The sequence below is a fragment of the Anser cygnoides genome, chromosome 4 (genome assembly GCF_040182565.1).
Source record: "Anser cygnoides isolate HZ-2024a breed goose chromosome 4, Taihu_goose_T2T_genome, whole genome shotgun sequence".
NCBI classification, from domain to species: Eukaryota; Metazoa; Chordata; class Aves; order Anseriformes; family Anatidae; genus Anser; species Anser cygnoides.
Genome location: NC_089876.1, coordinates 56250664 through 56394842, shown reverse-complemented (window position 1 = coordinate 56394842; position 144179 = coordinate 56250664). Strand labels below are relative to the sequence as shown.

General features: G+C 36.7%; 1 protein-coding gene and 1 long non-coding RNA gene across 2 annotated transcripts; one reads left to right on the top strand and one right to left on the bottom strand.

Annotated features, from left to right (window-relative positions):
• Nucleotides 1–59043: 59043 nt before the first annotated feature.
• VEGFC (vascular endothelial growth factor C) lies at nt 59044–140758 on the top strand. Its single transcript, XM_066996177.1, is given in 9 exon segments — nt 59044–59149; nt 59152–59275; nt 59277–59508; nt 113273–113486; nt 114809–114999; nt 131238–131389; nt 135143–135252; nt 135684–136014; nt 140235–140758. Coding segments are annotated over 9 exon segments (1560 nt in total). The 5' UTR covers nt 59044–59058; the 3' UTR covers nt 140350–140758.
• On the bottom strand, nt 118788–124525 carry LOC106041770 (uncharacterized). Its single transcript, XR_010831199.1, has 3 exons — nt 124357–124525; nt 120073–120179; nt 118788–119821 (listed from the first exon to the last, which is right to left on the bottom strand). It is a non-coding gene; the product is annotated as an uncharacterized lncRNA (long non-coding RNA).
• Nucleotides 140759–144179: the final 3421 nt, after the last annotated feature.

Below are 144179 nucleotides of genomic sequence, written 5' to 3'. Positions count from 1 at the left end.
TTCTTAAAGAATATGTTTTCAGAATTTTGTCCTGTAAGGAAATACTTTGTCAAAAAATATGAGTATAGTCCCCGTTGTACATGAAAAATCTTGCATGTGATTAATCCAGGCATGTAAATTAAGGTTTTATTCAAGTTTTTAAAGTTCTGTTTAAACACCAGACCACATACTGCTAAACAGGAGTGTGTACTTACTCCTGTTTTAACAGATACCTTGAGATGGGTCATTACATTATGCTAGTCATAACAGAATTATTCTAATTTTTTGCATAAAGAAAATCCCTCTTCCCAGGGGGATTTTCTTAGGTGGCAGGCATCTTGTTGCTTATCTAGGCAAAGCTGATTCTTCAGATCATTTTGCCATATCCATTTTTTTCATAGGTCATAAGGAGACAAGCTGTCAAATTTTATAAATAAACTGCTGGATAACTTGTAGTTGCTGAATAAAAGCCAAATGGCAATGCACTCAATCATTAAAATGTTTTGAGAGAAAAAAAATAGGAGGAGATACGGGAAGTAATTAAAGTATCTGATAATTTTCAATATCTGCAGAAAATATCCTGCCTTTTGAGGCTGATGTTTTCAAGAATGAGTTATTAAAAAATTGTTAGTCTTCAATAATAATAGCATTTGATCAAGGCACTTTTCTGTGTATGAAAACTATTTCACAAATTTGTTTAGGAAGCCTGACTTTCAGACATGTTTTATATGTATATGCATGTCATGTCAAGTATGAAGCGAATAACCATTTGTAAATGCCATAGAAGATATATTAAATCAATTTCTTAAACAGACTGAATTTTCCAAACAGACCTGTGGCTTATTATGTGGGATATTCATCATACAACTAAAGTAGAGCTCATGGATTTGGCACACAAATAGTCCCAGTCCCAAAAACATCCATTTCACTTTCAGGAAATTAGTCATTTTGATGAATTTTGTCCAGATCCAGAGTCTGATAACAAGTCCATCAATATTAACAAAAATTGACATGTATGAGGCTGTATATCAGGTTGCTAAGTTAAAGCATACATTACAGGATTAAAAATCAAGCCTGAAATGTAGCTTTACCCTGTGAAACATTCTATTTGATTTGTTCATCACCATGTACATGCCCTAAAATAAAAGGAGACGTTTGACTTCCTTCAAGAAAATTCTGGAGAGTACAAAAAGACAAATATATTGGAAAGGAATCCATGAAATACTGTAAATTCTTAGTCCTTTAACATGACATTTGGTTCGAGGCAGAAACACATTTGGACTTCCCCCACTGCAGAGGTGTTTTAGCTGAAATGACATGAATGACATGGCAGATGTTAACTGGCTAACCAAGACAGTTAACGTTCCTAAGAAATAATAATTCTTTCTTAGAATAAGAAAAGGTTGTACTTCTAACTCTGAAAAATTAAGGGAATATTAAGTGAATATTTAAGGGAATTTAAGGGAATATTAATTCAGGAACTTCCTTATCTGGACGTAATAATTTAGATTCTGCTTTCCCTTTTTTATCTCTGACTTCACATAGTGAAATTTGGATGGCTTTGGTATAGTTGAGTGTAGAGTTTGACCCATACAGCTGTTTTATTTATTTATTTATTTATTTCTAAGTTGATGAAATTTTGGCCACTCTCTCATGAACAAGAAAAATCTAGGGAGTATTCATGTAGACAGAACACTGAAAGTTTCATAAATCACCAAACTTCAGTAGGTATTTTAAATTTTGGTAGTCCAGCTATCCTTTCTCACTCAGATAAATTGTTCTCTTCCTACCAAGTTAAATTTAAAAATTATGGTAAGCATAACATGCAATCGTTATCTAAAAAAGCACAGACTGTAATGAGATCTAGAAGTCCAAGAAATTGTATGTTATCAAATTGGTGAAGATATCAAACATCTGTGTTAGTTATGCAACATTTATCAAAAAGCAGTCTCTCAATACAAAACAGAAACAGGTCAGATTCAGTAGAATGTCCTTACTTCATAGCAATATTTAGAGGAGAAAATACATGGTCCTTCAAACTGTAAAACAGTTGTGCAGCTGATGCAAATTCACATTAGATATCTCAGGACATTCTTTAAATCAGCTTTATTTAGACACACAATCAATTATCAACTACATTATAATAAGACTGACTGAATACATTCTTTTGAATTATGATCTAAGAGAAAATGTCCCTATCACAATTTACAGTCCTTATAATTTTTACTTGCTGCCAAGAAAACTATCGTCAAGGTGGATATCTTTCCATGATCCCCCCCCAAAACAACAAAAATATTAATAGGCAACTAAGCATTTGTGATGTCCATGTTCAAGATGCCAGAAAAGAAAACTAATTATTTTGAAGATTAAACTGAATTCAGCATCATCAAGTTTGAACATGCTTTGATCTTACATCCATAAACTAATTTTGCTATTATAAGGGTTTAAGTTCTTTAAAGTATTTATATTTGGAAAGGACGAATAGTGGTTAGCTTTCTCTCTTTCTTTTTTTTTTTCTTCAAGTGATTATAAGTGATTATCTATCTGAAACAGTCATTATGAAATATTTTCTGAATACTCTTAGGCAAAAAGGTAGTTGTTAAGTACTAAAGAAGTGGAACCTTCCTTTAAGTTTTCATATCATAAGAATACTTCACATAGAAATTACTCCTCAACAATGGAAAAATGACATACAGAAAAATTTTAAAGCCTAACTCGTCAATAAGGTACTAAGATACATTTAGGCACATTGTCAAAGAGGGAATTATGTGCCTTGGTAGGACTTAGGTACCTAAGTAATTCTGAGGATTTGGATATTCTTCTGTGGAAATAAATCATTAAGCTGAAATTATAGAAAATTTTTAAATTAGAAGATTAAAATTCCATGCCATTTTATGTGTTTCATGCCATAAATGGATCTATATTACTGCTTTGAGGGCCTTGGTAAAATATTATGACATTTTGGGCACTAACAAGCCGAGAAGTATGGCAGGGTTTAAATAAAATTAGTCCATATCCTTTGGAAGTATACCTAGACCTTGTTTTTTCCCTTCGTTCCTCCATCTCTTTTCACAGTTTATTAGTACACTGCATTCCTGGTGTGTATTGAGCTGAAACGAATTTTATTGCTAGAGCTTACAGATCTTTCCACAACTCCAGAATGTTTCCTTTCCTCATGATGAAGAAATATATACTTACATATCTATCAAAGGCCACTCTGTTTTCCATCACAACACTGGTTTAGCTGACCCTTCCCTTTTTATGTGTGGAGCACACATTGCTCTTAGTGCCTGTTTTTCTTTTATCATAAATCCCTGTCCCCACAGAATAGGAAGATATTTGTTCACATTACTTCTGTTTTTAAGTGGGAATATGAAGTTCAGATTCTGAAATATATTTGAAAAGAAAAGTCAGAGCTGTTGTTATTAGAAGGAATTCAAACTTCTCAAAACACTGACATGAAACATTGCACTCATTGTTATGGGATAAGGTCAGCAGTTCAGATAGAATCTATATTACAGGCAGTCCCCCAAAAAAATGAAACTGAAGGAATACTGACAATATATTTTTAAAGCACCTTTCTCAATGCTCAGTTTTGTTATTCATAAGAGTGTGGTGGCCTCATAGCAGAGACAACAAGGCAGTGATTTATAGAACAGCCTTATCACAACATGTATTAAAAAGTACGTGGAAAATGTACTGTTCCTGGATTTTGTTGTCAATTCTGTTCATTTTGGCCTGTTTTTAAGGAACTATGAATAACAGTGTTGCTAATGGAGGTGTATTTACTTTTAATGGTGGGGTTCTACGGTACAGGATGGGCACTTAATCTTAAGGAAATACACTCAAGTATTACAGACAAAATTCTGTCTCAAGGAATCCTAGGAATGACAGTATGTAATATCAGTGCAAGGCTTGAATTACAAATAAGTTGATCAAATTCTCAAATAATAAATAAGCAGCAAAGCCAACCAACTGTTGTTTGCTCACCTAATGCTACGACATCATAACACAGCACAGACTGCTCTCCTGTGGATGTGGAATGCAGTGATACATTGCGTTGTCAGTTTTCTGAGTATCAGCATAGGAAAAATGCAGATACTCAGCATTTTGGGGAAATGCTTGGGAAAAATGGTTGGACTGCTTTTATATATATGTATATATGTATATAATTTATGTTTGTTATATCAACAATCTTCTGCAGGCATTTCGCTGAGATGTATTAGTTGGAAACCATGACTAAGCTAATTTTAGCAGCAACTAGAAAAAGTCTTATTAATTACTACAAAGGTCCAAGCTGTTGGATACCATAAGCATGAGATTAATGTCACTATGTTCCAAGATTACTGTACAGGGAAAGATTATCCCTTGCATTCTTCAAAATTCCACCTCAAAAATTTAACCCTATTAGCTGCTGCACAAGCACTGGTCAGAGGTAGGCTCATGTTTTCCTTTCTGTATAATAATTGTTGAATTATTTTACTGATAAAATACATTGTTTGCAATTTGTCAAAAAAAAAAAAAATCCCAGTATTTGTATTTATTGATTTATTTTTGTCAAGTGAACAAAACGGAATGAAGTGTAACCAAAAAATATTTAAAATAGGTGGCTGTGATGCTTACCAGTAATGAGTGATTGGTTTTTGTCTTGAAATTGCTGAAATGCATCTTTCTACTAAACAGCAATTATTTCGAATTACATGTAGCTTGCAATATTCAATGCAAGCCTGAAACCCACTGTTGGAGTAATATCCCCAAGGACATGGGCACACCATGCCACAAACTAGCATCAAAGCCAGAGGGAGGGTATCTGTCTCAGTGCCGTACTTCATCTGAAAAAAAAGGCTAATTAAGTCAGGTGTCGAGCTACTCCCAGCATGACACTATTGCTTTTTGTGTGTAAGTTAATAACTCTACATGGTACTGCACACTGCACATTTTACACACCAAGCTTAGAAGACAGTTCCTTCCTATCCTATTAATGATTTAGATGCCTGTTTAGATGAGAATTCAGGACCCTGCACATAGGTATGCTGGAGCTTTTCTCCTTAAAAATGCCAGTTGTGCCTGATTCTCAAAAACTCTGTTGCTGGATTATATATCATAGACCTAGCAGTGCAGTCAAAACATGCTCACAAACTGCCTTTTCAGTACCATTTTAGCCAAGTCAGATTTTACCTGTTGACTAAATACAGCTGCAAGTTTATTGAGCTCCTTTCGTACCTCTTAAGCAAGTGCGTGCTCAAATATGTAAACATTTCTTGGACATTCCTATGTTTTCCAAAAAAAACCCACAACACCACTTTTTTTTTTCTTTTTTTTTTTTTTTTTTAATGTGTAGTTATCTTCACTCACAGAGGCTTTACATGTTCAGTGATTTCAGGTACCTTCAGGATGAGACCCTGAGACTGAAATTTTAGAGTAAATTCAACCAGTAAAAGTTTAAATAGACAGCTATCTCATTTGTGATCTTTCTCTAACTTTTTTATGAATCTAGCACATAAACAACATTTTATCCTTCAGTAATAAATAAAATTCTTTATAATTAGACAGAAGCTACTGACCTCACCCCAGTCGTTACTTTCATTGTTTTGCTTATTCTTCTTTCACCAGTTAGTCTTAAATTCAGAAAAGAGTCTGAGGATTGAAAATCCGTAAGCTTTCATGCATGTGTGCTGTTGGATTAGCAATTGTAGATGTTGAAGCAGTTTTCTTTGTTATATGTACTTGAAGGAACCCTCTAGCTTTTGCCAGAACCTGATTAATATTTACCAACTGATATATTACATACTGAGGGACAAATGAAGGAGGTACATTTACCATTCTTTTGCCTAGAACTTTGCTAACAATAAAATATTAACAATGCATTTCATTTACCTATGAAGTTACTTGACTGATAGTTATCACAGGACCAAAAAAATTAAGATAATCTTAAAACAACACAGATTTGAAGAAGTAAGGGAATGGACAATTTTTATTGTCCACAACATACTTACACCAAAAGCATGCTATACTTCAGTATAGCAGAAAAGGTGAATTATATAGGTAAAATAGATATTTTTATTTACTGATGATTAAAAATGTAGTAGATCTATTTGAGAATTTATTGAGTGATCGTAAGTTGTTCCAATCCTTACAGTGATGTACGGAATAGCTGATTGTTAGTGTAGTGTAAAAATACACAGCTACATTTACTTTTTGAACATATTCTATATTAAATATAAAGACTTTTTTGATTTTTTTCTTTCTATTTTACTAAAATTTTCTCAGAATCCAGTGCCAGACATTTGCAGCCGCATTCTGAAATTTATTACAAATATATGGGTTATTAATCAACCTTTATTCAAAGCTAATAGACAACCAGTTTAACAGGCTTTTGGAAGGTTACATGTGAGTTGCTTATTTGTTTTTTGCTGACATAGGATTCTGGCCAGCAGAGGTCATACTGAGTCAGTGGGATTTCATACTCTCACTTTTCTGATGATTTCTTCAGGTAAAGCTTCAATTAAAATACAAAATAATTCTTCCAACAAAAATATCCCACAGTTGTGATAATATTCTTAACATGAACTGAGCATTTTATTCCCTAGTCTGCAGGTTGCCAGTCATTAGTAGGCACCTTGCCAGTAGTATTTCATTATTATGGAAAAGCTGTTTATTAAGCATTTCTTTACTACCTTTTTAATTTGAAGCTGTTCTCTAAAGCTGTCCGCCCATAACACACAAACTACCTTGTGGAGGATGTAAATGCTATTAGCCCCATTTTGTAGGTCACAGAACAGAAGACCATGGCAATAATGACTTTCCCAGGGCTGTATTCCCCAGGGCAGCAAGAGACACAAGTACGACTAGAAATTTGCCTCCTAAATCATAAATGATCATGCAAATCACTAGGCTGTGCAACTTTTCATCAGATTGCACAGCCTGGCTGGTTTCCTTCAAGAACCAGCTGAAAGAACAAATCTGAGACTGCATAGGCATTGGTAATTTTTTTCTCCTTTCACAGCAATAGCAGAGAATGCAACAGGGAGAGGGATGGATTAATGGTGACTGCATGGAGCAGTACCAAAACTGAAATGTTTCCAAGATGCTTGACAGTCAAGCAAAGGCATGGGTGGTGTTATTGCAAGTTTCTATTCACTGCTCAAGAGCAGCTCTCAGGAGCTGGGACCAAGGCAAAAATGCCTGCTAGATCATTAATTCAGGAAGGCAGCTAGTAGGAGCTCCCTGAGAGAAGATAAAAATGAGAATGTGAGCTGATACATGGAAAGGAAAAAAAAAAGCATCTGTTACCAGTCCTGACTGGTAAACAGAGGAGAATCACCTAGTCATTTTTTAGACAGTAACAGTAAGAATCAAATAAAAGCTGAAGTACAGGAGCAGGAATGCCTTCTATTTAAGATTTAATTTGAAGATACTGTACATGTTTGTCCAATCACATCTAAATCTCACTACTTATATTAGGTGCTGTGTCATCTCTGAAGACTCACAAAGTTAATTTGAACATATGCAACAGTAAGCTTTATTGTGTCTAACTTAGTTCACCAGGCTGACCCATGACTGCAAGATTCGCACACAAGCAGAGCAGCCTAGTCACTCAGCAATACGCAAGGCAAGATGAAGATATTTTGGATGCGGTTTCTCACTGCATTTGTTAGAACTCTTACTGTATCCAGGAAAGGAAAAAAAAACTACTTTTCTTCTATTTTTGAAAACTTTTTTTTTTTTAATGTTTATTTGAGTTTAAAGATACTTACCTTTGGTTTCATACCTTCCCTATTAGCTACTAATTCATACAGTTTTTGCTCTCTATGCTTGGTCATCATAGGAGAGCTAAAGCCTGTGCTAACTACCGCTCCTTGGATTTTGATTAACATAAGATATATGGAGATCAGCAAATGTCACCTATGGTTGGGATTTATTCTGATATTAACTGGTTGAAGACCATACCAACATCAAAGTATACTGATGAAGAAATCCTCTTTTGCTTTCATCTATTGACCCCAGGGGATCCAAAGCACCATTCATGCTTTGTTTATTTAACTAAAACCTTGAATAAAGCTCATTCAAGGAAGCTTCATTTAGGAACTACTCACTTCAGTAGGGTTGGATCAACCCCTATAATGTCTATACATACTATATTTTATATGTCCTGGGTACCAAATACTATATATAATCTTGCATATACTATATACCATATATATCACATCATATAGCATATACAATTTATGATTCATTATATATATGTAGTGTCAATGATTTACATAGCATGTCTTAATGAAACAGATTTTCTATATTTCTAATAAAGAAATGCATGCAAATTTGCTTGAATACAAAAGTTTTTCAATGAGTGCTACGATCTCTACAGTAGCTTTTCAGAGCTAGACTCCTACAGCAAATGATTTCCTACACTTTATGAAATGCATCCAGAAAAAAACTGTTAGGTTTAGAACATTACATAATACTGCCTGATACTATCTCATAATCTGATATTTTTATATGATATGACATATCATCTTATTACACTAAAAGAAAATATGCAAACTTACATTTAAAGGAAATAAATCTGTATCTGGATAAGACAATTAATTCAACAAATAATAGGCCAATACAAATTTTTTCATGTTTGGTGTACAGCCAAAAATATGCTGAAATATTTACATTATTTTTGGCGGAGCTTGAATTCAACTTGGATCACACTACTGGTTACTCAATTTTCTATTACCACAGTTCAGCATAACTACAGAATATATTGAATATAACAGATAACGTAACAAGCTGTAAACTCTATTGCTTGCTTTTATCCCTGCTAGAAAAGAAAAGTATTTGAGAGCACTTTGAAATTCTGGGACATTTTAGGACTGAATTAACAGGAGTCTGCTTATTTTTCATTTTTAGTATAATACAGAAGCATACACTATCTAAATAAAGTTATAGTTTAGTATGAAAATAAGCTCTTTCACAGTCAAATTATATGAACGTTGAGAAAGAGTAAGCAAAAGGAAAGGATACTGAATGGAGAGAACAACTTCAAGAAACCTGTTTGTATATTATGGGAGTGTTTTGGCTCCTACTCTGTGTATCAAGTCAGAATAGTTTTCTATCTTGTGCTTCAGAAACACAACTGAAATCTCTATTCTTTTATTCAGAACAGTAAAATTATTCTAAGTATTCAAAGTACTTTTTTTTTTTTACAGATTGCATCATCTGTGTATCAGAGTCCTGTGCAGATTGGGACTACAAAGTATTTCTGAAATGAAAATAATAGTAGGTTGTTTTTGTTTTTGTTTTTTGCAGGGAGTGGGTTCTGACTATATAGAAAGTATTTCTGTTTAAGTAGTCTTTAGGATTTCCTCCTTGAAAAATCAACTTGTAGCCTGAAACATCATTTGAATAGCAAATGCTTGGATGGATTTCTAGAATTCCACTGAACACAATTGCCAGCTTTCATTTTTTGTGAAACAGTGTGCCCCTTACTAGTAGAAATCATGAGGGATTTGAGGGTAATCTGTAAATTATTTTTAAAAAGGTAACAAAATATCCCTGTAGCTGTTTGACCTCCCACAGTTTTAGTATCATTAGTTGGTAATGATTCTAAAGCAATCAGGTATAAAGAAGAGGGCAAAAGGACAGGCTTCTCTGGCACTTCTTGTAGATTACGTAGCTGTAAAGACATTCCATTAAAGATTACTGATAATATGGAAGAGACACATAAAAATTCCTGCTTTGGCTAGCAAGAGAATTAGAGATGTTTGCTTACTGGAGATCTCAATTAACTCAGAATATATTTTCAGTATGGATTAAAAACAGCTATGTTTCTGTTGTGTTAAAAGTGCCTAGTGGTCAGCTGTCTTTACTTAAAAAGACAGCCCATTTCCCAGCAGTTACCACACAGTGGGTTTTAAGATAATGCCTCTTACCCTTTTAGTATTTCAGATACCACTGTGTACTGACTTGGTAAATGTAGACTTTTAGTGTTCAGCTGAGCTGTCCAAATATTTAACCGATTAAACCTCAGCTGTTTTCTTATTTTAATGGGGTCTTTTAGTGGTATTTATGTGGTACTAATATATGAGCACCTAGGAAAATTCTCTAAGTGTTTTATATTTGGAAAATCTGCCATCTTTGAACTGGCAAGAAAAATGTCAAACTATAGAACATGGCTGTACACATTGGTAAAAAAGCAACATAACATTTATCAATGTCTGGTCACAGACAACTCCATGACTAAATAGTGAAATGCAGCCTTTAGAAGTCACTACATCTAGGCAAAATTTATGCATTCAACATCTGTATTATAAAGATTTTTTAAAAATTGTTTTAGCGAAAAGCTACTTACCTGTATGTGCTTTATGTAATATTGGTAATATTTTTGAGATAGCATAATGATGAAGTTTAAATGTTAACATAAAAAATGTGAGGAATTGCTTTGTTTATTTCCAGATGTACTATATGCAATTTATAGGAAATATTATTCTTTTGAAATAGAACTTTTCCAGCAGATCCTCTGAACCAAATAGTATGAGAGCAAAATCATAAGCCAAATAAAAACCTTTATTCACAAGTACAAATTAACATAAGTGTAATGTGACAACTGTTAGATTAGAAGGTAAAACGTTACTTTGCAGAACCACAACCACAGTGACTCATGTCTGTTGTAGCTCCTCGTTAGGAATGTTGGCCTTGTGGTTATGGCAGGGAACTGTGACTTGGCAGATACCCTTTCAGCCTCTGGTTCTACTAGTTTTCCTGTGCAATATTTAGAAAGGAACTTCAGGCCGGATTAAAAATAACAAACAAGCTTGGTGATACAGTGCTGAGCAGCTCTGTGCCTAACTCTCACTTCATCCCCTCCACAATTCCTATACCATGCAGAGGAAATGATCAACAACACTTGGAGCAGAGAGCCACTTTCTGCTGGCCCAACATAAACCTGAAAACAGGAATGTGGTTTAAATCAAACCCTTATCCTGTATTTAGGTATTTTTCTCAGTCTTGCAGAGAAGTGTCTCCTCCCATTCAAGTTTCACAGCCCAAATCCTACTCTTCAGATAAATGCCTGTATTCTTTCTTTCAAAACCTGTCTAAAAGAGGTGATAGTGATGCCCTCTCACTTTTGCTTTTATACAGTACCTTACAGGTTAAAGCACACTCCTAAGACAAATCCAGATTCAACACATTATTTTCACTGAGAAAACTGAAACTACATTCTTTCGGCCTTTAAATTCCTGTCCAAATGACCAACCTATAGGTCATGAAAAGATAGTACCATTTCCATCCCTCCTATTTAAACTTCTGTTAGGGAAAAACAGTGAAGTTATTAAATCAGAGAGAGTGTCACAAAAGTAAGCAGGCATTGTAGCCTAATTGTAAAGATCTTCAGCCAAAGGTGACAAGATAATAGTTATTCTGGTAAAACTTGATCCTTAGTTCTGTAGTTTTTGGAAGAGTTTTCTTTCCACATTTCCACTAAGCTAACCATTTTTGGCTAGAATTTCTATTATGGCTGATGTGAGCGTAGAGGCTACAGCAGTACACAATACAAAACAACAATGGTTTATTATGGATTTAAGTTTTTCAGTCACACGTACCCATATAGAATATGGTACAAACCACAGATAGAAACTAGATTTATAATAGAAAAGAAATGAAAATCCACAATTCTTGCTGGATCCAAACTGTCTTTTTAGGTTTTAGTGACAATGCTTTATCATATTATTTAGGATCTCTTATGTTCATGCTACAAAAACTATGGCGTGTTCATCGGTGAGAAGCTTAAGGATGGAGAGAAAGAAAATTCTGCAGATAGCAGTCTTAAGGATAAAAAGCTAAGAACTTAATGGAAAACTTTTTATTTTTGAAATATTAGGCATTTTTATTATATGTTTCTTTAAAGGCTTGAAAAAGATTTTATCATAGTATTTTGTTTCATGCTGTCTTTAGAATTAAACAGTATTTACATTGCTGTGGTTTTCCTCTCCTTTAACTACTAATATTGTTCAACAAATGCCCACTTACTTTGTGCTAATAGCTAATAATCTCCAGTAGCTTTACTGTTGGGGACGGCAGACTGATCTGACAGGTAAACAGTGAGATCAATAATATGTCATTAGCAGCATAGGAACAGTCAAACACATGCACTGAAACAAATTGGCAACTGTTTATAGAAAGTCTTCCTTCAGATGCCTGATTTAAAAAGACAAAAAAAAAAAAAAAGGTGGTTTAAGTAGCTCTCTAGCAAGCGTTGCATTAGCAGCTTGCCCATGTATCTTTGTCATTATAGCTGTATTATATGTGACAGTGATAAACATCTTGTGTGATGTGGTTGTTGTTTAAGGCACTACCTGTTAATGAGGATATGCAGGTCCATAAATGACAGATATGAAAGATGGACTAAAGTGTCAAACTGAAACTTCATTAAATTATTGAAGGCACAATAATCCAATCTATTGCTGTGAATTAGTGGTTATCGCGTTACCAGTTGCCTTGCTACACAGATAATTCAGATCTGTTCGTACCCTGTTCAGGATGTTTCAGGCATAAAGCTCATTATGGAGAGGGTGGAAAAGGTCATTTTTATTCCCTATTTCCTTCTATCTGGCTATGAAGGTAAGACAGCCACAAAGACATAGATATGTTTTCTACAAGTTAACACTGCTAGGCTTAGAAATTCAAGAGATACTTCCCTTATCCAGGTGAATGCTGTTCCCAACTAGTCCATGGTTTATAAGATTACAGTTAATTGTCAAAGATCATATTTCTTCTTAAAAATCTACTACTTAGTAAATGCATACTTTATAAATTACAAAAATATATACCTTCGGCTAAAGTCCGTGGCAGGGACTTTACTATGTACTTTGGTGATTCTTCATGGCATTTATCATCTTCACGTACAGTTGCTGTATATTACATTTGAAAACTGAACACCAAAAAGTTCTTGTAAAGCTTGAAGGTTAATGGCATTAGTCTGCCCCTTGACTATAGGAAGCTGTCGATCTAATTTAAACTGACAGATGTGCTTTTACAGCTGGAGCAGTACAGAGATCTTTAAGTTTTGACCTTCTGGGAGAAACTAGTGGATAAAATAGCAAAAAATGTCATTGAGCAATTTTTCTAGAAGAGATTGATCAAAGTTTGGAATGTGTCTGGTCCTGAGAAACCCTAGGAATTCATAGGAGTCTCTCCAAAACAACCTTATTTATTGGCTGAAAACTCAATTATGCCAAAAGGAATACATTATTATCGCAGAACTTTATGAAGATTATAGTATATAATTTCAGCCAAACAATTGCTAGCGTTTCAACAGCTTTAGCGTATTAGACAAACTCACTAAATAATTTCCTCTCTACAGATGTTTTTTTCAATATTATTTTCTGAACAATAAATATATGGAGCAAAACTTTATTTTGCATAATTTGTATGTTAATGAAGTAACAAGCAATATTTATGTTTTGGTGGGCAGAATTTGAAATCTCCATAAATGTCAAACTAGGTGTTTTTTCAGAGATTATTTCCACAAAAGAACAGAAACAGTGGTTTTTGCAAAGTCTTTTTGACTTTCTTTTCATGTAAGAATACTGAGGTAAATTCTAGCTTATAATGTCTTGCACCATGTCAGGAAGGGAATCTTTTTAAACTATTTTTAAGAAGGAATTTCCCAAATTTATGGAATAAATTATACAACATGTTCTTTATTACAACATATAATGTTCTTGGTAACCCAGAAGATCCCTTTCAGTCCTATAATATCCTAAATAAGCACAAAGGCTGCTCTGGCTTCAGAATAATCATTCACATCACAAAAGCTGAAATGCTGCAGGTTTTTATCTTCTTAAAAATCTTTTGCAATACAGAAATCTTGCATAATTATTCTATTAGTCTATTCTAAGAGAAAAATTACAACATATATAAAACATTGGATTTGAGAGTCATTTCCTCATTCTTTGTAGAAAGTGAAGAAAGTGGTACGAAAAGTGCTACTGTTGATCTCTAAGGGCTAGCACTGAATTCCCCTGAGATAATACACAGATAGCATCTAAACGTTTGTTTGGAGTAGGACTGCACTGAGGTCACTGTTCAAGACAACAAACTGTCTGCTGCATTCTCTGACCCTGAAAGGTTAGAGTTTAGGAATTTCCTGGAGAGATTCTGTTTGGTCTAACATTTTTATGAAAGTATCAAGGGGATAGTTAAGAGCAATAGTAAGGTTATTTTCCCCAGAGTTGTAAAACTCTTTTATCTAGCCAAAAATACTTGCAGGGAGATGCCTGTTAAGGCTGTGTGAATGCAGAGGAGAAATGAGAAAAAGGAAACTCTTTTTTTCTGTAGAAGTCTAAGAACACAACAAATGTGTGTTTTTTTTTAATGGTTTTATATTTAAGTATCATAACACTCTCTTGTGACTACATTTTTTTTCCACGTTGAAAAAAAAAAAGATTATTTAACAGTATATTAATTTTGTAATTATTTTCATATACAAAATGATTTAAAAAATGAAGGAAAGCAGACAGACATTTTTATGTTGGTGTAATGAATTTGCTAATGGTGTGTCCTGACAAAACAGCTGGACACAGCTGACTGGACTCTACAAGATACAATTGTATTCACAATAACCAAGAGGAAGTCACAGGGAACATAGCTATGTCATAATTGTATTTGTTCATTTTTTTCCACATGATTTGTGGCATTTTTAGATTCTGAACATGAACTGTACATCATGCTATTATGAGATAAAGCCATCTTAATGAAGAAGGCAAATTAGTATAACTTCATAGTCCAGTCCATAAGACTGATAGTATTACACCACAAAAAAATGATTGTGTCTTTCAGGAAAATCAAAAATTTTAACCTTAAGCCAAATTCACCATGTGTTCTTCATCAGTGTCTAGTTTTGGGTGTTAGTAATAGCTGATTGGTACATCTTTCAGTACAGTATCAGTGCAACCTGTGTCAAGCCAAGCCAGGCAAGACCTCTGAAACAGGACAATGCTGGGGTCAAATATCAACATGGTGGATAAAAGTCAATAGTGTGACTGCTAGTAGTACTGTATAGCCAACATCCTTGAGGTATGCTAAGCCAGAGTTTCATGTAGAAAAAACATGAATGATCTGGTCGTAAAGAGGGACCAGTAACACAGATTTTCAAAGAGCAAGTTAGCTGTAGACACTTCAATGACACATCAGAAGCATTCTAAAATAATAATAGGTGTTAAATCCAAGTTGTATTTCATACAAATAATGTGACTGGTAATCACTAGTCATCTAACCTGTTCCATTTCTACCTTCTTTGCCTCCATTTACTAAGGCAGCAACAGCTTGAATTAATATCCAGATTTAGTACTCACATCTTCATTAACTTTCAGCATTGACTTGTTCTCTTCGAGTACTTAGTCCTTATCTTTAAAGGTCTGTTCAAGTTTCAACCATATGTAAGTTTGTTCTTGTTCACTGTAGTGCTTCTTTACCCTCATTCCAACAACCAATTTTCCTTCTTCCATCATTTTCTTCACAGTTCACTTTTTGCTTAGGGCCCTACAGAAGGTTATAACTATATTTGGAATGGCCTCCCCATCCTTATTTTTCATATTAATTTTCAAATTTTCCTTTTCCCCTCTGAGTCCTACAAATACAAACACTTAAGAGTAATAGGGGCATCCTCCATATAGATTTAGTCTTTAGGAATAACAGGGTTACCCTTCATATAAGTTTACTGTTAATATTTTACTGTGCTAGACTGTTGCAGGTTTTTTGTTTGTTCATTTGTTAGGCTGTTTTTCTGTTGCCTTTTTTTTTTTTTTTTTAAAGTGGTCGCCTTCAGTAGAAACTTTTTTTTTTTTTTTGGTAAAGGATCTGTATTTTTGAGCTATCTATTGCAAGATCTGCAAGACAAAGACTATGTCTGCTTTTCGTTTTGTCAAGCAAGTCATTATAACCTCCATCTCACAGCCATGCAAAGGATAGACCAGATTGCATGTAAAATATCAGCAACAACATTCTGCCAGTTGGATCCAATTTTGGTTATCAGAATGAAAACCAAAACAAATATTCCCTGTCCATCATGATTCCCCTCATTCCCTACCAGTGAAGGAGACATGTCTGAATGATACAACCCAAAAGGGTCAGTTCAGTTTGAATCAAAGGTCAAACTGGTATGTTACATAAAGAGAACCACTGAGCTTAAGCAATATTTTTTAACGTGTTTGTCTATTTCTAAGAAAAATCATACACACATATCTTTTTATAAAATAATAGATAAGACTTTTATTCTTTTTTTTTTTAATGTTAGCAGTATAATAGAGTTTTCGACTGATCAGTCATGAGATGTTTATGTAGCTACTAATAATGTATATTAACCAGCACAGGCTAATAAGCACTTTGTGCACAGTTCAGATCTTGATATAAAATACTTTGGGTTTTAGAGGCATTGAAGTCTGTATTTTCATTCAGCTGCTGAATTACTTGGTAAAAAAACCTTACTCAGAAGCAGCAGCAGTAGAAGAAGCACTTATTCTGGCAGAGTCCCATTGATTAAGAAAGGAACCAGCGCATGCAAAAGTAAGATCTGACTGAATTTCAAGAGTCAAGGAATATTCAGTTTATTCACAGCATAAGATCTACAAAAAGCTACAAGTATTTTAGAATCATTTTCTATAGTAATTTTTTTCTATTTCTGTTTTGTATCTATTAGCAAGGAGGTTGTATCAACCACTTGTATGGCTGTATTGTTTAGAGAAGTTTTACATAATGGTCTTTGTCTAGTTTACAGGGGGAAAAAATAAACAAACAAACAAACAAACAAACAAAAAACTCTTTTAAGTATTCACTTACAGGTTTTGGGAAAAGGAAGATGGTTAGTCACCAACAGATAAGAGTAGCCCTTGAACCAGTAATTGGCTGGGTTAGGACGGTCTGATAATTAAGGAGGGTTCATGAATATTATTCTTCTAGTCTCTTTTAAGAAATAGATTTCTCTATTTTCTTTTCAGAAATACATGAGGTGTTACTGTCTGGTACCAACTACTAGGCCAATGAAATCATACATTTTCTGTCATTAAGAATGGAGATAACTGCTAGTTATGTACCAAACCAAATTTGGTAAAAAGGGAATCATGACTTTTCAGAATTCCCAAATGAATTAAGTTATAAATTTATGAATGTAAATTAAGAAAAAAAAATCAAGATATCTTGTACTCTTATTATATTGCTTTTATGTCTGGAATCAAGATCATGTTGTATTGTTAACTCAATGGTAACATGGCCAATTTTTTTGTTGCCTGCTGCACGTCAGATGTCATGGCTCTTGAAACAGAATTTTAAAGATACCTTTCACAACCAGAGGCATAACAACTAACTTGGAAATCCCAAGTTTTCCTAATGACCTTGCACTTGAATAGCTACTTTTATCCCCAGAGGGCTCCAGTGGCACTTAAACTTAATTGCAGCAAAGTGGTTTAGAACAGGATGTAAAGAATCCTTCCTGACTGAAACTCTGTGGTGGAAAGAGCAGCTAAGTGGTATTATTTCATAACTACAGCAATTCCAACAATTCTGCGAGGAATTCTGTAGGGAATATGTGGAACAGAAAAGGAAACCTTTTTACTAAAATAAGCTTATACATATGTGAATTTTAGTCATAGGTGTCAATACATGTCTTTTCCTGAGGTTTTGTCACTGAATAATGCTTAGCTTTTTGTTCTAAGCAAAATAAAAATTACCTGATAAATCAAAATTATCAGCTTCAAATATATAAATAAATATAATTTTAAAAATTATCCAGCAAAAATTGTACTATATTATGATGAAAATAGAATAGGTATGAAAATCTTTCTGACACCATGTCTAATCAGAATGAAGTATAGGTTTATAACATGTACATTCTACCTGAAACAAACAAACAAAAAAATCATTTTTAAAATGAAATTTAACCTCAAGTAAAGCACACATAAATGAAAAATCTTCACTTTTCTAATGCTGCTTAATAGTCATTTAATGGGCAATAAAGCCTAATTCCTAAATGCATTATACTCTGTAGTTTGTCCTCAAATTCTGAAATAATGCATTGGCACCAGCTGCTAGGAGTACACCATGCTAATATTAGTAAGATGTATCATTAAAGCTACTAAGTGTGAAAGGAAGAGTATTGAAGCTACTGTGATCTGGAACATAAATAAACACTGCTACTTCATATCCTCTATTCAACACTCTTTCTCTTAGTCTTTATGGCGGCGTTTATATCTTCCTGCTGGGACATACTATGGCATACACTACAGTCCAAATTAGATATGTGTTCAGGGAGCATCATGGCTCTCATCCAAATCACAAGTCTGTGAAGAATAAAAAACAGGTCACGAGAGAAAAAAAAAATCTTCCTTCAAACGCTGTGGCTGTAATAATTTAAAAATTGTACTTGCAACTAACGTCACAATGCAACTGCTGAAGTCTCTTTGCTTAAGTCCATCTTCCTCTTTGCTTCCTCCTATGAAAGAAGAGGCAAAGGGTAAGAAATTTCTTAGGTACCTTCATCTCTAGATTGTATTCCATGAGCAATAGCAAGTCATATCCTACTTCAATACAAAAGAAAGCAAAGGTTGAAACAGAATATAGAATATAATATGGTAAACTTTGCTGCTCTTAGGAGGTTTCTAATTTATAGTCCTTTGCTTGTTTTCCCACCAAACACCAATAAACTTGACAAACACTACATAAAATTTCTCATTTTAAGTATATAATAAAGCCTGCAACTTTTTCTAGATATATATTTACAAAGCATTAAATATTAGAGAGCATAAAACCAAAAATTGCTGAAAAACTGAGACACATGCTGTCAAGTGCAATGTAAATTGTTAGGCATAAGTAACCTGTAGCAAGTTTCAGGAGACAAGCAGAATGTGGAAGAATATTCTTCAGGATACAATCTGAAGTGTAGGTTTCATGATGGTGCTTTTTCATCTCTTCAAAGAGAATTGATAGTCACAATACATAAATACTTTGCATAAATATTTTGTATTAGGTCAAAGAATAATAAAACACAACCTCAATAGGTATGGAAAGGAAATACAATCAGTCTTTTATTTTCTTTTCTTCTCTCTTCTTCTTTTTTTTTTTTTTTTTTTTAAACTTAGGTACTTTACTTTTGAGAATGGCAATTCTGCAGCATATCCACATAAATTAAACTTATTACATTACTGTAACTGTATGTAGACAAAAATAAAACTTAGCTGTTTAGATAGTATAAAGTAACAGTTTCTTTTATTCTGTTAATAATTCTACTCATTATCTCATATATTCTCTTTTATTTTACAATATGAGCTTAATGCAGCAAGAGCGGAGAAAGGCTTTGTTTTGTAGCAGTCCCCCGTCCCAAGAAACACAATTCTGCAGTCTGCATCTTCATCTCCTTTGAGTTCTGGTTGTTAAGTGAAAGTTATGATATGCTGCCTGATTTCACTGTTCCCAGCAATATGGCATGACTTTGAAAACTCTGGAATGAAAGATGACATGAATAAAAAGTCTTGCATTCCAGAGCAGGGGGTATACTCGGGAGGGAGCAGTGGGGAGAGGAGAACTAGGGCTTTGTCTTCCAAAGCATAACAGCATGTTTATAATAGAGGAAACACATACCCTTTTAAAACTGACTTGATTGGAAGAAAATTACTTTTTGCCGGCTACTGAAATCCCTAAGCACATGCTGGTTTGTTTAATGGGAACCGATTTTGAAAGCATTTATGGAATGTATAGAGGGATCCTGACTGAAAACATATACAAGGAAGGCATACCAGCTGCAGTTATTCCCTTCATCCTCACTGACATTAGCAATTTAAGATTTAGCAAAGCACAAAACACCCATGACCTTCTGAGCCATGCAGTCCCAAAAGAAAGTGGTTGAGCTCTGCATTTAGTCAGGGAATTATGAATAAACATCACCATACCATGGAAGACCTAAAATAAATCTGCAACAGTATTGAGAACTGTGAGACAATAGAATAAGAAAAATTAAAAACCTGTGTTTTCCTTCATATACTGTAATACTCTCTTCTGAGGATCTTCATGCCCTGTAAAGCTAGCCAGTGAACAAGACTGAGGAGGACTTTAACTGCATGTTTGGTTCCTATTGTTTTCTCTGCCATTGCTTTTCTAGCTTTGTAAGTCATCCAACAGCAGATGTTGAATCATGCTTCTATCTGTTTTCTACCTGTTCGTGTGGAAAAAATGTAATCCAGGGTTTACACGAATACTTGTGTAGTATATGACTCTAAATACTTCTGACATAAATACTGAATAGTTCCTTTTATATGCCCTGTAAGAAACTTGGAGAAGAATAATGTTGTGCCATTACAGTTCAAGCTCTATAGGCTGCCTTTTAAAAAGTTCTGTTCATTACAGGAAATTTGCATGCTTACAGTGTTTTTTTGTTTGTTTGTTTGTTTGTTTTGTTGTTGCTTTGTTTTGTTTTCAAAATGAGTATAGAATCACTTAAAACACACATCGAGTATATTAATATTTCTCTAGTTAACTTCCTTTTTTGTTGTTAAGAAGAACTTTTTTCTGTGATACAGTTTACATTATGACTCTCCAAACAAGTGTATCAACCTGAGTCGAGGGAGGAGGTGAAAAGAGCAAGAGAGAATGAAATGCTGGAGGCAAAACGGGAATGGGAATTTCCTAAGCTAAATCACTAATTTACAGTTTAAAAACCTACTCTAAAGACATTAGTGTGGGACTTATTATTACAACTTCCTTAGTTTCTTCCTCAAAATGGAAGAATGTCCATAGGAGGGATTCAGAAAAAATCCCAAAGTACTTTCTGGCCTTTTACCTTTGACAGGTAAAGCATTGTCTAGGATGAGAAGATCCCTGCAGGCTTTTCTGTCATCGAATTCTCCTGACCCTGAGTTATAAAATAACCCAAAGATCATCATTCCATGCAAAAATGTTTTTTAATGTCCAAGCTATTCACCCGCTTCAATTACAAATTCAAAAAGTAGTTTGGGATAAATAGAATTGTATTTGGAAGTCAAATGAACAATTATTTGCAATAGAACAAAGAAAAATATCCACCTCAACTCCTGAATTAAGTCTTCTAGGCAAAGACTGGCTCATTTTAATAAAAAATTTCTTGTATCCTCTACAATATATGATCATATGATTAAAATTGATTTTATGATACATAAGGCTCTAGAGGGCTTCTAGTCAACATCCATTTTCACAATAAGATAAGATTTCCTCCTGAGAAGAGAAAAAGATGGGAACTTGCCCAGATGGCTCCTGTGAGTCCTCAGCAGGTTTTTTTTGTTGCCTTCCATAGGGAAACTAAAAGAAGGAATGATGATTAATGTTGCCTGCATTTTTGGCAACACTAAAAAATATACTTAGCTCCTGAGTCCATAATTCTTAATAATATTGTCATGAATGTGCTTAGTTAATGGTGTGCATAGAATTATAAAACTTTTCAATGCATTAGGAAAGTTCAAAAAGTGCCCAAGGCACACTAAAGTAAGCACAGGGGATTCTGAGCTCATTTTTCACTTTTATTTTAACAAGAGCAAGTACTCCTAATAAAAATGTGGTGTTAATATGTAATAAAAAATTCTTTCTCATCAGCATTACCAAATGTGTTTTTCATTGATCAAAACCTACAGTCACAAATTAATTCTTTTAATAATGGGATTAACTTCTCTTGCACACAATGTTTTATATTACATTTCTATTTATTATTTCTCTCTTTCTAAGACATGACTGAGAAATAAGGGCTTTTACTCTCTTATTATTAACATGAATATTTAACTGTTTTACAGCCCCATACCATATCAAAATTGTATTTCATAGGGAGACTAGGAAAGAAAATATCTGTCATTCATATGATTACTGTGACCCTTTCTATCATATTCTCTGCAATCAGTCACCTTCTACTTTGGACATTTCCAATACAAAGGTTTCTTCATGGTCATAGTCATTCTTCTGGAATGTAGCTTGTTATGTGTTTTTTGATTTTATTGTTTTTGATTTGAATGCCAGAAAGTCACTATCTCAACTCCGGCCTTGTTTTACACCCTTATTATATAAAAAGAAGTATGAATACTCTCTAAAGTGTTGCAAATAAGACTCTTGCATGGGCCCAGAAGCATTTATGAAGATAAAAAGATTTTTTTTCCCTACTTAAGAACTGAGAAGCGAGACTTACCGAAGAGTTATGTTGTCAAATGCTTTCTCACCACTTCATGGAGCAATTCTTTCCTCACACTACCATTTGGGTTGCATTCAGCACCTGCTTATCACATGAATAAACATACTGCACAGTTCTGATTTTGCAGAAGACAGTAATGTTTAACATGGGACACTCTGAACAGAGATACACTGGAAAGAGCTATGATACATGGGCTAATGCTGAGAAAAGGACAGGAGATGAATATCAATCCTGTACAACTGAGAGATCTCTTTTCCTAGGTGTGCCAGTACAGAAGGTAAATCACTATAAGGTCTATGCTATTGCTAATACGCCTGCTGTATGAAACAAGGAATAGAGATAGAGAAAAAAATATTTCAACAGTAAACTTCCATAGAAAAATTGGTTTTGTGGGTACTCAAAGCAATAGTCTGAGGACCACCATGCAAAGATCTCCTGAAACCATAATTGAAAAAAAAAGTCATGGAGTCTGTAAAAATGCAATGAATTTGTAGCTACAGTTCTGAGATTTTATAACAAGATATTTGAGACTATCTTTTCCAATGATCTTTAAAATATTGATACACTTACAGTCATATTATGAAATAAAAAAGGAGAACTTACTGTTCATCTACGTGAATTTAGGTAAAACTCATGTTTCCCAAAATGAACTGGCTAATACTTACCTGAGAGTAGGGTTCTTCTGATTGCTTGGTCTCTGTTTGTTTTTTGACTGCAACAGGATGATTTGCAAACAGAATAGTCAGGAATTACATAGTGATTATTTAGTCACTGTCATTCAATTAAGGAAAATGCAGTGATTCAAACCTAGACATATATCAATTTGCTTTTTCAATACTTTTCCAAATCAAATATGATTTTCAGCTCTATTGCAAAAATCAAAGCCTCAGAGAAAGCAAGAAAGGCTATTGGTACAAGTGACTGTCAGCATATTCTCCTTTTTGAAGCCTAAAATTATTTCGACTTTGCTAACAGGTATATAGAAATGCAAAGTCTTCACTCTAAGAAAAAAAAAAAAAAGAGATGCCACTGACATGCTTTCTTAAATGAAGGAGGGGCAATTTGTATAAAGCAATTTAGTGAAGTATCTCAAAAATATGTTGAAATATATGTTAAAAGCTGTACAAAAAGGGACTGAAAAAGTACGGACCATTTTACAGTGATCTTAAGAGTAAATTGAAGAGTGATATTGAAGAGACCGCTGATGCTTGCTGTGAAAGCTAAGCATAGAAATACAATCAAGTAAAAGAGTACATTGTTAATTAAATTGCAGTGAGGCACTTTTATTGGTGCCTACACAAATATGTTTATATACATTTTGTAGACTGGTCTTAATTTCCTGGTGTAACTTTACTAGAAGGAATATCAGGTGAAACATTTTTAACATGGTAATATGTGAGAATACAGGATGATATAACAAGCAAAATTTTGAGTGCTTTTCACTAAAATATCATTTGGATATATCCCCATAGAGATATGTTTAAACATGTCTTCATTACCATCTCCTGATGTGACTGGGGAATATAAATACTGCAAGCACAATGACTCTGCTCCTTTCAGGACTCAGTCTGATCTTTCTAAGTTGCACCATGCGGTTTCATCCAGTTTGAGCATTTCTCATAGGAAGCTGCAAACTTGTTTTTTGTTGTTTCACAATAACAGTGAAGTTATTGCAAAACTTTAATTCTGATTTGTAGTCCCCAGATAGACCTCCTGTGTTGTTTTAAAATGTTTTATCACTAGAGCATATTGTTGTGTGTGTAGCTGAAAATTTGACTGTTACTTTCCAAAGTAACACATTTAAGGTCATCAGAAAATGTAATCTCATATCCCCATAACACCAAGCAGGTAATGATAATTAAACTTCTGAAGAAGTATTTGGCCCCTAGAATTGTTTCTTGGTATAAATCCTGATCGGCTTGCTCAGGTTTCTCAAATTTGTAAATAGATGGCTCCTGTTGCTTGGATGTTTGATGCATCCATCTCTCTTTTCTTTATTTAGCCACACTTTGGGACATATGTCTATGTAATAAAAAATGTTACCATTCATGATTTGTATATGAGAGGTGAAGGTAGAGCAGACCTTATTTATAGGTGTCATTCTGATTTATTTTGGATGGTTGGCTGATGTCTGTAATTGGATATTTAAATACATAAATCTACTCTTCCTTTAAGCCTGTGAAGAGTGAAGGACAGACTCACAGCCTCTTTATTTGTGCACTTGTACACTTACCACATCAGCATACCTGCAGATACAAGTGCCTCTAAAGGAAGCTCATTAAAAGTAATGTGTGAGTGATCACTGGCAAATTGAATTTTCTCCATTCTCTTTTTCTCTTTCAGCAAAAACTCTAACGTACCATTCAAACTAAATTCAACAATCCCTTCTGAAAGAGCTACAGGCTTACAGGATAAATTTAAGAGGGCTTTTTGCCCATATAATTTATTTTCTGCAAATACTTAACCAGAGATGACTGTGAGGATTATTTTTTTGGTGGTGGTGGTGGTTTTGGTTTTGTTTCCAGCAGTAAACATCTTTTCTGAGCTTCTTTACCATCAAAAGAAAAAGGAAAAATATGGAAGATAAGGCTTATCAAATACATCAGAAAGTAAACAGACTTCAATTTATAACTTTTTAAGGAGAGAAAATACTTGAGTTGAAAAGGCTTTTTAATAGAGGAAGATACAAAAACAGTGACTGAAAGTTAGTCAGATACATCCATGCTTTGAAAATATCAGAATAACTGTTTAATAACTGGAATAATGGGAAAATGCATTCTTTGTCTTCTGATGTTTTCAAATTAAATTTCAATGCCTTCTGAAAGATATGCTTCATTTAAATAAGAGCTACAGGGCTTATTGCAAGACTGATGAAATACAGTTCTGTAACCCTCTCTTAAGTGATCTAACTGATAACCAAATTATTTCTTCTGTCTTTAAAATGTACACTCAAGAAAAGCTTGCATTATTTTTCTAATAAGATAAATATATCTGACCATGCTTGCTAACTACCCTGTGGTGTATAAGATGAAGAAAAATTGAAATCACAGTAACTATATATGATTAGAAGAAAGAAATATCTGTTATTAGGAAATATTATTACAATCTCTCCCTTTGGGATCTTTTCCTCCTCCCCCCACCCCTTCACCCCACCACTACCCCCCCAAAAAAAGGTAAAATAGTTTAATTCTAGCTAATGGGCATGGAACTTGATCAAAACAAGTTTACAGGTTGAACACACGGTCTTAAACTTTTCTCATGATATACCTTGTCTACCTGAATGTCTCTAGTTATGTCAGTCTGACAAACTGACATTACTACAGTCTGCCAGACTTCTTTCAGTCTTTACTTATCAGGCTATCAGTCTGATAGAGTATATGAACATGTATAACAATCCAAACGAAAGAAGCCATGGCTGATCATTTACTTCCTACATATGACCTCAAACTAGCAGTCAGGCAATGCACAAGTGGATCTCTTTTCTCCTTGTCTACTTGCCTCCAAGAAAGTTCTCTTTGTCCTTGTTTGCTTTTACATTGCGTGTTGGGTTTCATTTTTTCATTTTCAAGGTATTTCTAATGTGAAAAGAACACAAAATGGCACACACAAAAAATCAAACTAAATCAATTTCACTGTGGCTTCCCTCTTCCTAGTTAAGTGATTTAGCTAATGAAGTGAAACACAGAAAGAAGAATTAAAAATTCCCCCCGGCCTCTAATATATTTCTAATTATTAAAATTAGGTTCAGTTCCTTGATTCACCACATACTATTACTCAGTGACCTATATACTGCAAGTGGAAGGATAATGTGGTAAGGAAGCACTGCAAAGTCCATTACTTTTATTTAGCCTAGAAAAGATGACAGTCAAGTATGTGAAAATATACAGCTTTCAACTGGGAACATTAAAGTGCCATTGTTGGACAACCATACTCAGCAACAGCCAGGCTCCAGTCCAGCAAAGCTCCTAACTATGAGTGCAATTCTGAGCCGAAGTACATACCTAGTAAAGCAAATAAAACTAGAAAAGTAATAAACTTATATATATGTTGAAATGTGTTTGGAGCAAATCTCAGTGCAGTAACAGTGTGTGGCTTGCTGGAGGATAAACTGGCCATCATTATGAAATTAAAAGCATTCAACAGAAGTTCTATTATATAGCATGAGCAGCACACATTACAAAAATTGTGATTTGTACTTATTTTTGTAGCTAAGTGCAATATGTTGAAACTGATACAAAAAATGAAATTGGCAATTAAGAATTAGTTCACCTGAGCAAAGAGCATGCTTTGTTCAGTTTCAGGTGAGATGAAGGCTGTAAATAACACAATGCTTTTTTTTTTTTTTTTCCCTTACAAAGGCACTTCTGCAATGTGGAGGGAAAAAAAAAAAAAAGACACAGAGAAACCACAGAAACATCTTGAAATAACTGAAATGAGTTATTCAGCATCTTTGATAAAAAAAAAAAAAAAGTAGAAGATATAAAACAAGTCAAATCAAAAAGAGTAATACCTTTACCCTCTTTTCCCTCACTGTTTTTACACAGATATTTCTATTACAAAATTCCCTAGTTTCACCAACCAATGTAAAAAGTACTTATACTGCTCTAAATTCATGAGAATATCTTTATTCTTTTGAAGAAGATAGCTTTAACCACCACTATTAGCCAACCTCCTGTTTCAACAGTCATTAACTTTATTCAACCCCATTAGGACTCCACAAACCAACCATCCCTAATCTGATCTCCTTTCAAAGCTTATTCTGAGCAGCAGGGAGAGGAAGATTCAGGTGTTGTCACTTACTTTTAATTCCTGTGTGCTGATGAAGTACTGCTGCCCAGCTGTGGAACAATCGGCACGCTCCTGCAGACAGTATTTTGCTGAGTTTTCCAGTTGGCCTTCATATTCATCAGCTGATGTATCACATATGCAACGACTGTTTCTACAGAAGCTTAGGTAGGGTTTTTTATTATTATTATTTATTTATTATGTGTAAGTGTTGAATAATATCCATTTAAAGTTAAAGTGTTACTTTTCTGTATAAAAGATGATGTTGTTTTGCTTCTAACAGAGTAGTTGCATAGGTAGATTTGTACTTCCTGGGGGGTGGTTTACTAGGGTTTTCTGTCAGTATTTTTACCTAAAAATTTGATTTTATGTTATTGCAAAGCCATAGCTACATAATCTAGAAGCCTTAGGGAATGAATGGAAGTGAAGTAAAGAAGCACTTGTAAATCTTAATACCTGTTTTACCCTAAATGTATCTCAGTATTGGCATTCATATTGTAGTAATTATAGAGGAATGGGATTTATATAGTGGGTTGTGGTTTTTTTTTGCTGTTGTCATTATTTTAGTGGTTTTTATATTTCAGTACTTTAGGAAAAGAGTGAAATTTAACGTGAACATTCTCGATGTTCTGTAAGAGTAATTACAGTGCAAAAAATGGTTTATATTTGTGTCATTTTTAAATTAAAATGAAGCCTGAATGTATAAGTTAACCTTGGAAAAAAAGTTTATTTTTTCCCTAAAGGAACTTGTTATTCCTGCAGTCATTAAATCAAATTGTACTTAATCTGTTCTAGATTTGTCCCCAAAATGACTGAGACACTTAACTATAAGGGTAATATTATTTAATGTGATAAACAAATGTTGATTAATAGACAATAAGATTTCTGCTGTGTAACATGTGGGAAAGGAGTTTAGAAAAGCTTAAAAGGAATTAGTCCATATGTTGTTAAGGGAGTACATGCCTGCGTGAACATTTAGGACCTGATATTATTATACTCATAGGCAAAGATCTTATTTCAGTAGAAATATGTCTGGTGACGTGAGTAGTTTAATAAATATTTGTGTTCTCATCTAAGTGCTTTGTTTACTTCTTTAGGTAGGGAGTAGGGAAATAGCATAAAATAGAAAGAATGGAGGAAAAAGTAATGTAAGATCATGAACAAGAAATATGCTTATGTGGAAAAAGTATAATGAAACATTTCTGGATTAATGTTTCTGTGATGTGAAACTAGATCAACAGAAGTGAATATATAAATTATGTCATAACAATTTGCAAGCAAAATCAGTACATCTCATGTTAAGACAAATGTGCTATTTTACAGATTGGCCTACATTTTCTTTCCCTACACTAGTGAAATCAATCAAGCTTATTACCTTGCTCTGTAAAATTATGTTCTAGCTAGACAGCTGTTTCTGAAAACACTTCGGTGAATGTCTTCTTACTATGTCTAACGCTGCACAACTTACTACTGGTGACTTTTTTTTTCTTACAGTAATATAATTTACAAATGGAAAACCGTTTATAGTAGGTGCTATCTAGGGACTTTCAAAGCAATTTTTGCCCTTCCTTCCAATATCTTTTTAATTAGCGAATGTATTTCTGGAATTAGTAGGTAAACAGAATGAGAAACAGAGCCATTTCAGGAGCTGTGTGAAGGCATGTTAATCCTTTGGGATTCACTGATTGGGTCAACACACAGGCAATCATAGTACTCTGATACAGTTTCCTTTAAAAGAATTTTCAATAGATGTATCAGATGTATTATAATGCAATTTGAGTGGCCCAGGTCATTTAAAAAAAAAAAAAAAGGTGGGGGGGGACTGAAGTTGAATGGTCAAATGAAAGAAATTAAACCTCAGTTGATAATTGGTAACTGGAGGAAAACTAATGGAGTAACTTAAGAGAAAAAATCAAATGAAATGAGATCTTCCTGTGAAAAAATGCTATTCTTTCTTCTCAGACTGAAAATATGGTCATTAGAAAGGTGTTTTTCTTACTTCAGATTTTAGTGTTTGTACCTGTTTTAGACTGTTGTCAGGTTTTTTACTCTTATTAACACTTTAGGACATGAAAGTCTAAGAAACTACTGTACTGTGTCCTGCTCAGTGGATTTGGGCAAATTAATACAAAGCATACCATGAAAAGGCAACTTTAGATGTGCAAAATGTGCTATTTTGTAATCTGTAATTTGACTCTATCCTTCATGGTGAGCAATTAAAGTTCAGACATGGATAACAAATGCATAAAAAGCAGTAAGCTTATTATTTTATTTTATTTTTTCTCCTCATATTTGCAGATATGGCAGGTTAACATCTAATTAACAAATACCATCATGCCTAAACAGATAATTATTTTTAATTCCTGAAAAGTTCAGTGGAAGAGATCAAGAAAAACAAAATGTAATTTCTTATTTTTTCAGGCTTAGTGCTATTTTTATTAACTCCTATGCAGCCTCACAGTGCGGGATGATTGTGTGCAGAGAGAATTTTGATCAAAAAGACTAAGCAGAAAAAAGGATGAAATAGAAAGGGGACTAGAACATCTAGGAAGATATTTTTCTAAAATGTTTCATTTAGAATCTTCTACCTTGATTCTTAATTTGCCATGTCTGTGGTTTTTTGGTTTTTGTTTTTTCTTTTTTTTTAAAAAGAGCAGCTGGAAATATCTAACATCCCCCCTTCTCATTGACTTACACAACATGTTATCACGCTTCTCAGGAATGATGCTGAAACAGTTGGTCTGAATGTACTTGCATTTTCAGTAAGGAAGGACATGGTGTTAAATAAAATAAAGAGAGGTTGCTTCTGAATTTTAAAATGTTGTTACTTCATTAAACAAGTATTATGAACTAAAAAACCCAACCCTAGTTACTTAACAACACTACAAACTTTTGATGGGAATACATGCAGTGAATCTGTGGGACATTTGGGATCTGGAGAGGGAATCTAGTATTCCCTAACTGATAATCTGAATTATTTTTGGTTGAAGAGACATCCTTACCTCAGTTCATTTTTGGATATGCTGATCCTGAATCAGATAAAAAGAATGCCTCTTAAGCTAATAGTCTTGTCACATTAATTCTGTGTTGTCCTTGCAGGTGCTCATGTTGCTGTTGTTAAAGTACTTCAGGTGATATTAATCTAGGAGCAAAAGACCAAAGATTCAGATTGTATTTTGCTGATACTCTGTTGGTATGCATTTGTGCCATCTCTATCATCATGTACATCATGGAAAACATGTGTTTAAGTCCCTTATTAAAATATCAAATTTTCAGTAATTTTTAGTTAATAAGGTAATAACACAAGTTATGTAGAGTTTAGAGGTATCAGAATACTTACATGCTAGAAAAATACAAAATTTGTCAGTCTGAAGGTTTTTGTGGCTCATTCATTATTGCAGTAACAAGTAAATGTGTGACAATGCACTTGAAATACAATGCTTTTTTTACCACCTAAAAAATTAATTACTTAGCACTCAAAAGGTCACAATACCTATCCTGTCCTCAAACAAAAATATCATCTATCATAAGCCTCTAGCAGCTCTACATAGACAGAGAGACTGTCGCAATACTGAACTTCTATAATCACTGCAGGAAGACTTTACTATTAAAAAAAAAAATCATTTTGTGTAAACTTTCTTCATGGGTTTTTACGTGGTCAGTTAGGTGACTTTAAGACAATCAATAAGAAAAAGGTAATCTCTTTGTCATGTAGGGTTTGTCCAACCTTATTCCTGAAGTCTCCTAGATAAGCCTATGCTTTTTTCAGTATTTAATGGAAAGGCAAAACAGAGAAATTCAGAAAGCCTGAACTGGATAAGGGATCTAAAATGTAACATGGCTAGTAAATGGCTGAAATAAATGGCTTAGGAACTGTATTTTAAAACTGAAATCTTGTAAAATGTTTAAACGCTTCATATATGGACTGTGTAACTTATGGGAAATGAAACATAATAGCCTATAGTAATGATATAAAAAAAAGATAAATAGAGTAATACTATGTTCTGTATACTGTGGAATAAATTACTCATTCTTAGTTAAACCTTCTTCATTTTATCTATGAAAAGTCCCCCTGATTATAGTTATTTTAGGCAATATGTGAGAAGTTTGAGGTCAGTTAATATAGTCCTGAGCACTCAGACTAACTACCCTATGACATTGCTAACTGTACCTGTAACATTCCTAACCAACGTTTGTCTAGCAGTGTTCTAAAATCATCTAGTGTCAAAGACTTCACAACTTTTCAAAGTAATGTTCTGATGCTGAGGTTTATTTTTTTGTTTTGTTTTAAGAAGAAGTTTAGTCTGAATCTTCCTTTCTGCAATGTAAGACTATTTCATCTTGTCTTATTCCTGAGAGCAAAGACTGGCCTCTTCTTTTCATATTTGCAACAGCTTTTGGATGCAAACATGTCTTCCTCCTGTTATCTCTTCTGTTTGCTGTACAGTTTTCATTTATTCAATTTTTCCTTAGAGGTCAATGAAGCAAAGAGAACTTGGTTTGGGGTGTGGGAAGTACTTACGTACTCTTCAAGATGTTACATGCTCAGAAATATTTATACCAGAATGGACTGTTTCAGAGATATTATTAACAAAATTCATCAGTGACATTCACTTGAAAATAGGATCTTAAGACTATGTACACTCTAAGTATAACCTGTGAAATAGGTTTTGTAAATTGTTATTTAGCCTAGGTTTACCTAAAGGGATGCTCTTTGCGACTGGGATACCTCTTATTACAACATCTAATTTTGTTACATCTGTTTAACTTTCTTTTCTAGCATAATGCTGTTGACCTTACTGTTTTGTGCATACAATGAAAAGACATACTCAGAAACCAGGTATCACTTAAGTTCTTAGGCTATTAGATTTCTTAGTGTTGTTTTGAATACCACAGTTAAATTAGTGTTCAAAAAAGTTAAAACTTTATAAAGCTTATCTGACTTGGTAGACTGCTATTATGTTTAGTCAGAAATATAGAAAGAATTGAAAGTCACAAATTGATCAGCCATGTGGATTTCCTTTAATTTTCCCTTTTCTTAAGGGAAGATAAGCAACAAAATTATAGAACAACATTTTGATGTTTGAACTAGATAGTAGAATAGGGACCAAGTAGTACCAAGCACTCAAGAAACAGTTGCTACATTGAAAATAACTGTAAAAAATACCGAATTATTTTTTGTGGTGATTTAGAAATACTTAAAAATAAGATTCATCTTTCTGTTGCAAGAATTCCATTACGTAATCTCTCTCTCTCTGATAAGCCCTCATTTTTTTCTTTTACATATGGCTGGACTATTATTTATTTTTTAACATAATTTTCAGCATCTGACATAGAAGAAAAAACATTCTTAAATTAAGGACAGGAAAAAGACAGTTTTTAATGTCATAATAGCACTACCAGATGTTTAGGAAACGTTCATTAAAATAGGAAATTATTTTCAAAATATCAGCATTAAGCTTTGTGCAAATTATTCAAAAAATAAGCATTTAACTTTTGCATTACCTACCCAAGGAGTAAACATGATTTCTGTTGCATAAACCTTGGGGTTGAGGGGAGGATGATTTCAGTCTCTGGACTCCCAACAAGTTCCCCATTCCCAATAATGAGTACTGGATATGGACATATCTATTAATTGTTGGTGATTTAATTATGGTTTGCAAAGGCACTGAACTGAAGGAAAAATGAATGAGATTTAATGGAATTTAAGAGGGAATGATTCCAGCAAGAACTAACTCATTTCTGACTTTATCATCTACTGAAATACGGCAAGGTTATATATGCATATCATTAGATGGAAAAAAGTGAAATAGTAACTATTCCTTTCTACTGGTGAAAGTGTGAGCTTCTTTTTACCCCCTAAAATGCAAGTTACCTTATTTTAGGTTGTTGTATGCATAAAATTAACATGCTTCTGAACTCAGTAGCAATATAAATTAGACACCTAGACAAGCTGCTATTCTAACCTGCATTTTTTTTTCCTGATTCTACATTAGATTTTAAGTATTTATTAATGACCGCATACAAAGTGAAATACTGAATTCAGCTAAATCAAAAATCACTCTACTAAATTAGGGATGGAGAGCTGATGGCTTCCTTTTCATCTGCTATGTAATATTTCTAACAAATAAACAAACTCGAATTAAATGTTTATGGTAACTCAGACCAGCTACATTTCTGAAACAAAGCAGCATCACCATTACAATTCGAAAACTAAATCGTCATGCCATTGCACAGGCGTTATTTAAAAGGCTTAAGCAGACTTCCCAGGGAGGCTCATTTCCATCCAAATCAAATCTATCCCAAATGTAACCCTACTCTATTTGTAGTGCCTGGTGGGACACTTAGGGCTTCTGTTGTTTATGAAGTATTGCAGTGTAAGTAATTTGCCTGCATAAGAGATCTATAGCTTGAAGGTCAAAGGTCTTGATCGCCTGTGACCCAGAAACAAGAAATGTTTAGCCTTTTTGTGTATATATAGTATGGCCACTTCAAAACCTTTTGAATGTGCCTGTGCTGTGCTCCTGCAGCTTTATGTGAGCCTTCTCTCAACACTAATTGTTTTAAAAATTCCTTTAAAAGTAGTACTTCCAGGGACTGCTTGGCCTCCTAGAATGTGAACGGAAAAATTCACTTTCACAGTTAAGCTCTCAGAAGTGAATGATATACTTGCCTAGTAATTTGTTCCTAATTAATAATTCATTTGTTACCCAAAGCAGCAGCCTACAGTGATTTCAGTGATAGAAGTGAAACAGTGATTTCACAGATAGCATTTATCTTCATAGTTTTAATGATCTGTGCAACTTGGGATATGCCTTAGTGTTTTTTCCATATTCCTTAAAATCTCAGCTCATCTTAATGCAGTATATATGAATAACTTGCGCATCTTACCTGAGAAAAGGAACAAATTTGGTTAACTTCAGGTATTTCTCAGATGCAAGAAAGGATTTTGCCAAACAATCTGGAATTTATCACTGCAGCTGCTGGATCAAGGAGCAAGGAAAATAATCCAAAAATATGCTAAAAATCTGAACACAAACAGGGATTTTAATGCAGTCTCCTACCCAGTCTTGAGTATGATCTGAGCAACATTTTAACACTTTTTACTTAAAGTATGCTAAACACCATAAGATGGTCTTTCAAGACTCTTGGCAATGAGATTTTAAGGGATATTTAAATCTCTTCCTTGCCTTGGGTTCCATGTTAGTACTAGTAATAGTCTTTTTTTTTTTTTCCAAAGTATCACTATTTTAAGAGCTGTATTAATACATATATGTACATATATCCTAGATCAATAGTAGGTAAGAATGGTCACGCAAATTTATTTAGGTATCCAGTTTGTAGATTAACTTCTTATACCTACTGATGAAGAGTCTGGTAGAAGAGCAGGATCCTAAGAGTGCAAAAATCAACAACAGGGAAAAAAAAAAAAAGATTATGTTGTAGAACTAGCAAATGGTGGGTTAATGGAGAGAGGGTGGTTTTTGTCCATCACTTAAAGGTACAAATTTATTTTGATTTGTAAGGAAAAGCCCACCTTGACATTGCTACAGCAAAGAGCTTCTCTTACACAGCTCTGCTGGTCTCTTTCCCTATATATTGCTGAAAGTGCATGAGGTACAGTAGGCAAGTCATGGTGAAGTATGATTAGGATGAGAGTTTATACCTGGGACCTTGCATCAATTCTAGAAGTCATCCAGACTTGTTTAATGGACACTCCATTTCTGCAGAATGTCACTGTTTTTCCAGTTGTATGTTTATTTAGCTTTTTTAGTGTATAAGCCAAATATATTATTTGACTTATGTTTTTATATGGGCCAGATCTCTGAGCTTTGTTCTCAGACTCTTTGCAAGCATTTCCTTTTTGCCACCTTTTCTTATGGAAATGGGGACTAAAAAAGAAGAGTATATTGTGACTCTGAAAGATTTAATATCTTAATTTGTAATTAATTTAATTTCCTTTTTAAATATACTTACATATTTTATCTCAAGGGTTAAGGCAGGGATAAGAGAAGAAATGTGACTAAATAATTAGTAGTCAAGTAAAGCAGTACTCTCATTTCATTAGTCTACTTCACTGAAAATCATTTATTTTTATCATTATTTATATGAAAATCATGTTTCAGTTCTTAACTTTGCTCCAGTTATCTCAAGTAAACTTCAGAAAAATATTTTCATGAATGAGATTACACTAAATATTTGCTTATATTATACAAAGCCCTGTGACTGAGAAAGCTTGCGTGTAGTTGAACAACAATCCTGAACAGTGGGGTTGAACGTACATACTTAGTGTTTTAAAAGGTCTCTGCTGCCTTGAAGCTTTTTGTTATATCCCAGTTGAGCAAAAGTAGAATGACAACTGACAAACCTAGACAGAAAGAAAAACTAGTATCACAATAGCGACCAGGAGCGACTTCTTCTGTGTGGTGTGTACATTATTCACATTGCTATTTTATTTATTTTAGTGATATTGCTAACTTGCTGTAAGAAATTACAGCTGTTAAGAAAAATGCTTTAACTTGGAATATAATGTGTTTTTCTAACTGCAGCTTATTTACACAGCATAACATTCTTTAGCAGTAGATACAACTGTAGTCTTGCATGGAAAATGTAAAATGAAGAGCAAATACTTAAGATAACCAGTTTAATTGTAATTCTGAGATGGATGTGGCACGCCTGTGTTTACTGATTGTCACAGCTTAACTTTAATTGTCACGGCTGACAATGTTTTATCTCTCTTATACATGGCTCATAGTTCTTCATAGATTAGATCCAACTATTAATTTCCCTTGAAGGGATGGGCACTTGCAGGTCAGAGTGCTCACTTTTAAAATACTATTTAGTTTCACAGAAAGTTGAGTAGCCTATTGATCATGTGGGCTGCTTCTCACTTTGGAAGATACCCATAATTGTAATGCTATTTGTCATTTCATGAGTTGGAATATGATCCAAGTTCCTAGGCCCACATACCAACACTCATACCTCCTGGGAGTAGTTCTGCTAGCCTACTGCTAACTTTGGCTCATTATACCAAGATCATTGAATGTTTAGTCCTTTTGATGTACTATGCATGTGATATATGAGAATGAGTAAGTGGGTGTTGCTTGGAAATGTCCTCTGTTCATCTGTAATATAAACAGGCCATACTTACTAGTCCCTAGGTAACTAGTTTCTGGCTCAGTGTTTAATCTGCAGTCTTCTGGAAAGATCATATTTTGGACCTCATTCTGTTTGTATTAGAAAATTATCTAGAGTTTGTAGAAATTATGATTTACTGTCCAGGATTATACAATAATATATATAACCTAAATTGAATGCCCTGATAATTCCTTTACGCTATGTATCATAGACACTTAAGCAATAAATCATTCTAATCTTTGGGTTAGGCAGTATACAGCAGACCCCTACAAAATCTTTTCTTTGTATTTTAGAGGCTATATCCAGTAGACTGAAGTTTGTTAACACATGAGCTAACTGTGCTGTACTTTGTTGCTTTTTCCTAACTGCTTGCTCTGTAATGCTGTTACAATTACGTGCTTTTATTTATATAATAAAATTTATTAACTATTTATATACAGTAAATCACCTTATGATAGTAATTTAAAAACATTCATTCTTGCTTTCAATTCTGCTATTCCAGACTCTTAGAATTAGAAAACCGGAAGCTGACAGGGAGGAGTTTGTGTTCCATCAATTGTGTTTTTTCTCATGATGCTCTTAGTGTGTACTTGTATTGCATTTACCACCTCTTGTACTGATAGCATGACTTCATACTAGCTGTTCTACCTTGTCTCCAAATGATAAATGATCTCTCTTCTCAATACTGTGAAAAATTACACTTTACACTTTCTTTTCCAACTAGAGTTTGGAAAATGTGGTCAGATGCCTAGTTAGGAGAAACAGATTCCTATCCTTCTGTATTTGCAGAAGGAGAAGATTTTCAAGGTGGGTTTTTAGGTCTTCCATCTTATGAATGCTTTAAGATCTCTGAAATGTCTTCATCTGTGAAGTCCTGCTAAATGGTGCATGGTTAATGTTCCAGCATGTGCTACTGTATGCAGATGACTTCAGAGTCTTAATCACGCTTGTTTGTTGTCTCTTCTATTTTGTTCAATTTGGATTCTATGCTATCCATCTGTTATGATGGTTATTAAACAAATAAAAAAACTTCTTTCTACTATGGAATGAAACATCTGTAGAGTGCTAGTTGCTTTGCTCCTTTGAGATTGCTAAAAAGTATTTTTTGGTAGCTTCATCTGACAATGTTTCCTTACTTTAAGCAGGAATGAATGCCTCCTCCTTTCTCTGTATTCCCTCCCTTCTTGAGCACAAACTACCAGCCTATACCCCCTAGTCTCTGTGTACTGTTTTTCCTTATTGCTTTCAGACATGGGAAAGAAAAATCATTGGCACCCAAATCTGTTTATCCAAGTCTTCGTTTTCTCATATGCTGTAATGCTTACAAACTATGCATCTTTTGTATACACTAGCCTGCACTTCATACATGGGGAAGATGTCCTTTTATTCAAAAGCAAGGAAATGATTATGCATCTGGAGTAGCTAAAAACATTTTCTCCCTTGTCTTCTCCACACCTGTCACCTAGCGTAAAGAGAGAGAGAGTTTACTGCAAGGAATCATTCTTCCATTCCAGCATCTCCTCAAATGGTCATCAAATTGTCCTCTCCAGCAAATTATACATAAGATTTTGCTGCTTAGCAGCTTGCCACAGAATGGTCAGTCCTTCAGTCCTCTGAGGACTGGATTTAAGGAAAAAAAACAACAACAAAAAAAACTTCCCTTGACAGTTTGTTTCATAAGCTATGCAGCACAAAGGCGAAACACAACAACCTAGATGTTACTCCCTGTGACACAGTATTTTAGGGTAAATACTACTGTAAAATACAACTGTAAAAACCAAGCAAGAACTCTTCTCCCCACCCCCTGCAAAAAAAATGCACCCAGTCTTCTAGCAATACCTATTTAATTAGCAAAGGCTTGTCAACAGCTATGTCTTTCTGACACCTGTGTTCCTCTGTAACAGCACAGCTTTAAACGTGTGGGCAGAACACAATGCAATATACAGTAATCTCAACCAAGGGAATTGGTTGTGAAATGAATTTTTGGAAAACCACATTACTCAAGCATTTTGTCTGAAAAATGTGGCAGCTGTTAATTACTGTTAATTAGCTGTTAATAAATATACAGGCTATATTACAATGAATGGAAAAGCCTTCATGAATTTCACCTAAGACTGCAGATACTATTGCCATCAGAAAAAAAAAAAAATACACACTGGTCGAGCTGTAGCTTAAAAAATTCTGGACTTTTGCTAGAGCTTTTACTTGGAGTTGTTAAACACTCACAGCACTTTCTTTCCTTCCCTTTTTAACTGCTGGGGAGGAGTTAGCTATTAGACTCTCCTTCTAGTATAACTCTTGGTGAATTCACTTGTTATGCAATGTGCCATGTATCTTTTCTCAGATAGCCCTCCTATACTGACTTAGTGTACATAGAAGGGAGGACAAGGAAAGTCTTATCACCAAAGAGGATAGTTTGTCTTATTCTTAAGTGACAATAGTAAGTTGCTTGCAAGTCCAACTACAAAGGTATAAATGAAAGCAATCATAAAATCCTCTTGTTTAAAACTGAAGGCTCTTCTGGTTAAAAATAAATCACTTCAGGTGAAGTAACTCATACTGAAATACAAGAAAACTACATTTCTGTGTTTCAGTGAGAGAGAAAGCATAACCTGCTAATCTTTCAAATATATATATATATATATATATGATTTTGATCTTCCAAATAATCAGAAAGGAAATTCAAAGGAAACCTTTCATAATTTATAGCTTGACATGTTTAAATATATTGCTATTTTATATTGCATGATTCCATAAAGGTAATAGAAACTCTTGATGGTTCTCTTTAATTATATTCTACTTCTATGAAGTTCTGTTTCGGTATTAACTTCAAAAGTCTTCTTGTTAGGTAGGGTTTCAGAGGTGCTACAAATACTAGTCAAGAAGTAAAGCATGTCAGAGATGGAGCTTATTACCCACTTGTTCACTACTCACTTGAGCAAATTAATTTGCTAGTTTAACCCTTAGCACATACGGATCAATTTCATAGAATCAGTGGCTCGGGTTGGAAGGGACCTTAAAGATCACCTAGTTCCCACACCCCAACCCCTAACAATGGGCAGGGATGCCACTCACTAGATCAGGTTGCCCAGGGCATGTCCAACGTGGTCTTGAACACCTCCAGGGCTGGAGCATCCACAGCTTCTCTGGGCAACCTGTGCCAGTGCCTCACCACCATTGGAGTGAAGAATTTTCCACTAACCTCTAATCTAAATCTCCCCTCTTTTAGTTTAAAAGCATTTTAAAACCATTCCCCCTTGTCCTGTTGATATCTGACTAAGCAAAACGTTGCTCTGCATCTTTTTTTATAAGCCCCCTTTAAGTATTGAGAAGCTTAAACGAGGTCACACTGGAGCCTTCTCTTCTCCAGGCTGAACAGCCCCAGATCTCTCAGCCTTTCTTCACAGGAGAGGTGTTCCAGCCCTATGATCAACTTCACTGCCCTCCTCTGGACCTGTTCTAACATCATCTCTTTCTTGTACTGGGGGCCCTGGACCTGGACGCAGCACTCCAGGTGGGGCTTCAGAAGGGCAGAGCAGAGGGGGACAATCACCTCCCTCACCCTGCTGGCCACCCCTCTGTTGGTGCAGCCCAGTCTGTACATGTCTGGGATTGCCCCAAGCCAGGTGCAGCACCTTGCACTTAGACTTGTTGAACCTCATTAGGTTCACATGGGCCCACTCCTCAAGCTTGTCAAGGTCCGTTGGGATGGCATCCCTTCCTTCTGCTGTACCAACTGCACCACTCAGCTTGGTGTCATCTGCAAGCTTGCTGAGGGTGCACTCAATCCCACTGCCTGTGTCGTTGATAAAGATATTAAATAGTACTTATTTCTGTCACTTACTCTGTGTTTGCTTAAGTTTTCCATGATGGGCAGATGAAAAGGAGAAACAGAAAAGTAGTGAGAACAGGAAGCTACAACTGGCAGCTTGGCAATTAATGTAGCTGGAGCTTTTATCTGAAAATCGCACAGCTTGTAAGGTGACAATTGAAACCATACTGAAATTTCTGAGTCCATATTACTCACAAGCATGAGTGATTGTGGGCTTAAACAGTAATGAATATTTTCTGTTTTATCTCCTTTTTTGCTGAATATATTGGTGCCAAAATACTATTAAATAGAGCATGTTCACACCTATGGATTCTGAAAGAAAGATAACGTACCCTTCAGGCCATTACCATGCACTTTGTATTTTCTCAGCAATAAGAGCAAGACCATCTGATTAAAAATACTGATAGCACTAATATTTTATCTTCCTGGGAAGCTTTCTCTGGGGGATGGGTGAAATGAATCCTATGCTCCCAGATTTGAGTCTGATCAGGCAAACATAACAGAGCATATAAGAAGTTGTTACCTTGTTAGCCTAGAGTATGTATTCAAAAGTGTCCACATCTGACTGGAAGATCTGTAGGGGTAGTTTGCTTCAGTGAGTGTCTCGCCAATTACAAACAGATGATTTATTTTCTTTAGCACTTGCTTTGGTTTTCAGAGTGTTGTTGGTGTTATATTTCTACTAGATAAAATTCTAATTTCTTGACTTCCATTGTTTCGAGGATTTATCTTGCTTGTTTTGAGCTTTTCAAAGCTAAATGCTCAAAGCAAAGGCAACACTAGGTTTGCAGCAAGCCTGAATATGTATCCTACATTGTACTTGATCAGTTAAGTTTTTCTGTTCTTTGGCAAACCCTAAAAGCCAAAGCAAGAGTGCTTAAAATTATCTTTTATGATAATACATAACTCAAACTGAAAACTATAAATCTTCTGAGAGCTGGCAGCCACAAACGACCTCATACCACAAACCTAACTGAACACTTTATCTTACAATTGCACATTTTTGTTAATGAATGTAATTTCCCAGAAATGACCGTCAGTTGAATGACTTTGACAGATGTCACTGTCAGTTGCTGGTCAGGCAAAGCCTCCTCTGATACGCTGATCAGTACATCACCTTCAGCCTTTACAGAAGGTGAATGTGCCTCTGCAAATGTATGTAGTACACTTGGATCTTACAGGTGTTTACTATAAGTTACTGTCCATTACATAGCAAAAGGCTTCTAGTCCAGCAAGGTAACCTGGGGAAAGAAGAGATGGGAATGGTAGCAACTATTCTGATTCTACCAGCGAGAGTATTGATAGCTCCCTTCGCGTGTTATAATGCAGTTTTGAGTCTTATCAGTAGAGTAGAAGCCTAAATTATTAATATGAACATGAGCTTCTTAAGAAATGAAGATATAAGACATTTCTGGATGGCCTGTATGAATAAGATACGATTTCAGGAGAAAAAAAGATGTTGCACCATGACAATGCAATACTGAAAATGCTAAAATCTAGGAAGAACAGGTTTTGCAATATATCAAATAATGTTTGGAGGGTCTTTTGGTTATTTTTTTTCCCATCAGACGCTTCGTAAAAGACCATCTAAAATCTTTGTTTAAATGCTAAAAAATAGTCAAGTGTTATGTCTCTGTAAGGTTACAGACGCTATGGCTTAACATAGAAAGTAGGCATAGTGTGATATGTAATTAGCAATACAACCTATGGTAGTACAGAAGAAATAAAGCCAATTTTCCTCCTTTGTATGTTCTCCCAAGAATACGTACTTGCATTTGAAATTCACTAAATAAAAATCACTTATTCTTAGAAAACAAAGCAGATATTTTCTTACAATTTGTAGGATAAGTTGCATGTTGTAACCTGTCATGACCAAGTAACCTTAGCCTGACTCTGTTGATTCTGTTTCACCAGTTCCTGTTGCAGGTCTTTAAAAATGCACAAGAAGTAGAAACAATCCAACCCTTTGGTATTACCTAAATAAACAGTTCTTGCAGTATATTCACAGTAAATTAATTCTTGCATGCTGTAATAAACAGAAGTGTTTTATCACCTTTTTCAGTAAAATATTTCAACAAACAAGGATAGCAGTTTACAAATCTAGTAATGTCAACTTATGAAAATGTACCTTTCTGTAAAGAGATTGCATCTTAAAAGAAGGAGGACATTAAAAGATCTCATGTATGTTCAATCAATGAATTCAGTATATGTTTCTCTTCCTTGAACCCTAGATAGTATCAGCATGTATAATTTTAAAATCTCTTTAACTTTCTCTTATTTGTACAACAGAAATAGATATTGTTTTTTTAAACTTATAAATTTTCTTTTTAACGTAAATTCTGCAGAGTTTTTCATGGTCATATGCTTCACCTGAAGACCTATAATTTTTCATCTTTATTCAGCTTTCAAATGTCTTAGAAAGAAAAGAAAAAACAACTATCTTTTCTCAGATGTCTGTACACAATTGAATTTTGAATCCATATCTAAGTAAAATTCCTTTGTCCCACACCATGTGGTTGGTTGCATGTGATCTTGAGTTCTGTAAAGGTTTTGGTTGCTATGCATGAATTTACACTGGGAATGACAGAGATTAGAAGTACTAAATAATTACCACATCCAGTCAGTACTCTCATGTAAAATTAGTTTCTGCTTTGTGCCATTAGTAGTTGAATATAATGTCTTTCATAGTCATAGACTAACTCTCCACCACTGACCCCTGAAACGGAGACATTGTTTAGCGTCACTAAAGAGAGACTTTTATCTAGGAACTGACACCTAAAAGGTACCATTTCCTCCAAAAATTTCTGCAGTGAGAGAAATTGCAGAGATGGTGCTCAGTCCCCTTTTGTACTATATTAAACATTCTGATTGTGTTGCCCAAATCTTATATGGTACATATGAAGAGGTACAGCATGTAAAATACACATGGAAACATCTGTGATTTCAAGTCAAACTACCATTAACTTCAAGGTTGCTTAATTTGAAGTTTGCTTAATTTTCTCAGATACATGTTAATGGAAATTTTCTAAGCAGTAATAAATATCAATACCACTTTGAGACAGAAGTTCTTCTAAGGCTATTTTGAGATAGCCTTAATGTTAATTTGACACTTCTTGTTTTATTATTTTTGGTTGAGTGTGTGTGTACAATGATGGGTACCTTTCAGTACATGTGATGTTAACTGACTTGTCTCTAGATAAATCCTGGAGCTCTACAAAGTTTCCTGGTTGGGGGAGTCTCAGCACTGCAAGCCAACAGGACTCTTTGTAAAGTAATAGGTTCAGTTATGGAAAGCTCATTATGGGAATAAAGAAACAAGTATGGGATTTTAACAGTATGATATTACAATACTTCACTTCCCTCCCCACACACACACCTGAAATAAATGTTTGTATCAGATTAGGGACTGCATGCCTGAATTTATCAAGTATCCTGAAAAGACACAAAAACTAGTCAAGGAGTTCTAGATAATATAGCCTACTTGAATAGTCAACAGGGTGCCTCACCCAAGGCACTTAAACTAAACATCCTTTTAATAAAAAAGACAAGAAAGAGAGGGAAGTGGTCAGTTTTCATGCAGAAAAGAAAAACTTTGGTGTTCTTCAGCAGGGGTCTGTATGGTGATCCATCACTCTCCAGCATGGTCACAAAAGACCTGGAGAGGAGGAAAAAAATAACAAGATTATTAAGTTAGTTAAGGATTTATTGAGGTTTATAGAGCTCAGACCAATTTTGAAGAAGGGCGGGAGAACAGAAGAATGAATACATGATACATTGAATTTCATGTGTTAAATGAATGAAAAATATTTTATACTGAGGAAAACTTCTAACATTCTTGATAAAATGATAGTCTTTTAGGTCATCAGGAGCATATCCTTTTGTATAAGGAATTGTCCTTGACTCAATATTTTTTAATAATGAAAGAAAGCAACCAATGTTAAGAATTACTAGGAATGTAATATATGAATTAAATAGAAAACACCACTGTGGGATGCTTTAAATCTCCAGCAAACATACAAGAACCATGTGCAGGTCTCATTTGATGAAAAAGGGTTTAGAGAATGATGACACAAATGTACAAAACTATCTTTTGCATGAAGAGAAAGTATACTACTAGGAACTTCCACAGTTTAAAAAAAAAAAAAGTGAGAGGAAAAAGTGGGTATGTGGAAGGAAAAAGTGGGTATGTGGAAAGAATTTTATGAAGTCAAATTACAGAGGAGAAGGTAGACAGGAATTGATTTTGATTCCTATTCCACCATAACAAAGAGAGGCATGAAATAAAATTAGTAATACTCAGAACTAGCCAAGGAATATGGTTTACACAACATATAGTGAAAATTTTCACTATTTCAAAGGGTGGCAGTTCGACCTTCTGGAAGAAAAAAAAGAAACTTAAATGTTACTTTTTAAAAATATAAGTTTTTCTGCTCATAAAGGTTTTGAGCTACATCTTGCTAATGTCTAGAAAAGTATTATGGAGAAGTACATTCACATGATTACCTTCATCTCCCCCAGGCACCTGCTATTGATTGCTATAAGAGTCAAGATAGCAGGCTGGAGAGACATTCTTTTGCCACTGTAATCAGTTTTTATTTTCACTTAGCATACAACCTGCATCTCTTACAGAGATATTTGAGGTTGCTTAACTGGAAAATAGAAAGTAGTATATCATTTTGTGTATTATGTCAGAATTTACCCCGGGTGGGGGGAGGGGGGAATTATCTGAGGAAAAAAACACTACTTTGAGGTGATAGCTTTCAGAAAAAGAGTTCAGTGTTTGTTGCTTCTCAGTCGCTTCAGGTCCAAACAGTCTGTTTTGTTTTGCCGGGGGAAGGGGACAGACAGGAAGGGCAGCAGGCTATTGTGTGTTCTGATAACCATTAAGTTAGGCTGGTAAAGGTAGGCATAAGATTTGGGTTTATTAGTATGACTGATACAAGTACTGTTAGGTATTTCTCATGTTAGGTATTTCTCACTGCACAAGCTATATTAGCTACAAAGGTAATTATATGTTGATTGCTCTGCTAGTTTTTCAATGACTAATATATTGCACCAAATGTATTTTTGCTCTTTCTAATGTGCTCAGATTCTCTCAGATCTTTATTGGTTTCTTTGTGAACATTTCATATAATTTTCAAAGTTGAACGACAATATATTTTGTATTCACCGAAAAAAAAAGTTCTATTAGTGTCCATTACATATGAGCAAAATAACTCATCTGTTACATGCTGCCTGAGATACTACTATAATTGTCATGTTCTCTCTTTAACATAAGTTAAAATACTGTGGCCATAAGGGAGATGGAATAGTTGCTTTATTTCCTTTTATTAAATCTTTCAATCTGTCATATGCTGTTTTTTTAATTATTTTTGTCTTAACTGAGATTACTTTATTAATCATTTTTCTTACTAGCTTTCTAATTCTCTTATTTTATTCTGCCCTAATTCTTTTTTCCTTTTATTTTTCCTACTTTTCAGAGCAAGAAAGTTTCTGTACAGAATCCCAATTCATTTCAGAGAATTTCTTTTAAGAATCCACACAAAACATTTCCCAGTTGTAGGATTAAATTTTGACAGCACTGAACTATGCACTTCACATTTTTCCTCTGTCTAATCAAATTAATTTCATTAGAATGGCTTAATGTACAATGTTACAACTAAGTGCACTATCTTAAAAACTCCTGGACCTTAAGCTTGGGAGCCTTAAGCTTGTGGACAGTCCATTACCTCTGAAAATAAGACTTCTCCTTTTCAATTCATATTTATTACATGCTTTGTCATGTAACAGTACCTACTATTTCAATACCTTATTTCTATTGATAGAAATAAGAGGCAATTTTTTGTGACCTTAGAAAATAGGACCAGATTATACAAGAGACGAAGTTTCAAATAAAAATTACATTTTACGTGATACTAAGTAAAAGAAACTTCGTAATATGTGGTTTTGGTTTCAGGTTTCTGTTCTGTAGCGGCTTGCTGCTGGTTTCTGATAGTCATTTGTCACTGTATTGCTCGAGAAATACAGAGGCTTGTATGGTTTCACTGCATCTGATGAAGTTTTATGGCTTTGGAAACACTACAATACTACCCTTACTTAGCATTTTAACAAGTGCATAATAAGTTAAAAGAAATTTATTAATTCCTCTTTGAAAAGGGGAAAAGAAAAAGTAGTAGTATAGGAAGTGTTGGGTATCTGAAGAGAAAACTTGCGGTTTTGGAGCCACTTTCCTGTATTATAAACTGTTTGCTTATTACTGTTCTTCTTCTTCAATGTTGCGAGATAAAGTACCATGCTACTTATTTTATTTGGGGGAGGAAGAATTTTGTTCCTTTGATTTTCTTTATATCAGTAATGAAGTATAAGTATATCCAGAAGCTTAGAGTCGTATATCATGTTGTTTCCCTCCTCCATCAGCCATTGTGTTGGGGTGGGGGAAAGTCCTGCTTTAACAGAGGGAAATGAACCATTTTAACCTTGTCCTTGCTTCCTGAATGCATGCACCTACCATAGTTTAAGATGAATATTTCTGTGAGAGCTGTTTCTTAGAATGGCATTACGTGCCTAGAATCTTTTCTTTCATTGTTCTATTCTAAATAAATAGTATTTTTTAAATAGGGAAGAAAACACTTTTGTCATGATAGAATCAGCTTACTGTAAGCCTCATCTTGTCCTTAAATTACATTTTCATTTCTATAGAATGAAGAAATAGAAAGTTATGTAGCTGAGTATGCCAAGCTAAAAGAGGAACACTTCCCTTGCTTCCAATACAGGACTGAACTTGATGGAGAATCAGAGATTGTTTTTGCAACACAAAATGCTGTCAATTTTGTCTTGCCAAGACCAAGGTATTTGGAAATCTATAGATTTCTTCATATAGTGTTCTGCCTAGTGTTCTGAGGAATTAAATTTCTCAGCGAGGATAGTAGAAAACTGTTAATATTATTGTTAGGTAAACTGGCTTTTACTAGCAATAGTATTGGAAAACCTTTTTTTTTTTTTTTTTCTTTTTTCTTCCTAAGCAATAATGAAAACAGGATTCTAAACCATAACACTGATCGGAATCAAATTCACAGATAAAACTTGGTAAGTGTTTTTACTACTTAAGTATAAAATTGATTCATATTTCATTTTAACACTTTGGTCTTTGAACACAAATCAAAGCCTCACTGAAGGGAAACCATGGCATGGAGAGAACTGGGGAAGTGGAGAAAGCAAATTTTAAACCAGAACAAAACAGATCTTTCCTAGGTAAATATCAGATGTCAAAGGGAAAACAGATATTTGTTTAAATCTCTTAATTTTAAATCGGATTTAAATTTATATATTATAAATAGTGTGCAGGGTGGTGTTTTTTTTGTCTGTTTGTTTGTTTTTTTCCCTCCCCACCCCTGTGGGTTAAGCAACATTTTAGTAAGTGCCAGTTACCAAAACACATGGCTACATGTTTCATTAATTCGATGTTACGTATTCTAGTAGCGTGTGTATGACTGAGCAGCAGGATGTCTTTCATGTACAAAATACTCTCCAAATATTAATAAAACTGCACTCCTGTCAATCTTGAACGTAAGCCAAAAAACTTTTAGGCCCTAGAAGATCTAATAAAGGTTTGTTGCTTTCTACTTCTGCTGGATGATTAGAAGTCTGTGAGGATATCAAGTTGAAAATTTCTGACATGTAAGTGTAAACAAATAATTTCATGAAGTATGAATGTACTGTACACGTATTAGTGACATATTTTCTACTTCCTGTAGATGCATTATGACATTGTGTCTAATCTTTGGAAACCATAACTGTGACACTGATGTATTCAGTGCTATTGTGCCTGTTGTATTAAAGAAAAAGGAGGAAAAAAAAAAAAGAAAACAACACTTGGAATAAGATATTCTGTTTGACACTTTTTGGACGAGCCAGGGGGTAAATCTGCTTGGGAAAATGGGATTTAAGTGTCTAGAAAACAAGATTAGCCTTTTCCATTTGATCTTTGGTGAAATCATGTTGAACTGAGATGTTTCAGAGCTGACAGCTCCTAGTGAATTCACTTTTTCTTCATTTTACTGAATTGGAGAGCAGAGGCCACAGGCCCTGCTGCCCTTTTATTGTCTCCTAGCTCTGTTGAGTCAATTCTCATGCAAGAACTTCTGCTGCATGTATTGAGTAGCTAAGGCTTCACTAATAGTATCCGACGTTATAATAGCTTTCCAGCCAAAATTCTCGAGAAAGATTAGATAGACTCAAATCTCTGTGATTAATAGTATATGTTACTTCACGCAACTTTTTGCTTCTTTGAAGTAAGAATACATAATGAATGCCGTAATGTAATTATAGTCTGTGACCTTCTAGAATTACTACCTCATATAGGTGGAAAAAAAAAAAAAAAGTAAATAACAATCTCTTCCTTGTTCTAATAAAAATCGAGTATAAGCCTCTGTAGTGGATGTAAAAAGAAAGTTATGTGCTTCTCATTACTTAATTGTGTAATGATTAAGGCCATATACATGGTATAATTTAAAAGGGAATGAAAAGAAATATTAGCACAGCTGTGGAATTTATTTTGTGTCAGACCAACTAAATTCAGGAGAACAGAATGTCTTCAGTAGAATTATTGTCTGTTCATAATTTTGTAACAGAAATTCAGCGTCCTAAATGGAGATTAAAAGTACAATGCCTTGGAGGAACAAATCTCTCACATGGAAGTTATATCTCAGTTGGCTCTCTCTTTCTTCTCTGTTATTCAGTTGAGCGGTTTGCATTTATTGCACAAGAAACTTAGCATGGATAATTGTAGAATTTCTTCATCCATAGGTAGGCATGTTCTGTTTGCAATAAGAACTTCTCTTCAGACATGTCCAAAAATCATGAGATCTGTCATCCCTTTCTTTTTTTGATGTTGTTCAGTAAACTCTTAGCTAAAAAAGAATGAACAAGAAATAACTCTAAAATGAAGGCTTGAAGTCAATCAGTTGAGAAACATTCCTATTTGATCAAATATGCCATTATTACCTTTGCTCCATTTTGAAAATCAAATTACCAACTTAGAGACTGATTCCATGGATTTAATTATGTGCCTTAATTATATTCCTGCCCACCTTTCCTCCATATATTTCTTTGACTTCCCCTTATAATGTGGGGGCTTCCCAAGGACAGGATGCAGATTCTCCATGTGAGACTTCTCTTCTGTAACTTTAGGTATCTCAAAGTTAGGTATATAGTGTAAGTTATGCCACCCCTCACCCTCTTACTACTAACTGAGAACGAATAAATTTTAGCACGTCCTAAAATAAATGCCAAAGAAAGGGATAATGAGTTCCCCTCTGGAAAGGGCCTATTGCTCTTCATTGACCAGACATTTGGCTTTAGGCTAGAACCTTAACTCTGAAATGACAGCAGAGAGGTAGGATCCTCTTCCCTGTGTTTTACTTTTCCCAGGTGTGGTTAGTTTTGTTGAAAATGTGCCCACACATGACTACTGTTGAGAACAATTGTAATTCTGCTTTTGGATTTCACATTCTTTGGCCCTGTGTGAGTTAGTGAATGCTGGCGTGATGTAAGAGGAATGTGGAATAAGGCAATGGTGCCCTGGAGGCATACTGGCATTTGCATGAATTTGGGGACCTCTGTGTATTGTACAGTTCAACTGATGAACTGAAGAAAAGCTCAAGCAAACAAAAACTTTTTTTTTTAATATTTGCAGAAATGTTAGAAAATATCTTTTTTTTTTTTAATTTATCTTTTTAGTGAAATAAAGTGTTAAATATGCATCAAAATGTCAGCTTGACGTATTTTTTGTTAAAATCAAATGGTTTAGCTTTGCATCTTGGGGTTGGGGGGGGGGGTAGAAGAAAGGAGTTTGCTTATAAGGTCAAGTGTTCAAGCCAACCTGAATGAATGAGTACTGTTATAATTACTCCCAGTGCTGTGCAAACATGAAGCTGACTGAAATGAGCCTTCTTAATTATCAGCTTTGATATTGTATATTTAGGGTAACCTTTTGAAAACTCACAGAGTTTTGTCCCATCTCTTTTTCAACTTGACTGCAAATAGATTGAATTCAAGAAGTTGTTTTATTCCTGCTGGCACTGAGAATTATTACTTAATGAGGCATCTGCTACAGTTAAACTAAACATGTCACACAATAAATATGAAAAAAAAAAAAACACCTCAGCTGCTATAGTGTGACGTCTAGTTCTGACTGGGGGGAGGGGAAGAGAACATGCTTTTCCTCTGTATTTTTAAAACTTAAATTTTCAAGACCTCCTGTGTACGTGTACAGACTTGCTGTTAATATCAATATATGAATACATCTCTTTCCCAACTGAGTGGGAAAGAATCTTATCCTTTTCAGATAGTCAACATGCTTGGATAAGGAAAATCACTTTTAAAAATTAGATATGATTTGAAAGAAGCCTATTACAATTTAAAATGATATAATTACAATTAAGAGCTGCTCCTAATCCCCACTGACTGCTTTTGAACATTTTGGTGCAAAACCTGTAGACTATAGATGTTAGGCAATCAGGTGAACAATACTCATCTCAGAATTGTGTGGAAACAAATGTGCTTTTGGACTACTTTAACTTCTATATAACTTTGCCAACTAGAATATTAAGACTCCAAAGATCCACCAGAAAACGTCTACTGTATTTATAAAAGCAGAGTGATTTACTAGGAGTAACCTGAGAGCAAAAAGTGTGTGGTATGGCCCTCTGTGTGCGCTCCCTCTGTGTGCGCTCCCTCATTAGCCTAAAAAGATTTTTAAAACTATGGTGTAGCTCATATCATCTCTTGAGTAGCTGCTTTTGTAGCTGGCAGCAGCAGCATGTAGTTAGGGACCAGGCTCACTGACAGTCTGACCTTCTCCATAACCCTGCAGCTGAGGCAGCTCAGAAGCCATGACCACATTCCCTGACCACTTATTGCTTCAGTGGTGAAGAAAAATGAGATGGATGTATGAGCAGGGCTTTTCTCTATCCTGTTTAGGTGAGGTAGCTATGAGTGGCCCTGTAAGTTATACAAATGGACAGGAACACAATTATGACTAACCTTCTGGTGTTATTAGGGAGGAAAAATAAAATCTGGCTCTAAAACCAGTGATGACTAAGCAGGCTCTTCTGATCATTCAGAGTGGTTTTTTTTATTTTTTAAAGTGAATTCTGTACATCTCTGAAAATTATTTTAATATAATAATTTATATTTTGGAACCTATCCTCTTATATAGAATATCTGCACATTTATTTTTTTTAATACATATATCTACCCGTTCTTTTTACCTCCTCCTTCCGCATCGCCTGGTTGCCCTGGGAAGATGCCATCACTGCAGGGAGTCTTACTAAGAGGCTGGAGTTGTTTTGAGTTTTGAATACACTCAGGCTTATATTCATTATCAATAGAGAAGATTAGGTTGAGTTCCACAGCTGGAACCTGCTACTGAAAATGGTCTGTTGCTCTACCCTTTGCACTCAAGAGTTTTATGCTGGGACAGATTAGTTGAAGTGGCCCTGTGGAGTATAGCTGTAGGTTTGTGATGGGATAGGAATTTTTAAAATAGATTAGGCCCAGCATGCTACCCGCTTTTTAGATCAGTAGTAGCTGCTTAAATTCAGGTTACAAAGAGATAAGCAAGCAGAAGGACGATGGATGTCCTGTACTGAAGACTGCTTTGCTCAGTAGTGAGCTGGTTCCATGTTATATGCATCAGCTGCTTCGTCTAGCCTCAAGTATTGAAAGTCAACAAGAGGCTAAAGGAATCAAAGAATCGTTATGGTTGGAAAAGATCGCAAAGATATTAACAGGCTGTGCAGAAACAGTTGAGAACTGGTCTAACAATGTCTCACATTAAATAAGTTAATTAATGATGAGGGGTGAAATTAGCACAGCTTTTGCCATATTGCAGGGAATTAGGATCTGTATCGCTCAGTGTTAATGTTGTGTGATTAGGAAGACAAAATTTCCTGACTAGATGGTGAAGGAGGGAATTGTTTGTGGCCTCTGATGCAATCTGCATATCAATGCACCTTTGTTCTTTAATTCTTTGTCATCACGTTTGTTTTATTTTATTTTTTTAGTAGATTTTGGAAAATTAAAAGGTTGGGGACTTAATTTTGAGTTCTCACACATGGTGGATCCTCATCCTCTGGTCTTGAGCCCAGAATATATCCTTAGGTCTGATAGCAACAATAACACTCTTGATTCAGTACAAAACACAGCTTTTTGAAAGAAACATGTTATGTTTTTTATTAAGCAATTGTTTAGCAGAGAACAAAACCTTCATAGTGACCAAGTTAAGCATGGGGCCAATTCAAACTATTAGTAATGGTAACTTCCTCATCAAAAATGGTGTGTGTGTATATATATATTTCTTTTTAAGATGGAATGATAAAATCTATTTTTCATTGTGATGGCAATAGCACTTGTTATTAATTTCATTTTGGATTATAAAGAATATGTTACAGATTGGATTTCCTGTGCACTTGCTTCCAACCCTATCTGTTGGACTGACTTCTGCTGCAATACTGATGTGTAAAAATAAGTGTTTTTGTTATGACTAAGTGTACGTGGTCTGAACATGAGACTGAAAGACAAGAACAAATTTACTTTGTGGTTTGGACCTGAATCAATGAGGAATTGATTCAGTTTCCCTCAAAATATAAGAAATGCCCTATTGGCTCAGAAAAATTGTCTGTCTAGACGGTCTATCTAGTTTTCTGTCTCCAACAGTTGCAATTGGAAATGTTATTTAGGGAGAGCACACAAGACTGTCTGCTTTCTGCAGTCCACTTCCCTCATATTCTTCCAGCATCTTCATCCACTGAATTAGGGATGCATGGTGGTAGTCTTCCACTCCTACATTATTTATTTATTTATTTATTTACTTATTCTTAGTACCTATTTATTGTCCTGATTTCCATTATTTTTTCTGATCTTTTTAACCTTTGTGATTGTGTGTGCCTACACAGCTTCTCACAGTATCAAATTTCAGAACTTTCTACCTGGTGTTTCAAACAAAAAACACACATCTCCGCCACCCCTCCACCCCCCCCCCTCCAAAAAAAAAAGTAAAGAAAAAAAAAAAACACAGCAAACCAAAACAGAACCCCCACAAACCTCCCTTTCATCATTTTTAAACTAATCTCTAACTACTTTCAACTATTTTCCTCGTGAAAAATGAAGAAGCAAGAGTCTTGGATCTGCATGTCTCCTGTTCTGTGTTTCACACTTCTGAATCAGTAAGATGGGCTGAAGTAAAATCCGAAGTCTGAACCAGTACCTGAAAAGGAAATTTTAGAACTTCAGCCAAACCTTGCAATATATCGCTAACAATGCTATTACTGACCCTAAGGAATGAAGGGCGACATAGGTGGAATATACTATTAGTTTGTTATATTTACAGAAAAGATCTAGCTAGCAGGAACGGCACAGACAGGTAGGCTTAAAATTGGAAATCATTTTCATAAAGTCAAGAAATGGCTGGAAGAAATGGGAGATAATGGACACCATTCTGTTGGGAAATGTGAATGCTCCACTTGCTTTGAAAGAGTCAGATCTACAACTGCAGGAAAGGGAACATCTAGCTGGGTAGAAATTCCTCAAAAAAAAAAAGGGAAAAAAAGAAAAATCCAGAAGCTCCATCTGACAACAACCTGAATATGAATCTGCCAAATATGCAAGTACCATATAGGAACGTATAGGCAGAAGAATGTTTTATTACTGTATTATTATCATCACTTTGTTTTGCTCAGTACAGGAGAGTTTTGAAGTACCCTTTTCCAGTGTTGGGCATCATCTTTCAAATGATGTCTGGATCAATTAAAGAGTATTCCAAGGACAATTATAAGGATGAGTAGAACTTCAAAAAATGAAAATCTGTGCAGAAATTTTGGAAAAACTGATATTATTTTGCCTAAAACAAGATGGCTTAGTAGAGAGAGAGGAAATGTTCAAATACATAAAAGGCTTTTATAAAAAGGGTAAGAGAAGAATTAACTTTGGTAAGGAACCTATTAAATAATAAGGAAAAAATGTAGATCATAACAAATAAGAACACATTGCACTGTTCTGAGCTTGGAAATGAATTCATCTCGATACTGCTTGATAATTTTTTTTGGTGAAAGACTGAATACTTCAGCAATTTGTAGTTGAAGGGTTCATCATATTCTTAACTCCCAGAACTGCCAAAATATTGAACAGAAGGCTTTAAGCGATGAATAAAAAAGTGGAGAATGCAGCAGAAGATATTCTAGTGGAGAAACAGTTAATGGAAACTGCATCTCTTTACAGAAATAATTAGTTGTGGCATTGTTTTAACAACTATAGAAAAAGGGGGGAATTGTCTTATTAGGTTGTCAGTTGGAAGGCTACTGCTGGAATGTTTGTAACATTGCAAGAGTTTGTGTGTGTAGTGGTCATATGGTGTTGAGTCCTAATATGTTTTGTTGAATCTAATTTTATTTATATAGTGACGTGGCTTAAGTTATACACAATTTAGTTTATGCACAGCTTTCAGCTAAGAGGTAACATAAGCTTACAATCTGTCATTTTATTGTTTATAGCCAGAGATTACAACTACAAACAACATCACTACATGGAGAGATTAATTTACAGGAAGTTGATGTTCTCTGCATGCCTGCTCATGTGTAAGACCTTAAACACAAGAGCAAAGAGACACTGTGGTAAAGAGAGAGATTCTAATGTAAGATGGCTGAATAAAATGCATGTGAGGGCCTTTTCCATTCTAATTGAGAGCAACTTCCAAGATATGTAACTTGGCTCGGGGAATTCAAACACTTTCCTTTCCTTGAGATGCTGCCTTGTGCTGCACCTTTTTGCATCATAACATCCCCTTAATATGGCCAGGTTTGATAGGGTTTTATGCTATTGCAGATGGCCAGTCAATAGCATAAAGAAATTCTAATGTTAAATGCCAATAGTCTTGATTTTAAGAGTTTAGAAAGAGGATCCCTGAGAACAAAGAAATCCTAATAATCCTGTAATCCATGAATATCAACAAGTGTTCAAAGGGCTGAAGATAAAATATTCCTGTCTTGTCAGTTAATTTTCAAGAGGGATGAACACTTATACCAAAAGAAAGAGACATTTCCAGATGATGACAATGATTAAATAAATAAAAAATACCAGAAATAATAAAATAAAAATCCAGAAAATGAAAAGCACTAGGCCAAGCAAAGCATCACAGAAAATGACTTTGCAGATGTGCCATCTCTCATTAAATTAAAGCTATTCATCCTGTCAATATTTCTGGTTAAAGTTACATTTCAGAGTCCCTAGTTGGGGGTTTTGTGTAGAACAGTACCCCATGGGTTAAGTTGTACAGTAAGGATGCCTGATTAAAGTCAAGGAAAGATTTCGGTTACTTCTCGTGATCTTTAAGCCCCCACTCTTTAAATCCTTTTCTAGGATCGTATAAGGAAATACTAATTGAGGGCCTGTACAAATTATTTCTTTAAATCTGCTTGTGAGGAATGAGGAAGGCCATTATGCACACAAACAATGAAATTTCAGTACTCCAAAATGTTTTCAGTAAATCATATGTTTTATATAAACAAGAGGATTTGTGGCAGAGAAGTGGACTACAGCCTGAAATCCACTGCATTGTCTCTTTCAGTAGCTAAATGTTTCCTTGCATAGAACTAGTTACACACAGTAGATAAGTAATAGGATAAGAAATGTGTAATAAGACTTGGGGCTGAAAGATTCAATTGTCAGAAAATTCATTACTGATCAGCTGTTCTGATAGTTTGATGCTGAACCCTAAGTGCCTTCTCCCCTCCCTCCCCCCTCATACGTTAGGCTTATTTACAGTATTTTACATAGGACTTTGCTAGTTAAGGTACTAATTAACATCCAATTTTTTCTTCCATACTTTTGAGCACTGGAGGAACAACGGGAGAGTCATATCTGTAGGGGAATTAAGGACTAAGTTTACAACTGCACCTTCATTCTTTCGAATTACTCCATAATAGCACTTCAAGTTGCTGAGCTTGGGAAAAATATCTCTGTCTTTGAGATTTACATTAAATACAGATTCCACCAAAACTCACCAGTAAATATGTGTGTGTTGAAACAAAAGCAAACCTGCTGTTTTAACTCCCAGGTATGTTTCTGTCTATCTAAGAACAGAGCGCAAGAGAGATTGATTCAAACCAAATGCAAGGCTTTAAGTATAAGGAGAATGGAAATGACATTCTGTGAAAGGAAAACATTCAACAGCTTGTTTTTCAGTCCTGAAGGATCTAAAATAAGCAAACTCTATAGTAAGCAAACAGACTAAATTACAACAGCATGCTACTGATTTTTGTTGCTGCTATTGACACTTTTCTGTTCCCCATTCTTGGCTCACATTTCCTACGGTGGTTCATCTCTGACTTTGCTATCTCCATTCATTAGCAGTATGAAAGCAAGTATGGAAATATATCTGCCAAATATATTGGAGAGGAGTGTTAACAGGTACGTCTAGATACTGTAGAAGAATGTGTTTCATAGATATATGTTACACCAACTTCAGCATCAGAATGAGGCCTGGATATATTTTAAAGCAATTTTAAAACAAGACCAAGAGAATTCATTTGAAGGAATTTTATACCTGACATGAAAAATTTCCTTTCTTTGCCAATAGTAGCTATTACCACTGTTAAAGCATAACATGGCAAGAGCTAGAACTATATTTCTACACTACTGGAGATATCTCTTTAGTCATTTGTGTTTATAAGGTCAGTTCACTGCCAAGACTATTAAGAACTGCTTAAAATTAATTAAATTGTCCTGTAGGCCTTGCAAGGATATTTTCATATAACTGAAAATGATTAAATAAACTCTGCATTGTAATTTGAAAATAAGAGGAAGGATATCTATCACTAGCTGATTGGGGAAAGGGGAGAAGACTTTAAATCAGCAAACCTTTAAATTATCCCATCTTTTAGGGGGCTGAAAGAAATACGTCCTGAATTGACAGAAATCTGTAAAATGACTCCAAGCCAATGTAGTATGCATTTACTTGTAAACCAAAGATAGTTGAAATTTATGATACTTTTATTTTAGAACCCTTAAGCTTAGACTGTGACTTGAGGTGTTATGTGACTGTGATTACAAGCTTTCCATCATGGCAGCTTAAACTCGCTACACAGAGCAGTTGGTGGAAATGCTCTCTTGTGTAAAAGTATTTCATGCCATGAAGGATGTTCTGTGAATCAAGGGAAAAGGGGACAGAGTAAGAGTGCTGGTGAAGTGGGAAAATAGATGAGGAAGCCAGCTGATGTAGTGGTAGCATAGCATAAGCATTATGTTCCATTTCTTGTGATTTAGCAATGAAGAGATGCTCCTTGCATGACACTCCATTGAAATATCTGTGCATGATTTTGTCATTTTCTGCAGCAATAGGATGTTTCTGAGAGACTTTGGAGTGTTTAAAACTCAACCAAGTAATGCTGTGTTTCTGTTTAGATGGGTTTTGCACGCTGGAGTATGCTTACTGGCTTTAATCCTGTGCTTTGATCTGTAGCACTGTAAGGGTCTATTGAAGAACAACAGGCTTTGTAAATTACTTATACTATTTGGTATCTTCATAGGGCTTTACTCAACTTCTACCACTGTCATCTATTCATTGCTTCACTGTGTCCTGGAGATATTAAATTGTTAGTGCTTCAATAACTTTGTAGTAACTATGAAAACTGTTTTAAAACATCTCTCTATCCAAACTCAAGATTTCCTTCTGACTGCAAGTGAAGTGATTGCTTCCTAGCATCAAAACAATTCCTTTGTGCAGCAGCAAGCTGCAAAATGCCATTTTGAGAAGGGTAAGGAATGACATAAAGACCAGAAGGTGCCTACAGGCCTGCTAGAGCCCCCCATGCGTAAGCCCTGGGATGGCGCTACCTGCAGAGTCACATACTGGGGCTCCCAAGGAGAGGAGCAGTGTAACATGAGCAGGGTGCCAGCAGCCAGCCAAGGCAGTCCGGGATCTGCCCACACAGCACATTCCCATACAGTCTTGTATCCAGAAGATGTTTACGAGGGATGCGGAACCGTTTGAAAAGCTTTTTAAACATTTATGTGTTTCAATAACGCTCTTACACCAAGCAATGGTAGAACAGGGAATATAACTTCTTCCGTTTGCATAGCAGAGGTTTGGGCAGGCTGTTCTCTATTATTTCATTATCACTGTGCAATTTGCTTTGGTTTAACGTTTGACTTTTTATTTTCTTGTAAGCTTTGATCAGTGTCACTGTAGCACAGCATCCGTGTTGTTTTACTTAGGGCTCTGAACGGGGTGGCACTTCTGTTCCAAGGTGGCTCTGAGCTGTCATTGATAGGGAGGCTACAAATAAGTAAGAAATACTCTGTGGGGTATTCGGTTTTTCACTTGACAAATGTTTTCTCTCCAGCCAAAAAAGCTGCATGTCTGCTACGCTCTCTCAAAGGGAGCTGCCAACGCCGCTCAACAAGTAGCTGGTTAGGATTAAAGGCAAATCTTGCAAAACTTCACACGGGCTCAGAGTGCATTGTAACCAACTTCATCCAGCGGTTTCGGGGCTGAACGCAGCTAGTGGGGAACTTTGATTCCGCCTCGGGGCTGGGACCTAGAGCGGGCATTTTTTTTCTTTTTTTCTTTTTGGCGGGGGCTCAAGGCTTGGGGCTAGACAAGCCGGGCTCGGCCATCCGCATCTCCTGGGGCTCTCCCTCCTCTCCTCCGCTCTCCGGCGGAGCGGGGCCGCCTCTCCCGCTCTGCGCTCCGCTCCGGGGCCGCCGGCGGCAGGCGGCGCACCAGTAGCAGCGGCAAGAGGAGGAGGAGGAGGAGGAGGAGGAAGGCCGGCCCCCTCTCTCCGCCCGGAGGTGCAGGCAGAGGGCGCTTTCGCCATGCGCGGCCCCAGGCGCCACGCACCCCCCTGCCGCGCCGCCGCTGACAGGCGTCGGACGAGCGCTGCGCGGAGCCGCGCGGAGCCCGGCGGGCGGGGCCGGGCTGGGCCCCGCGGGAGGGCGCGCAGGGGCCGCGCCGCCAAGGGGGAGCTGCCGGCTGTGGGCGGCTGCTCCATGCTGCTCTCCTTCCTTCCCTCCCTCCCTCCTTCCTTCCCTCCTCCTCCTCTCTGCGCTTTCCACCTCCCCTGCTCCTGAGTGAGCGCGGCCTCGGATGTCCGGTTTCCTGGTGGGTTTTTTACCTGGCAAACTCCGGATAACTTCGGTGAGAATTCGCAAAGCGGCCGGGAAAGTTGGGAACTCCCCTGCAGGCGTCTAGGAGCTGCTGCTGCTGCTGCTACCGCATCTTCTCCATCCCGCGGATTTTACTGTCTTGGATATTGCCGGGGGGGGGGGGGGGGGGGGGGGGGACAGGACAGCGAAAGCCGGGGTGGGGAGAGAGAGGACGAGAAGGAGCCCCGCAGCTCTGCCCGCATTCCTTCGCCCGCCCCGCGGCCCCCCGCCCTGCCATCTTAGCACAATGCACTTGCTGGAGGTGCTCTCCCTCGGCTGCTGCCTCGCTGCCGGCGCCCTGCTCCTGGGACCCCGGCAGCCGGCCGCCGCCGCCGCCTACGAGTCCGGCCAGGGTTACTACGAGGAGGAGCCCGACACCGGGGAGCCGAAGGTAAGGCCGTGCCCCGCGGAGGATGCCAAGCTTGCCCGTCGGGGCGCCGGGCTCCGAGCCCCTTCGGGTGCGCCGCTCGCAAGTCCTACCGGCGAGGAAAAGAGTCCTGGGAGAAGGGGAGGAAGGGAAGGGTTGTTTTAGGAGGGAGGGAAAAGAGAAAAAAAGAAGGCTGCACAGCGAACAGCCGCGTTCCCAAAGAAACGCGAAGCACCTGATGGGCAGCCCAGAGGCCGCGCGTCCCGGGCATGGGGATGGGGCCGTGCCCGGCAGCCGCAGCTTTCCCTTGGCCGGCAAAGCTCGGGGCTTCTCCGCTGAGGGCAAAGCTGGGGGGTCCCGGCAGCGCCGGCGGCTCCCTGCGGTGGGCTGAGGTGTGAAGAGCCCGGTGCTGCTGGAGGAAGGGTTGCGAGAAGCAGCTGGGCGCAGGGATGGAGCAGCGAGGGAAACGTGGGGGACGGTGACAGCAGAAACAGAGACTTTCCACTTGTCGAAAAGTCTCTCTTGGAGCTATTGACACTTTGGATGACTTAGTACTGCGTGACAGCATGTACAGAAGGTGTGACGTGACACACCAATCTGAACCTTGCCCAGGTGTGCGGATTGGGACCTGCTTAAATCCTCCAGTTTCAATCACAGATACTTGCAGGGCTGCCTTAACTTCTATTTGCATAGGAAATTTTGTAACTTAGTGTTTGAGTACCTCTCAGCAGTCATTGTGGTTTTGCAGTTCTTGGTATGCTGATGCATAAAAATGATGCATAGAATGTGATTGTATAAGCATGTGACATTATTAGATAGACATCTGAAGTCTGAGCTTTATAACAGCTCTTCCCCTCATCTCATTGTTTTGAAGACTTGTGTCATGCTTTTGGAAAGCAATCAGGACCCAGTTCATTCGTTATTCACTTGGCGGGGGGAGTGTGTGGATTACAAGCTGAGCTGGTATTCTGACTTTTTTTTCTAGGTTTGCAGCAATAGTTTTGATCTGGTTGAAGAAATAAATGTAATGTAACAGTGCTGTTTGTTTTACTGAGCGGGAGTTTTTACAGTAGCTACATGGGAAGTCAAGTTTTGACGGTGTACATGTTAGCTGTACACTTATTTTGGATATCCAAACTGTTGCAGACCATATGTTGTTAACAGGCTTCGTGCATTTCAAGTAATATTCTATATGGAGAAGGTTGCTGAATATGCTGTAGTCTCCCTCCAGATATTTCAATTACAGATGAATGTTATCAATTTTAATGTTCTAAATGCTAGTATGCTGTCAGCTTTCATATTACTTAAATGTTTATTAGGTACTCTTCAAATCTAAGTATTAAAAAATAGGAACACAAAATAAAGCCAGCTGGTCACTTATCACTTAGGCTATTTATTTTAAAAAAATGTGAAACTTAAAAAAGTGTAAAAATACCTCAACTCTCTCCAGCCTGTGACTGACTGTAAGCCAGTGAACAGAGTGAAACTGATGCTTGAGGTGTAAACCCTCAGACTATCTTGTACTGGAAAGAAAAAATCAAAACCGGAGCATGGCTCATGCTTTGCACACTGAAGTGGCTGAGATCGAACAGCTGATTGTGAAGAAATGCCCCTGAGCGATGCCATGTGTTTTCATGCACGTGTTGTAGGCAGTCACTGTGTTTCTTAAAGAAACTTCAAAGTCTTTCGGAGCTGCCGCTGTAGAGCACTGTGCAGAAGTGCAAGCACTCCCTGGAAAGAAGGGAACCGTGAGCAAACCAAAGGAAGAAAGGTCAAGAGACGGGGAAGTGAGTGGGATAGCGTGTGTTAAGCAATTACATTAACAGAAAAGTGTTTTTGTGCCTGGCTACTGGTGAGTAGCAGAGAGTGAGAGAGACTGTGCATCCCAGCAGGCTTAGTCACGTTGGGAGACACTAGCTGGGAGTTTGTTGCTTCTGATGGAACTGTTGGAGTGAGTGAGTATTGTGCATAGTTGTTGCTGTGACGAGAGAATGTGGGATGACTGTCTCAAGTAATTAGAAAGGATTAAATAAGTAAACTCTATGTAATTGTTTCAAGGAAAATATGATTATATTGTCAGTAAAAAGACATTTGCTTGAACTTTCTGAACTTGAATGAAAAATGCATGATCACTTCTGTTTGTAGATACTACGCTTCCTCTGGTTTAACTTTCCACCCCATGCTGCTGCATTTTATACTGATGCCTAAGTGCAGGTTATACAGCCTTTTGGGTTGACTCTTTTATGACTTTTTTTATTCCTCTTTGCTTCCTATTTTAAGAAGGTCAGCCTTAGAAACGTTTTTTTAGAGTGTGGGTGAAGTTGAGGGTCCTCCAACACAAGAGGCAGAAAATAGCATTGTGTTTTTATGCAGGTGAGTGTTATATATTAGTTATATTATTTTTTTTCCTGGAGATGTGCAGCAACTTGGAAGCATTACAGATAAAAATAGTAGCGCTTCTTCATATATAGCTCTTGCAAGGGCATGCTCTGCTGCAACTGGGCACTGATAAGCTTGTGCAACACTGCCTCCTCTCCCCTCCCCCCTTTTTTTTTTCCTTCAGCCATAGGGCAGTGCTCATTATTTGGCAAGATTACAGGGCCCAGATTAAGACTTCTCAGATGAACTGTCTGATCAGTGGATGGGGAGCGACCCCTGCCCGTAAATCATCTCCTTTGGATTTCCTGCACGGCCAGGGAGTTCCTCCAGCGTGCAGAACCTCATGCAGCTGGCTCTGCCACCTCGCCCCCTGGCACGCAGCCGTGCCCCCAGCGCTTTGTGCCTTTGGCATGTCTTTGAGTCAGCAATGTGCAGCAAATACGTGCTGTCTACCCAGGAGCTCAAAGTGTACTTAATAATAATACCTTATTGTTTGCTGAAAGCTTAAAAATGAGCTGGAGGGGCTATGTGGGCATTTTGGGTATGAACTAAAATTCTGAAGTTACTGAAATGAAGGCGTGACAGTGGCATGTACCTAGACTGAATTAATGGGAGTGTGGTAACAATAGCAGGAATAGGTTATTATGGTAACAATAATGGTAACAGTAGCACGGTAACAATAGTGGGAAAAATGCTAGTGACACAGCTAGGAAGGCTTTTTGAAGTCGCACCTTCGTCTTGCTACCTAGTCAAACTTTTAGGATTATGTGGCAATGCAAAAGTAGTATTGATCGATCGTTCCACATCAGTTTAGGAGGTTTGAAACTATAAATACCCAAGAATTCTTAGTTTTGCATTAAAATATGAATAACAACTGAAAATTTGAATTTATTTGACTGTTTTTAGGTGTGTCCCTGAAAGTGGCAATGGGGCCTCTCTGTGCAGACAGCTATACAGAACAGTCTTTGTGCTTTGATTTTGTGGATTTTTTTTTCTTTTTCTCACCCTCGTGAAAATAGGTGCCCTTACATGAGCTCCCTTTATCTTGGATGCTATCTCAGCTGAGACATACCTTTATCATCTTAATTATATTTTAAATCTGACCTAATCATAACATGCTGCTAGTTGATGGCTAATGGTATTTAAATACCATTCATGTGGGAGTGGGAGGAAAGCAGTCTGTCAGTTTCTGAGATTTCTTCCTTTCCCTACATCCTGATGGTGTAATCTCTAATCTACCGTGTCATAGCCAGCTCTAAGTTTATGAAGTATGCCTTACTCTGTGCCTTGATGCTTGCTACGCACACTGGTAAGAGATGAGGCTGGATTTTCCATGCTGCTGGAGCACTGCTACTTTTCATAAACCTCATGCCCAGTAGTCAATTAGTGCTAAAATGAGTAGGCAGAGAGAAGGTTTTTTTTTTAATGCTGTTACTATTTTGTCTCCAGCAACTTTCCTTTTTATGAAAGTGGCCACTCTCTTTTCGGATGAACATGCAAAGATGCTGTCTTTTTGGGAGGCATGACTTGGATCAAATGCAACTAGATGAACCTGAGGAATGTAATAGGACCTATTGTGAAGACTAAGTACAGCTTCTGCAAGTGGAATTGTTAAACCTTTGCCTAGCTTTTTCTGTGAGGAGAGTACAATACTAAGCTCCAAGAGCTCGTGGCACTTCCTAGTTCTTGGTGTAAGTACGTGCATTCCTGGGTATCTTGTGTAAGCACACTTATGTGTCTGTGAGGGATTTCACAGGATTGCTGCTGACAAATAACTGCATTTCTGAAGGCTCTAAAAAAAACCTGAGGATTAACTAACTGCAGTATTTGAAGGCTTACAGAAACATCCCTTCAAAATATTATTTTTAAGCTCATTTAGGTTCAATGTCTTTTAAGCTTCTGCATGTTCTTCAAGGGTGTGTGTTCACTTATTTTAGAAAAAATAAACCATGACTTGCTGTTCTTGCTGTTGCAGCTAGAGTGGTGGTAATAACCATCTCCCATTGATACTCTGCATCCAGAATAGGAAGTCTGCCTAGAACCTCATGTTCAGCTGCTGCTTTTTTGAATGTGGTCAGTGATTCATTAAAACAAAATGCTTGGAACAAAAGAAATCCATATGAAGTCAGACTGGTATCCTATCAAGTTTAATATCCTTGTTTAATGTAAAAAATGTGCTACAGCTGTTTGTAGAATGAATTATAAGAAATTCCAAGTAAGGTTGTTATTTGAAAGATGTAAGCTCCTTCAGAGTTGCATAAGAGTTAAATATCTTATAAAGTCTTGAATTTAGTTTAGTAACTGGGATAAGTATAATTGTTTCATTGACTATTATAAATATTCAATAGCTGTACTTTGGGAGGAGGGGATTTCCATCCTGATTTTTAACCTGAGTGATGTGTAAGTACCATGCATATATAAGGATCTGCATCAAAGACAGTAATGGCTGCATAAATTGCAACAGAGTTTTAATTTAAAACATTGATAGCTTAGAGGAATCATGAAGGGGCTGTCTGAATTCTTATTTTATATGAATTTGTCAGCTTTTTTTTCATAGTATTAAAAAATTGTTTTCTGTTTATGTCACCAGAAGTTTTTCTGATGACTCAATAATAATGCATTGCTCTATTTTCTCTCCCTTGTCGCATTTCAGAATTTAGTTATGAAGTAGCTAAATCATAAGTCATTTACTCTTCTGTTCTTATGTTGTCATCATTGTAAATCAATCTATCTCTTTCGTAATTTTTTTTGAATTTTCTTTAGCCATCTTTCTAAGACGGCTAAAACTCCTTGCAGATATTTAGAGACTTTATTTGCTGGTGGAGTGAATGAGTATTTTGGTAAGGTGCTCCAGTTAGCAAAGTAACCAAGAGGAATGCAGTTCATTCAGAAGGAAAATAAAAAGCACAAGAAAAAACACCTGACAACTGGAGAAAAAAAATCTAATAGTAGTAGTTAGTAGATTTTGGCTAGGCTGTAGTTCTCCCCAGGTATGGGTGACTTCTGTTTTTGTCATCTTCTTACAGGATGGGTTGTCTTCCTAGGAGTGGTTACTGAGTATTACAGAAGTAGTAGTTTATCTTTTGTATGGAATTCTTGGTTCCTTGATTGGGGTTAACTTCAATGAAAATTGGCTGTGGAAGTTAATGACACAAATTATCTGATATCGCCGTCACCCTGAACCGTGTTGAAAGTGTTTCAAATCCTGTTCCTCATAAAAGAAAGCAAGGCTTTTTGTCCTGGGTAAGGGGGAAAAAAATATTGGCAAAGAGTTTGGAGAACTCTTGGAAGACACCAGATGGCTGCAGGGGGCAGTGGTGTTTGTGTCTGGTGTCACAGATGTTGCATCCCCTATGTTACCCTTGCATGCTTGTGGCTGTGTTGTGACATAAGTAATTTCAACAATGAGATGTCATCTGCCTGTGTCATTCAGAGCGAAGTCCTTTATACCATAAAATGTTTTCGTTCTTTGACTTATCCAAGAGCTGTGCTAAGTTGCCAGAGAAGAGAGAACAATTCAGCAGAGGGGATTACTTCTTTGCACAGTAGTAGTGCTTGATAATTTCCTCAGTCTTTTTCCAAAGGAGATCCCTAGCACAGCCACCGCCCCCCCCCCCCCCCCCCCCCCCCATGTGAAAATTTCCAGGACTTCGTAAAGATGTAAAACTGTAGATTTCCTACTAGAGGTTATTCAGAAGAAGCAAAAGTAGTCCCTAGCTGCCCTTCAACTTTCTTTGACTGCAGAATTTGTCAGACCAGAATGTATTTGTGGTGGACTGCTCCAGCTGTCTAGAGTGTACTTGCCGCATCACGCTATTTAGAGCCAAGTTGCAATACTTAGAGCCAAGAGAAAAACTGGCCAAGTGAAACTTCACACGTTAGCTGCTGTCTACTTACTCATGTTTGTGATTTGGGGGTTTTATGGGTGTGGTTTTTGGTTTTCCAAATTGGCCAAGAGAGATGCAGCTAGTAATAACTTCTGCAGTCTGCTGAAAAGAACACATTCTCATCAGATAAACAAGGAAAAGCAATTGTAGAAGTTGAGGTATTACTTCCAGGTCAAACATTAGTTTTGGCAGAGCTTTTGTAATTCTGATACAAGAGCCATTCCCTCCTTTTCCAAATAGGTGGCTTAATGTTTGTTACCTCCAAGTATCCGTATACACAGCCATGTGAAGAAAGTTGATGGTTGTGTGAGATGTGCTGCCAACAGATGTTGAGATCCAAGTTCCTGCTCCACTGACTCTAATCCCAATTTTGTGTGATTCCCGCTGGTGAAGTGGTTGAGGGCAGCTTGCAGAGATTCCCTTTCATGAGCCCCCTGGGAGCCAAAGCCAGCCCAAGCTGACAATGCTGTGAACCTGTTTTCATTCTCAAGGAGCTCATAAGCATCAAGACTGGGAGCTGTGGACTTTTTTCACAGAATCACAGAATCGTCTAGGTTGGAAGAGACTTCCAAGATCACCTAGTCCAATCTCTGACCTAACACTAACAAGTCCTCCACTAAACCATATCACTAAGTTCAACATCTAAATGTCTCTTAAAGACCTCCAGGGATGGCGACTCAACCACTTCCCTGGGCAGCCCGTTCCAATGCCTAACAACCCTTTCAATAAAGAAGTTCTTCCTAATATCCAACCTAAACCTCCCCTGGCGCAACTTTAGCCCATTCCCCCTCGTCCTGTCACCAGGCACGTGGGAGAATAGACCAACCCCCACCTCTCTACAGCTTCCTTTAAGGTACCTGTAGAGAGCGATAAGGTCGCCCCTGAGCCTCCTCTTCTCCAGGCTGAACAAGCCCAGCTCCCTCAGCCGCTCCTCGTAAGACTTGTTCTCCAGACCCCTCACCAGCCTCGCTGCCCTTCTCTGGACTCGCTCGAGCACCTCCATGTCCTTCTTGTAGTGAGGGGCCCAAAACTGAACCCAGTACTCGAGGTGCGACCTCACCAGGGCCGAGTACAAGGGGACAATCACTTCCCTAGACCTGCTGGCCACGCTGCTTCTTATGCAGGCCAGGATGCTGTTGGCCTTCTTGGCCACCTGAGCACACTGCTGGCTCATATTCAGCCGACTGTCAACCAATACTCCCAGGTCCTTCTCTGCCAGGCAGCTTTCCAACCACTCATCTCCCAGCCTGTAGCTCTGCTTGGGGTTGTTGTGTCCTAGGTACAGGACCCGGCACTTGGCCTTGTTGAACTTCATGCAGTTGACCTCAGCCCATCGGTCCAGCCTATCCAGATCCTCCTGCAGAGCCTTCCTACCCTTGAGCAGATCGACACACGCACCTAATTTGGTGTCATCTGCAAACTTACTGAGGGTGCACTCAATCCCCTCATCCAGATCATCGATAAAGATATTAAAGAGGACTGGCCCTAATACTGAGCCCTGGGGGACTCCACTAGTGACCGGCCTCCAACTGGATTTGACTCCTTTCACCACAACTCTTTGGGCCCGGCTATCCAGCCAGTTTTTAACCCAATGAAGCGTATGCCATTCCAAGCCACGAGCAGCCAGTTTCTTGAGGAGAATGTTGTGGGAAACGGTATCAAAAGCCTTACTGAAGTCAAGGTAGACCACATCCACAGCCTTTCCCTCATCCACTAACTGTGTCACTTTGTCATAGAAGGAGATCGGGTTCGTCAAACTTGGTTTCACACTTATTTGCACTTAAAAGTGCTCTAAAAATTGGACTCCAGGAACTGCCTTGTCCAGGTGTTCTCACTTTGAGCTGTATACATATTAGAGAAACTTAACATGGAGAAAGAAAAATTTCTGAATAGCTTAAAACATAAGGAGAGCCTAAACCAAAGAAAACTTTAAGGGGAAATGTGCTTGAACGGCTTTGCTTTCATTTATTCATTTGTGGGTGGGATGGGAGGAGAAGTATTTCCACAATTCTTGGATATTATTTTGGTATGTTTTAAAAGTAAAAATCAGAATTTCTCTGGAAATCTTGCCTGTAGAGCTCTGAGAACTCACCACAGACTTGATCTGTCACTCTTCTTGACCAACATCTGCTAAGTATTGCAAACTGCGGCAGCGTTGTATTTTCTGTAATCTGGAGACTAAGATGACACCATGACACTGGAAGTCAAAAAAAAAAAAAAAAAGGCATTTGCTTTTCTTATCCCTAAAATGGTAGTTTATTTGATGTAATACTGATGACAAAAATCTCTGCTTGCTTCCAGTCTCTCTGTTACTTGGAGAACACCACTCCTACTGTTTCTCTTTATTTCTAATGCAGAAAAGGCAAATTATGTAACATCAGTTGTTCCGGTTATGGATGTTTGTATCTGGCAGCAGATAAACTTGATAGAAAAAAACATTGCCTGTGAATGTAATAGTGCCAAGACTCTTGATAGAGACAGTGTGTATCCCTTTTGTAGAATTCCTATTTACGGTTAGATTGACAGAGTAATTAACTAAGGAAAGTAAGAGATGCGCTTGTGAGGTAGCGGCTTACTGACATTTATCTCTTGCCTAGGGACAGATGTTTCCAAATAAAAGCAGAGCCTATGACTTCCTCTTCTCCCCATCCGCTCCCCAACAAATCTTGCATAACAGGCAGAATGCTGCTGTGGTACAAACATGACCATTTACTTTTTTTTTTTTTTATTCATGGATGTCAAGGCACTCTTGTTAACATTTCAATATTTCTTTTTGGTAAGGATTTTTTTTTTTTTAATTTTCTTTATATCTTCAGTATTGAATATTCTGTTATTTGGAAGAAGTCAGATAACCTTGCTAATAATCAGCAGGTTGCTATTGTTGAATCACTGTAGGTTCAGTAAAGATGGAGAAGTGTTTTTTCCAGGAAGAAAGATAGCAATGGGCAATTATTTTGTCCTTCCACTTGGGTGTGTTTCTGGCTGGCTAGAGAGGAACAAAATGTCAGTTTCATTTTAAAATACCAAGAATCATGACATACAGGCTGCTGGGCACACCTTGTAGGAGAACATTAACAGTGACATGACTGCATATCATGACTGTTGGGCTGTGTCCTTTCTAAAGTTTCATATCCTTTCACAGAGGTTTCATCTAAACTGTCAGGCAGCAGAAGCCAAGAAGTTAGGCTCAAAATCAAATTCCCAGGGGATCTCCTTGCTGGACCATTAGTGGTGCTGAATCTGGGGCTTCTGCCTTGTGTTCCCAGGTGTACCTATGGCATGAGAACATACTTTATTGCACATACAATTCAGAAAGGTCTGCTCACTTGCTGCTCAGCCAGTGACGCCATAGCGCTGGGCATGTGAAATGGTTTGGACCCTGCTTAGGAGGGAATTTGCTGTGGTTGTGCTGGGGAAGGTGAGTTTGATAACAGTTTGGGCTCAGGTGAAGATCAGGCTGTCTCCGAATAGCAGATTGGGTTATATAGTGGTGTCTTTGCAGATACAGTTCCTTCCCAGGACCGTGGCACTCAAAAAGACTAAATGCAGCCTGTGCAACTGAAAGGGGTGGAAAGTGATGGGTGGAAAAAATGCTTGCTTTTTCTGTTGTTTTTTCTCCTTACCCAGTAAGAGCCTACCTATTTAGCCCTGATCATCAACTGTGAAGAATGATCAGGATCCTTAAGATTAATGAGAACCCTGCTTCTTTTCTTCTCTGTGTGGCTGGGTCAGTGAGTGATCAAATCGCTAGAAACAAATGAAAAGAGTAAAGCCCTGGAGAGGAATTCTGAGTACTTTCTTTTTCCAAATAGCAGTGGAAGGACTGATAAGGCAGTAAAAGCATATTGAACTGCAATCTTGCAGCAGGAAGTAGGTGAGGGAAGTAGCAGGGAAGGATTTTCAGAAGCCGGGACCACATTCTTCAAAGGGAGGGAGAATTCGGCTGCTTTATTGGATGAGGTAGAACCAAAGAGTTAAGCAAACTCTGAACAGTCATTATTAATCTGGATTAATAGCATTAAAAAGGTCTTTGTAGTAATGAAACTCTTTGAATATCTGAGCATAGCTAACAGTTTCAGAAAATTAATGAAACTTTCAAATCCTCATCTCTTATGACAGATGGATGATCTGTGTTTTTCTCCTGAGCCTTTAAGTAGCTGCTTTACTCCATGATTAGTTGGCTTGTGTATGTATTTTGAGTATTGAAGTGACATAAGAGTAGAAGAACGGTGGCTGTACCTGGTCAGACAAAATGCCTGGTTAGCCCTTTACGCTTTTCAATAGTATCCAACGTGGGTGACTTCACTGCGCAGCCCCTGCTGCACACCCACTAAGCCCCGCTGAAGTGACACGGGATGACTTGGAGAGCGACGACATTCTTGTCAGAGACCTTGTGCGTGGCACATGATGAGGAGCAGTCTGTCATGCTCCCCTCTTCTCCCCCAGTTTGTTCCACCTGTAGCCATGGGCACGTCTCTTCCTGCAGGAAGACATTTCCCACTGAGTCCTGATCCCCCAAAATTTCTTTTCTAACCTCTATCTGGTGAGCTGCCCTGCTGCCCCCCTGCGCATAGCATCCAGCTGGTTTGTCCCCAAGTCATTCCCTAGAAACAGCCCAGCGGGTTCATGAGCTGTTTGCTTTGTTTCTTCTCCTTTGTGTCCTGCAGAGCGATCTCACGGGAATGTCTGCGGCCCTGGTGCATGAGCATGTACTTGCTGCTGGTTCCATGGCCAACTGGGGACTTAAGCTGGAAAATTTTGACAGCAGGCATTGGCAGGGGCAGTGGAGAGAGATGTTCACAGAGTCCTGGACTCATGATGTTTCTTGGAGTGAGAGGGCAACCATGGCAACATGCACCTGGCTGCAGTCACTCTGCTGGCCCCTCCAGTACCTCTTAGGTTGTTTTTTTGGCTGGGCTTTTTCTTTCCTTTTTTTATTTATGCCCTTACCATCCAAGGCCTTGCCAAATTACAGGACCTACTTGACAACCTCCTTCTGAGCACAAGAAATGGGAAGTGTCACTACATGCTTACAGACTGCTGGCAGCAGGGCAGCCTGTGGGCTTCTTCCCCTTAAATGATGGGGAGAGGTATTTTTCTAATGTTTCACTTGACTTTTCTCCTGTGTGTTCTCCTGTGTGTTATCCCACACAGAGGCTTTTGACATCAACACCTTTTTGTATTAAGAAGTTTAGTTTTGCGTGGCTGTTCTGCTTGTTCATATGTACGTATAAATGTTTTATATATATATATAATGTATATAATAAATATATAAATATATGTATATTGTATGTATATGTATATATATTGTATATATGTATACATATATAAATATATGTATATAATAAATAAATGTTATATATATATGTGTATAAAACAACAATGAAACTGAAAGAAGTTTGTCTTGAGTCTGACACTTGTGAGTTATGTATGAATCTTCCCTAGTCCTTATCCTAGACAGAGCAGGGAGCAATTCTGTCCATGCCACTTGTGATTTTACTGAGTTCTCTCCTTAGTAGTTCTTTTCCTGGGTAACAGTCCTTCATTTATATAACCTGGTTTTGGTAATGAAGCTGTTCCTTACCTTTGATCATCTGACTTCATACGTTTCCTAATTCTCTGTAAGATGGCAGAACAAGGAGAGGGGAAAGCCAGGAGTGCCTGCGGTATTCTGGATGTGGGACACCATGGATGTGTGTAGGAACACAATGATGTTTTGTTCTTTTCCCTAATAATTCCACTTATTTTAAGTCTCTTGATTGGAGAGTATTTCATAACATGTCCAACACAAGTATGATTAAAGTGCCTCTTCTAAAGAAGTTTTAAAAGTATTTATATTGAAGAATTGGATGGGGGAAGACATTTTGTAGTTATTTACTTCCTCAAAATTCTCATAAAAGCTGTTCTTAGAGGCCTGTGTTAAGACAATGTATGGTTATTTAACCTATGTGTTCATAATGCTGTGAGTTTTTCTGCCTGCCACGTGCACACGAGAGAGGTTTAGTGGGACTAGCTATCTTCAGAGTTATAAACCATGAGTTGTATATTTAATGTTCCTAATGACTTTTTTTTTTTTTAAGAAATGAGGTGTGTTCTCAAAATAATCTGTGAAATATACCAGCAACCTTGTAAAGGTTGTCTATACCAGTTAGCAATAAAATGTGACTCTCAGGCAATAAGTATGAGAGCTTGGTTATATGCACTAACTAGGTGCATATGACTAAGCAAATTTATCTTGAACCTACCCCTCCATGCTTGCAAATTTTTAGCTTTGTGCCAAGCCTGGCCTAAAGCATCAAATGTACAAAATGCCCTTCTGAGGCAGACTAATGGTCTGGCTAGACAAGTGTTTTGCCTTTAACAGTCTCAGCAGAGCGTGCTGTTTAGGGAGAACACTTGGGCTTAATCTCTTTCTGCAAGTCACTCATACCCTCCTAACATTCATAGTTGTTGGACTAAGAATATTAGAGGATACATCCCTGCCCCTTCTCTTTAGTATCTGTTTATGGATATCTTGTCCATGGATTTGTCTAGGTTCATACTGAAGACAACACAAATGGTTAGTAGATTTAGAGCTACTTCATGCCACGACTGTGACAGGAGTGTCTCTGATTTTGATGACTGGCAATATTTGTAAAGAGTTGTGGTTTTTCAGTTTGTTTTCTGAAGTTTATATTCTCTGTTGTTTTATTTATTTATTATTATTATTCCTTTAAATCTTGTGTATCACAAGAATCAAACACAAAAGTAATTTTCAGTAGTGAGAGAATAAAATTGTTTGTTTGGGGATCTGGGATATGTGTATTGAGATTTTCAAAGTCTAAAGAAGAAACATAAGTGTTATTTGATTCTTTCAAAAATACTTCAATCAAATACAGATGTATTTTGGCCAGTCACAGGGATTAGGGCCAACGTCAAATTGCTGCCTCCCACCCCTCACAACCGCTTTCATTGAGAAGCCACTTTTACTTTAATCTTTAGACATTTATTACATGCACAATGTCTTTTCAGTTCCTTTCTGCCTGGGGTTTTGACAACTTTGTGCAGAACTTTTCCAAAGGACTACAGTACTTTCCCAGAGCACTATAGGTCAGAATCAAAATCTGGGCCTCTTTAGAGATGCTTTGTTGATGGGAACTTTTATTATGGGATTTGTTTGTAGGAACTTCCACGTTCCAAACGTCACTTGGTGAGCACAACTGCAGTACACTGAGTATAGGGGTAAACAGAGGATCCTATCTTGGTCTTGATGCCCTACTTCATTTAAAAATATAGGAAGAGTTGCAGGGATATTTAGAGAAGGAAAGTGAAGGAGTTGGATCGTCCACACTTGAGTCCCAAATTTCTGTTCATTCCCCCTATCTCCTTTTCCAGGAGGAAGGAAAAGATAAGGGAATTAAGGGAAACCTTTCAGGTAAGGGTTATATAATATGAACTTCAGAGGGTATGCAGCATTACCTCTTTAGAAACATCCGTATTATCCCAAAGAAGATTCTTAGTTCATCTAGGCTTTTTCTTTATGGTGGATATCTTTCTTTTCCCTCAGTAGAGAAGTAAAATTTGCTCCTCTGAGGAAATTGTGCATTTTGTTAAGCATCCCCAAGGCATATATGTTTAAATCCATATGATCATCTTTGAGATGTTGTCTGGCAAGTGATACAGTGAATAAAATGGAAGTTAGTCTTTTCTGAATAATCCTCAACTTCTTATTCTAAGTCTCTGTTCCATGTTTGTGCTAACCTATTGCATTTTGCTATTGTTCTACATATTCTTTTTTAGAACTCTGAAAACTGTATTTGGAAAGACTGACTACATTTGTAAAGACTTCCATTTTTGTAATCACTGTATATTTAACTTTTCAACTGCCTGATGAGGAAGCTATAAAATTGAAAGTTTATTCTGAGCCAGAGTGGGGTGTGTTCATTAGCTAACTGGTTTCATTAGAATGGGAATTTCCTTTCTGTTTTATGTGTTACAGTGCGGTGTTGAGAGATTTAAAGTCAAGGCAAAGTCTTGCTAAGATATGGAATTGCTTATCTTATCGTAAAACTTGCACTGATATCTGAGTAGTAATCTTAAAATAAAAATGGAATTAGTAAACACTGCTTTTGGTAATCATTAAAGTGACTGAATTTCATACAAAAACTATTCTTATCCACTGCTTCCAATCCGATGTCCTTCTATAAAATTAGAATTATTTTGCAACCAGTGTCCCGATACTCAGAAATGGAAATACTTTAGCTGGACCAAAATATTGGCTTCAAAGTCTTCTGGAAGAGTGAAAGAAAAACAAACAAATTCTACAACCAGTCTGGCTCTACTCAATGATGATCATAACAGAGAAATTTCTACCACTCATTTTGGGGGCAATTTCTCTATTTTATTCCAAACTTTGGCAGAGCTGTACCTGGGAAAGACAACTCTAGAATTCTAGAATGTATATATATATATAATTTTATTTATTTGTTGTTGTTACTGAAATTTTGCTTTTTTGAGTAAAATAGGTTTTTATTTGGCAGCAAAATTACCTGTTGAACGTTTTATATTTTTTATGTGTAAGAGGTTACAATATATGAAGTAAAAGATGAAGGCAGAACTTTACGTAGTAGTTCTTTTCTTAGTATAACATGATCTGATCTTCACTTTATATTTACCACTTTTTTCTTATATATGTATAAAGTTTAGTGATATTGCAGTGAAGGGCTGGTAATACTGGACCACATTGCTAATTTAACTAGATTTAGCTAGTCATCCATGCTTCCTGGAGAAGGTGGCCCAGGATCAGGGAGAACCAGGGAGGTAACGTTAAAGAAGTTTGTAAACAGGTTAAGTACTGCAATAACATTAATTCTGCTCCTGAGCAGCTAAAATTATCCTGATAGTTTGCACAGCCATCCCATCCCTTGGTTGGTTATTATGTGTTCATGTCGAATGGTGGCAGTTGTCCAAAATGCTTTTCGTAGAAGTACTCTAAATAACATGTGATCTATATTAAACTGAGGAAGAACATATAAGCAAGTACTTGCTTCCCTTCTACTTTGTACCCAGGCTGTCAGTGACATGAGTTCAGCATCTGGAAACCTTTCTCTTGCTATACTGAAGATTTAGGGTTGCTATTTTGCTGTCATTCCACGTGGATAATGTGCCACCCTAAAGCCAAGATAAATCTACCTATATAATAGTACTGATGGACACTGCAACTGTAAATATATGTATTATATGAAAATATATACTAGTTTGCTATTTCAATAAAAATCGAGCATTCAGAAGTTAGAAAATGCCAGAATTAAAACTGATGTTAGAATTAAAACTTTAAAATTAAAGTTTTTATTTATTTTTTCAATGTTCTGTTAACACTTTGGAGTTGAGTAATTTCCAGGGACTTTGAAAAGACTACCAAAAATGCTCCCAGTTGTATCATCTGTACCTGATACTGTGTTTTCAGTGGGCATGGGCCTGTGCGACCAGCTTCCAGGAGTGTTGGGAGCTCTGTCCTCCTTTCCCTGGTGCCATCCCACATCCCATCTGGTTCCACCCACCATATTCAGCCTGTTCCTCTGTCTGGCACAATGGGGCTTGGGGTTAGGAGGTGTTAAACCACACCAGCCTAGCTGCTTCCACCTCCTTCACCACAACACATTAGCTGTGCTGAATGTAATATGGGAGCTGTGAATTTGTAAGGAAACTGATCCATCTGAAGAGATGGAAGCCCATGTCTTAAGAACCTTTGTGTCTGGACCCCTTTCCCCCACAACATATACTCTCCAAGGCAGCACTGTGTAAATCCTAAAGCAGCTGAGGGGGGCAGCAAGCTGTAGCTTTAGGCTTCTGTCTTTCACCTCTGCCATTGAGCAGCTCCTGTGTTATAAATCTTGTGCCAATTCCATGCTGCTTCCTTGACTACTTGTTTCTGTTCTTCAAACCGTGGTTTAAGCTGATCACTCCCTTTCCCTCCCTGCCTGTACCTAACCCTCTAACCTTTAATTACCTTTTTTCATGCAGATAGATGCCAACTAAACTGCACCAGGCTGACGCAGCTCTTCTCTGATCCCTTCGGCTCTGTATCTGCATGTAGCAAATTCATTCCCAAGTCAGGTCGCTGCTCAGTGCCCCTATCTCCCTCACTAGCTTCAAATCACAGCACTTTTTTCCGACTTCCCTGGCTCTTTCCTCTGACATCCAGTTGCAAACTCTAGTTCCCTTCCCTCTCCCGGTGTCCTTCCTTTTTTACCATCTTCCTCTCAGGGCAGACTGAGCCTTTTTCTGCTTTCTATTCCCTTACACTCAGGTTTCCCCCATTTATCTGCCTGCTCTGGAATTGCCCAAGAGAGAAAAATCTCACTGCTGTCATCTTATAACCAGCTGCAGGCCAGAGCTCTACACATACAGGAAGACTTCTTCAGCAGCTTCAGGGAGAGCCTACTGGTCCTTGGTTCAAGCTTTCTTGTTTTAGCAGAGCAATCTGCCAAAGGCTCTGTTGGAAATTTGTGAGCTGCAATGGTTAGAAAACTTATTTGTTGTGCAAGTTTTGCTAAAGATAATAAAGCATGCCCCTAAGGCACCCTCTGTTTCTTTCTCTTCTCTATCATTCCAGATCATACTTCTCTGTCAGTTTAAGATGCTACAAATCTCCAGAGAGGAGGCTGCGCAGTTTTAATGTGGACAAAAAGCAGGCTTTAGGACAGATCCACACTGGAAAAAATTGAGCTTCAGGTTAAAGTCTGTCAAAATCTTTGAATAAACAACTAGAAACAAGGTCTTGTAAGTGGAAAAATGGGACCAGGTCCAGCTGAAATTAACAGCTTAACCCAGTGTTGTTTGGTACTGCTAGCCAAAACAGCATTCCTGTTGCCCACCTGCTTATTTGTCCCTGCTGGAGAGCCAATGTAAGCCTGTTGGGCCACGTTTTCAGTCTGTTTTACCTCTTGACTTCATGTGTGCACAAGGACATGGAGGGGGTGCAGGAATAAGTGGCTGGGAGCAGATGGAGCAGAGCATTGCTTGTGGCGTTAGCCCAGGGTGTTTGTTGAGCAATAACTTCAGATCACAGCGGTACAACTAACTCTGTCACGAGGGCCTATTTTCTTTTTATTTTGCAATGCACTATGAAAAAATAGGCTTAGAGCAGAAAATATCTTGAAGGAGGCAGTAATCCTTTGAAAAACACCTGTGGTTATTGGCTGGATTTATCTCACTTTATCTGCCTAGCGGTTAAGTAACTGATTCATGCTGTCTGGACTCCTGTATAACTAGAAGACAGGGAAAGGCACCTGTGAGGAATGCAGGACACTATCTCATCAGCCACTGTTTCAAGTTGTTTTCTAATTTTCAGGTTTCAGAAGTTACCACTTTGAAGTGGGCATACTGATTGGGGGGCATTAAATGAAATAATTAACGTGCACACATGCACCTGTTTCTCACGTAACCAGAGCAGGTATTTTCTGCTCCATCCCCTATTGTCCGTGTCCTCTTTGCTGAAGTTGGTGAAGTTAGATGCAGTGCTGAAGTTTTGCTTGCAGTTTAAATCCCGTCGGTTGGTGCTGAGTTATAAATAGCAAGTGGCTGAAGGAGAGGGTGACAGGGATAAAGAAAAGCAGCAGCAGAGGAGAGAGGAGGAAAGAGAAGGGAAACGGCCATGCAATTATTCCCTGAGCTCCAGCAATATGTAGCTAGAAACTGAAGCTAATAGGAACACTATACAAGATATTCTATGCTGAGAGAGTCTAAAAGTATATTTAAAATCAATAAATAAACTGTGACTTAGATCAATACATCTGATACCTAACACCAACTGTTGTCTTTATTCTTGTTCAATGCTAATACAGTGGTATTAAAGGGGAGATAATTTTAGTATGGTATTTCCTGAGGTCATATACTTTTATTTAAAGTATTGTTCTGTATCCGGATGCTGTTGCTTAATTTAGCTCTAACTGTAGAATAAAATGATGCTGTTCCCACCCTTATATGTATAGGCACACATGCACGCACACACAAAATGTATATATATCCATATATACACATAGGTATGTGTAGACATATCTATACATATAGATTCTTTTAAATATTATTTTCATTATATTTAATGCTTACTTAAAACTGTCAGATAACAATACTGCTATAGTTGAAGTAAAATTACTCAATTTTTTTCCATAAAATAGTGTCTTGTGATTTTATGGGTTTGTTTCTAGTAGGTCAGCCACAATTTGCAAAATTCAGTATCATAGGGAAAATCATTTAAAAATTGAAATAGTCTTTAGAAAGGTATATATTGGAAAAAAAAAATACTTGTTTATTTTATACACCGCCTGAAGCTTTCTTGTCAACTCTGGTAAATGTGGACAGAGAGACCGATAGCAGGCAGACAAGTTGTTCAGGAGCTGCTTATTATGTTTGTTACAGAGTTGATAAGATGTTATACTGACACTTGTTAAGAGTACGGGATATTTACTTCTTTTTTATTAATATTTTATAAATATCAAGTTTTTAAGTCTATATATTCTTATGTTAATATACTATCAAAATCTAGTATAATGCAGTGCAGCAAGTGTGCATTATCAGGAGGAGAATTGTTTTTATTTACAGCAGACATCTTCAAGCCAAAACTGTCTTCATGCAGAGAAGCTTTTCTGTCTATTAGAAGACTGACTCTCACTCAAATCAGCGTCAGCTCTATCTGATGTGAATGACTAATAGGCTGTGTTGAGCTAACTTTGGATCCTCTCACTTAAATGTTGTCTTATGTTGTTTCATAGTTGTAAAAGTTGATAAAGATATGCATGAGACAGAAGTGATGAAGTTAATAACCTTGTTTTTATTAATCTGATGCCTTCAAACAGTTTTGCAGGTCTTTATGTCCTGATCTGCACAGACAGCAGTTCATGAACGATTATAGCTCGTTCCATAGTTCCTTCCATGATAAATGTGACTGTTCACACATGTACCTTTAAATACACTCAGAGATCTTTGTAGCAGTGCCAATGAACTGATTGCCTACACTCTGCTAACTTAGATGCCAAACATGTTTTCTCTTTCACTCCTGCTCCTAACCCACTTGCCCTCATTTTCATCCTCCTTTAATTTTTTTTTTTTGAGTGGAAAAATGAGACTTGTGTCATTCTCTCACAGTTATTCATTTAAGTCAGAAGTGATTCACAGTGACCTTATTTGTTTCCCATATTTGCCCCCAAACTGTGAAGTGCAACAGAATGCATCTCCCTGCTTTAAATAGAAAGAAAGATGCTTTAAGTAGGCCATGATTAAAAAAATAGTCAATTTGTACTTTGTACTTGAAGTGTAGTTCTCTACACTAGCACTCCAAATGGTAATTTCATAGAAAATATGACAAATGAGGAACACTGAATGCAACTCCCTGTATTTCCCACTCATGGTGTGGTTTTGTTTTTGTTTTTAAATGGGAAAAGGCTGTTCAACTTCATTAGAGAGGAAATTGGAAATGAATCAATTAAAACCCTTACTTTAATCCAGTGGAGTGCCCTAATTTTTCAGCATGATAATGCTGACCCTGTCAGGCCTCTTTGTTATGACTGGCAATGAGCATTGGCAGAAACAAAGTATTAGATGATAAAATGTCTTCTTGAAAGCATGGAAACTTTATCTTAAAAAATAGTTCAACTGATTTACTGTGCCAGCTTGAATGGCCTTAGTAATAAATCGCAATTGTGTTTTATATGGCCTATAAAATGACAACCTATAAAGATAGGCAGAGTAAAAAACAAACATACGTTACTGTTGCAAAAGTATTTCCTATGTTATCTGCTACATCCCATACAAACAGTTCCCATTCCATTTTTAGTGTAAGCCCAAGGTGAACAGAGTATTAGTTAAGAGGATCTCTAAAGATTCTGTTTTGTTTTCACCCTGCTCTTTTAAAATGCATTAGAATGGAGTCCTGCATGTGGAAAAAAACAGGCAAAACAAAATAAAGAGACTTTAAACTGATGAGACCTAAAACAAAACTGTGATTTAGGTTGCGTGGGTTTTCCTTCAGGTGTTTAAAGTTGAGTATACTTGGTAGATAGGTAGACTCTATTATGGCAAGTAGTACTAGAAGAAAGACTTAAGGACACAGGAAATATTATTTATATTTGATCCTTCATTAGAGTGTTGTCACTGGAAAAGTGTCATAAGAACCTAATGCATGTAGAAGGGGAAGAAGTGAGCTGCACCAGGGAGGTACCCTCCTCCCCTCATCTTGATGGCTGTGGATCAGCCTGCCCTGGAAAAGAGGGATGGGGGAAAGAGAAATATAACTATAGAAGGAGAGAGGGAGAGGAAAATAGCTTCTAGGGAGAATCTTAAATAAATGCAGATCAAAAGGTGACTGGGAAAAGCATGCAGATATCTTTGGTAAACAGAAAATTTAAAGTGACAAAGTGCATAACAAAATTAAAAGCTGAAGTCAGAAACGTTGGTACTTTTTTTTTTTTTTTTTCTTCTGAGCCATGAGAGTGACTAAACTTTGGAATAAACTGACAAGAAAAATGGTGACTTCTTGACAATCTCTTCTGATTGTCAAGTCTAGATGCCTCTCAGGTTAAGAGGTTTAAAATTTACAGGGTGTTAGATTCAGTGCTGAGATATGGAAATGGCCATTGCACAGGAATTTGAAGTAGGTGGTCTATTTCTGTGGTACCTGACTCTTCAAGCACCATACCATCCTTGTACAGGCACATGTAGCATGGCATGCCAAATCCTCTTCAGTCTGACTACAAGTACAAAAAAGCTTAAGACATCAGTCAGGGTTGGTATTTCATCAGACTGCATTGTGAATACTGAGATCTTGAAGGACTGTGTTTGGAGAGATGATTCCTGCCGCCTCTCACCCCAGCTTTATCCTTTGGCTTTATCTTTGCAGTGACTCCAGTCTATCACATTTATTATCCGCTCATCCCCACAGGTTTGCTTAATTCCTGTGTTAGAGCTGTTTTATAGCCCTGGCCTCCACAGCATTACATGGCAAGAAACTTGTGTTGCACAACCAGCTTGAGTCTTGGTGGGGAGGTGGAACTCAAACTCATTTTTCTTTGTTTTCAACCTGTTGTTTGGCTGTTTCTTTAGATTTCTATCAGATTTTGTTCTGTGGGAACTTGTGATTTTATAATTCTCATCCAGAAAGAGCTTGACTTTGTGGGTTGCCGTTCTTGTGTTTGTGCCTTTGCATTTTGAGATGGGGTGATCTGGTTATGATATGATGTAAGAGTACATGGAAAATATTTGAAATATAATCATACATGACCAAAATGCAATTATGTCCTGTCAAATCAACAGCTAATAGAAGCCTGTTTTATTCAAGTGTCTTCATCCCAAGATGCTAGTTAACAAATAACATAGAGGTGCCCATCTTTATTGTAATGAATATATATTTCATCACGTGACTGGAGATTGTGTGCTGCCTCTTACCTGTCCTTACATATCCTCTCACAAGCACACATTCTTCTTTTATATGATGGACAAATGTTTCCTTACATATCAGTAAGCTAGAGCAGCTATCATCATGATGTGCCTGTTTGTAGTTAAGTAAAGAGAGAGAAGCTGTGATCTTCCCATAAACGATATGGTAGGGAGCAAGCTGTAAGAAAATTCAGGCAGCCTCAGCTTGCCCATATTCATATATAGCAGTATCTGAAAAAGACGACAGGAGGGAGAGAAAGCTGTAGCTATGCGCAGAAGGAATTATTCTAGTGAGCCAAATCCAGTCAGTAATTTGGGCACTTCAGTCCAAATGACCTTACTGGCTTTGGAGGAAGTATCACATTTTTTAGAGTTTTTTGTTCTTGCTATGTTGTGGGCTGCTTTTTTTGTTGTTGTTGTTTCATTTTTTTGTTTTGTTTTTTAATAGCATATGTGAAAGTTTGAACTGTGATTGCCTCCAGAAGTTTTAAGTAAAACAGTAAAGGCCATGTTAGAAGATGAAAATAAGATTTGGCAATATTGCTAAAAGAAAAAAGAAATCTTTCATGCACTGTTTTGCTTTAGATAATTTGTTTTATAATTAAACGTGAACACACCACTTTTCTGAAACTAAGCATGCCAAGCAACTGAGAATACAATTTATATATTAAAATATATAAATTGTTCTGATTTAACTATGGTTCTAATTTGTTAAGGAGTTTAAAAGCCATAAACTGAGAGTTTTTTGGCTTATTTTCTCTTATTTACTCAGTTGTATATCTCAAATCTATTAAGCCAGTTGTTACTATGAGTTTGCACTAACATGTAAACAGAACTTGACCCATATTGTTGTCATAAAATGCAGACCTACGTGCAGATTCATGTGTAGAAAGAAACAAAATATGTAGCCAATGTCCCTAGTACAAATCTCATGCCTTTTTTACCCAAAACTATAACCAAGAATAGATGAAGGATCTGATCATTAGTAAGAAGGGGGAAAAAGAGGAAAACCTGCTAAGGGCCAGACTGTGTGGCCCTGCACTCAGGATATCATAGCTAACCTCTAGGCACTGAACAGATAGGGAGGGGGGAGAAACCCTGAGCAACAGCCTGTTGTGGAGCAAGACAACATGCTGAATTAGGGACTTGGTAAAAATCCCTTGGTGCTTTTGAATTTCTGATAGAAACAGTCCTGAAATACTGGATTCACATTTCTTAGGTAAACTATTAGAATGTATTTTTTTCTTGTCTTCTGAGAAGCACAAAGAAAGTGTAAGTGAGTACAGGATGATGCTTAATTTCCTTAATTTTCCTTACTGCATTATGAATGCAGTCAAGCTGTTTTCCATCTCTAACCTGTCATTTCAAAATATGGAGAGTGACTTTTTATTCGGGCAGATAACATTAGGACAAGGGAGAATGGTTTAAAACAAAAAGGAAGACATATTTAGATTAGATGTTAGGAGGAAATTCTTCACTCCAAGGGTGGTGAGGCACTGGCACAAGCTGCCCAGAGAAGCTGTGGATGCCCCATCCCCGGAGGTGTTCAAGGCAGGCTGGATGGGGCTTTGGGCAACCTGGGCTGGTGGGAGGTGTCCCTGCCCATGGCAGGGGATTGGAAGTAGAAGATCTTTAAGGTCCTTTCTAACCCAAGCTGTTCTATGAAAATCAAAACAATGATATCAGAGGAGAGTTTAGAAAGGAGTGTGTATGCCAAGCAAATGTCTGCAAACAGGAGATATGGATCACGCATTTTAGTTGACACAAATTTGTTTTCTTACTATCAAAGCTTTCCTTTCTGCTTAGTCATAACTTCTGAGTTATGTTTTTATGAGTGCAGCGAATAGAAAGGAAAATACCTGTTGCTTAGCTATTGTAGTATGCATCTTGAAAGGAGAATAGTTAGAATGTGTAAGCACTGTGTTCTGGGAAATCCTGGAGTTTTACACTGTTAAAGGTTTCTACTTCAGTATTTTGCTTCTTAGCACATCACGTCTGGCATGGTTGAAAAACTATCCAAGTTAGTGGATCCTTACTTTAAAAAAGAAAAAAGTGCATTTTTGTTGTATGCATTAGTGCTCATGTAGCAATATTATTGCAGGGATATTGCAATAGTGTTAACATTGTTATGTGTTACTTAGGTCTTTCAGTGTGATCGATCTTATTGCTCTACATCTTGCAATAGCAGGGGAAGAACCCTGCCTCAAAAGGCTTTAAAAAAAAAAAGAAACAGAAGAGACAGAAAAAGCTACACTGCTCTTAGGTTCATTTAGTAGTTCTGTGTGGATCCTTACCTACTTCACAACTGGAACAATTTGTGGTCTATCATCAAGAATAAAATATGGGCATTGATATGTAGCTGTAAAATTAATGTACTTATTTTTTGGTGTTGACCAAATTTTTTTTGACAATAAGTCAGGTATTTTTTACAATGGAGTTTCTCAAACGCAGAAATTTAGGTCAGTCTTTAGATCTTCAACTTTTCACGTATTTAAAAATCAGCTAGTGTTAGGATTCAATACGGAACTGTTTCAGAGAGCATTTTGAAGCATGTAGTTAAGAGTTTGATTTTTCATTTTTTCATTTTTTGCAAGTGCTTTAAATTAAAACTGAATTATATTAAAAGCAGGGCTAGTATTTTTAAAATTATTTTATTTTCTCTAAAAACTAGAGTGAGATGGTATAAAATAGCAAAACACATGAGCTCAGTTACCTTAGTCAGGACTTCAGTGATAGCATCTGTATTATAGGGAAGAATTCTTTTTCAAAAGCAGATATTACTTAATTAGTATGAAAGATGCTTGCTGTAAGTTTAAATTGTCATGCAACTCAAATAGACTGACGATTTGATTTTCACAGTTGCCCAGATTAAAGCCGCAATGTGACACTGAATATATTTTGATGTGATTAATTCATACCTATATCAATTTTAGAACTTAAGAACACTTCTGCTGATTAGAAAATCATAGTTTTAAAAAGGCACCTTATTTAAATGCAACATTTAGTTTCCTGTCTGATTCACTTTCCAACTCTTGAAATACAGTTGAGGTGCTTCTGGTATTATGATTTAAGCCCCTACTGTAGTTAAATACTGAAGTGCTTTAAAGCATCATTTGGAAAGTGAAAGAAAGCTGTTATGTTCTAATTGCTCATTTTTAAGAATTCTTATCTGTCTTGTGTTAGTCATAGTTAATTTGCTTTTGCTTAAATTTTTTTCTTACTGTGATGATATGTAAGAAAGATAAATTGTAGCCACGCACATAAACTAAGTGTAAATACCAATTATCACTACATTATGGGCTTATTTAAACAAAGAGGGTCTATGGCAAAGGCTTCTTTAAGTGCTCCTGTAAACTCCCTTGAGGAGATGACTAACTGTGGACTAGCCTGTATGAATTATTGCAAACGGCAGTGAGACTGAATGAGTTTGGTTAATGCCCCTTGTTATTTCCTCTTCTTACATCTTCCGCTTCAGATCACTTTCTGTGTAATCCACAGGCTGAAGATTTTGGGGGTTATGAAGGCAGTACTAATTCTTACAGAGTCTCAAATCTCGTTCTATAGATTCAAGCACCCCATGTGTTTGGTTCATCTTCTATCAAAACCGGTGGATGTTCCACTACTGATAGCAGTGGGGGTTGGACCAAGCGTGTGTATTTGCGTAGCAAATGTCTCTTTCATTGAAAGCCGGTATCTGAATTAGAAGCTTTACTTGTCCAAGTGTGATTTGCAGACTTCTGCATTGTTTTGTGTCACATACAAGTTTTTTGTTTTCTTTTTAAGAGAAGGAAGTATGATTTCTGTTTTGCTGTCCTTCTACTGCCTTACATTATTTGAAAGTAAGATAACGCTTTATATTATATCACTTTATATTATAATTTACTTTGTATTTCATCAAGCTAATGAAATTCAAGATTTTTCATTACTTGAGGTACATTATTATGACAAAACATTTTATTTAAACAAAAGGGCAAAATAAAGTTAGAAAATTATGCCATAATTACTTTTAATTATAGTAAAAAACTATTTAGTAATGTATCATCAGTCTGAATGCAAAGCTTTTAATTCAGAAAGATCCCTAATGTTATGTGTACAAGCCTTAGACACAAGTGTTGGTGAGGAGGTGCATGTATTATGAACAGATCATTTTAAGACTACATTTCCTTCTTTTAAAGAACTTAAGATTGTTGTAGTGGGTCAATAAATCAAGCAACTGTGAGTGTTTGTTACACACAGAGCTGGCTTCTGCTGAATGTCTGTGTGATGCAATTTAGAATGGAGGGTCATCCTGTGGCTAAGCCAGAGATCAGATTTTTATGTAGACCCAGCACAGGGATGGGTGGCTTATGTTTGAATTCATGAATGGAAAAAGTAGCCAGACAGCAATATAAGTGTGTATTGCTGACTGAAAGGTTACATTTCACTGCTGTGGTGCTCTTGTATTTTATTTACTTAAAGTCTAAGTACATTTCTACCCGTTCTCATATTCACTTTTATATATGCCTATATATGTTGCATTACGTGGTTGGAAAGGACTTTGTAGTCTGAGAGTTGTCATAAATTCTGCAGACGTCAAAAAAACAGAACTACATATTAAATTGTATTTATACTCCTTGTGAGAGTGATACTGCTTCTAAAACAAGCATTTGGAATTGTTTCATTAGTCATAAGAAGATCTGTTTACCTTTCATTCTCTCTCCTTACCCTCACCCTCTTAAAGTACCAGGTGGCAATATGTTAGACAGAGTCTTGATTTTGGAACAGACGTCCAAACAACATTTATTAGGCCATTTTTTTTAACTGCAGCACAAAATAATAGTGTAGAAGGACTTCATATATTTTCAGAAAGAGATTTTGTCAGTTGATTATGTAAAACAGATTTATTGAAAGCCAATATACTGAATCATTTTGGCTGAATTTTTAAAGCAGTTTTACTTTCCTTCAAATATATATATATATGTACATACATACACTTAACACACACGCTTAAGACCACTTTTTTTATGGAATTAAACTCCACTTGTTAGGATCAGGTATCCTGTAGCTTCCCATATAGAGCTGTCTGTACTAATTTTGAAGAAATATTTGGTCTAGTTGAAGCCAGAACAAATGAAATTATGAATTAACATGTCCTTATTTTGTTATATATACTGAAATATTAGTTTGTAATAATTTTTAATAGGATATGCTGGTCTATTTTCATTAAAGAAATTTGTCTTGATTGCTTACTCCAATTTCATCTGTGGTGGTACAGTTTTACCATAAGACTGACAGAAAAACAAGATACTGGCTTGATTAAAAGCTGTGAAGATGTGATAGGCTCTTCATATGGGAAAGTAAAAGGAAGACTGGTATGAGAGAAATAGTAAACTTTATGTACTTTCCTGTACAGATCTCTAGAAAAGGGGATTATTCAACAATACTCTTTTACCTAACATCCAATGTGAATGTTCTTTGCTGTAAATTTAGGTCAATTACTATTTGTCCTGGCTAATATGGACAAGCAGAATGGCTTATTTCCTTGTCCTTAGTTCTTAGCCTTTATTTCCCTCAGACTTCTCTTCTGTAGACTAAACAATGCTGGTTGCTTCAGTTTGTTCCTTGTGGATGTTAACTAGTGTTCAGCTTGTGACTCATAGATCACTGTTTTGGAGGGCAGAGTACAAAGCTGGAATTTCTTCAACTAGTATTTGTCCAATTGAATATTCCTTCTGGAAGGACAGAGCTTAAAAGATCCTGACGATTGGATATGTCCTAATGAACTTACCATCTTTATTTTTCTCTGAGTATTTCTCTTGTCTGCCAAGTTCTGATCCTGTCCTCCTGTTTTTACAGCCTATCACAAAGGAGTTGGCTGCATATTTTGTAAGCATCTATCTCTTCCACCACCCAAATCTATAAAGAATACGTTCAGTAGCACAGCACCATGAGTACATCTGTGTTTGCTTTGACAGTTAACCACTGATAAACAGTGTAGGATACAGTTTTCCAAAGGATTTGCTTCTGTCTTTGTAGTAATTTCCTCTATACCAAATTTCCTGCACCTTTAGAATATCAAGGAAAAGGTCATACTCAAGTCAAAATAAATTAGAGAGTGGACAAAATGAGGCTTCTAATTCACACTGAGATCACAAGCTTTCCAAGAAAAGTAGGGTCAGGCATCTGAGCTAGCAGAAAAAAATGATACTGATTTTTCTCAAGAATAATTGTTAAGAGGAAGTGCAGCTCCATGGCAACTGTTTCTGTTTCATTTAGTCCCTAGCCAGTGCAACACATTGGAGAAAGTGCGATGTTTGCTTATCAGTATCTTTTAGTGGGTCCCTTTGACCCATGGGGCCTCACAAAATCATGCACAGGGTAGGACTGTAAAGGGAAATAAAAGTCTCTGTTATACGAGTGCTTGATGTGCAGCTATTGCAGTTTTGGGCTGAAAGCTTTAATTATGCTGAGGGTTTAAAAAGCATCTATGGTAAATCTAGAAGCACAAGGTGTCTGGATCTGACTAGTCTGCATTTCCATCCAGGGACGGTAGAAGGTTGGGAGAAGGGTGCTGGGAGCAATGAGTCTGGGCTGCTGGCTTGCAAAGAGAAAGTGTGGCTCTTCCCCAGAGGTAAATCTTAGAGTGCTGCTTACCTTCCAGAGGTTTTATCCTAACTCATCTCATTCATATTGCTTCTTCCTTATCAGCGTGACCCACTTCCCTGTCATAAAAGGAAAAGATAATGATACTCGATTGACATAATTTGTGTGTTATACGCAGCCATGCCAGATGTTTACAATCTCTTGAGGGGGCAGGGGGCAAGGATTCTTTTCCCACTCCCCAAGAACTTGCAAATAGCTTGTTTGTTTATCGTTTGTTCCTGTGTTTGTGCAATTGGAGTTGAGCTTTGGAATTTTGCTTTCTTTTTCCAGTCTTCTGAAACCACCAATCCTCCAGAAGGTCTCCAAGACAGCAACTAATAGCTCTGCAGTTGCTTCTGTCAAATCTGAAAGTATCTTAGGGATAACTAGACAAAGGCATTTGGTTTTGAAGCATTCAGATTAACATGTTGGAGAACACATAGTGCTTTCCCAGTTTTAGTTGAAGTTCTTTGTCAGTGTGTTAATTATGTCAGCTGTCTAATTTCAAATGAGCTTTTTTTTAAAAAAAAAAAAGTGTGAAAAGAGACTGAAAAGTCTGTCTTCTCAGATTAATTTGTCAATAAACTTCTGTCCATTAGGTAGATCATATGCTTTTTTTTTTTTTGAAGTTTAATGGACACTTCAGTCAAAAACTCTATTTCCTTCTTCACATTCTGGACTACGTTCTGCCTTAAAGTTTGACTCAAATTTCAAAACATTTGCTCTCTGCTTGTTTTCTCTATCTTCTCTGTCAAAAAAAAATGTTGTAAGCATGTAACAGAAACTTGCTGGACAGTCTGTTCTGCTTCATTTTTTTCTCTGCGGATGGGCAAGTTAAAGCGCAGTTCCCTGTACTAATATGTCCTGCATATTGGTTGGTCAGATCACAAGAAGCTGCATCCTACTCACCTTCCTGTGGCTAACATCCTTACTACCACCTTTATTCTTTCCATTCTTGTTGTTATCCAGCTGCAATAGATGTCTGTTTATAAACAGCATGTGCTGTAGTAGATACGTGCAAATGGCATCTGTTGTAATTGCAACTTTGACCAAAGTCAGTCATACTTACTTATGGTCTTTCATACCAGTCCTGTTTATCCTGCTAGTATGTTCTGTTCAGAACTCAATTGCTTGGGGGGGGGGGGGTGTAAAAGTTAAACTAGATAAATTTGTGCCTTGTAAATCATTTGAACTGATCAGAAGAGAGAGGGCTGGATTTTGAGCTTTACCCTTTTACATAAGCTAACAATCTGTTCTAGGAAAAACAGCTTTGTATTTGTAGGGACATAAGGTAGATTTATCAGAGTTTATGTGTTGTTGGTGATTGATGTAGTACATAGACATAATAAATGCCAGCTGTTCCTCCCCCATAAATCAGAAACAATAATATTTCTTTTTATTTTGGTTTGAACTGTGTGAGTTGGTTGAATTCCTTTTTTGAATTCAAAGGCCTTTTTATTTACAGTTACAAAATAGCAATTTATCTACACTAACAAGTTAGGAACATTATAATATAACATTATAATGAAACCTGAAAGCAGCATCACAAATACTTTCATATTACTAGGAATTGCTATGCTTCATGAGGTATGCAAAAAACATTTTTCCTTTTTTTTTTTTTTTTTTCACAGTTTACAAATATGTAATTCTGTCTTTCTCCATTAAAGTTGATTTGCTTGGGGCTGCCCACATCACTCAGTGTTCTAGCTATATTTGGAAGCATCATGTTTTGTATTGTTAACTGGATTGAAACAGATTTGACTGTCTTATTCCTTTTGATCTCCACTTTCAAAGTACATGCTTTGTCAGCAACTGTTAAATAAGGGAATTGTATACTTAGCATGAAAAAATCCAGATGTTTGATGAAGTAAACATATAAATCCAGTGATCTACATACTGCAAGTAGCTGTATGAAAATCATGATTGATCTGTCCTCTTTAGGCTTAAGGAGGTTGCATTTCATTACTATATCTTTTCAATTTTCTGTAACCAATAGGTGTGTTGGTAAATATGTGTTATGTAATAGGGTCTAAAAAAATTGTTACATATTTGCATCATGTGAGTGGCTGTGGAGTATGCAAAATGGAATCAAGTGAAGTTGAATTAAAACACTTGTTGAATATGCATAGTCATGTAATGCGACAAGCACGTTACTGCAGCTCGTTAATAAATTCAATAAATGAGAGTTATCAACAGCTGGTATCTGCTTTTATAGTTATCCAAACAAACAACTGGTGCATGGTGACCTTTGATAATTTATTTTAATTTTATTTTAGTGGCTATTTAGAGTTCTCAGACAGGTTTAGTTAATAAAAATTCTGCATGCCGGCATTCTCATAGATATTGCATGTCTTGCACTGTTTCTTGACCTTCAAGTTATATGGACTTAGGCCTTTTTAAAATGAAAATGCACTGCTGCTTGTAAAAGAAGGCAGGACTGCTCTGTTCATGTATATGATAAATGGCACCTGTTCACTTAAAAGTCTTGTTTGGTTCCAATGACATTTAATTTCTAGGCCCCAATCCTGCTAAATTATATAGTGCAGTATATAATGCAAGTTTTACTGAATTCCTGACTCCAGACTGAAATAGGTTACAGATAACACAAAATACTTTTTGTTTGATTTTTTTTTTTACTATTTATTTTAAAATATATTTTAAAAGTCTGACTTTTGTGTTGTGTGGCTTTCTCATGTTCTGCATTTAAATGAAAATTAATTAAAGCATTTTCTGATTTATGAAAACTCGCAAAACTACAAGTTGACTTTAAATGTGAAGTTCTGTCACTTCTTCTGTATTTTGTTTTGTCATTTCAATCCATATACTCTTTTAAAAGATAATTAGAAGAAATAAGACAGCTTAATAAGACATGCTACTGCTTAAAAGTGTAAACTGAAGCTTTATTATTTCGGGAGTTGTGCTTTTCAGAAATATGTTTCTCTAATTTGACCCTCAGTAACCCTTGAGAGACATAAGCACAAGTTGCAAACTAATTACATGAATTGCTTTACTGGAACTTGTTAGGCATTTTCTGTTTATACATTAATGTAATATAAATATAGCTTAGGCAACAAAAGCCCTTGGGGCAAATTTATGTCCTGAGTAACCCTGTTCTAGTGACCTCAACAGAATTACTCAAAGTCAAGACAGAATTTAAATTGGAAGACCAGATCTTCAGCAGCTGAAAATAGTGAAACTCAGCTAAAATCAATGTAGTTATGTTCACAACTGCTGTAAAGACAGAATTGTGCCTTCAACTATATTTTGATTGGGTTTCTTGATCTGCAGGCACTTCTAGCAAAGGGGTTGCCTTCCCCCCCCCCCCGGTTAAAACTGAGCAGAACATTTAGAAACAATTCTGGTGTTAGGCTAGAGTTTTTATGTTATGCAACCTGCTTTTGTGTGCATTTTGAAAAGGGGCTTCAGTGGAGTGATGAGGAACTTAGTATCTTTCGATCTTGCACGTTTGTTTTTTTTTCTATTCCATGCTACGATCTAGTTTCTTAGAAACTTTCTCTAACCAAGCAATACAAAGAAAATTATACTCAGTGCTTATACAGTCTTGCTTAAGAGTCTGTACACATAGGGACAGTCACCAGATGATGCTCATGTGTGCTTCCTTAACAGCTTTGTTTCAAAAATAAATTTTAAAAATAGGTAGTTTGTACTCTAGTCCTACAAACATGTAGTGCTTTACTTTAACCTTGGTGATTATCTCCTTCCTTAATTGGAAAAAAATGGTCAAAATGGTCTCAGTGCTAAGTCTGGATGCAGTTGGTTTCACCACTGGAAATGTGGATTGAGAGTATTTGGTTTATGAGGAGCCATAAATGATCTGCAATTTTTCCAATACTGTAGCAATAGCCCACCAATGGGAGTTATCCAATAAATGTTTTTCCATTCAGTATCAACATTAATACTGATTTTTCAGCATGATGAGTTGTGCGTCTGTCCCTCTTCTCAGAGATTCCCTGAGCTATAACTAAAAGGGTTAATAACATCTCCATTCACTGCACAAATACTAAGTGACTATCAGTCAGTTGATTTTGATGGAAGAGAAACAGCATAAATTTCTAATAAATGAATCTTCTTCCCCATCATTCTCTGAACCTGTCTTGCCAGCTTGGCCAAGGAAGTGGAAACGTAGTTCAAGATGTAGGGCTGGCGTTCTTGACTGTTGCTCATTGTTTCCATGTCTAGCTGGGCAATAGCCTCTGCAGAAGTGAGACCCTGCTGATATTCTGGCATAAGACATGTTTTGAGCTCTGTTGCTTTGTGCTCTGAAGCATGGTAGCATAAGTGCTGCAAGCCATTTTATGCCTCTCAAAAAAGTTAAAGCAGCCACTCTTTCTGCATTTTTGTGGAAGAGCAACACAAAGTCACCTTCCCCAAGAATGTCCTGCTTGTAGAATGGTTTTAGACTGGCTTTTCACAAGCAGTTCAGCTTCAAAGGAATAGCTCCAGTTACTTTGAAATGCTGGTCTGTGTCCTGGTCCAGAGAGTATCCCCCACAAAACAATGAAGTTGAGCAATCTCAGCATCGCAGTGCGTAAAAACGCATAGGGTAACTGTTAAGGGCAGTAGTTGGAGTACCGGTGCAGGATAGCTGTATTTATATGTCTCCAGTCAATCTAATATATTATTTTCGGTTTGCTGTGACAGTCTTTAAAATCACCGTGTTAGAACAGACTTAAGCCATGCTTGGGGTTTTGTCTGGTAGACTTTCTTTCCACTGTCTGCATATATAGTACTGAAAGCTGTAATACATAGACTTCTACAGCTTTTTCATCATTTTGATTTACTACAGTACAGCTTTCCCAAAAGTAGTAATGCTAATTTGAAAATGTGATAGCTGCCAGGCAAACTGCTACTGTGTCAGTTTGTCTATACACACTTTTTAATTAATGTTTTCATATCGGAATGGAGAGCAATAGAAACAGAGAGAAGGAAAAAAATGTTGGGAGAAAAGAATCCAGAATTTGGATGACAGACAGAAAAGTATTATCAGCAGATGGTCAAATCTGAAGAAAAAGCTCACATAAATCTTCTGGTTTATAGAATGTCAGGGAATAATTGCCTGCACAGAGATGCACACAACCCAGGAATCAAATAAGAGGATGCATGCAGATGCATCACTAAGGCATTGTTGGAACAACTGTGATGGATGGATATAGGAAGACATGGAGGGAACAAAGAGATAAAGGCTTCCCTTTACAGGGTGAAGCAGTTCAAGTGGATGGGCTGATGACAGGGTTGGTTGAATGTTTGTGGATTAGAGGAGGGGCTGGTGTGGGTGACATTAGTGAGCGTATGTCACAGATCATTAAGTCAGTATGAGGAAGAAGGCAGTTATACTTAAGCAACTCAGAGACCCTTGTTCATAGGGGAGACTCTAGCCTCCCTGATGCCTGCTGAAAGGACAAGTCAGTGGCTTATAAGCAACCCAAGAGATTTCTGGGGACTGCTAAGGGACTGTAATGTACATGCAGCATGCAGTCAACCTGGGTCCTTCACAAATAAAGAAGAACTGATCGAGGAGGTAATAATCAATAGCATCCTTGGCTTTTAGCAGCTGCAGATTAATGGAGCTTAACATCATGAAGGAGGCAAGTAGCAGAGTCTGCATTTTAAACTGAGAGAGTAAACTTTGGTTTATTTACGGAACTGGTAGATGGGATTCTTCCGGAGGCAGCGTGGTTATAAGGGTAAATCATGCTTGACTAATTTCATCACCATCTATAATTAAATTAATCAATCTATGGAAGAGGGCAGTGGATATCATCTAGCTTGACTTTAGCAAGTCTTTTGATGGTGTGTTTCACAGTATTGTATTCGAGTTAGGATGTTTGGTCTGGGTGGGTGGAAAAACAGATGAGAGAGTTGGTTGGAAGACTGTGTTCCACGAGGTTGTTGAAGTTTCATACTCTGTTTGGAGCCCAGTTACAAGTATCTTTTCTCAGGGGCCTCTCCTGAGACCTATCCTGTTTTATATCTTTATCAATAACAGAAGAGGGTACATTCTGGAGGAGACAGGGTGCACCTGTATAAATTTTGTGAATGACACCAACCTGGAGCTGTGAAGGTGGCATAGCTGACAGATTTTAGTACAGGGTTGCCATTCAGGGGGGCTTAGGCAGGCTGGAGAAATGGCCTGACAGGAATCCGATTAAATTCAGTAAAGACAAATGTGACATCTTTAACCTGGGAAGACAGCTCCTTGCAGAGGATGGGGCTGGCTGGCTGGGGAGCAGCTCTGCAGAAAAGGACTTGGGGGGTCTGGTAGATGACAAGTTGAATATGAGCCAGCAATGTGCCCTACTAGCAATGCAGGCTTATGGCATCTTTGGCTTTATTTAGAGGAGTGTACAGCCAGCAGATTGAGCAAAGCAATTATCCCCCTCTATTTGACTTAAAACTGCCAAGTGTGGAGTACTGTATCCAGTTTTGGGGTTTGAGGAGGCAGATAGGGGGAAAAGAAAAGAACAAGTACAAAAAAGAGTACAAGACATTGATAAACTTGAGTGATTCTAATAGCAGGACACCAAAATGGGCTGGAGCAGATGCCCTATAAGAAGGATCTGAATGCGGGAACTAATAGCAGTCTTCCAACACTTGAGGGGATACTGAGCAAATAGAGAGAGTCTCTTCACTGAAATACACAAGATTATGAGATGCACAAGAGACAATGGTCATAAACTGAAAGAGGAAAAGCTCCAAGAGTAAATCAGGAAAATGAGTTAGTGTTGGGATTGTTTGTTTGTTTTCCTAGAAGTATAATTAAGCATTAGAACGAATTGCTGAGAGAGGTTGTGGATTGCTATCCTTGGAGGTTTGATGAGCAGTTTGGACTAGATGTCTTTTGGAGGACCTTTCTAACCTAAATGATTCAATGATTATAAAAGGAATAGAGAGTGTAACCACCGCTGGCCAACATTAAACAAACAAACAAAACAACCCTTAAACCTTCTTCTGTTCAGATGTTTTTGCCAAACCCAAATAACAATTGCTAACAGCATTGGTTTATGCAAACTATTATTTGGTAATAGGGGGTGGCGTATGAGACACAAAGAGAAACACATGTATTCCTATTTTCAGAAACCATGGAATTCACTCTCATATTCCAGTGGGGAACACGCAGATGTCAAAAAAAAAAAAAAGTCAACACCTTGAAAGTTGCTTTAAAACGGAGTTATTGTTCTCCAGGCTCTAGTTTTTATATTTGGGCTTGATAAGGATATATTTTCTACTGACATTAATCCTTTAATCCTTTCAGTATGGACATAGGAGTTCCAGTTTCCTTGATGATATCCAAGAGGGGTGAAACACTGCTCTTGAGTCAATACTAAACGAAAGAAGATGAAATACCAGAGAAATTGAATTTAAAATTGCAGATCCAGGAGAAGAATAGGGAGGGGTAGTAAGGAAGATTTTTTGAAAGGAGTCCCCTGACACAAACTCCAAAACAATGCAAGAGACAGAATGGGAGAGTTGTCTGGGTTGTGTCATTTCTTTAGAAATAAAATGCAATTCAGTGGTTTTCTTTTTTTGTTTATTTGTTTTCATTTGTTGAATGGCTGTGGTAGAGTTCATCTGTCTTTCAAGATAAAGTAAGTCTTTCCTGGGGTGAAATTTTCTAGATATTAGCTTTCTCAGTCTAATCTTAACATCTCTTCTTCAAATACAGATGACTTGTTCAATATAATTAATAATTTGCATTATATTCTGTATGTTGGTATTTTACACACAAATGCATATCAAGAGAAAAAACGTATTCCTGTCACAAACTTTAACAAATTTTGTTCTTTAAAAGAACAAATGACGACAACAGAAATCTCCTTTTAGATGCAGCAATTTTTGATATTCAATTCAACTATTAAGGTGTTAAACATATTCTGTTCCTTGGGCTTTCTTCTGGGGTATTGTATTCTGGATGCTTACTGCATTACTGTAGTATTACATAACTAGAAGTCAGGAGTCAGGTATAAAATACAAACATTTGATTTATTTTCTATTTTGATGTGTGGTTCTGTTCCTTTAAGGTTTGGTTTGTAAAATTTTTGCCCACTATCAGAAACATAGTATATTTCAAAGCCATAGTTTGTTTGTTTGTTTTTTGTAACTTCATGTGTCCAGAATCTGACTTCTAATAAAAGCTACAAATATTGGCTAAGTCGTACGTTTGGCTTGTAAATCTGCATCTTTGTGCCACACTAAATATTTTTCAGAGGAGCTAAACTTTTTTATATTTGCAAATTATCCTTTTGTAATGCAGTCTGATACATGAATAAAAATAAGCAATAGCCATGCAAATTTCAGGTGTTAGGCTATATTTACCTATTTAATTACATTTGGGAGATATTTTAAATTAAAATTATATTTCCCAGTTCTTTAACTTTTCCCTTACATTGTCTATGTTTATGAGTCAAAAATGTTTCCTAGGTTGTGATTCACTGTTATAAATCTCCACAAATCTCATAAATCTCCAATTATGAAGCAGCACATACATAACTGTATATTTGTTCATGCTGTTTATGCTATTACTGGATTTGACAATATTGCATTATTTAATATTCCTTTGCAGAAAATTGTAAGCAAACTACTTATTTAGAATCTTGTGCCATATATTATGTCTGAGTGTACACTTTTTGACATTACCTACTTTTATCTAGGGTAGCTCATGCTTTCTGAAGAGCAGATTAAGTATAAATCCTAAGTAATTTTAAATATAATGACACATCAATGTCTATGTAATATGCTATATCTCCTGATCCAGGATTTGATAACAAGGGTAACTTCTACATAACTTTTATTAACAGATGTAAAACCTTCTATCGGAAATATAAATTTAGTCAGTTACACGGTGTTTATTTGATTTTCATAGAAATCCTGTTGCTACAAGTTTGGGTTATATTAACAAATAGCTATAATTCTGCATGCCAGTGATGTTTGCCTGTCATGGCTATCTCAAAGCATTGAGAAAGAGTTTTATTGGATGTAGTATTTTGTATTGCCTCCAGGCAAAGCTGTAGGAACTGAAGGCATGGGTATTTCTCCTTTTGCACATATACCCTGCAGTTACTATTTGAATACTAAATTTGTATACAGATAGTGTCATGAAATATTACTGTTTGTGTGAGAAATGTCTATGTGGTCTCCAACACTACCTTCAAGAATGGGCAGGCTCAATTAGCACTGCTGTACAGGCAGTCCATGCTGAGACACTTCAATGCACGTGTTATTTTGTCTTAAAGTCTGTTTAGAAGGGTTGTATGCATCTTATATAAGTAATGACCTGAGGGAACATTGGAATTAAGCTCAAGGAGCTAATCATGTAGGGGACAGGAGTCCGTAAATGACAAGTACTTGTTAAATATTTGAAAAAAACTAAGAATGGAAAAGATGTTTCCAGGTATTTCAGAGAGGATGTATTTTCTGTTCTGTACACAGGCTACAAACTACCATGGCTTAGTGGAAGCTTTACTAACGGGTCAAAAAATAAGCCAAACAAAAATTTGGATTCATGGAAAAGATGCAGATTTGAGTTCAGTTTAAAAATGTGCACTTATTTGGCAGGGCTAGTTACTTTCCATAAATTGGGTTGTGCATTTTTGCTTCACGTCCAGCATGTTTGTGCTTTAAGTGGCTTACAGACAGAATGGCAATTACAGTAACCTAGCCTTTGAACTGAATCAAACTGCCAGTTCTTGTTGTCTGATGTCCCTTGTTGGATGTGACCAAATACCATGATACTGAAGATTGAAGGAGAGCTAGAAGTTCTCATGCAGAGCCAGAAAGCATCTGGTGAGCAGGGTATCATCTGACAACTAGCTGTATACTCTGCTGCTACTGCGTATGCTGAGGGGGATGAGTACAGCAGTCAGGCTGGTCCTTGAAGCCCGGCAATCACAACTGCTGCTCCTGCACGTGGGCAAGACCTGGCTGTGCCTGCTGACTGTAGACGTGTGGCAGTCTCAAACTTGGCACTGAGTTTGTGTCCTATATTTTTTGTTAGGAGTTAAGTGTTTTATTGTGTGTGTTTATAAAGTAAATAGATGATAAAATCTCTTGACTAGCATGTGCTTTTCGAGCATGAAAAATACCGGTGCATACATCGACTGTTTCACACCATATTGGAACATAATGTAACCTTGAAAGTCAACCAGATTAAATTGTATTCAGATTACTCACAAAGAGATATCAGAGAAACTAGGAAATCTCGAGCAGTGATTATAGATATTCTGTTGCTTGGTGGCTTCTAACTAAACGGATATGCTTTATCCAGTGTGTCATTGTAGTTAATGCTGCTCATTCTTCATCCTTCATCTACTGCTCAAAAAATCTTGTTCAGATAAAATTATACTGCAATGCATGTACACCAGATGAAGGAAAATAACTACAGTTATGTGCTTAACTGTAACAATGTAATAAGGGAATGTGATTTTTCTCCTCTTTGAAAATTCTGTAATTCAGTTGTACAGAAGAGAGGCTGTACTAATAAAAACATATTAGAGTATTGGCCTCTCACAAGACAAAAATCAGTCTGTTAACGCCCAGCTTCAGTCTGTGGTGCACAGTTAATGTGTTGCTCACAAATCAGAAATGGATAGTTAAAACTGAGGCCAACAAAAATGTGTGATGCTGTCCAAGGACCAGCATAAGCTGAAGACCCCGGGCCTACATAGAAACAAAGTATCTAGGAGAGATTGTCAGACACGATATTTAAAAGCATTTAAGAATAGTGGGGGGGGAAAAAAGTTTTAAAATCTAGATGCTTAATATAGTAATCAAATTGTTCAGTGTTCTCCAGTGCATCTTTCTAATTGACTTAATAATTACATTTCTTCTTGAAAATCCATTTTGGGGTCCATGTAGTCCCCTAACACATTTTGATTTTCTATATTTATGTCAAAGTGTACTGCTACAACAGCAGAGAACTGAGAACATTATTTTAGTATAGACGGTAGGGAGCTGAGATAGAATGAGCAGCATGAAGGGAGTTCAGAGGATGTGGGACAGGCAAGTAACATTTTCCTGCAGTAAGACCAGTAAGTACTTGGCCTTCTACCTAGACAACCCCGTCTGGGTTATTCTTGGTGTTTTGCTTGAAATTCTTGCAGTAGCACAGTCTGTGATGTGTAAAGTCTTTCACCGTTAACACTTCTCAGTTTAATCCAGCAGAAAGTTTCGAATATAACTGGTTAGGGAGTTTGAGGTAGCTACATTTTCACTAAAGCTCTGCCTCCATGGGGAAATACTGTGTAAAAGCCCACCATTTCCTATAAATTTATCTGGGAAGTACCTTGAAAAACACAATAGACAATTAATATGGATCAATACAGTTATTAAACTAAGCTGCTGCTTGGCTTCAACCTGCATGGGGAGTTACTGCGTTGTAAATCATATGCATCATTTCCTAACTTCCTTGATCTGTTCCCACTTTTCAGGAAGGCCTTGTGCCAGGCCTTACTTTGTGAGGCATGAGGGGTTAACCAAGATTTTGCAAAAGGTCACACCATGTGTATCTCTCATGTACGGTCTTTCTTAAAGAGGAGACTGTCTAGGCTGTCCTCGTGGACTGTAGCAGAGAGCAAACAGTGGCCCCCAGATCTCTTGGGTCAACTGTTGTCACTGCTGCTGGAGCTTAATATTGCATGATGGAGCAGGCTGCCCACATGCACTTGGCCTAGCAGTTTATATGGGTCTCTTGGGCCCTATGTAACGTCTCTGAAGCATAATTAATTTTGTTGTTTCTTTACGGAGTTGTTCTGTTCAGAGGGATTTTTTTGATTGCCTTTTTTTTTTTTGGGGGGGGGGGGGGGGGGGGGGTGGCGGTGCCAGCCAGCTGGAAAGGCGTTTGTACTGTGAAATGCTGCGAGTGCCTGTTGCGTGCTCTGGGAAGTGGCAGGAGGGTTTATGAGGGTGCCAGACCAGCTGGGATACAGTGGAGCCTGACTTGTGGCATTTTGTATTTGTGCTGTTTGAAGCAGGTCCTTGAGTGAACTGTCTTGTCAACTGTGTCTGGCTTTCCTCATGTATTTGGTTTGGATGAGGAAGAGACCAACAGGCCTGAGCTGACAACACAGAAACACCCTTGCCTTTGAGAAGTACAGCTGGTCTGATAAAAAATAATAGCATGCACTTTGTCTAGATTGTAGTGTTTGCATAATAATGAAAAAATGCTTTATGAACATATGTTGTGGGGTAAACTAAGGAAGGACTGCAGGCGACCTGATGTAAACATCTCAAAAAAAAAAAATAATGGAATTGGGAATTAATCACACAAACATGCTGTGACAGGCAAAAACGGTTAGAGAAGTCAACAAAAGCTATTATGGGCATTGGTCAGATCATCTAAAAATCAGCAGACTGCTTTAATAAGGAGCTGAAGTGTAACCAAGAATTTAAGAAAAAGACTGGGGTAGGAAAAATACTGTCTTTGTGTTTTATCAGAATGACTTACAATAGTTAGGTAAATAAAACTTACAGTAGTTAAAACTTACAGTAGTTAGGTAAATAGGTTTTCAAAGCAATTAGCATGTTTGAAATGAAAAATATAGCAGCAGTGAGACAAACATTGGCTGCCAGGTAACTGGTTGAAAGAGTCCAATAATGTTGAAATAGGAAATGAAAGTTAAGTATAACAAAAATAATCTGTTTTAAGGCTTTTGGAGGGGCAAAGACTTCTAAAAGTTCAATGCGATACTTAGGGCTAGTAAAGTTACAGCTATTGTGACCATAGGGACTGAAACATGCTACACATAGCAATGTATAGATGCAATACTTAAATAAGCTAGGAGGCCAAATCCTGTAATCCTTACTAAACAAAAATCCCATTGAAGTCAGAAGAAGATTTGGGTGAACAAGGAATGTATAACTGGGCAATTAGAGACAAACTTGCAGCCTGACCTTGACTGGGTCTTTGTGCCTGTGATTAGCTGTACCCACAGCATCTGGGCACATTTGTTTAAAGGCATAGATAATTTTAAAGAAATCTCCAAAAAATACAATTATGCCATAGTGAAATTTCTGGTTGATCTAAATGACAAATGCGAATAATCACATAGACATGAATAAAGGCCGCACTTGTCAAATCTAAGTCTTATGGAATGGCAGAATTCTTCATTCTTTGTTCATTTCCTGCTCAGGCAAAGCAGGAATTTTATAGTGTTCTAGTTTTGTCCCTAATAATATAGGGAGACAGTTAAGTGACTTTTCAGAAATGGAAGACAGATTATTGTGTAGGATGTCAGAAATAATATCTGGGTAAATTAATAAAAGCATACAGCAACATCTGCCCTACATCCTTTTAAAAGCTGTATTAATAATTGCTCTTGTTATTGTTCTAAAACTATTTCAGAATGAAACAAAACATTCCTGAGGTTCATTCGTTTACTTTTTTTTTTTCCCTCTCTTGCCATCTAAGTTAAAATAAAATTGTAAATAAACAAAACACTTTCTTTTGAACTAAAATTTAATTACACTAGAAGTGTCATTCTCACTGCCAGTTACTGTAGTGGGACGTGTGTTCCATGGGTCTGAATCTGCTTTGTTTGAAAAGAGCTGCTGTCTCAAAGCATTGAGGAAATTGCAGTTCTCAGTAAAAGAAATCCTAGAAACATGCACAGGAACAGACAGAAATTGTTTCACGGTCTGTTCCTGTAAAGGGTAACCTCAGTGACTACAGTGGGCTCTTGATATTAACAAATATATGCTGCAAATTCCGATTTCCAGGACTGTGGTTCTGTAAAAACTTGTGTGTGCCTCATGGTACATACAATAAGTTGCTAGGGAAAAAAGTCAAAGGAATCCTTCTACTACATTAACTTCGTACGCACATATTTCTATTACGGTTTTATATGCAAATGATTATAAATAATCTCTGCAAATTGACTTTAGGAGATGGTTTCATATGCTTAAAAAAGCCCTTCCTTAAGGGTTGCTGGTTGTGCTAGAAAATTTCAAATATCTCTTCTGCATAAATTCTACTGCTTTGACACTTCCTCCTGTTAAAATCTTAAAAATAAAAAAGGATACTTTTATTTTGAGAAAGCTGAGAAGTGTGTTAGGATCTATTTTATTCAGAAAGTCCAGACCTGTTTACTTATTTAATTTCTTCCTCTTGTATTAGAATATAAAACTGTGATTAGAGGCCATCTGCACTTTCAAGTCCATCTGTCCCATCAAGATGCGTACCTTTACTTCTGAATAAAATCTCAGGGTTCTCAGAGCCTGAGATTGGGTGTTAGGGTGTACTGTCCTGGTACTAACCAACGTTTACTCTTTCATCTCTTTTCCATCCTTACCCCCATTTTCCTTGGTAAGCGGATTTGTGCATTTAAAGTTCTTCTGTCCAAGATAGTGTGACCAGGTGAATACAAAATGCAGTGATCCAAAACAGGTTTATTTCACAAAAAAAATATTTTATTTCTTAAAACAGATAAAAAGCTTAACATAGGAAAATAATTTAACAGGAAGATCTGGCATGTGCTTAGCTTAATTTTAAACATCTTCCTTATATCTTTCCACAGACTTTGAAAAACTAGAACCTCTGCTCCCCTTTCTTCTGCTCTCTGTATGCCTCCTTTTAATATATATAATCCCTATAAATCCGTTTTCTTTTTCATTAGTTTCTAGGCCTGGGTAAGAATGCTGGCAACTCAGCAAGGTATTATAGGGAAAGTTTCAACTAATGCCACTATTGTGGATGTTAAGGCGCTGTATTATAACTTTTATTAGAGCTTATATATATTCTTGCAATCCAGTGGATTGTTCAGGGCATACTTTGTAAACGTAAAAACTTCGTTCTGTAGTCAAGACCTCTTCGAAAAGTCTTCCATGTTCAGCACTGGATTACTTTGTGTCCTGTCAGTATAAATTAGGGTCTTGTTGAATAGTGCTGATGTTCCCTGACCTTTCTTAAGTGACATTACAGTACAATACACTATTCAGAATAATTTAAGCCAAAAATAATGGACAACGTATATTTGTCCTGATTTGGTTGCCTGAAAGTGAATTGTGAGCAAGTCTCAGTCTGGTTCTTGGATCTGCTGGTCTTGAGGATTCTTTTACCTTTCCCCATCTCTCATGCCTTGATGACAAACCCCTTACTACCTGTCCGTTTTTACACGGTACAGCAAGCTTTCTCTTTCAATGATACACAAGTGTTCTCTTTTTCTGTTTAAAAAAAAAATATGTTTTTTATTTTTCCTCCCCCTAGTATGGAAGGGATGGGACAGCTTCACAGAACTACTGGTCTTTTACACTGTAGTTGCAATAAAGTTATCCCATCAGAGAAAGCATAAGTGGGTGTGCCTGGTGTCTTTCTTACCTCTTCTGCAGAGAGGAATACATGAGCTGATTGCCATCTCTGGAAGTGTGAATCTGGTACAGGCTATTTAAACATAAGAGGAACACAATGGTGTCCTCCCATGCCAGACTACTGTAGTTCTTAAATATTAAAGTGTTGAAGTGCTGTATTTACTTGTGTTTAAATAATTTGCTCTTAATGGAACAATATGGCTTTGTGTGTGGGTGAAGGCTTTTGTTGTTGTCTTTTGTTTTTAAACTGCTTTCAATGTAATGTTGTACTTAAAGGCTTGAGAATAAATCTTCTTCTCTTTGTACTGTTCTAATCCATTTGGAATTTTGGGATTAAGATTGGATAGTGCTTTCCTCTGTTGTCTGGCTATTTTTTTATGCACCATCAAAGCATGAGCATAAAAAAATATGGGCTCAGTGTCTAAACAAGTGCTTTTGTTTCTGTATAATTTCTCTGTAACAGATGTCAAATGGTGATCCAAAAAATGTTCCACACAGAATTTAGGATGGAACAAATTTCAAACCAGATTACCAGAATGGGCACAAGTAGGCGATGGATAGCAAGTCCTTTGTATTCTGTGCCTACCTACCTCAGGGTAATGAAATTCAGATGATCTCTTTATTTTGCATACATTAGCAAAGAACATTTATATAAAATATTTGAGTAAGGGTTTGACAACAAAAATAAAAGCAGCTTACAGAATTATGTGTATTAACGAAATCTCAGAATGTAATAGCTTAGTTAACAAAGACTTAGCTGTGTGGTTTGTTAGTCTGGCGTGTTACTTTGAGTTACTAAATATCCTTTTTTATGACTTTTGTAAAATGAACTGAAGAAACATGACACTAAATAAAAGAATCAGATGTTAACATAATCTTAATGGAATACACTTAGAAACCTGTGCATTTTACTGAATTTGAGAGTTTCCAAGAACCTTTGTTTCTTTTTTCATTTATGCAAAATTTGCCCAGAATAATTTAAAACAAAGATTTTGCAACTGGAATTAGTATGTTGTAAATTGCTTATTATTCTTTTAACTTTTTTTGTTGAGCTTTGAGGTTTATATTATGTTTATAATGGGCATATTTGTTAAAATAGGCAATGTAACAAGGTAGGTGGTCTCCTAATTAATATTTCTGTACAGATCTGTAAACTGTGTAAGGCTTGTTTAACAATACAGAAATCATGTCCTGTTAGATTAAGACATTTGTTTAGGAATAAAGTTCAGCTTTTTCTTTGAAATCCAATTGATCTTGTTTCATGGCCTGTGAAATTATTTATTTTAAGAACTGCTTTAAAAGTATAATTAATTCAAGAAATTTCTGTGACCTGTTGCTAAATATTTAGACCGTGGATTAATTATGTTTGCTCGGAGCTTTAAATAGTGATTTAAAAACTTGGCGAAAAGGAAAGTTACTTAGCAGTGAAAGAAATTATACAATAATGATAAGAGGTGACGTGTTCGTGTAATCCTTCTGTCCTATAAATGGCCACATTGTTAAAAATTCAAGAATAAACAAGAGAGTTGAATTTAAAACTAAATACTGTCATCATGGTGAGAAAGTCCCAGATGATGTAGCCATATGCGTTAATTCAGAAATGTTCATAGGAATGTGCAGTTTCTTATTCCAGCTGTTAGCAAACCTTCTCGTATGCACTATTGATCTGTAGAATGGAAAGTATTACATGAAAATCTATACCAACTGCCTTTTCAAAGTCCAACACTTGATACGTGGCCAGAATTCTCACCTCTTTCTAGGGTCTAGGATGTTTTCACACTGTGTGTGACCTGTACTCAAGTACTGTCACAGAGTGGGCTGGCATTTAGATTAAAATAAAGGGGTTGTGCCTTACCTTTCAGTCTAGTAAATCTCTGCTTGTTGATTAAAAAGCCTTGAAATATCACTGCCAGTATTACATCTGCCGAAGTGATGACAGATAACTGCAGTGTTACAATGTTAATAGTTTTCTTCAAAAACCATCTCTATATTTGTTTGCTTTTACTGACAAAGCTAATGGCAGTTGCTAATAAAAGTCATGATAATACCAATGAAAGCTCACTAAAGACTGAAAATAAACAATCTTGTTATAAAGTCATGGTAGTTTATTCTTGTGTACTGATTTTAATGAGATATGTCTGACTGTTGGAAGGAAGACAAAAGGTTGCAGGGCATTTAAAACAGCCATATTCAAAAAATAAAAGAAAATTAAAAAAAAAAAAACAAAAAACAACACCCAACAAACATACTTGTAACAGGCATTTTACCATTTTCCAAGATAATAAGGTCTTATAACCAGAGTTTTTAGTCAAAGTTCAGTTTCTATTCAGTTTCCAAGTACTTTATTCTTCAGAATTGAATGCTTCACTTTCCCCCTTAATGTTAATTTAAAATTGCTTATTTGGACTTGATTCTTCAAAATGAACATTATATTCCTTCATATAAGTCATATATATGTTATAAAAGTCATATATATGACTTAAACTGACAGTCTGCAGTGATTACATTGCAGGGAACACAAGCCTTCTTGTTTTGCTATCCGTCTCCTTTCTGGTAGATGGTGTTGTCTGTTAGCCACCTTAATAACGCAGCAGTCATCACAATGTTTTCCTTTATTTTTAGTTTTCAAATGTGTTCCCCTTTCTTCTGATCATGCACCTAGTCCCAGTGATCCTTGCCATTTATCACCACTGATCACTGTATGTGAAGATGACCAAGAAAATGCGTGTATCTCTTCTGCTACAGAATGTGCTGCCTGATGTCTCCAAGATTTAATCAGGTGTAAACTTTTCAGCAGCAATAATCCAAATCCTTATTGATTCCCAATCTATTTGTAATGTTAGTGGAAGCCCTGGTATGAATCTTTCAATCAGTTAAAGAATCTAGATGCAGCTGCACTTACACAACAAATGGTTATCCCACAAATTTCCATGACTGCAGTACAGCCTTTGACCTTTAATTTGTATGCTCATCTAGTGCAAGCTCCTGAATAGTGAATCGAGTCTATTGAAAACAGGCATGATTTTCATAATTTATTTTGTAATTACTACTTGGTGTATCCCTAGAAGTAGCCAGTAGGGTTTTGCTAACCACAAGTCGAAGGCTATTGCTGTGGAACAAGGCAAATTTTCAAAGACCAGGCTGAAGTGCATGGGAACAAAACCTTTTCTGTTGTTATAATCTAGTTGTGAAATTGCTTCAGAAAAGGTCATAAATATTCAGCGTCTGTCTATGGTGCTACCACCCTCTTTCTCAGAATTACTTTCCATTCCTTCAGGAATGGTGTTTAATACCTTTTCTTTTCTCTTCTCATGTCTACTAACACAATCATGTATATTCAAAAACAAAGGTCTATGTCTTACAGATTTCTTTCACAGCACTGTGGCATTATGATCTCTACTTGTATCAGATACCATGTCACCTACAATAGTGTCTTAATTGCCTAGGCTCATGGAAACGTGGGAGAATTGGCCACCTAAGACGAGCTTCTAAAGAAACCACTGAGCAGAGCGGGGAGTTGCTCTAGAAAGAGGGGAATGATCTTTCTCTCTCTCTGCTTCCCGGGGAAATCAGACTTAGATTAAAAAGTGGTATTTTCATAAGTAATTACCATTGATTGGATGAAAGTACTGCCGTTTTATTAGGGAATGTTGAGAACCATTCAGGAATGCATGTACTTGAGGAATGAGTACAAGCCAAGAAGTGTGTTTCAGAACCACAGGAGCACTGAAATGTTGACTGAAGGACGAAGCATAAATGCCTATGTGCAAATATACAATCTTAGAATATTTTTCAACATTTTTCTAAGAATATTAAGATAAAATATTTACTGAAAAATGTTGATGCATATAAAAATGGGGTTTCTCGCAATGTGGAAATTGTACGCTAAATGTTTGTACACTTAAATGCTTGTACTCATAAACAGAAGAATACTAATGGAATCCTGGGATGATTTTCTAATAGTTTATCCTCACCAAAAATGTTCTGAACAACATAAGATGTGTGATTTATGGTACAGGAGTGAAACTTATGTAGTTTTAAGGTTGTCCTCATAGCTAATGTAATTTTTAGTTTATTTTTAACAAAGTCCATCTTCCACATTTCTCCTCAAACTCATTTATTTTTCCTTCCCCATCCATTTTACATATTTTACTTTTGTTTGTTTTGCCTGGCGTTATTCTTGGAATTTAAAATGCCAGAATGAATAAAAGTAATTTAAAGTGTAAAGTAGTTCATACCATTTTATTCATTTTCTACTTTCTATTTATTTTATACTTCCATTCTTATTTGCTATGTTTGTCCAATGCATTTTGTAAGCTCTTTTGGAGCAGAGACTGATCTTTTTGATCAGAGAGATCTCTTTGCTGTTATTATGATGTTCTGATTTAGTTCAAATTAGCTGCACTGGTGTTACTACTTCTTTAATCTGAAATATAAAAAAAAAGTGCTCAGTGTTAACATTTAATTTCAGTAAAGCACTGTTTTGTAACTGTATCCAACAGGAACTTTGAAGTTTGCAATTCTGGACAGTCATTCAATTTTGCTAGTACCAAATCAGTGCATAGGAGATCAAAATCAGGGCTATTCTGGCACTACTGTAGAGGGCAAACAAACAAACAAAAAGTTTATTTTAATTCTTAAGTATGGCTAAGACATTTTCTCTAATTAACGTATTTTCTTTTTTTTTTCACTCATATAGACTTCCAAAAAATAGTGCTGAAATACATGAAGACTGCAATAAAATATTATGCAAGTGAAATGTTTATACATACTTTTGCAATATTTCCATTTGCTTGCACACTGTTTCAACATTGTAATTTAACTACTTGATTTTTACCGCATTTCAGTCAGTCAGGAAATACAGTATATAAGCATATTAAAATGGAGGGGTTTATAGGCAGAATTTTCTTATTAAGATTTGTCAACAAAATCCTTGAAAATGTAGTGAGCTGACAACTATTATTGGAACAGATGCATAAACTACCATTATAGCACATTGCACCATCAATTATGTGTCATGTATTCTGCCAAATATTAAGTGTTCTGACCTTTGTTATTAATAATAGAGGCAGACACTGGGGACATGAAAGACAACGTAATGCGTGGAAAATCTATTATAGATCTGATTTTGTTAATGGTTATGGAGTCTACTTTGTGTCCTGCCTCTCCTTTTGTTAGCTATAATTTTATGAAAAACTGGACATTCCATGTAGTGGAAATCCACATTGTGAAAAACATATTTTGGTAGAATAAAGCGTTCCTAAGTTAAATATTTTTTAATGAAAGAAATCTTGTCAGCAAGCTTTATTACTTTATTTGAAATACATTTATTTCTCATGTTCCCCTGTTCCTTAGTAAATAATGTGGAAGAAGTGGAATGAAGCAAGCTTGTTTTTACTGTGTTCTTGTATTTTTTATTTATTTATTATTGTTATTTTTCTCAATATTGTCTGTCACCTTGTAGAGTAAAAGGTTTCGACAAAGCCTTTTGCTAGATTATAACTTCTGGTATTTTTAGGTGATTGTGCAGGACAAAATTGATAATATGTTTAAAAAGAAGGCAAAACAAAAACAGTAGAAAGACCAACGAAAGGGCGGAGATAAAGACTTCTAAAGTCAGTGATTCTGCTTAAAAAACAAAAGGGGAAAAAAATGAAAAGCCCTCAACTGACTTGAAAAAGAGCAAAGAAATAGAAAACATGAGACAGAGAAAACTCCTTTCCTCTTTAGCCACTGATTTCCAGTTTCCTTCTCAGTGTAGGACATACAGCCCAGAATGGCTTTCCAGTAAAACTTTTAGCAGTTGGTCCAGGATTTCATGTGGAGTGCACTGCAACTGCTTCATATGAAAATCAATGGACTGTGGACATTCAGAAGAAAGCATACTTTGGTCCTAAAAGTTTTAGAACTGCTCGTACCAAAACACTTGTTAAGGATGTGTTACTTTTAGACAATAGAGTAATTGTTTAGTATTCTTTATTCTTTAGTATTCTATTTATTTATTTATTTAAGATTACATTGGGGAATAACAAGCTTGTTGACAGTAACTGTGTATAAAATAATATTTATTTCTAAAATTCACCAATATGATCTCACATGAAAAATAAGAGCTCCTATGGAGAACACTTTTAGTATTGTTACTTTCTTTGTGTCTTGTCATAAATTCTAAATAAGTATCGAAGCCTGGATTACCATTGCATTTTGAGGTTTAAAATATTTTTTTGTGTGTGTCTTATGCTAAAAGCCTACTCATAACTTAAGAAAGAGGAAATCATTTGGAATGAAAGACAGGTATATAGAGTCAGCATGTTTTATGAAATTAACCAAAATTTGGACAAAATAGGAAATGTTGCCGGGCAAATCTTACATTCAGAAAAGCAGTTGCATTCAATTCTTAAATAATTAGAATCTCTTTTTAACAGTTCTTAATGATCTGGTGTTTTTGCTATATGTAGCACACACTCTTCTAATCAACCAAAATTTAACATTTAGCTTGATGTTCATGTCAACAATAAATTTTGACTGTCATGCAAAAAATAAATCCCTCTAAAAGCTCCTTACGCTTATGTTCCTCTGAGCAGTTTGACACAGCTGAGAGTAATTTGACACAGTTCAAAAATACATGCCTTTCATAGACTTGCAGTGAATACACCAAACAGAAACCATTGAGCTGTGTGTCAAGGTAATATTGGAAACATATTCAAAAATGACATTCATATATATGTACAATCCAGAACACTGTATATACCGCAATTAGTATACATGCATGGTTTTCCTTCTCCTTTTCTTGCTAAATCTGAAGAGTAGAGAGAACAAAAGCCTTCTAGTCAATGAGCTGGTTTTCTATAGAGTATTCATAAGTTTGAATTGAAGTTATCTTTACAAGCAAATGGTTTTATAAAACTCAGCAGAAAATAATTCCAATGCAATAATTACGATTCACGTAAAAAATAAATAAATGAAATGCATACCCATATATTCACACCAGATTGTAGGCCATCTTGTAGGCAGATTGTTATTCTCTATCTTTCACATAGCTCTGAGGCCCATGGAACGTTTAGGAAGAAATGCATTTGGAGACAATACTTCATTAAATTACATTCAGTACTTTATTAAAGCCACTTATTTCTTCATGCTTTCTTTTATTCACACGTGTTTAACCCATGTATACTGAATTTGCTGTCCAGCTGGAAAGATATGACTTGATTTCCTCACCAAAAAGAATTTCATCAGCACAAATTATTTGTAGTAAATACCTCTTTTCTGCTCCATACCATGTTGTCTTTTCAACTAAGTCATTTTGAGTTTCAGTACTTACTTTTCTGATGATTTAGGCCTGTACCTTGAATAACTGAAACAGCACTAGTTAGCATTTTGTCTCCAGTGGCCCATATTGTTTTTAGAAAGTCATCAAAGTGTGGAAGGTGCCAATTCCCTTTCTACTTCCATGTCACCTCTATTTTCAGCTAGGATGCAGCTACTAGATGACTAACAGTTTCCATCTCTATGCCTTCTGTGCAATGAACTGGCATTCAGCCTTGTGACAGGATATATAAGGAGCCTCCATGCTGTGACCTCCCATGACACATATATTACCATCACATGTCACTTACTACAGTACAGTGTTTCAACAACTTGTTTCTGGTTACTCAAGGGGCATGTGCTGCAGAATGCGTGGGAAGCTACCTGACGGGAATGAGGCTACTCAAAAACCGTTCTCTTTTCATGGAATCATAGAATGGCATGGGTTGGAAGGGCCCTTAGAGATCATCCAGTTCCAATGCCCCTGCTACGGGAAGGCACACCTCCCATTAGATCTGGTTGCTAAGGGCCCCATCCAACCGGGCCTTGAATACCTCCAGGGACAGGGCATCCATAGCTTCTCTGGGCAACCTGTGCCAGTACCTCACCACCCTCAGAGTGACAGGACACCCTTGTCCTGTCATTGTCTGCCCAAGCAAAAAGTTGCTCTCCATCTTTTTTATAAGCCCGTGTTAAGTATTGAAAGGCTGCAATGAGGTCTTTCTGGAGCCTTCTCTTATTCAGGCTGAACATCCCCAGCTCTCTCAGCCTTTCTGTATAGGAGAGGTGCTCCAGACTCATGTCTTTAGAGAGATGAAAGCAAGCAGACAGTGGCTGAAGTAGTTGTTTCTTAAGATTGGATTTTTGCCTGTGGCCCATGGATTGAGAACCTGTGTGGTGTCCTGCAAGGAGAGCAGGAGTGATGGGAGCACAAGATGCTCTGTGTTGCCAACTACGTTGAAGACAATGCCCAAGATACTGCTTGCTGCATGGCTTGGGCCAAAGAAGGCCCTTCCTAGGGAGGCAAGGAAAGAGGTGAAGTCCTGAATGTGTGTTTCTGAGACTGATAGCTTGATTGTGAAAATCGCTGAGGACAAAGTAGTCTGTCATGGCATTGAGGTTAGCAGGGCTTTAGTGATTTATTAATTTATTTTTTTATTTTATTTAACCTGCAATACTTTGACATATGAAATGATTTTGTAGTCTGCTTTAGTTCCGGCTTCTGTGGTTATGGAAGTGAGTTCTGTGAGCCTGTCTTACTGAGGCATTTCTCCTGGATTTGGTACCTGGTAAGAAAGTAGATGCTACACTGTGTGCCATTTTGTACTTTTCTAGTTGTTTGTGAGTAGTAGTTTGGTAGTTTTGGTTTGTGTGAGCTAGTTCAGAACTGGTTGCTTTACTTGGGAGCATTACTTGTTAGCTAATGAAAGCTAATTGGGCAATTCATCACTGAAGAACTGAATCACTGAATTGAGAAAATTTCTTAATAGTGGAGTTTGATAAGGAATCTTGAATTTCAATTTCTATAGTTTTATGTTTCTGGTTTTAGACGTACATTTTATTTACATTGTGTTTCTTAGACCAACAAAACAATTTTTGTAGTAGTATACACAAAATGTACAGCTAAACACTTTACTAAGCATACCTCTATATTTCATGTCTCATACTGCCATCTAAGGGCAATGTAAGCTGAGAAGGCGGCTAAAGGGTTCTTTAATATTTTCTGCTTCTCTTCCCTTGAGGAATTCAGCAATCTGTGGGTGAGAGGGTGGGCAAGGAATCACAGCTGTCCCTTGATATTGTTTCAGCTAAGGGGATAGAGGAATTTTCTAGGAATCTTGAGTAAATGAGAAATTAAAATGTAAATCCTAGTCACAGTCTTTTAAGAAAATGCCATTGCAATGAGTTTGTGTAAAAGCCAGCAAAGAAACTGAGATTACCAGATTTGAGGCTTCTCTGAAAATAATATGTTATCAAGCATAGTACTCATAGAATCATAGAAGGGTTTGGGTTGGAAAGGACCTTAAGGATCACCTACCTCTAAGACCCCTGCCATGGGCAGGGACACCTCCCACTAGATCAGGTTGCCCAAAGCCCCATCCAACCTGGCCTTGAATACCTCCAGGAATGAGGCTTCTCTCGGCAACCTGTTCCAGTGCCTCACCACCCCCATAGTAAAGAAATTATTTGTAATATCTAATCTAATTCTACTATTTTTTTAGTTTTAAGGTGTTATGCCTTGTCCTTAGTCCTGAAGAGTTTCAGTTGAAAGTCTTACTAGTAAGGGAGTATGCAGTTCAGATTCTTAAAGGTATCAAAATCCTTGACTCATACAAATTTAAGGATTAATCCTTTATAATGAGAATTTTCTCACTAGGGTTTTCCATAAAAGGATACAAAATCACATTATTTTCTTATTTTTCTAATTTAACTTTCACCCTTTTTGTATTTCTGGATGTTTTAATTTTCCTGGACTTTTGGAAAATGAAAAAATAATGTTAAATAATGTGAGCATCATATCAATATTTTTGGATTTAAGCATTCCAAATTGTATTATGAAAACTTTTGTTTCCAGGAAAAAAATGCTTTGTTTTGTTTTGTTTTAATCTGCAAATTGTACTTGGATAGGCATAATTCTACAGCTTCTTTCTCACACAGGTGTTTTGAACTACGTGATAAAGAATTACTGTCACAAGCAAAACATTTCAGTATATGTCAATATAGTGTTATGTTGACATTGACAAAAGTAGGTTTTGTAATGAGGACCCCTTTGAGCAAAACTTTACAATACATGAGTTGTTTTTCAGGCTAGTTTCCAGCAAACCTTGTGTAACAGAGAAAGTAATTAATCTTACATGTTACTTTGACAGGCTCATGCAAGCAAAGACCTGGAAGAACAGTTGCGATCTGTGTCCAGTGTGGATGAACTCATGACAGTACTTTACCCCGAATACTGGAAAATGTTCAAATGTCAGTTGAGGAAAGGAGGCTGGCAACACAACAGGGAATACTCTAGCTTTGACACGAGATCAGATGATTCACTGAAATTTGCTGCAGCACACTATAACGCAGAGATCCTGAAAAGTAAGTACAAGTTATAAAATAGGTTATAACATCATAAAATCTGAAGACTTGTCAGTTACATGAAAAATATGTTAAAAGCTCAGCATCATTAGTAAACCACTCTCAGCAGTTTGGTTTGATGTAATGGTTATAAAAAAATCCTTCATCGTCAACTTTCCGTAGTGAAATGAATTGCTCCACAGAAGTACTTTTGTTATGTATATCCATTCTCAGAAAGCTACAGACTGCTTTCTCAGCTCAGTAAATGTAGGAAATTGTTTCTCTTAAGGTATAAGGAATACTGATTTGTAGAGGCTATTAAAAATTTGTAAAAAGCAAAGAAGGCACTAATAGTTCAATTCAGTAACTGATTCTGCTCATTTTCTACAATTAAGTCATGGCTGATAATGTTTTCTTTTCTTATGTGTTATTGCTGTAGGAGGCCAAACTATCCACTTGTAACTTTTTCCTTTTACAAGAAGGCAGTTGACTTATATTCAAACAAGAAAAAAACAGCTTTCAAACAAATATGTCAGTACCCCCTTAATATTTTACGTGACCTGAAGCTTACAATTTAGCAAGTGCTTACAGGCAGAGGAACACAGGATTTATAGCAGTAATTTCTGACATGATATTGGAAACCACGTACCTTAATGGAGCCCATTTTCTCTGAGTTGCCTACCAAAAACTGGCTCCATCAGAGAATAAAGGGCCTGTACAACTGCAAGTCTCATGGCTGTTTAGTGTAACTCTGCATTTGGCAAAGGCTGTATAACACTATGTGAAATATTGGCTGAAATTTGTGTGGATGATTTAAATGTATATACCACCATTCAGGTTAAATCACGTGGTGTGCATGATAGCTAAATAATAGCCTTTTGCTTTAAATTACACTCTTGTAGTTAACAAAGTGAATGTATTCAAATTAATTTCATGTTAAATGTGGAGACAGCAAATTTATTGTTTTTAATGTATAGTATGATCCAAATGAAGTACAGTGTTGGGACCATTAAAAGTTAATTTTCAGAAATGTGCAGTACTTCTCTAGACATCGCTTACAGTGGGACTTAACCCAAGCAAAGAAGGAACCCATGCAGCTTCAGCATCTACAGCTCCATTGTAAATATGCCTCTGCTCCATGGCACATGCCTTTGAAGAGAAAATTAGCTAGAAGTTAACACTGAACAATGTGTATTTCATTGAATAAAGGGTGGGTGGGACTCTTGCAATGCATATTCTGTTTCTAACCATAAATAAAAAAAAAATGCTACTTATTTACTGCAGAAGAGTACTGTTTTTAAGCAGCTGCTTTATAACATATGAAATTCCCTGTATTTTGGCAGGTATTGATACTGAATGGAGAAAAACTCAGTGCATGCCACGTGAAGTGTGCGTAGATGTGGGAAAAGAGTTTGGAGCAACTACAAACACCTTCTTTAAGCCCCCATGTGTATCCATCTACAGATGTGGAGGTTGCTGCAATAGTGAAGGACTCCAGTGCATGAATATCAGCACAAATTACATCAGCAAGACAGTAAGTTCTCACTCTTATTACAATCCAAGTGCTCCTTGCAAATTGGTCATGCATACTTAAAATCTATTTATTGCCACTATGGGGAAAGAAAAAAATAAATTTTAGAATACATAGGAAAAACAGCTGAAGATACTACTGCCATGAAGAAAATACTTAACACACTCTTTCCCCAAATATATTTGGTTTAAAAAAAAAAAAAAAAAGATTATGATGTCCAGTTTTGTTATGACATTTTCTATTAAACTTAATTTTATTCTGTTTGCATGCTGTATTTAGCCTGTAATTTTATTAGTGAAGACTGTATTAGGACACGTGCAGACAGGATTCACATTGCAAAGAGAGCCTTTTAGGAGCTGAACCTTGGCATATTAAGAGATACTAGTGTAAAGCAGCTTTTTGTTGTGTTTTCATGCAACTTCCTCAGGTATATGTCCAGTTTTTATTCTTCAGGACTAGGTCAAGGCTAGTGAACAGGTAAGAGTGTGCAGGGATTGTGCGTTGAGCCTGTGAGCTTCCGTTAAAGGAAAAATATACATGCATTATTCTATTTTAGGTAACTATAACAATTATTACATCTTCTTAAAACAGTGTTTCTACAAAATTTGTGTAAAAATGGTCACGCTTCAAAATGTTTGCTAGGGTATTTTGCTCTTGTTACAATATTTGGTGTTTTTTGTTGGTTGTGGGCTTTTTTTTAACTCTTCTTTCTAATGCTTTGAAGAAAACTAATTTTAGAGTAAATCTAGCTTCCTTTTTCAACTAGATTCTTCTAGCTGAAGACATCTGTATGTATATATAAGAATGATATGTAACTGCGTAGACAATGATTAAATGGTAACCCATGGAAATATCATTCCCTTGTCATGATAATTCTTATTGCTCTGAGCCTTCTTGAGAGAAGATTAGGAAAAGTGAAGAAAACAAAAACAAACTTTTTTTTTTAAATACATCTTCTGTCTTCATTTCTCACCAAACCTGTCTATGTGAAATGGTGTATTCTACCAAAAATTTTTAATCCTAATTGTGAACTAGTGCTAGACAGTCACACAGCACAGGGATAATGCAACTCAAATAGCTTAAACAAGGAAAACTACAACACTGATACCATTCAGCTCCATAGATATTCCACAGAATCACAGAATCGTCTAGGTTGGAAGAGACCTCCAAGATCATCTAGTCCAGCCTCTGCCCTAACACTAACAAGTCCTCCACTAAACCATATCACTAAGGGCTACATCTAAACGTCTTTTAAAGACCTCCAGGGATGGCGACTCAACCACCTCCCTGGGCAGCCCATTCCAATGCCTAACAACCCTTTCAGTAAAGAAGTTCTTCCTAATATCCAACCTAAACCTCCCCTGGCGCAACTTTAGCCCATTCCCCCTCGTCCTGTCACCAGGCACGTGGGAGAATAAACCAACCCCCACCTCTCTACAGCCTCCTTTAAGGTACCTATAGAGAGCGATGAGGTCTCCCCTGAGCCTCCTCTTCTCCAGGCTAAACAACTCCAGCTCCCTCAACCGCTCCTCGTAAGACTTGTTCTCCAGACCCCTCACCAGCTTTGTTGCCCTTCTCTGGACTCTCTCGAGCACCTCCATGCCCTTCTTGTAGCGAGGGGCCCAAAACTGAACACAGTACTCAAGGTGCGGCCTTACCAGAGCCGAGTACAGGGGGACAATCACCTCCTTAGACCTGCTGGCCACACTGCTTCTTATGCAAGCCAGGATGCTGTTGGCCTTCTTGGCCACTTGAGCACACTGCTGGCTCATATTCAGCCGACTATCAACCAGTACTCCCAGGTCCTTCTCTGCCAGGCAGCTTTCCAGCCACTCATCTCCCAGCCTGTAGCGCTGCTTGGGGTTGTTATGCCGCAGATGCAGAACCCGGCACTTGGCCTTGTTGAACTTCATGCAGTTGACCTCAGCCCATCGGTCCAGCCTATCCAGATCCTCCTGCAGAGCCTTCCTACCCTTGAGCAGATCGACACACGCACCTAATTTGGTGTCATCTGCAAACTTACTGAGGGTGCACTCAATCCCCTCATCCAGGTCATCGATAAAGATATTAAAGAGGACCGGCCCCAGCACTGAGCCCTGGGGGACTCCACTAGTGACCGGCCTCCAACTGGATTTGGCTCCATTCACCACAACTCTTTGGGCCCAGCCATCCAGCCAGTTTTTAACCCAACAAAGCGTACGCCAGTCCAAGCCACGAGCAGCCAGTTTCTCGAGGAGAATGTTGTGGGAAACGGTGTCAAAAGCCTTACTGAAGTCAAGGTAGACCACATCCACAGCCTTCCCCTCATCCACCAAGCGCGTCACTTGGTCATAGAAGGAGATCAGGTTCGTCAAGCAGGACCTACCTTTCATAAACCCATGCTGACTGGGCCTGATCGCCTGGTTGCCCTGCAAGTGCCGTGTGATGACACTCAAGATAATCTGTTCCATGAGCTTCCCTGGCACTGAGGTCAAACTAACAGGCCTATAGTTCCCCGGGTCTACCCTCCGGCCCTTCTTGTAGATGGGCGTCACGTTTGCTAGCCGCCAGTCGACTGGAACCTCCCCTGATAGCCAGGACTGCCGATAAATAACGGAAAGCGGCTTGGCCAGCTCCTCCGCCAGTTCGCTCAGTACCCTCGGGTGAATCCCATCCGGCCCCATCAACTTGTGTACATCCAAGTGTCGTAGCAGGTCGCCAACCATTTCCTCATGGATAGCGAGGGCCACATCCTGCTCCCCATCCCCTTCCACCAGCTCAGGGTACCAGGTATCCAGAGAACAACCGGTCTTGCCGCTAAAGACTGAGGCAAAGAAAGCATTGAGCACCTCAGCCTTTTCCTCATCTTTTGTAACTAAGTTTCCCCCCGCATCCAGTAAAGGATGGAGATTCTCCTTAGTCCTCCTTTTTGCGTTGATGTATTTGTAAAAACGTTTTTTGTTATCTTTAACGGCAGTAGCCAGATTGAGTTCCAGATGAGCTTTGGCCTTTCTATAATTTTGTCCCTGCACAATATCCTTATAGTCCTCCTGAGTAGCCTGCCCTCTTTTCCAAAGATTATAAACCCTCCTTTTTCTCCTAAGCTCAAGCCACAACTCTCTGCTCAGCCAGGCCGGTCTAGTTCCGCGTCAGCTCGTCTTTGGGCATGTGGGGACAGACCGCTCCTGAGCCGTTAAGATTTCCTTCTTGAGGAGTGCCCAGCCTTCCTGGACTCCTTTGCCCTTCAGAACTTCCTCCCAAGGGACTCTGCCAACCAGTGTCCTGAACAGCTCAAAGTCAGCCCTCCGGAAGTCCAAGACAGCGGTTTTACTGGTCCCCTTCCTGACTTCGCCAAGAATAGAGAACTGAACCATTTCGTGGTCACTCTGCCCAAGACAGCTCCCGACCACCACATCTCCCACCAGTCCGTCACTGTTCGTGAACAGAAGGTCTAGCGGGGCACCTCCCCTGGTAGGCTCTCTAACCAGCTGCATCAGGAAGCTATCTTCCACGCTCTCCAGAAACCTCCTAGACTGCTTTCTCCTGGGCTGTGTTGTGCTTCCAGGATATGTCTGGGAAGTTGAAGTCCCCCACAAGAACAAGCGCTGACGATTTCGCGGCTTCTGCCAGCTGCCTGTAGAACTCCTCATCAGTCCCCTCATCCTGGTTTGGCGGCCTATAACAGACCCCCACCAGGATGCTTGCCTTGTTGGCCTTCCCTCTGATCCTAACCCATAGGGACTCAACCTTATCATTCCCAGCCTCAAGTTCCTCAACATCTAAACACTCTCTAATATAGAGAGCCACACCACCACCCCTTCTGTGCTGCCTGTCCCTTCTGAAGAGCCTATAGCCAGACACTGCAGCACTCCAGTCATGAGAGTGGTCCCACCACGTTTCCGTGATGGCAACCAAGTCATAGCCTTCCCGCTGCACGATGGCTTCCAGCTCCTCCTGTTTGTTGCCCATGCTGCGTGCATTAGTGTAGATGCACTTCAGCTGGGCCATTGCCATCTTCCCCGGCTCTGCCATTGTTCCCCCCGGCACAGCTCCAACAGGCCTTCTTTCAGCCCCGTCCCCCTTCTTTCCTAGTTTAAAGCCCTCTCAACGAGCCCTGCTAGCTCCTGGGCTAGGATCTGTTTTCCCCTTAGAGATAGGGACCCGTCTGCGGCCATCAGGCCGGGTGCCGAGTAAAGCGCCCCATGGTCAAAAAAACCAAAATTTCTGTGTTGGCACCAGCCTCTGAGCCACGTGTTAATCAGGTGGGCTTTCCGTGTCCTCTCGGTACCCCTCCCTGCTACTGCAGGGATAGATGAAAACACCACCTGTATTCCCGCTCCAGCCACTAACCGTCCCAGTCCCCTAAAGTCCCGTTTGATAGCCTTCAGGCTTCTCTCATCAATATCATCACTGCCAGCCTGGACTATCAAAAGAGGGTGGTAGTGGACTATCAAAAGAGGGTAGTAGTCATTCCCCTAACAACTGTCCTAATTCCAGTAGCTTGAAGGATGCAAATCCATTTTTCATGTTACAAACCAAGAAATATGGCCAGATTATTATTATTATTATTATCTGGCATATATGAAGTTTAGCTTACCTGAAGAAAGGATGATCTAGTTGGAGACAGTTGTTGCATTTTGCACAGATTTCCTGGTCTTGGAATACATTGTAAGCTTTGGGTAAATAATCCCGTTCGATTCATTTTTCTTTTCATACCTGTTGAGTGAAGTCCTTAGTCATTTTTTTGCCTAGCATAAAATGTTTAGACTGGTACTGAGTTTCTTTCTAAGTTCGTGATGTCATTGGTAATGATGTGATACAGGCGGAGTTAAAGATTTGAGAGACTCTGAAAAGGAAAATGTTACAAGGCTTGTCAGAAAGAAGAGACAACAGCATTGTGTTTTCTTACCAATTTTGTAAAAGCAAGCAATATAATCTCAGAGTTTTCTGTCTTGCTTCTGCTTTCCAGTTTTATCTGGTCCTTGACAGAATGCAGTTTAAAAAAAAAAAAAACTTATAAAAGGAAGAGAGCAATAGCTATATCTCTTCATCTGTCATCATCTCAAATCTTTTTAAAGTTACGTGACCACAGCTTACCCTATATCAGATGAGCATTAGGAAGAAAAAAGTATTGGATTCAAGACCGTTCTGTGGAATTCAGGTACCCTGCACACCTATCTTTACTACTGTTTTCCTTTTCTTTCCTGAATGAAATGAAAACAAATGGTTAGTAAGCAGGCCTCTCCTGTTTCTTTTCATAAGTCACCATTTTTTGTAGCCTTATTTTTTGATATATAAACTCCATAAGACAAGCCTTACACTGTTCACCTTGCAGAAAAAGTGTTTAATGGGAAATGAACTTTTCAGCTGGAGATCTTACTGTGACGGCAAACCGTAGCATTGGTTAAAGACATTAAAATCTAAAGAAAATGGACATCGGCTTTAATCGTAATTAATTAAAAAGAAGAGAGCTAAGCATAGAAATTACTTTTATGGGGCGCAAATCATTGATTGGCAGGAGAATAGACTAGGTCAGATATTCCCAGATTGGCTTGTGGAACACTGTGGAGGTCCAGAGAGAGTTCAACAGTTCTCCGGTGCTGGCTGTGCTTCTCCTTTCTAGCTACTTAACTTAATTAAGAGAAAAATAGAAAAATATTCAGCTTTGCTTTTAATACCAATTGCTTCAACAAAAACTGTTTTTGTAATTGCTAAGGGGTGTTTATACAATCACGATTGGGATATGAGACAGTTTCTTAAGATGTGGTACAAGGTCTACGAAAACATTTGAAGATCCCGTTAGGGTAATTCATAATACGCAGTAGGTCATTTTCTTCTCCTTTATCCATGACATTGCAATAGCCCAGGTTTGTAAGTGGTGGCTTATCTAATAAAGGTCTGTGAGGAAGGTGGTTGGATGGGTTTTGATTGTATTTTTTTTTTAGATGGTGTTTTTTTGTTTGGTCAGTTTGGGTGGTGGCATTTTTTTTTCCTAAATTGTTATTGGTCGTATATCCATTCTCTGTTTCTATGACACTAGTAATTCAACAGCAGTTACAAAGATTGGAACTACCTGATGCAACAATAGCCTGTCCCTGAGCTGTATTTTTTGTATGTCCCACCTAGAAGTACTTGTTTATAGGGTGAAGGGAAGCAGTGAGGAGATGTCAAAAATGAGCCATCTCATTCCATTCTTCCTCTTGGCTGGCAGGGTGGACAGTTTTTTGGCTTCTTTCACATTATTTGATGTAAAGATCCTAAATCTTTTTTCATAGTTAGAGTAATAATCCCTCAAGGGAAAACATCTTTCCAAACAGTTTGAGATGAGATTTAGAGGAGCTTTTCTCACAGGAAACAAGTTAGCAGCTTGACATTGTTTGCCATATTTGAGATGTACATGACATTCCTTTATACAATTTGGAGATGCACGTGTCACAAGAATTTTCAGTCATTTTGAACTTTACCATTTATGTCTTTTCCCATGCATTTTTCTATATTAGACTGGTGATTGTAACGATAGAGTATCTACTATTAATAGTGGGAGATAAATCAATATAAATTCCAAATGTTTTTTTGTTAAAATTTATTGGAAGAAAATTGATTCAAATATAAGAAGATAGAATAAGGAACCCTAGCTACTAAACATTTATGAAATGTATTGTTTTAAATAAGTTACCTGTTATTTTATCTGACATAAGCCTTGAAATACTGTGTGTTTGTTGGTGGTGTTTTTTTCAAAAAAGATAGTAAAATAAATAATGATATTATATGATTTCTCACATAACCTATTTTCATTCTTTCCAGCGTAGAGATGTTTAGAGTTTTGACATCAAACAGCCTTCTATCCTTGGCTTGAAAATCTCTCTTGACACATTGTGCTCTGTTATGTCGGTTATATTTGGCTAGCCTTACTAACAGTTTAGGAAGTACAAAGATCACAATTGATAGAAACTGAAAGTCAATCAATCTAAGGGAAACTTGCCAAAATAAACCACAGTCCATCAGGAAAATATAATGTGGTTAATGTAAATCTGGAAAAAAATCATACATAAATCCTATATTGTAAAAATATCTAGAATGATAAGTAAGCTTCCTTCATTGATATGAAAAAATTTTTTGATTATTTTATATTTCAGAAGTCACTGGTGATAATTTCATGTGTGCTGATACAATGACACATATTATGATACTTCTGAATAAATTAATTTAGCCACCAAAGCAAAGAAATACTTTGTACAGAAATCAACAGTTGTTTTTTTTCTGGAAAGTATGGCATGAACTCCTGCTAATCTGAAGAAAGGAAGTATCAATGCAGTGAATAAAAACTACATGCTTTCCTAATGATTAGTGAGGATGAATATATGGAAATATTTGTTTGACTGGAAAGCTGATGGCTTTTTTGATCAAGCATTGGGAGATTCATGTCTGCTGTTGGATTATTTTTTTTTTAATTATTATTATTATTTTATTTTTTAATGTTAAAATCGTTCTGAGCTCCAAGTTGCCCCACCCTTGTTTCTGTTCTCCACTCCAGCTCTGTAAATGGCTACAGGAAGAACTGTGACAGTGTGGAAGCTGGAAAGAGTCTTCTACGTGGTGGTCTGCAGTACCACACAGTTCTGGCCTGGAAGCTCTTGCAAGAGGAGTAAAGAAATAATGAGGTTGAAAAGAAAAGGGGACTGATGCATTTGGCATCACAGTAATTGCAGAGTGCCAAAGGCCATTTGGGTTGGATGGAACAAGTCAGGGCCACCTTTGCTTCTCACTCGAGAAGTACAGCACAGAACATATGCGCTGAACTTCAAGGATTTTAAAAAATTACAAGTAAAAAAATGAAAATTCAGGAAAAAATGGTTTAATAATTGCATGTGTGATTCTAGAAGGGATCTAATTATCCTCTTACCTTTGTATTAGTCTGAAAAGTTCTTTAATTACATACCTGTCTGTACTAGGAGGCAGAAAATACAAGCATAAGCAGCTGACATTCAGGTCTGTAGGACAAGTCTTTTAGTTTTGGCTGGTGCAGTGGAATGAAGGATAACTATTTAACCTAAAATATACCTGATTACAGGTTGTGTCTGAGGTAGAGAAATTTGCCATTGAAATTACAGGTCTTCTCCTGTGGGAGGAGAAAAAATCAAAACAGCCTTTTCAAACCTTTTAAAGTGTATGTAGTGCATGTATTTTAGTGTTGTGCTTTGTGAATAAAATGCAGCTTAATATTACACATATTCTATAATTAAGACATTATGAATTCAAGATGACCAGATATCTCTTGTTGATATTGAAAAGTTACAAGAAATATATTAAGAAATGTATTAGATAGTGAACTAACTACTTGACTTTTTTGCTTCAAATCAGTCCTATGGAGAATAAAAAGTAATTAAATGCCCAGAGATTTGTAAAAACATTTACGGACTATAGCTATAGACTCTGAGTCTGTAGTCCAAATGTACAAAGAAAAATTACCTTTCCTTGTTTTTGAAGATGAGTATTTCACGTTTGGCTAGATTGAAAGATTTATGATGGGGAAGATAGTATATTCAAAGTATTATCTGTAGATAGATTTGTGTATACTCATTTATGAGAAAGGTTATCATTTTCTCTTTCTGTTCCTGTTTTTCGTTTAGTGTTGTGCTCAGATGAATTTAGTCAAAAAATCAGTCTTGTAAGATGATCTTTAGATTCTGTTTTTATTAATGCAAAATGATAGCTGTAGAAGTCTGTAAAAATATAGTACATAAAAATCTTTTCTATAAATATAAATATCCAGTGATAAATTTGTAAATGTCTTGCAGGGATAACAAAATCAGTCACAACTGGTGAATTTAGCTGACCTCATAGAAGATGTACCAGGTTTTGGTCTAAATGTAATGACTATTCCTTGTTTGTTTGTGGTTTTTTGTTTGTTTGTTTTAATTAACATGAGAAAGCCAGCATTAATAAAAGTACAGAACCTGTTTATTTGTTCCTACACAGAAAAAAATAATCTAAATTGCAAAAACAGGTGCATATGGTTACTGAGGGAAACTATTGTACAGAAATTTGCCTACAAATATTTATAGAATCAAGTTCTGTAAAGTGTGCATTATCGTGTGTCAGGGTGAGAGAGATGGACCTGTTTAGCTTGGAAAAGAGAAGACCGAGGGGAGACCCCATCAATGTGTATAAATATCTGAGGGGAGGGTGTCAAAGGATGGAGACAGTCTCTTTTGAGTTGTGCCCAGTGAGAGAACGAGAGGCAATGGGCACAAACTGAAGCACAGGAAGTTCTGGCTGAATATGAGAGGACACTTCTTTACTGTGAGGCTGACAGAGCATTGGGACAGGATGCCCGGAAAGGTTGTGGAGTCTCCTTCTTTGGAGATATTCAAAACCCACCTGGATGCCATGCTGTTCAATGTGCTCTAGGTGATCCTGCTCAGCAGGGGGTTGGACTAAATGACCTTCAGAGGTCCCTTCCAACCTTGGCCATTCTGTGATTCTGTAGAAAGCAAAGCATTTTTTTCAATATAAAACGACAGTCTCGTAGCTGACTTTCACAGTAGCCTATCTGATAATTAACACTTCTATTATTAAACAAAGTCATAATGCTTTGAAAAATAAATGTAAAAATAACCATTAGTATCTGAAGAGACTTTGATAAAAAGATGGTACCTGAAGAAGAATCAGCTTTAAGATCTAGAGTATATTTAGCAGATACATAAGATTTGATGATAACTTAACATGTGATGTTGATCAATAATTAAATCACATTTTCTTATACTGTAGACATGGAAAAAGTTGTGATGGAAAGGAAATATAAATCTCTCATTCTATATATAGGATATATTTTTTCTATTCTGTATGTATGTTCTGTACAAGGAGAAAGGATATCAAGTCATCTTGATAATGGTCAGTAGAACCTACAGAAAATACATATTCTTTAAAAGAAGTCCTGCAACCAAAGCTTTTTGAAAATCCACATAGTATCAATTACTGCGATGATTTTGGCACAAAATTCTTGCTTTAATATCACTATAGTTTTTACTCAGAAGTGGATGATTTTGTTGCAATTTACTGTACAAGGCTCTTCAATCTTTTTGTGACAAAAAAAAAGAAAAAGGAAAAAAACATCATTTATAGTCGCACACTATCATGTTCAATGGTAAACAATTATAGTTTAAGCAGCCTAGTGTTAGGAGTACCCAGTTTACCCCATTGGGTAATTACTCTATTGTCATTCTCAGCCTAACTTTCCTGTTCTTTAATAATAGGTGATGTCTGTGCCAGACACCTGACTCAGCTTGATGTGTTGTTTTTACTTTCTTGTTTTTTTGCTTTAAAACTTCAGCCAAAGTTGTGGTTCTGCTGCTTCTTAGACCAGAATGAGAGAGAATCATAGAATCATTCAGGTTGGAAAAGACCTCAAAGATCATCTAGTCCAACCTTTAACCTAGTGCTAAAGTCCACTGTTAAACCATGCTACTATGTTGTACATCTACACATTTCTTGAAGACCTTGAGGTACGGTAACTGAACTGCTTCCCTGGGCAGCCTATTCCAATGCCGCACAACTCTTTCAGTAAAGAAATTTCCCTAATATCCGACCCAAACCTCCCCTGATGCAACTTGAGGCCATTTTCCCTCATCTTATCACTTGGTGCTTGGAAGAAGAGCCTGATCCCCCACCTCACTACAACCTCCTTTAAGGTAGTTTCAAAGTACTCATAGGACCTGTTTTCTAGATCCTTCACCAGCTTCATTGCCCTTCTTTGGACACACTCCAGCACCTCGATGTCCTTCTTGTAGTGAGGGGTCAGCATAAAATGATACTTAAAGAAAATTAAAGGGGCCAACAAAAACAATATTAGATTTTTTTCTTCTCTGAAAAAGTTGTAATGTTTCCTGGTTTTAGGCAAAGTATATGACACTTGTTCATTTGTATTAGGAATATGTGTTTTGTTATCTTCAGGACAATCTGCATGCTCTTAGGCCTGAAAAAATACTTTTTTTTTTTTTTTTAAGACCTAGGAGATGCATGAAATTGGAGAGTTGGAATTATTTGTGACTAGAGCACTTTATAACTTAGAGTTGAACAACTATGCAGTTTCAGATATAGACACCTAAATCGTATTTTTTTTAGGGAGAACCTGTCATTAATACATCTATCTTTATCATGGTGGGAGGGAAAGAACCTGGCTGATTCAGAAGGAGGTGGGACAAGATTTGCGTGTGCTAGGAATTACGTGAAGGAGCCCAAAAACAGGGAAGGGAATTGAGCTTTGCAGGCTGGCTGGCTGAAAGAAAAGCTATGTTTGGGCTGAAGTGACGGGAGACTGGCATGGAGAATCATACTGGGTTTAGACCTAAGGAAACAAGGGCTGAACATAGTGCTTTGTAGAGGAATACTGGGAGGGGTGAGAAAGACTGGAAGACCTGCAGGCTAGTTGTCTGTTACAAAACAGCCTTAGACTGGCTGAATGGAATGTGTTCAGTTCCTGTGAAATGCATTAACCCCATATGTTTTATAGCTGTTCTTCAGTTGTGTAGAGATTCCATTAGTATTTGTGATATATTGATATATACAGTATGTTATTGATATATGTTGACAGTATTAGCTCATGTGGAAGAGGCTGGAACAGAGCTTTAACTGTAATTATTTTTTTTCATGTTATATGTATATAATACTCTTTAGTTATCACATATTGCTGTGGTGGTTGTTTTCCATCGGTTTCCTGACCTTAATGTAGTGTTGGTAGCATGTAAATACAGAACAGCATGGGCAAGTTGAGTCTAATTTTTTCTTTTAAATTTTGAATATTTGCCTCTAACTCTAGTAATACTTATTGCATGTACTTTAATTTGCTGTTTAATGTACTATAATTATTCACATTTTCTCAAAACTTTGAGCCATAAAAGCTCTCCACCTTGGGAAAAAAAAAAAAACCCTACCCGAATACCTCCTACTGTCAGATTTCATGTTCTTCAGGAGATTGAAGCTCATTCTTTGCAGCCTTTCATCCTGAGTATCTGTCTTTATGCAATAGCCCCTGAAGAACTGACCTGATGGAAATGTCTTTCCCCTTATTGTCTGTAGCATGAATTAGCCTAATTTTTACTATCATTTGAAGCTGAGAAGGAAGGGCAGATTTGTGAGCATTTAAGAATACGGTGAAACCAATCATTTACTGAATGGGGGAATCAGACAGAAATATTAACCATCTGCTCTCTTGAGAGGAGGTACCCACAGGAACAGTAGCCACCCAGCAATGGTGCCAGAAAAGAAGGCAGTCAAGAACCAGCGTCCTGCTCAGATGCTGTGGTGCATTTCTTATACAACAGTCCTTTCTGGATATTGACATTTGGCTGTTAGGTATTGTTATGTATGCCCTGTAGTGACAACAGATGTTAAACGTATTGCTCTATTGGATGAAGAAGATTAGCAAGAAATAAATTAGAGATACTAACAAAACCAGAAAGCATTACAGAACGTCAGATCTTACCTAACTTGAAGTGATTTATTGAGATAATAATTCAAACTCAGTTTATGTATATTCACTTTCACTTAAATAACTTAATTGGACTTAGAGATGCTGCTATCAGTTGAGAGCAATGCCTTTTTTTTTTCAGAATGGATCCTATTTCAAAATGCCAGAGATTATTTAAGCAGAATTATTCGGAGTTATATATTTTCTGTAGCAGATTACTTTTCAAGAATGTATTTCTTGTGAAATCTCTTCTTGATATATTTTTCATTATCAGAAGAGAAGAATAAATATCTCCTTTTCCAGAATGCATCAGAATATAGTATCCTAATAGCATGTGCAGACATGCTAAAATATGAAGGAAGAACAAATCAATAATTCCAATCCCAGTGCTTTATCATTTTCATTAAGGATTTTTTTGTTTTCAAAATGCTAGTCCACGTATCATCTTCAGCACTTTCTGAAAGTGAGGCCCATAAATATAATACTAAATATAATATGTTATAATCTCTAACATAAATAGGTGGGCTTGGGTTATTGGCTTTATTTGTGAGCAGTAGCTGCAAGCAGGTGATGTAAAATATGCTGTTAACAGAATTTTATTGAACAAATTGAAGGTTATTCTATGAGAATAAGGAAGCTAGTTTACTTTCCATTGCTTAAGTAGGGTCTTTTGTATTTACCACTGAATGGTAACAGTTGTTAGCAATATTCACATCTAAACTGATACCTTTCACAGTTTAAATGGAAGGATAAATGTAGATGAAGAAAATTCATGCCCACCCTCTTTTCAGCTCACAATTGGGAAGTCTGAGGATTTTAAATTAAATTTCTCTTAGTGTACTCCAGAAGCCCAACAGGTGCTTGGGGATTGTAGCAGCGGTCCTACACTGCCATCTCCAGTGGTCTGGAGTCTGTTACACTTTGCAGCATGGCAGACTGATGTATTCCTAGAGCAAAGGAAGAATAGACCATGCTCTTTTTTCAAGAAGCTGCAGTTTGGTCCATGCAAACAATCACTCTTATCTTCAGCTACTAAATTTTATTAGTTAGAACTAGTGGGTTTTAGTGGATTTTTACTTCAGCTTTGAAAAAGCAAATTCATGTTGTCATAGGAGAGCAGAAAAAGCAGAAGATTCTCTTTTTATGTGTAATATTGTGATAAAGTGCATATTCTTTGTCCAGCCCTAGTGTTTGATCTGCCCTTCGGTTCATATATGTGTATTAAGAATCTTTTTTACAAGATATTTAATGCATTATAAAGTCCTTTGATTCTATAAATTCGTAGATGGCCAATTTTTTAAAGAAGTCTTAATGGCTGTACTGTCCTTCCAAAAGCACAACTTGTTTAAAAAAACTAAAATAAAATGGAATTCTTGCATACACAGATGACTTTGACTTTTGCCATCTCTTTAGAGATCAGGATTTAAAGAACAGCCAAAAACCTCAGCATGTATTTTCTCAAATGTGTACTGTATGTAGAAGTGAAAGCTATTTTTCACAAATGTGGTCCTTTCTGTCTCTTTACACCCTCCTCTCCGATTTCTTGTTTGTGTGTTATACCAAACCTATGATGATCTTCAAATAGGTGGATATTTTTAAGAGAAATGAATAGGTACCTAAATTTATTTTCATATTAAAAATATTAGTATGAAAAGGATAGCTCTGTGTTATGATTATTGCTCTTTTTGGATGAGACGTTGGTGAGAATGCCTTTTGTGATTAATTTAAAAATATTTATAACAGATGAGGGTAAAGGAGCCAATATTGATTTGTAAGCCAAGAAGGATTATAAGAATAATAAAAAGTTGATATAATTTCTCTTTCCAGAAGTCTGTATTGAACTTAGTGAAAAGCCTGGAAGTTTGCCTGGTGATAGTTATGTTTAAGGGAGGCAGGCACTGATTTTGCATTCATTTTATTAGTACCAAACTTTAAACTACGAGTGGACTTGTGCCTTTATAATGACCCCAAAATTTAATAAGGGTTATTTATTTTGCAACGGGAACAGGAATCTAAATGTTAATATTCTTTGTTGACAAGGCTCTCTGTCAAGATAAACTCTTTTCATGGTAGCTCCATAGATGGATAGCTTTTTTCCAACAGTACATGGAAGATGCAGGAAACTATCTTCTGTTTGGTTTTTCCTTCTAAAGAAGCAAAGATATATAATTTTGCATTTTTAGATTCTATTGGAAAAAAAAAACTAATATAAGGGATGTAGTACTTCTTGCAGGAAAGCTAATAGCATTATAATCCTCTGTAACAGAATAAAATGCAAATATAGTACTTCTGCCAAATCAGTTCTTTTATGACACAACATTAAACTTTTTTAAAGATACAGTCACTCAATACTTCCAAAATTCATTTTGTAAAATCGATATTTGTCAGAGTTGAAAGCCCTTTACAAAGTTTAGGTTTAAATTGCCTAATTTAGGTATGGCAATGATATGAACTTTATCGTGGGCTGTACAAGCACCTCTTTACCTTGTGGGTCCTTGGTGAATACACCCCATACAGCTGTACCTGCATGCTTATTAGCACCCAGGCTCACTTGTGTACTCCTACGTAAGATTTTCTGTTCAAGACATCCTGAAGATGTACTTTGCATTTTGAGTAATTTAAAATGATCAGTGTTTTCATTACATTTGCAAGCTGCCTATATGCCATACTATAAAGTTACTGACAGTAAAAAAAAAAAAAAAGCATAAAATATATTATAAAAAAGCATTGCAGATTCGAGCTAAAAATTAATGTGTTGCTACACAATCTTATCAACTGAAACTGGAAAAATAACTAATGACCATATTTTTGAAGGCCCCAGACTATTCAGAAATATTCTTAAATGTATTTGGAAATGTGACTGCACACCTAAAAGGCAACAGTGTACTATTGTATTAAAAATACCACCAAAAATAGTTTTTAAGACTTTGACCTAATGTATCTGTCCTAACTTTTTGGTAGACTATTGAGATTTTAGTTTTGTAATGACATTTTCTTAATTTCTTAAAATTAGATGACCCAAATTAAATAGTGAAATGTGTCTTGGTGGTTTTCTGTTATCCCACGTTGAGTTTTTCCAGAAGACATCACTGACGTTATCTTCTTTGACTCACTGAATTACATTTCCCACTAAAATTAGGCTTTTGTTATTTTGCATTTCATTAAAATATATTATTTCTTAATATTCTGGAAATATATTCATAGTTCAAGATGCGTTCTATTAGGGTGACCATATAATTTTCACTGATATAAATACTAGAAAGTCAAAAATATGGTATGTGTATCTCAAAACTCATTTATATGAAAGTGTTTTGATCTAAATCTGATATGTTGCTGTTTTATACAAGCTCTGTAATTTTGCAACTGATGTATTATGTTGTAGTTGATCCCCTTTTTAAATTATTCTTGTTTTCCAAATTTTTGAAGAGTCTTTCAAATACTATATTTTGGATATTACAAAGACTGCCAATTTGAAGTAATTTCCTCTAGAAGAATGAGTTCTTCATAAATTTTCATCTTTTAACATCTTTGATTCTAATGTCATAGTAAGCAAACTGGCATATAACAGGATTTAACACTATAAATGTTAATTGTTATAACGTAGATATTGTATTTTTTTTTTTTTACTTAGTAATTATTTAGCAGTATCATTGAATATTGAACTGAATGATAGTAGAGAACAAAAACCCAAGCTTAACTTCCCTATTGGTGTTTGTCTATGTCATTATATTATCTTTAGCTGTACTGTTACTGGTCTATAAAAAAGTTCTTTTCTTTGCTTTCCCTTCTGTAGTTGTTTGAAATTACAGTGCCTCTTTCTCATGGCCCCAAACCTGTAACCGTCAGTTTTGCCAATCACACGTCCTGCCGATGCATGTCTAAGTTGGATGTTTACAGACAAGTTCATTCTATCATAAGACGTTCCTTGCCAGCAACACAAACCCAGTAAGTATGAGACTTGTCTTTCCTTTCACCTTACAAGCAGGCATATGTAATTAAATTTAAAATATTGCTGGAAGCTTCCACAGTTAACATAGGTGAACTTGTATACATTAGTAGTAGCAGAATGCATTTTGCAAAGGAGCTAATGGTGGTTTACATGGAAAGAATGTTAGTAAAGTAATTAACACAGTATCTTTTTACCCAGTGGGTAAACTGGGGATAGGTCGCTATAAAAAATAAATAAAGAAAAGAAAAGAAAAAAGAATACTAATGAGTTGGTTTGTTTGTTTTCCCTCCATGGAAACAGCAAAAATGCAATTGAGGCCCCCAAAAAATCAACTTCTTAAAAATAAATAAAAGCTATCAAAAATAGTGACTTTACAAATAAGGAGTAGATAATATGCTCCCCTCAAAACTGTATTTTCCTGTTAAAATAATAATAATATTTTTTAAAAAGCTGTTAAAAGAAAAATCCTGTTCTTAGGGAATATTTGACAAAAAATCTTTTTGGATGTTTTCACATGCCAGAAATGAAAACAAAATAAAGTGGGAAGGGGAAGCACACTGTTAATGGGCAGTCCACAGAATTGACATATGAATTTGAGTAGTTCATAGTCGTGGTGATTTTGAAAGAAAAAACTCACAAAAGTATTTTAGCACTGAAGTAATTGTCATTAAAACATTTGAAGGACTCACTCCCGTTATTTCACAGGACTGAGTGGTGATTTCATGGTGTATACATACTTAGTAGAACAAACATACCTAAGAGGCTACCAGTTGCTTTATAGAAGACCAATGACTAAAAGCTGAACTGGAATTAATTACATATATTTTTAATAAGATGAGTGAATAGTTTAAAACACCCATAGAAGCAAGCTAGGTCTTCCTCTTTGCATTTGTTCAATCAGTTAAAATCTGGATGTTAAATTTGTGTATCAAAATGTGGATCATAAACTGTGGATTAGAAAAATACTAGGGAATAAATCTATTTATAGTTTGATTGCATAATTAACAGATTATAAAAAGTCAAAATCTGTGAGTCAATAATGAAGTAAAATTATGCTGACTGTTGGCAGCTTCCAGAGTAAGAACGATTATAATTACTATTACAGGAGCTTATTCTATGCATGAAAGAGCTACCTATAGTTAAAGGGAAGTAAGCATAGACTTTGGCCAGCTGACTGTCCTGTAGATCAGAACACACACAGGCCTTGTCTACTGTTAAATATTATCTTTACTTTCATTTCCAGACTCTTGAAGCACTCGGGCTCCTTGGGTTTTGTGGTTATTTTTTTTCCCTATTTTCATTTTAGAAATCATTGTTTTTAAACTTAAAGCCATTTACATGTTGCTGATGAGTGCCTGTATTCTTTTCAGAATCCCACTGTTTTCTGTGTGTTGTTGTTGTTTTTAATTTACATTCTTGTCACAGTGGCAGATCTGCAAGTGTGCATGTATTTCTGTACCTCTCATTTTAACAGAAGTATAATAATAACATGCATATGTATTATTGGAAAGAAAAGCCTAAGAGTGTAAATTCTGCTTTTAGGCTAGTAAACTTGGCATCTAGTAGGAATTGAAGGCTGGTCTGTGCCATGATGCACATGTTAGAAAGAGAAAAATGACTTGTAAGACAGATTATAAATAGTTGCTCTTTTTTTGTATGAAATAGGTTTTCTGCACAACTTCATCATGCGAATTAAGGTCCAGGTCTTTGCCTGTTCTCCCACTTTGTTCTGTTTATTTCCTCTTAATAAGTAGTAGCTACCACTACATACCTGTGGGGCTGAGGCATGTCAGTTCATGCTAACCAATGTTTCTGAATACCTTCTGGATTAATGGCATCTTAATCTGTACCCTTCTCTGTACAGAATTTCATCGAGATGTGCAACTCAGTTAGAAAATTGTCACTTTTTTGGTGATTTTGGCAGGGCAGGAAGTGGAGCAGGAGAGGAGGGCATGGTCTTCAATATATATCATTCAGCTCCAAGTCTCTATGATGACCATTTTTTCCCATGGTAGTGTAAATAGGTACTTACAGAGCAGACAGGCGTATTTTAGATGTGGTTTGTTGTACACATTAAATGTTTCTCCCTCCTGTGCATCATCTGTCTTGACAATGACAGGTAATGCCTTAGCATGCTTTTTTATTTTATTTTATTATTTTATTTTATTTTGAGTTGATAATGGTTAGGAAAGAAGGTAGTGATTTTTTTTTTCCAAAGTGTTTTTCCTCTGATTTTTAAGCCCTCTTAACTTTCCTAAAAGGTTACAATAAGATTTTAAAATTTCAGCTATGTCCCCCAGTAATTTTCTGTCCTAGCAGCCAAACAATTTCTAAGGAAAGTAGTTGCAGTTTCTTTTGCTAGTTGTTTCCAATCTTGATGTTGAAATACGTATGGTTCTCTTCAAGTTCTTAGTTTTCGTATCAGCATCATCTTATTATGGTTCATGTGTTCTTGGTGTTTTCTCACAGTGTTACCCTTCTGACAATTGCCTTCCATATAAAGTTTTAAACATGCCTGGCTATGGCCAGGCTGCTCCAGGTGCAATTTGGGGGGTGGGTGTTTAACAGAATACAATTACATGCCTATAAATTCTCAAGCTGCAACAGGAGACAGGCAAAAAGGCATGTATGCCAAGTGAGGGAGCAAGAATGAGATCATTAGCAGAATGAAATCAGAAAACACCAGCTTGATAAAACAGGAAGTGTTACAGGGTGATGTTAAACTACAGGCAAAGAGTTGTTTAATGTGGTTGAATGATAATCAAGGAAGAATGTCCTAGCACCTGCATTTTTGAATGTGTGAGTAATGCTGCTGCTCTCAGGAAAATGAGAAAGTGCTTAAAATGGGTAGTGTATGTGCTGTCTTAACAGATGAGAATTTTAGAAATACTCTAGAAACAATGAATTAACAACACAGCCTGGATGGGTGAAGTTAGGCAGGATGCGTTAAAAGTTGTAATGGGCATCTGTGGTGATAAAGAAATTGCAAACAAGGAAGATCAGATAGATAATACATATAAATATTCTTATGTGGTGGACCTACTAGCTGTTTCACATCCCTTAAAGAGATTAGCTACTGTTAGGATTTTTTTGCTTTCTTTGGCACCACTATGTTGGCTACAAAACTCTAGCAGGTACAGAGCACTAAACTGTTAAATTGTGTATTTTATTTCATTTCTAAAGTGACTTCATCACTGCTGAGGTCCAACTCTTTAGAGTCAAGAAAGCTGGCCAAGATTTGAGAGGCTGATGAGAAATAATCAGTTAATGACACACAACTATCATGTAAAGGGGAAGAGAATCTGAGAATCTGGTTACATTTTAGAAAATTGAGTTTAGTCTACACCATTGATTCAGAAACTATTATCAACTGTCATGTCCTGCTAAAAAGCAACGTAGAAAATTATTCCAGTTCCCACCTATGTGGTATTTGACATGCAAATACTTCTTATACTGCTCTATTTTATATATAAGGCTTACATTCAAGGGTTAGAAAGTACAAGTATCAGTTCCTAGAAGTTAAAGCTAAAAATTGAAATGTGAGAAGGTATCTTCAGCAAATGGTTGAAGATTCCCCTACTGGGGGGAACCTTAACTAGTAGCAGACTTGATAGGAGTTAAAAATAAGATTATGAATGAACCTTTGAAAGGCATTTTGTAACGGAGGGAAACAAATGCAATCAGCACCTAAAATCAATTTCGTCTTGATTTGTTATGGTAGCAAACCAACTGTATATTTCATTCCATAGGTGTCACGTGGCAAACAAGACCTGTCCAAAAAATCATATCTGGAATAATCAAATTTGCAGATGTTTGGCACAGCACGATTTTGGTTTCTCTTCTCACCTTGGCGATTCTGGTAGGTAGTTTTGCTTAGCAGATTAAATGTAGTTCCATTGTTTGATTTACCTAAAGAAGGTAAAGAAATTAAGAGTTGAGAACTAAATCATAGAATGGCTTGGGTTGGAAAGGGACCTTAAAGACCATCTAGTTCCAACCCCCCTGCCATAAGCAGGGATGCCACGCACTAGATCAGGTTGCCTAGGGCCCCATCCAGCCTGGCTTTGAACACCTCCAGGGATGGGGCATCCACAACTTCTCTGGCAACCTAAATAGATTAATATTTTTCTTTATTGATACTGTTACATAATGTTGCCTGTCTTTTGATTTATGTTTGTTTTCCAGACACCTTGAAAGGTAAGAATTTACTACCATTTCTCCACTTAAAAATATGGGAATAGGACGAAACAAAATTCTGATACTCGTGTAACTTCTCTGTTGTATTTCCAGACACATCTGATGGATTCCATATTTGTGGACCAAACAAAGAGCTGGATGAAGAAACCTGTCAATGTGTCTGCAAAGGAGGCATGCGGCCCTCAAGCTGTGGACCTCACAAAGAATTAGACAGAGCATCGTGTGAGTGCATGTGCAAAAACAAACTTCTCCCTGCTTCCTGTGGACCCAACAAAGAATTTGATGAAGATAAGTGCCAGTGTGTATGTAAAAAGACCTGTCCCAAACATCAGCCACTAAATCCTGCAAAATGCATCTGTGAATGTATAGAATCTCCCAATAAATGCTTCTTAAAAGGAAAAAGATTCCATCATCAGACATGCAGGTAAAACATCAGTCTTCATCTCTTTCGCTGTGCCTAAGGTATAAAATTTGGGGTTGTGTTATTAGCTGTTTTGCTGAATCATTTTGTAGCCATAAATTGTAAGCCTCTCTTCAGTTTTATCTTCTATAACTTTTATATCTCAGAGGAAACTACTAGGCAGAATAAATATTTTACAGCATGCTTGGTTTCTTATACTCTCTCTTACTAGTACTTCATGTTAATCTCTTTTCTTTTGATGAAAATTAAGTAACATTAAAAAAAAAAGATTAAAGTACCACTTATTTTATTTCCAGGAACAAAATTATTCTTAATTAGATTTCAGAAGTGAGTTCTGGAGATATAATCATTTGTTTTGTTTTCTACAATTCTGCATATCCTTCACTTCACTCAATTGATGCTAAAGATTTATGAGTACATAAAAAGTCTCTTAGCTCTGGGTGATTTCTGTGAAAAGGCATATATATATAACTTTACAGTTATATGTACACATTCATCCTTTAAAATGGAATTTGGCCAGGCAAGAAACTCTGAAATTTATTTATATATCACAGGAGCTTTTCCTTCCATGACTGCTACATCAATAGAGGTAGCAGTCTATATACATAAATATTTAAATGACTTTAGGTTCTAAGAAACAAACAATATTATTTCTGCCTTATATAATTTTGTTGAGGTAAGTTTTTCTGTAAAGTTAATTTGTTAAAACATAGACTATGCTATTTGGAGGAGAAGGATCACTTCTATTTATTAATATATCATAATTATTTCTATTGTATTAATTTCATTTAACATTTCCAGAAATGTTTATTCATTGGAAATGGAAAATAGGGAGATTTAAATATCTCTGGTTATTTGTAGCTTATCAAAAGTAAGCCATATGCATTGTTTTCATAAAACATGTAATTGACAGTTATGTCCACGTTAGTTTATCGTGAAATTAAGACAACATGTCTAATATCAGGAATGAGAGCTGTGCTGAAGAAAGGGGGGAAAAAAAGATTGTTAACAACTGGCGTTATTTGTTTTTCTCTCTTGTGGTTGATATAATAAAGTTTGAATCTCTTTCTTACTTTCAAATACAATATGATATAAGAAACAGCTATAAGTATCCTATTTATAACTTCTACTTCTTTGTGTGGAGAAAGATTTGCTTAAAGTGTAACTCTATAGGTCTACAATCAATAGCTCTGTAAACAGTAGCACTGTCAAGGGAAATAGAAGATTTGATCTCTCCTCCTTCCTAATAAAGAACTTAGAGTATTCGCATTTTAGCTCTGTCCACAATCCACAACCTTTTGTAAAAAAGGAAAATACCTACAACATTGTTTGTCTTTTGCAAGAAAGATCCCTTCCTGTTATGAGACCAAGTAAATGGAGGTGCTGCTCTATAACTTTGTGATTAATAATAATTTCTTATAATAATAATATATACATATATATATAATAAGATTTCTAATAAGATTAATAATAAGATTTCTAAGACCTAGAAGACCTAGGCAGCTGTCCTAGACAGCTCCCTGTGCAGAGAGAGAGGGGTGTTACAGATTCTGGTTTGGAAGCACCTAAATGTTTAGAGGCAGAGGTGTTTTAGGTACAATACATAATGTTATAGTATGCTCCAGAGGACAGGGATAAAAACCCATTTACAAAGCACAGGATAGGAGGGAAAAATAAAATAACACTAAAACTTACTGACTGTCAAGGTGCTCGTTACCGTCATTAAAAGTAGCATTTTTACTTCAGTTGCATTTGTGGAGATGTTAGACTCTCCAAAATCTCAAACCTGGATTGGATTTTTTATTTTTCTTTTGGTAGCAAAAAATCACAATTACTGACCAAAAATAAAAAGTTGCCACTGACTCACCGCAACAGTATACATACGGGTGGCACACTCCAGCATGCTCAGATTGTTCTCATCAAAACAGACATCAGCCACATAAGAGCGCCCATATAATAACTGAATAAACAATATTCAGTCTAAATCTTTGAAATACCCGGTCTGTTGTTCAGCAGTTTCCTAAGAAAGTCACGTTTATATAGTTACAATGATCGTGCTACTACTCACCCTGTACCATCACATTAAAATTGATTTTGGCCAGTTATGGTGTGGCCAGATGACTAGGTACCTTATCTGCAAAGGATTTTAGAGGGAGGAGAGGAGGGGGAGTTTTTTGCTCTGTTGAAGTGTCCCAAACAAGGATAAGACTGCAAGTAACTGGTGTGTGACTGCTGCCAGAACTGAGACACTCACTTGGGAGAGATGCTTTATAGCATCTCTCAACTGCAAGTTGAGTTGAAGTTGACAGTTCACTAGCAGGCATGATGCCTAAACAAAGCAGACACCACATATTTAATGATGACATGACTGCTTTTTATTTTGTGCAGTGTGTCATAGGGGAGTTTGACTTTGTCTATCATCTTTTCTTTTTTCTTATTTCATTGTACTATCACTCAGTACATTAAATAGTCTGCCTGTCTCTGCCATGAAAGTTAAAAAGACAAACGAGCTCAGTGTTTCATCCATTGCATCACTAAGGAATATCTTTTTCCCAGTATAAGCCTCTGGCTGATTTGCAGAGAGTATTAGATCCTTTGGCAAACATAACAGTAAAGTTTACTTGCTCCCTTGTTTTCTCTCTCTCTCAAGTGACAATAAGATTTTCGTGCCTTTTACCACTGTTTCCAAACTTGATTGGTCAGTAGGGCTCTGACAGGTTCCTGTGAGCTGTTAGGCTGATCTCAAGTATCTATGACTTAGACTTAGATTAGCACAAAGTAAAGTTACTCTCTTAATTACAGAGACCACACTGGTGAAATAATCTATGATTAATGACACTGAAAACACTGAACAAGACGTGACTAGTTAATAAATGCCATGTTTGCAGCCTTCCTTGTTCCTTATTGCTTTCTTCGTAGCCAAGTTCATTGTTTGAACTAACTGGCTTGAATTAACATAACTGTAATCCAGACCTCATATCATAAACAAATTATTGCAAAGTGGTAATTTGGTATCCAAAACAAGCATGCAACATACTAACTTATCTGCGACAATAATAAGAGTACCCTCAAGCCTGAAGCAAAAAGTGCCTAGGGAAAAGGATACTGAAATTGCCTTAGTGTAGTGTACTGTAATGTCTTTAAACTGAAGTTAGCAATATCACTATTTCACAAACAAGCACACATTATTTAAATATAAGTTTTAAGTATAACTCTGTTGAAATTTGAAACATATACTTTTGTCTTTTGACTCATTGCCAGTGTCTGAAAACAAAACAAAATAAAAAAACAGGCTTGTACTTTGTCTTCATTATACACCAGAAAGTATTTAGCATTGTTATTGCAAGGTTATTTTAGGTCAAGTTCTTGTTTTAAAAGAATAAAAAAATAAAAAAGGAAAAGGAAGAGGAGTTCAGGGACAACCACAGATATTATCTTTGTATAAGTTCTATTTTTCAGTCAAGGAAAAATTTTCCTGCTTTTTAGATACTCGGGCATTATTTTTGTTGAAATTATTTTAAACTAAAAGAGGCTATTTCTGCTCTTTTTCCTGTCAGATTTGTCATAAGTATGAAGGCTCTGACCTTACTTTAGAATCCACATAGATGCAATATGAGGTATAGATAGATATAACACTACTGAACTCAGAGAGTGGTATAGGAGTTTGCAGCCTGAAGAAAGTATGTTCTCTTTTTGAAGATCAGAGTCACAGAGTAACAAACATATACAAATCTCTTAGGCCCACTGCATTAAGGTAAGAAGCAGTCCTGGGTAGGAAAATGGTACATTTGACTATCAAAGGACTCTAGGTTGCCACCTCAGACTGGCAGGATACAGTATGCAAGCTCATCACAAACCAATTTAAATGCAGAAAACATTACTGTATTTTCAAAATTGAAAGGGAAAAAAAAAAGATGTGATACTCAAGGTTAGAATGCAGTTACAACCAGGCAATACTTTAAAAATATTCTTGGTTATTTCTTGCAATGAAACTATTTCTCTTCAATAACATTAATGATTCTTGCCACTGTCTTTTGGAATTGTCTTGGAAGAATAGGCCAATTAAAAGTGGTCCCCAGAACACAGACAGAAGTCAAAGGATATGTATTAATGGGAATAAAACTTCCCATTGAGCAATGGCAATGTAAATGCACACAGATTTATACTCCAGGTTAATATAAATGATCATGTTTTATTAATGCCCACTTTTTTCATTTCTTTAGTTGTTACAGACCGCCATGTACAGTTCGAACGAAACGCTGTGATGCTGGATTTTATTTTAGTGAAGAAGTATGCCGCTGTGTACCCACATATTGGAAAAGACCACTTATGAATTAGTGAAGAGACCACTACTTGCTATTTTGGTGTACATTTTTCCACTAGAACAAAAGAACGACAGAAACTTTGCAAATATTTGGAATTAAATGTTCACCAGAGACCCTGTGGGGCTTTCAGAGACAGATACATTGTGCTTTTCTGAAGATGTGGAAAGCAAATGTAGAAAATAACTGGGGTTCAAGTTTTGTAAAGAACTCAGTAAGGACTTATTTTCTGCCAATGACCAAACAGCCTAGGTTCTCCTTCTTGTGATTTTTTTAAAGAGATAATGACTATATAATTTATTTCCACTAAAACCATTGTGCAGCATTTCTGTTTATAACAGTAACAATTGTTAAAGTTCACTGTGATCAATATTTTTATATCATGCAAAGTATGTTTAAAATAAAATGGAAATTGTATTATATAATGCTGAGAACGTTTGATCATCTACCTATAGAAAGGAACTACATTTCAGCTATGTTACTGAAGTCCTAAAAATGAGGAGAAATATGTTAAGAGAAAGTACTTCTAAGAGAAGAAGACTGCAGGCATTTTCGTGAATCTGTTGTATATGTCATTTGAAATACAAGGAGTTATACTTAGTGTTTCATAATCCAGTGGTATACTTGTCTTCAGAAGGAAACTAGCAAAGCAAATATAGTTAATAACTAATGAAAACACTGGAGATCCTGTACCTTGCGCAAGGATAAGGACAGCAGTAACTGTTCACATTCCACTATGTACACCCTTTATTTCATTTCTTGTTAGTATTCCTAAAGAATAATATAAAACAATGATCTGTTGAAGGTTATTAGTATGAAAGTAGAAACACCAACTATGCTTTTTATATAACGTTACAGGCTGTATACTACTAAATAATTCAGAATGCTTTGATGCACTTTAAGCCTTTCATATAGTCAGTTATCTTGGTCAAAAATCTGCGTGTGCAAAAATACTTTGAAGGGAAATAGTACATTTCACATTCCACTGGGAACGTGAGAGGACTTCCATGAATCCAGTATGAAATGACATCTACTCTACATAAAAAAATAGTCAGAACTACTCTGAGTTAAAGAGAACGCAAAATCAAACATCTTCAACTCTAAAGATAAATAAATAAATAAAGGTAAGATTTTTTAATTTGCATAGGAAGAGCAATGTGCATAGACAATCTATTCAAAATTGAAATATTTCAGAATTTCCAAGGAAGATGTTAAATTCTGCACCCAATAAGGTTTGCATAAATAGAACAATCAAATCTTAAAAGCAAGATTTTTATAATGGGTAGATCTACAAAAATAGTTTTAGTTGTCATTATTACTTCTCAACCAAGTGCTGCGTAGCAATTCTTAGAATAGAGTAAAACAGTATTATTTCTAATTTGCCCTAGAAAGTTTCCTGGAAGTGGGGCTTGCTTTTCTAGGTTTTTGCACATTTAGCTATCAGAGCTCCTTAAAATGAGTAAAGGCTATTTTTAATTACTATTTCCATTGTGAGTTGAGATAGGTCTAATAAGTGGGCAGGATGGAAAGTAGTTTGAGAGGTCAGAAATTTCATTGTACATCTGCTGTCTTCACAGTTCTTTCTATAAGGCCAACTATTTAATAGCTAAATAGGATGAAGTTTAGTCATACAAGTACTGAGAAATGTCTTTATTAGTATATTGCAACAGCAACTAAATGCAGGTAGAACTCTGGCTGACAATTTAGCATCTAAATACAGCTTTATACTAATACAACCACGCACAACTTCCCATTGGTTAGTTTATTAGCCATGCAACTCATCGGTGTCTAAATTGTTGGCTATGAAAATCTCATATCAAGAGGTTAATAGCCAAAACTTCATCCAGTATTACTAAAGATCCAGACATCTACTTTCATATATGCCAGCTGCTTGAAAGAAGCATAAAATATTTTAAGAAATCAATTAAGGAGCAAACTTTAATGGAGTCTTGAGAAAACAAACTGTAGGTGAAGCTTCTAAAATAAGTTTCCTGGTATCTACCCATGTCCAATACAGGAGAGAGGCAGTGGTGGACAGAAAAACCAAATCTGAAACCAGGACTAGAAGCCAAGCAAGTCAGTATAAAATAATATGTAGCTGTGGTTAAAAAGGAGGAGGGCACAAGCAGGGACAAAGCAAAACTGCATTCCAGAAAGTACATAGATTATAAAAAGTGAATGTTATAGTACTGTATAAATAAAACTACTAAACAGAGCAACGCTCACATTGTCTAAACAATTTGAAATGCATTCATTAAAATAACAGAGCTAATTAAAGTCATTCTGCTTAAACAGATATTTGGATTTCTACCAAAATCTACACTCAAAAACTACGCTCCAAAATCATAAAATCCGGCAGTGTGGGGAAGAGCAGTCAGGCAGTTTAGAAATGACAGCATTGAACAGGCAGGTTAACTGTATTACAACCAGCAGCAATTGATAGAAATGACTTTTTTGAATGTACCTTCTTCAGTCTCTTAACTTTCCAGATATAGAGACATTTAGACATAAAAAATTAAAAAAAAAAAATGTAAATCACTAAGTAAAACTAAGTTATACAGAAACTAAAGACCTGAATTCTAAAAGTTACCACAAATGAGGCTTATGCCTGTGCAAGAGACTGGCCAGGCATTCGCAGTTAAGTAGATAATATATGCAAGTAGTTGATTGCATTTTCTGGTAATCACACTTTCCAGTTCTGCTTTACAGCAAAATAGCTTCCTTTTTTTAAAAAAAATACATTATGCATAAGAAGAAAATATATTACAACTATTATTAGTATTAGGCTACAGATTTCCCACCCTATGTGATAAAATGTGATTGTTTATCTCAGTATAGTCACAAAATCAGTCATCTATATTTAAGCAAGTGTTTATCTGTAGAAAAAAATAATTTAGTGGAGGCATAACAGGTGGTCTTCTATGCATCAAGCATACAGAGTATCCAATAGATTTACACCATTTTCAGTTTGAGGTGTTATTTCATTATAATTCCCTTGCAATTTTCATCTTAATTTCTAACTCATTAAAGATATAAAAAAAATTAGAAGATACAGCCTAAAAGATCTAAACATACAGGTGATAGTCCTATATACTATTCTATGCCAGCTCTGGAATAAAAAGTTTATATTGCCATTTTTGTAAAAACTGTGCACCTTCTAGAAAAAAAAATACAGGGAGAAGAAAAAAAGAGAGAAATAGCAGTTAATCATGTTTAATAGTAAACGTTTAGATTTATGCTTGCATTTCATCGGGAATTTACAGCCGTTCCTGCATTCTCTCAATTATGATACTTTAGAGAGACCATAAATTATGCAAAGCAGTCCCTCTCTACCTTTATTAACAAAAGGAGATAAAATTTACAGTATGAGTGTTAGTCTGCTGACATGTTTAATTCGTATTGAACAAGTAAACCAATTCTCTTAAATCAATTTGAAAGACCAGCACAAAATCTTGAATATGTACTGTATCATTTTGAAAGGCTTAGCATTAGGATTACTTTTGATATTCTTATTTACTATCCTCAGATCTCAATGATAAGTATGGATGCCCTTGAATTTTAACATCATTCTCTCTGATTTTCTGCAGTGATAATAAGCTATCACATCTATGCCAATAGCTAGGAATGGACTAATTTACGCAGCCAGTAAGCGCATCAACAGATTAGCCTGAGTAATAGAACATATTCTTTGAAATATATACTGCATTATTTGAGGGTACAAAAAAGTTGCACTCAAGTAGAAAAGTTTCAACGTGATGAACTCAGAATTTTCAACTTCTGTAATTTAGTCATTATAATATAGTCATAATTTATAATATCAATTTTACTTTATTGCAAAAAGTGAAA